Here is a 144,179-nt window from a genome sequence, read left to right as displayed (position 1 = left end):
CTTAAAGTGCAGACTGAACAAGTGTTTTAAGATTAAATTTCTGTAAACTGCCTCATTCTTGTACTTGGTCAAAGCTGGAATCCCTATTTCCCGAAAGTACCAATTAGATAATTAAAGAACTGAAAATTTTCTACATTAGTCCTCACGAGTAGGGGGTGATGTAAACAGTCAAACAAGCTCTGCAATTACATCTAATATCATATTATTGATACTTTATAAAATCTCTTCCCATGGGGATACTGTGTCTGGACCTTAATAAAACCTGCTTTATTAGGAAAGTTTACTTCAAAGCCAATATAGCAGTGAGCTTTGAAAACAATAGCATGCAACAGATGCATCACAAACTACTGAGACAGTCAAATAACATGTCACTGCAGTTTTCATGTTGCACAACTGCATTCAAACTTAAAAATGGACACAAATCTAGTGTGCTCGGAATAGAATGCTTTGGCTTATCATCTGTTGGAATACAACCCTGCAAACTGTACCTGTAAACTCAGTTCCTATTTAACTTTCAACAAAAACTCTGCATGCATGGACAACAAGAGTGCCCTGATAGGAGCAATTTATACTGTTTTAAAGTCTTCACAGTTGTGAAACCTGAAACCTATGCAACACGCAAGCAGTTTTTTTGAACTACACTATCAATACCTGTTGAGCCAGTTCTCTGGTGGGGGCCAATACTAGTGCTTGGGTCTCCTTGAACTCAATCTCCAACTGTTGCAGGATGGAAATAGCAAATGTGGCTGTCTTGCCAGTACCTGACTGAGCTTGAGCAATCACATCATACCCTAAAAAAAGTAGGATACATATTTACCGATCCCACATCAAATTGTCACTTCTAGTTCATACCATGTATTCCATTTGGAAAATGAACTATGCCCAAACAAATAAGTGATCAGCAATGAGTATTCTCTTCATTTCAGGTCAGTCCCGAAAGATGATTGCCATCATTTCACTTTAAGGAATACACATACGTGCTAGTCCCCAAGAGATTATTTTCCCTTTTATGGTCCAGGTGCACGCTGAACAATATTCCACTACTTTATGAACACCCGAGTTTTCCTTTACCTTTAATACAGGGAATAATAGCTCTCTGCTGAATAGCTGAAGGCTTCTCAAAACCATAAGCATAGATACCCCGAAGAAGAGATTCTTTTAAATTCATATCATCAAAGTTATCAACAATCTCATTCCAGTTGCTCTGTGAGTTTAAAAAAAAAAAAAAAAGGGCAGGAGTAAATGGGATGAACAAACTCACCTTTCCAGAGTTTCAAAAACCACACTCGTTTCTTACCTCGATGACACCATCGGGGTCCATTCCCTCTGGGCCGCCATGTTCTCTGCTGACAAGAACACCGCGGTTAGAGAAAATCCCTTAAGCCACCGTAACTCAACTGCACCTTAAGGGAATAGCCCTTTTACAGGTAACACTTAACCTCGCCTGTCATCGCACAGTACCCTCTCCTACGTATGTAATTTTCTAATATTTATCCAACTGGAGGTGCAGGTCAAACACACCATGTTCCTTTCCTGAATGGTGAAGTACGTCCGAGGCCCGCACGCGAAGCCCAGACACTGGCCTCTCACTCCAGCCCAGAAGAGAGCTCCCGTTTGGCGGTGGGGCCTCTCGCGAGAGCTTCAACGTTGCGCTCCGCCCCTTACACTGCGCAAGCCACTGTGATTGACACGGTGAAAGAGGCCTGAGGAAGTCTATGCTAACGGTTCGCCCGGACCCTCGTCCTCGGTGCAGCCCCATCCGCCTTCTGCTAGGGCCGAGTGGAAGCTGCCGCCACCCTTCCCCCATTCAAAACCCAGGAACTCAATTCGCGCCGCTGGCCGCACATAAAACTTCCGGTCCCCGTTACACAGAACACAAACCGGACTGCGCCACAGCTTTAAATTAACTAAATGTTTACTGTGCTCAGCGCAAGGGGAGGTGAAAACTGTCATTTCATAACGTCCTTGAAAGGAAAAAAAAGGCGCTTTTTAACCGATCTATTCTCCTGCCCCCGTCTTGTCTCCCTATAATCCGGAACATTAACCATTATGGAAGCTTCCCGAAGGGCACAGGATACTGTACCCCTAAAGATACACCTATGAATTTGGCGTTCCTTACGGGGAAGCCATCTACTACAACCTCCCCTCGTCCCAACACGACCTTCACCACAAACTACTGCCACCAAAAGAGGGCCATACCTGTTGTAATCCGCAGAGCCACCAGACATGATCCGAAAAGCCACTCAGCGCCCGACTGAAAAGACAGCAGAACCGCGCTACCCGTTTTTTATAGGCTCGCGGCCGGAACCCGTTTCCTGCGGAGGAATTTTCTCGTCGCTCTTCGATCGGCCACAAAACTGTGATCCTGAAGCTCCTACCTCATGTAAAACCTTGAGAAAGTACTGGGGGGGAATCCATATTTTGTCATTCTTCGATATTCCAGGGTTGAGGGAATTCCCAGAACCCTTGGGAAGGGCCGGGACTCTTTGCTAAGCGGCGGAAGAATATTGCAGCAAGGGATAGTCAGAGCCCGTTCTCCGTGCCCGCCCTCCTCCTACGGGGTTTCCACGTCCTTGCCGCAGAGGCGGGCCCGAGGGATCGGGGAGGGGCCGAGAGGCGGAAGCGGCTTCCCTGTGGGCGAGTGCGGCCGGGCGAGCACGTTTGCTGCGCATCCTCAGGTGTAGCGGCGACCGCGACACGCGCGTTATGCAGCGAGCCCACGGTCCTTTTACCTGTGTGCATCGCCGTTTAATTTGGTGATAGAAAGTCGCTCGTCCTTTAGCCCAAGGGTTTAGCATCCAGTCAGGTCATCAGAGTGTGAAACTCTTGCTGGGGAAAATGTCGGCATCCCAGCGCGTCCCAAAAAGTCAGGTTTACCAACGAGAAGAAGGTCGTATGTCATTTGCAAGTGTCTCTGGAATAGCCAACTCTGCTTTCCCCGTGTTGCTTCTGGCCTTCTCTCGTTCTCTTTTTAAAATAATGCTGATAGTTGTAACGTAGCAGGTATACGGAATGCCGGGGAGAAATCAGTGTAAACTTTTGTAAATGATTAAAAGCTTAGGGAGAGTGGTTTATAATGCAGGTTTTAAATGGGTGCTTCTAGCACCTTCAGCTCCACGCCGATTTGGAACTAGATGTTTTCATTTCGGTCTATATTGGTCATCTTTTTAAAAGTCTTTCAGTTTTTGAATACTTATGCAGGATGAATGATAAGCTGTTGAAATCGAGAGCGACCGTCTTTGCTACTTAAAGAAATTGCATGATTTTTTAAGCTCCAAAGGTTTTCAGCTGTTGCCCAATCTATCCCCGTTGGTAAAAATAAAAACTACGTTTTGTCGTGTAACTTTAAAGTATAGTCCTTCTGCCAGCACTGCAAGCTAGCATCCCGAATACTCAGGAAAACATTCTCATTAATTCAAAAGGCCAGCCTAAAATCTGATTACTAGAAAAACTGACAACCACTTTTATATATTTTAGAAAATATTTGGCTCTGAATACCACGTGTGTGTTTTGTTTTACAGGACACCATTTATTTTTTTGATATTATGGTGCCAGGAACTGTCACAAAAATTAAAAGGCAGGGAGATGACAAAGTTGACCTGGCCCCCAGTCTAATGACTGCTCATCGTCGGCCCTCAGCCCCGTACGCCCTGCTCCCCTGGTCCCTAGAGGTTTTAAATGGTCTCATCCAAAATCTAAAAATAGCCTGGGATTTAAGAAACTGGTGAAAGTGTTAAATCAGGACAGTGGCAAATCATTTAGTTTTAAGATGAAACCAATCCATCCTAGGGTGAAGTCATAAACAATTAACACCTAATTGCTGAGTGTTTTCTTTAGGTTAAGTGTTAAGGCTAAATGCTACCCATCTCTTAAGAGGAAACAATCAAGAGCTAAATTCTAGAGTTTGTAAGTGCTGGAGAGGTTTTGAAGTAAAAAAAATTTCATTATAGAGTGTAAAGCCAGACCCACAAATGCCTGCAACCCTACACTATATTTCCAATAAACCCTGTGCTTACCAGCTTGCATTTCATCCTTGTTTGAAAAGGTAAACTTTCCTGCTTGCCTAGGATCTAAAATTAGATAGCCTTCTCAAATGCTTTTGGACCAACATGGAATGTGTGAGACCACTTACAGTTGTGATGCTAAAAATTAAAGACTATTTCCTTATATGAGCCATCTAGTTTATTTTTTTATCTTCAGTAGTCTCAGCAGACAATTCTAAACCCATCTAGGCGTTGTATGTCTTGGAACCATCTATCAGTTGTAAGCTGGTGTTTACCAGAGGAACCAAGAAATTATTACAAATTCATCCCTACTTAATGGAAACCCATTACAGCCTTAAAAGAGTATATTTTATATTGGTAGTGACATCTTTCTATAAACGGTGTCTTATCTTAAAGGGATATTTGTGCATCATCTTGGGGCCCATATTATTGTAAGTCCATCAGTCAATTTTCAGTGATAACTACACACTTAAAAAGCAGTACCTTGCCAATCTATTGATAAGCAGAATTTTGTTAAGGTGTATGTTTTGGACCTTTCACTCTTTATTAATTATTAATGTTATTTAGCCAGTAAGTCCCTACATCTATAATTTAACTGATTAAAAAGTATTGCCTAAAGCTAAACAGTGACAGGAGTGCAATTCACCTCTTTTTATTATCTGTTGCTGGAGGAAATCAGTGGCTAAATCTGTTTATGTGTAGAAACTGTCCACAGAAGCAATGTGGAGGGTGGCACGTACTACCATGTCCTTCACAGGAGTTTTAAAAACCATTTGCATGAAAATAAAGACAAAATGGTTGAAGGGAATGGTGAAAATTGGGGGTAGGACCATGGAAAGGCCTGTCGAACTCTGTAAGGACTGGATTTGGGTCCCTTTGCTCAAGGTCATTAAACTACTGTGTAACTAAGAGATGGAGGTATTTCTGCCTCTACCTTTACAGAGACTAAAATAAAGTGACAATATTGTACTTCAAATTAAATTGAAAATTGTGGAATGCATAAAAATCAATGAAAAGATCTGTTCAAAATGCAGATACTTGTGGACTGGGCCCTACCACCCACCCTCCCCCACCCAGATTCACTTGATCTGATCTGAGGTAGGGCCAGCTTTTTATTTGGAAAGTTTTTAAACCTACAGAAAAGTTCCAAGAATAATGTAACAAATGCCAAATTCTTGCTGCATCTACCAATTGATAGGTTTACTATGTTTACTCTTTCTCTCGTATTTATGACTTTTTGCTGACCCTTTTGAGTCACATTCATGGTGACACTTCGGCTTTTATCTTAAAAACGGATATCGTTTCATAAAACCAAGAAAATGCTATTATACCCAATAAATTAACTATTGATATGATGATATTCCCAACAAAGCTATCTATATTCAAAATTTCTGAAATGTCCCAATAATATACTTTATGGCTTTAAAAAGAAATCTAGGATCCCATCAAGCATCACGTATTGCATTTCATTGCCCAGTCTCCTTTAATCTAGAGCAGTAGTTACCCTCTACTATTTTTCTTTTATGACACTGATGTTTTTGAAGATTCCAGACCAGCTTGTTTTTGTTTTAAAATGTCCCGTAATCTGAATTTGTTGTTTTTTTTCGCTTCATTGTTAGATTCAGGTTAAACACATGTTTGGAAAGAATAGTAATTGTAGTTGGTAAAGTTTCCCTTTCAGTTCATTCCATCAGGAAGTACACAATGTCAGATTTCCCTTTACTCCGGTATGATTTTTTTTTTAAATATTTTTATTGACAAATCTTCACACACATACATTTCACCATATGATTTTTTTTTTTTAGGTGCATGGCCCAGGAATCGAACTCAGGTCTCCTGCATGGAAGGTGATCATTCTACCACTGAATCACCTGTGCGCCCTGTGTACAATCAGAAGTTCACAATATCATCATAATGCTGTACATTCATCATCACAGTCAATTTTTGAACATGTTCATTCTCCAAAAAAAATAAAAATAAGAGTAAAAGTAAAAAAGAACACCCAAAACATCCCATTCCCCCACACCCTCCTATTATTCATTTCTTTTTTCTTACTCATCAGTCCATACATTCAATAAAGGGAGTGTCAGTCACAAGGTTTACACAAGGTTTTAGTCACACCTTGAAAGCTCTAAAGTTATTCATGAATCAAGGCTACGATATGGCAGTTCAACAGTTTCAGGTATTTCCCTGTAGCTACCACAGTACACCCAAAACTGAAAAGGGATTTTTTTTTTGCATAAGCGTAACGTCCAAACTCTCAGCCACTGAAACATATCAACTCTAATTCTATATTTGAGCTGCTAAAACCATCAACAACAAGCAAGAATTAATTATATTGGATGACAGTTCAACAGTTTCAGGTATTTCCCTCTAGCTAGTGCAGTACAACCAAAACTGAAAAGGGATATCGATATTCTGCATAAGAATAACCTCCAGAATGGCCACTTGGCTGTGTTTGAAATATCTCAGCCACTGAAACTTATCAATGCTGATCCTTTATCTGAGCTATTAAAACCATCAACAACAAGCAAGAAATAATTATTAAGGTGTATAGGGTAGTGCTGGGCCCTTGCAAGCATTAAGATTAAAAGGGCACAATTCTCACTTTGGATACAGTTGAGAAAGTAAAATAAAAAGAGAAGAAATAACTTAGAAAATTTATCAATTAGGTTAACAAAGATTAGAAAGTTTGACAATACTTAGTGGGCAAACAGATACTGTAGTACTTTTGGTGGACGTTTAAACTAGTGTAATATTTTTTAGGATATTCTGGCAATATGAAGAATTAAAATGCACATGTCCTTTGACCCAACACGTCCAGTTAGGTATTTTATCCTATACGTGAACTATCACAAGAATCCTTTCCTCTACCCTACCTTTACTATATCCTCGACTTCTGCAATCAACAAGCATATTCCCTTTCTCAGTATTTTAACAACAAAATACTAGAAACAAGTAAATGTCTATAAAAAAGATATTGGTTAAATAAATTGTACGCCATGCATATACTTAGCCGTTAAAAAGAGGTCCACTTCTCTAAGCCTACCTATAGTTATGAATAAGAATTACTTCCAGAGGATCTCTTCTATTGCTCAGATGTGACCTCTTTCTTTCTAAGCCCAACTCTGAAATTGAAATTATTACCCTCCCCACTACATGGGACATGATATACAGGGGCGAAAGTCTCCCTAGCAACCTGAGATACGACTCCCAAGGATGAGCCTGGCTCTGACACCTGGTGGGATCAACAATGCCTTCCTGAACAGGAGGTGGAAAAGAATTGTAACAAATAAGGTATCTGTGGCTGACAGAATTCAACTAGAGTCTGGAGGCTACCCTGAAGGCTGCTCTTGTGCAAGCTTCAGCTAGCTATTATTATTTATCACGGTTTGCAATACTCTAACCGAAACCATTCCTGCCAACCCTAAGGAACACCTAGGGCTTTATCTGAGATTCTGCAAAGGTTCCATGCACTATGATTACTTTCCAGAAACCTACAACCTCGAGATGGGTTCCTAGGCCAGATAAGTCCTAAAACCCAGCCTCTCCAGAATATCAACTAGATTCAGCCCTCTATCTCATAATATCTACAGCCCTTTCCAACATGAACAATTTAGAATGGGAATAACCCAAATATCCCTAAAGATTGAGAGAAGGTCAAAGGAGAAGGTGGCATTATAACAGAGAAGTTAGGATTTAGGAAATGCCTATGATTGTTGAATTATATTGATACTTCTTTTAGTCTCCAGTGTCTTGGATTAGGTAGAAGGCAAAGCCTAAAATTGTGAAACTGTAACCCATACCAAACTGAAATCTGTTCTATGGCTAATTGTTGTATTGTACTTTGAAATTTATTGCCTTTTTGTATATATGTTATTTTTCACAATAATGAAAAAAAGAAGTCCATTTCCGTTTCTGGGAAGGTGGAGTAGATATACTTTTACCTCCCCTTCCCCCCCAAACCCCCCCCCATTAGGTAAAACGAAAAGCCCTGAACACTATACGTAAAACAAAAACAAGAAAACTCTGGAGTGTGGAACAAGAAGGCAGACAGACTAGTGACCTCAGAACAGACATAGTACAGTTCTGAGAAAATAAAAAGGCTAGAAATGTGAGTTTGTACCTATGAAGCAGTACAAAGAAAGACATGTCTTTGGAATTTACAATACTTTATTTAGGTGGTTGTACATTGATATTTGGGAGATAAACTACAGAGAAATGTTAACAAGAGAAGGCGTTTATCACGTGTGGCATTGCAAGGGTACCTACAGACCAATCACTTATGTAGAAGGGAATACTAGGTAATAAGGGAAGATGAAGAAAGAAATGGTGAGCAATCACTATTATAAAGATTTCTGACGTGTCATGGTAATAGAAATATTCAAAAACAACCCATGAGAAGTGCCGAATATTCTCAGAATAGCTGGCAAACAAAGAAATATACTATGAATCCTAATGCAAATATAAAATATCAGACTTTTCATTGGTGGGGGTGGGGGGCGTAGTTTTCCAACACAAAAAGAAAATGGAAATTGTGTTTTCTGATCAGGATAAGCAAATTCATTGATCATGTGCTATCTACTTCATTACCTGTTTGGGACAATTTTTTTCATTTTTCTTTTTTGAAAATAGAAACATTTCATATGAATTTGTGTTGAAATGGTTCATATTTTCATGTTCTGTGTGAATGGTGTTCTGTGTGAACTACTTTATTTTTCAAATAACATCTTTTCAGACATGGCAGGGTTTGGCTTCTTTTTTTTTATTTTTGTTTAATAAAAACTTCTGAAATTTGTCAAAAGATATCAAACTACCGTTTCAAGAAGCTGAACAAACTCCAAAAGAGAAATTCATGCTAAGGCACATCATAATTAAACTTCTGAAAACTAAAGATGAAGGGAAAAAACATACAAGCAGCCAGAGTTAAACAACACTTTATCCATCGGGTAGAAAAAAGTTAAATGACATAAGAAGGCATGGAGGCCTGAAGGAAGTAGCACATTCTTTCTCAAATGCTGAAAGAAAAGAACTGTCAACCTAAAATCCTCTACCCAATAAAAATATCCTTCAAGAATGAAGGAAAAATCAAGATATTTTCAGATAAAAGAAAACTGAGAATTTATTGTCAGCAGACCTTCCTAAAATATGATTAAGAGAATCCTCTAAGCAGAAGAAAATGATAAAAGGAGGACTCAGAACGAAGGAACTTGGGAACACAGCACCAATATGGGTAAAACAATAGGCAGTCCTTCTCCTCTTCAGATTTTAAAATTATGTTTGAAGATTGAAGCAAAAATTATAACACTGTCTGATGTGATTCTAAATATATATAAGGGAAACATTTTAGACAATTATAAACTGGGAGAAGGAAAAGACAAAGGGAGGTAAGATTTCTATGTTTCATTCAAATTGCTAAAATGTTTCATACCAGTATAAAAAAAGTATAAATATACACGATGTAATGCCTAAACCTACCACTAAGAAAATCTGCACAAAGAAATACACTCCCAAAAGACTGCAGATAAATCAAAATGGAATTGTAAAAAAATGTTCAAGTAACCCACAGGGAGACAAGAAAAAGAAAGGAGAGAATTGAAACACAACAAGAATAAGCTGGAAACAAGCAAAAAAGAGGTAGATTTAAATTCGAACATACCAATAATTATTTATTTTTTTTCGCAAGGTAACATTTTAATTTAATAATCATCCACCAATAATTATATTGAATATAAAAGGTCTACATATTCCAATTAAAAAACAGAGATTGGCAGAGTGGTTTAAAAAATGACCCACCTATATTCTGTCTATAAGAAACTCACTTCCACTTTAAGGATATAAGTAGGTTCAAAGTAAAAGGATGGCAAAATATATATTGTATGAAATCATTAATCAAAGGAAATCAGATAAAGTAGACTACAGAGCAAAGACAATTACCAAAAACAGAAGGAGATGATATAAAGATAGAAGTGTTAGTCCACAAGAAGACATAGCCGTCCTAAATGGATGTGCACCAAACGACAGAGTCACCAAATATATGAACCGAAAACTGATAGAACTGTAAAAGAAATGGATAAATCTACAATTATAGCTGGAGAGGTCAAAACCTCTCAAAAATTGACAGAACAAGCAGCTAGAAAATCAGCAAGGATAAAGAACGCAACACCGTTAACCAACAGAATCTATTCAACATTTATAGAACACTACCAAGAACAGCAAATACATTATTTTCTAGTATCCCCAGAATATATACCAAGACCATATATTATGCCATAAAGCAAACCTCAACAACTTAAAAATATTTGAAATCACACATTGTGTATTCTCTGATTACAGAGGAATCAAGTAAGAAATCAATAACAAAGAAAACAGGAAAATCTCCAAACACTTAGAAATTAAAAAACACACTTTGAAATAATCCATGGGTCAAAGAGGAAATCTCAAGGAAAAAAAACATTAACTATGTATCAAAAGTTCTGGGACACAGCTAAAACAGGGCTGAGAGGGAAATTTATAGAACTAAATACATAAGCAAGAAAACAGGAAAAGTCTCAGATCAATAATCTAAGATCTGACCTCAAAAACCTGGAAAATAAACCCAAAGTTAAGAGCAGAAATCAATGAAATTGAAACATATACAATAGAAAAAAATCAATGAAATAAATATCTGAGTCTTTGAAAAGACAATAAATTGAAGAAAAGTAAAAAAAACAGACTTATCAAGAGAAAAAAAAGAGAAGACAAAAACTGTCAATACAGGAATGAAACAGAGGACATCATTACAGACCCAGAAAACATCTAAAGGTTAATAAGGGAATACTGTGAGCAACTCTACATATATCAATTCAGCAATCTAGATGAAATAGGCCACTGCCATTAAAAACATATATATCATGACTCATCCAATATGAAATAGGTCATTGAAATATCCTACATGGAAATTGAATTAATAATTTAAAACCTGCCAGAAAAGAAATTTACAGGCCCAGAATATTTCACTAGAGAATTCTACCAAGTGCTTAGAGACAATTCGCATAATTTAACACAATCTCTTCTAGAAAACAAAATAGGAAGAAACACTTCCCTATTCATTTTATGAAGTGAATATTACTCTGCTACCCAAACCAAACACACTACAAATAAACAAAATACATACCTATCCCTCATGAATTTAGATGCAAAAATCCTTTACAAAATATTAGTAAATAGAATTCAGCTTTACTTAAAAAAATTATACACCACAGCCAAGTGGGCTTTATTCCAGGGATACAAGGCTGGCTTAGTATTTGAAAATCAATCAGTGTGATCCACCATATTAACAGCCGAAGAAGAAAAATCATATGATCATATGAATTGATGCAGAAAAGTATTTGACAGCATTCAACACCCATTCATGATTAAAAAAACAAAACAAAACATTAACTTCCTCAACTTGACTAAGAGCACCTACAAAAAACCTACAGCTAACATTATGTTTACATGAAAAATTGAGTGACAAGATAATTCTAAAAATTTTATATGGAAAGGTAATGGAACTGGAATAGCTAACACAATTTTGAAAAAGAAGATTAAAATGGGAGGAATTATTCTACTTTCTGAGATGGTAATGATTTACATAAAGATGTTTTTAATAAGGAACTGTTTTTAAACTGTCTATAGAAAACAAACAAAAAAGCAAAAAAAAACAGAACAAAACAAAACTAAAACAAATGAGCAAAACAATTTTTATCTTTTTTTTAATTGCAAAACAATACTTCAGATAATAAAGAACAGTTTAAAAATAAAATCCCCTAGTCCTATCATGAAAAGGAACACAGCTCAGTATGGCAGAACAGTTCCCTTGAACTAAGATTCCTCCTGTATATGCCCCCATTTAGTTATTCTATTATTGTCTCCTCCACCGATGTTATTTGTGGGTTTTGTATGGTGAGTTTGCCAAAATTTGCTGCCAGGCCTGAAGGATGGACTGGGACTGATTTTTAGATCCAGTTCTTGTATGTGAAGTGAGGGTGGGATAGATGGAGAAGTGAAGCAGCTGTTTCTTGTCATCCTTTTGTTATTCAGGCTTTCAGGTTTTTGCCACATCTGAATACCATCTGAATTATTTGCCTAATATTTTTCAAATCAACTTGTATTTACTTAGTATCAGTGAGGTCACACATTTAATTTGCAATGTTTTTGAATAATTAAAATAATTATGTAACTATTACAATAAATAATGTATGACAATATACTACATCTGAAATCATCTGACTGCTTGGGATAAATGGATACAGACACTGGAATCTATAGTCTTTGACCAGACAGTGACAGAGGCAAATATAGATGTTGGTTTCCAGTTTTGAATCAGTAATGGTAGACTGCTGAAATCTGTGGCTAGCCAGATAAATATCATCAATTGCTTCTGGCAAAAATTATTTTTGATCATGTCAATAGTATTTTGACAAAAAGGATAGCCCCTAAAACTACCACTCTGTTATTTTCTTTACTGTCCCCATTAAACATTTGGCAATGCGATAACTACCTGGTGGTCTTTGAGATTGTCTCTATTTTGTAAAGCCTCAGAGTTTTCCTGAAGGGAGATGAGAGTCAAGGAATAGTGTCCCCTTGCTAGAAGCTTTTCTTTTCATTTTCCTTTAAAATCTTTTTGAAAAGTAACTTAAAATTTTTTATTTAGCCCTTAACTAAATGAAAGAAGCTATAGGTTATACTGTCATTTAATTAGCTTTGGGGATAAGACACTTATTGTGTCAAGACCATCAAAATTTCGAAGTATTAGACTAGTCATTATTCTCCGCAGTAAGTTAAGGAGTTAGGGGTCAAGCATATGTACAGTCTGGTGATATCAGGAATAAAGAGACCAGATTGGTGGAGAAAAGGTCTTATTTAATTGTAAGTTTATAACACACTCTCTCGTTATTCAATAAAAATATTCTTGTGTTCAATAAAAAAACACCCTAAATCTTCCTGAGATATCCAGTATTACTTATATATTCTTCTTGGGCTATACATTCATGTTCAATCTCTCTTGTAGCACAAAGCAAATACAATTTTGCATTTGTTTCTCTAATTTACATAATAGTTTTGCTGCAGAAAATGGGTTTTGTTCACTTAAATTGTAGATGAATTTCTATAGCTGTGATTTAGTGTGATCACTCTGTATATATAATAGGTTGTCTCTTCTGTTGGTCAATTGAAAACCTCAGACCCCTGTGCCTAGCTGTCTTTTTGCTAGCTGTGCAAGCAATAGGTCAACAGTATAGTGATGATTTAAATCCTTTGTCCATTTTTGTAAAAGGTCGTGTGTGTTTATCACTGGGAGACAAGGAGGCTATGACACATTTTGCTAGAGTGTGCATGAACTGCATAACAAACGCAGTGACCAAATCATCAACAGACTTTGAAAGCATTGAGGCAATTTTTCATTGGTCATGAGCCATGTCTATTTCCATAGTGATTTGTAGACAGTGAAGTTTGTACTTCATGTAACTACTCACGGAAAACATACTGCATTATTGAGAGACTATGTTTAACTAACCATGATAACTGAAATTTGAACATTTAGGAACCGTGCAAAGCAGACTGCCTATACTCATTTCTTAAGAAAAAAGCAATCAAATTGGTTCTTGGCAGAAAGAGGGTATCGATACAGGAGTTCTATGTTAATAGTTTTATAGTCTTCAGACCTAGTTCACCCAGGTCAGCGGTATCCAAGGTCAAACCTTGTAATGTAGTAGCAAAGGTGAGTCTGTACTTATGAAAAGCAAAGTACAATATAATTTTTTAGAAACAAACAAGTGACGTTAGAAAGAACATCTGGTTAATAAACAGACAAGTTGAATATCTTGTTGGGTATTTTCCTTTCCTCTTTAGACCTTCCCTTCTATCTCTTACCTCCCTTTATTCATCAAAACTATTACTTCAATCACAGATCCTTAAACATTAACAGCCTACCTCAGAATCATTTGGGGACTTCTTAAAACTCAGAGTTTCTGTTTCTGGGGAGGGGCTGGAGACTCTGCATTTCTAACAAATTCCTATATGCTGCTGGTCTGAAGATCACACTTTGAGAATCACTGCTTTTGATATTCGAATCAGGAATTGAATCCCAATGTTTTCACTTTAAACAGATAATTCACTAAATTTCTTGACTATCAAAACTTTTGATCAAGTGATAAAGAAGAAAAACTTCTCCCTCAAGTCATACTTTATTTAAGGTGCCTCTTAAATCAAATCCACAATTTTACAGTGTGCCACATTTTCCAATATAAATTCAATCTGTCTTACCATACATATATATGAAAAATCTTCAGATTGCTATGTAGCCTTTTGAACATAGTAAACTATTTGAGGCAAAAAGTTAAAGATCTAAATACAAAATTACCACTGTTGTAACAAAAACAAATTATGCATGTGTGTTATTTATAATAGCTTGCGTTTTGAATCAAGGTTCAAAACAATGTAAAAGCACATAGGAAGTCACTAAAGTCTGTAGTTTATTTAATAGTATTTTATGAATCTTAATTTCTTAGTTTTGATAATTATGCTATGGTTAGGAAAGTTCTTAGCATTAGAGGAAGCTGGGTGAAAAGTCGAATACAAGAACTGCCTATACAATTTTTGCAACACTTCTGTAACTCTAAAATTATTTCAAAATTAAAAAAATTAAAAATAGCTCTTAGGAAGCAGTGCACTATGATATATTTATATTTATATTTTTATATTAGAAAGTTTCATATTTTTGGAGACTACCTGAGTTTCCTTTTTTTATCTCTACAAATAAATTGCCATATTCTTTCTTCTTCACGTAGTTTCAGGATATTTTCAAAAATAGTCTAAATGGATTTTACTGAGATGGCAATTGAGCTTTGGTTGATATGTAGAAATGTGTATATCTATGATAAAGGTTTTTGCAAGCTGGTACATTTCAGTTATCTTCCTCTTTCTTCAAAAAAATTTATTTTCATTTATTTTTTGGATAGATAATATATTCACAAGATTTAAAATTTAAAAGGCATAACAGAGTATACAGTGAAAAGTCACCTTCCCAGCACTCTCTCCCTGCCACCCAATTATTCTCTCCAAAGTCAACCAATGATATTCCTTCTTTACCCTTCAGAAACTTTTTGATACATAAGCATGGAAATGCATACCTATAGTCTTCTTTTTTTTCTGGAAAATAATAGCATACTCTCCTTTTTTACATCTTTTTTTTCCTACTTAATGATAGGCAGTTCAGTTGCCTCTTACTGGTACCACAAGCAGTGCTCAGATACCATCAGCCTCTGCATAGGACTCTGATGCAGAACTTCCCCGGTTTGTATACCCAAGGGCCATTTGTAGGGTTTTTACATATGTAATTTCATGAAGTAATGAATAATTTATCTTCAGAATGCTTCACTGTTCACACTTCTACCTAAAGTGCATGGAGGCTCCCATTTTCCCACACTTTTGCTGACACTCGATCTTACATGACTTCCTTTTCCTTCCTTTCTCATTCATTCTCTTCCCTTCCTTTCTTCTTGACCCCAAACATTATTGTTGCATTTTATTTCTCTAATTTCTAGGGTGGTAAAGTATCTCTTCATTTACTTGCTAAACTTTTTTTTTAGCAGCTTTTTAACATTGAGAAGACTGTAAGACTCCAAGACTGTAAGACAATTGTAGAAAAAATTTACAGCATACAAATCATGCCCATTAACTCTTTGTTGGTGCATGCTTACATGCAAGTAGCAAAGATGGTTGGGGTGAAAAAGATATCCTATAAATGCCCAACGCTTCTGAATTTGGGACCAAATCCTAGAGATGGGGAATATCTGAAAAAGTAGTCCTAAGAGGAAAGAAAGTTGATAAAAATATAACAGTAAAGGCAACTGAGAATAAAAACTGGACAAAGAATAACAATAACAATGTTTTCTCACAGTCATGACAGAGGTAGCAGTGGAAATCTGAATTCTTTTAGCAGCAGGAAGCTGTTTCTACAGTTGCGTCCAATTACAAATATTTAAAAGCATAAAAAAGATCAGTATAAGTCAGCACACTTGTGAAAAATGGGCATAACATGCCCAGGGGTGTGACAACAATTTCTGCTATACCGTATGTCAAAATACAATTTAGGCAAAGACCCATTACCTGCTTCATATTGACAACAGGTGACATAGCCATAGAAGAATTTACTTTTTCTAAACCATGAGTCATCTCTCCTCTATTATATATAATTCTAAGACATTCATTAACTTTCATATACTTTGATAGGTACATATCCACACACCCCTATATAATCATATAAGTTTAAATGACAATATTTAAAGTTTTAAGACTCTAGCTTTTAAAATACTTTATAAATTATATAATAATGTAGTGTTTATATTTATTTTACCTTAATTTGAGTCTTATGATAAAAATGTTTTTATGCATAGGTAAGTATATACAGGTGCTTTTTAGGGACTATGTATTTTATTTTTTCTTTCTGTATTGGGAGACAAGTATCCATGGGTCGCTCACCATTCTGCACATCTTAGGAGGCAATGACTACGGACTGTTTTGAAGGATGCTTGTATAATGAACAATCTTGGGAGATGATATGGAACCTCCCTCCAGAAAAAGAGTGCATGTTTATTTACCATCCAGTAAAATAAACATGCCTCCCTCTGGGACAAGTGTTAAACAGGCTTACTGCCCACCATAAAATATTAAGGTTCCATAAACTTGGGTTTCTTCTCCTGTAACACAATCCACTGTGTGTACAGTACATGCATCACCTGTCCCTCTTCACATTGTCCTGTGTGAATCAGGGTTCAAGGAACTGGGGAAATGCTGCTATACTAGCTAATGCTGTTGCAGTGTGTAACACTATTTCAGACCCAGTAGTTTTATGTCTTCTGTCAGCATCCCTGAAACTGGCAGGATAACGTGTTGGTTTGAAATTAGGTTAAAACCTTAGACTCTTCACAGTTCTTGGCATTATGAATTTTAATACTTTCAGAAGTCCCTAGGTAAATATTGATTATTAACTAAGTACTTCAGTAATCCATTAGTCCAAGGCTCCAAAGACAATTTGGGATTTTAGAAAAAATAGATATAGGTTGACACTAAAGTTCAACATAACCACTGTTTTTAAGCTTATATCAGAGAAATACCACATTTTATAAGTTTACACAAATGATAAGTGGACAAACTCTACAGATCTTCATAAATTGCATTATTGTCTGAGATTTTCTAGAACAAGTTTCTAATGATTCCAATTACTTTTGAACAACAACTCTATCTAGGTGTACACCCATATTTATGTTTAAACACTTTAAAATATTTGCGGTGACAGTGATAACTTATTTGACACAAGGCAGATGTTTAGAATTTTAGAACATTCATTTAGTTTAGCATTAAAAAAAACCTTCTAATTTTCACATGAGCTAAAAAGCCATGTTTGCATTTTTGTTTCTTACATGTTAAATCAAGAGAAGATATATGATTCACATCCAAAAAACATAAAATAATTTGTCAAAATATTTAGGTAGGAATAATACATAATTCGTGTGTTTTAAAAACAATATGAAAACCCTATAAACCTTGGTTAAAGGGATTTCTTAAGTCTTTCAATTGGAAGCTGTGTCTTCTTAGCAATCATTTTACAAGTGAAGGGAAACTTGGAGTTTCTTACATTTGTTTGTCTTTTCTTTCCCTTTTTATTACGGCTAATTGGCTAATTGTTGGTTTGACGTCAATTTGCCGATCTCTACTCCTTATTTTGTAACTAAGAGGACACCAGGTCATTCAATGAGAGTTAAAATGTCCTTTTTTTTAAATTTAAAAGAACTTCTCAGAGTATTTATATTAGATAATAGAAATACGGTTTAAATTTAATTGAAATATATAGGTTTTTTAAATCTTCATTTCTATGCTTTCACTTTTATTCTGGTCAGATACAGCTATACCTCTCATCTAAACTTAAAATTGGAAGTTATATCTTTTCCTACTCAAAAATGCTTTTCAGTCTTCTGACAACTAACTTCTTTAACCTCTTTGAGGTATTTCTCTAAGTCTTAGAGTGTAATATTACTGCTTGGCACCAAGGTCAGCAGAGCATTTACCTTTTCTTTCTGGCCTGGAGGGTGTTTCTTTAGACCTGATGTCTCACATTTCTTGAGAATCTTTAAGACCCTTTCTCTTAGATTCTCACACGAAGTCTTAAGTGGCCTTTTGAAACCAATCCTGGGGGCCCTGTTGAATTTGAGATACTTTACTGGTCATTATTCTCTAATTCTATTCAGGGGTGAGTTATCCCATAGAATTCAAAGGCTCCTGCCCTCTGTCATTTGTGACGTATCCACAACTGTCTTCCAACAACAAAGAGCTTTTACCACTGAGGGCTTCAGAGAGGCTGGACTCACTTTTGGGGTCCTAAAGCCTCTTGGATTCATGTGGGCTTTTGCACAGAAAAAAAACAAAAGCAAAACACAACCCCACATCCAAATAGCAAAGTAAATTAATAAACTCTTAGGCAAATTAAAATTATACAGTGGCCCTGTAGGAACAATGAAAAGCGGGGTAAGCATTCATTGAGAAAAGAAAGCACATTCTCCCAGTTGTCCTGAGTTCCTTCTAAGACCCTTCACTCCTGCATTTTTTCTCAGGGGTGGGTGGTAGGCAGCAGTTCCCAGTAACTGAGTAATGGGAACTTCCTTGGTAAGAAGTTCTGCCTCTTGGGGAGTTGTACCATTTTCCATTTATCAGCAGTGGGGGAAAACTGGCTCTACTGAGTCTCAAGGTGTGCAAATAATTCTCACTCAACCAAATAAGATTAAAACGTTAACTGGACCAACTCTCAAATGTACAAACACGTCATCAGAAAGTAAGGAATGTTAGTCCCTCTTCTGAGTCAGCTCCTAGTGACTCAGGTAGGTCTCCACCTATTTTATGGAACCACAATTTAGTAATATAGGCCACAAGGCAATGCAAACAGCAATGACAAATACCATGCATGTTGAATTTCCTCACCCACTGCAGTTATTCATCAGTGTATCATTACTAAAAGGTATTTGCATAATTAATTATAGTTATAAAATAATTTGTTGGACCAATAACTCAAGACATAAAAATGATCATAATATAAGTTGAGTAGAAGATAGAGGTTACTTGCTATATTTAAAGCATGGCTCCCAATTTGGAATACACATACTCATAGATATTTGGTGAAAACAATTCTGGAAAGTTACAACCAAAATTTCAACAGTAATTTCTCTTGGTTGGTAAGATTACAAATGGCTTGTATTTTCTTCTTTATGTTTTTTCTGTATTTTCTAAATTTTCATCTTGAATATTAAAGAATGTAATAAAAATGGTATATGACAAGAAAATAGCACAAGCAACCTTAGAGAAAAATTAATAGTGAATTTCAATATTTGAATGAATATTTAAATTTGAATAGTTTCAATCTTAGTCATACACTTCTGTCATACATTCTGATTTTTATTTATTAAAGTTATTGGGATGTTTGGGGTGAAAAAGGCTTCAGAACCCAGTGGAGTAGATGTCCAAAAAAGAGGAACTAAATGCAGTAGAGAGACATAAACTCACACTTACAGGGCAACTCTGAGCAAATGCCACTGCCCATATCTTTCTCTATAAATGAAGCAGCCTAGAAGCAGGTTCTGCATTGCCTTGCTATAGAATTCTAGACTCTCAGAGGAGGGTGGGCCACAGCAGTCATCTTGTCTTGACCTCATATGCAGCCCAGAAATCCTTCCAGCAATACCTCTATCTTCCTGCTTCGACTTCAGCACCTGTAGAGATGTAGAGCTCAGTACTTTTGCTTGAAATCCTTTTACCCCTTTACTCACCGTGAGAACGGCTACCCTTTACTCACAATGCAAATAAGGTGCATTGTTTCCGTGAGGCCATGTGGCATTGTCATCTGGTGGTAATAAGCATGGAGTCTGTTGTCAGAGAGGGCTAGGTTCAATCCTCACTCCCCTAATGATACTTGGCCAGGTTATCTCACATCTTTGAGCCTCGGTTTTCTCACCTGCAAAATAGGGTTCATAGACATGATTATATGTAATCGATCTTCCATGGGGTCTGGTACATAGCAAGCAAGCAGTAAAAGGTAACTAATACTAATCATCAGATTAGTGGTTTCAGGCATGACCTACACATTAAAAATCACCTGCAGGAACATTTATAAAAGTCTGGGTGATTCTCCTAGCAATGTGTTTTTTAAAAGCTGCTCAAGTGATTCATATATAGAGTCAGGGATGAGAGAACTGTTGCACTTGATAAGTAGCATTAGCATTTCCTGGGATCCTGTTAAAAATGCAAATTCCAGGGCACCACCAAGATCTACTGAATGAGAAATTCAAGAGGTGAGTCCCAGGAGATTCTAATGCATGGTAAGGTTTGAGAATCATTGCACCAGGTTGTCTTTGAGGGTATAAAGTGTGTCAGTTTTATTCTCTGCTGTATTCCTAGAGATTAATACTGTGCCTTACACAAGTTCAGTTTAGTTCAAGTCAAGAAGGTTTTGTTGAGCACTATTTTTGTGTTAGGCGGCAGTCCTGGGAATACAAGGCTCTATGATACAGATCCATGCTCTCAACTTCCTTTCAGCCTCTTGCCCTAGACTCTTCGTTTTCTATGCTATCTGTGCACCTTAAACACACCTCTATCATTATAATCTTTAAGTTGATTTAAACACTGCCTTATATGTCTGTACCCCCCAATGAACTGCGATCTCCTTGAAGGTAGGAACTCATTTTCTTAGAGATGCTTAAGTGTCTGTTAACTGAATTGCTGGGCATAGTTCTGCGTCTGAAAACAAGGGTCCATGCTCTTCTGATACAAAAATGATAAGGGAAACAAAACGCTAGTGTGAGAGTCAAAGTTTGATTGGGAAAGCAGAACCATTGTGAGCATTATGGCATAAGGGATTTATTTTAGGAATTGTGTCTTATACAATTGTGGGAGGAACTAGGAAAGTAAAGTCCAGAAAAAGGAAGTGGAAGATCAGAAAAAGTCACTAATCAGCCTACTTCAAGCATTGGTGCAGTTGTTCAAGTCAAAGTGTGTAGGGGCATCTAGTCAGAAACATCTAGCTGTCAGAAGGCTGTGAAGAGTAGCGAGTGGAGAAATCTGTGGAAGGCCATTGTCCCTATTGGACTGTGCTGGTTTGAAATAATTTATGTACCCCAGGAAAACCCTGCTTTAATCCTAATTAATCTTGTGGGAGCAATGGTTTCTTCTAATCCCTATTCAGTACTATAAATTGGGAGCTTGATTAGGTTATCTCCATCCATCACTGGAGACGTGATCCAATCAATTGTGGGTATTAAACTTGATTAGATGGAGATGTGTCTCCACCTATTCTATGTGGGTCTTGATTAGTTTACTGGAATCCTATAAAAGAAGAAGTATTTTGGAAAAAGCTTCAGAATGCCACAGAACTATGAAGCAGAGAGTCCACCAGACAGCGACTTTTGGAGATGAAAAGGAAAATGCCTCGGGGAGCGTCATGAAGCAAGAGGCCTGGAAAGAAAGCCAGCAGATGCTGCCATGTTCACCATGTGCCCTTCCAGCTGAGAGAGAAACACTGAACATCATCAGCCTTCTGGAACCATCTTTCCTGGATGCCTTAGATTGGACATTTCTATAGACTTTTTAAATTGTGACACTTCTTCGGCCTTAGAACTGTAAACTAGCAACTTATTAAATTTCCTTCTTAAAAGCCATGCCATTTCTGGTATAGTGCATTCTGGCAGCTAGCAAACTAGAACACGGACTTAGTAGGTTGGCATGGCAGACAGGGAAGAAGAGGTCAGGCACAACAAGGAGAATAAGGACACCTCTGTGCCTGTTCTCTCACTGCATCTTACCACGACGGTTTTTAGAATGTAGTGGCTGCTGCTTCACTTCCATCTCTCAAATCTCATACAGATTTCTCCTTCGGGTAACTCTAATTCATACAGGAGAAGGGCTTCTTGGAAACATAGTTTTGGTTTAGCCAAGTTAACACGATACAAAATCACCCTGCCAGTAAATAATACTTACCTGAAAAGCTGATACTTATATTTTTACCAGGATTTACTATTTCATCCATACTTAATGGCTGTGATAGAAAGTGTAATTCCCACCTACTCAATATGGTAGCACCTCTAAGTGCCATCTAGAAGAAACAAAAGGCAGAATGGCTGTCATAACAAAGGTCTTTTGCTAAATTCTGATTTCTATTTTAGTGGTAGAAATACAAGATTACATTCAGATAGTTGCTTTTCTTCCTCTTCTTTTTGATATGATAAAGAATCCTGTAATTCCGTTCTCCACATGTTTTTCACATGCCTAGTTCATGAATATCTAACAATGCTACTCTGTTGAATGGCAAATATTGCAGGTATCTGAGTAAAGGAAATTATTTGAGCTGCAATGTAGGAGTATTTTATACTCCATTTGCATATCGATTTCATATTTTTATGCAGTTCTTGACCTACACTAAATTATGGCATTTCAGGTCCGTCTAATTCTTTATGAGAGCCTAGAAAGCACAAACCAGCTCCCAGCTTCTTTATTTGTGTCAATGGCGTAACCATTCTTACCTTTAAGGCACCCACATTCTCCCTATTATTGACCTTTTGCATTAATGTGGCAACTTTGCTACAACTGATGAGACAATATCACTATAATTATACTATTAATGATAGTCCATAGTTTACACTAGGATTCACTGTGTTGTGCAACTCTATGGGTTAAATTTTTTTTTTTATTTCAGTAATACATTATTTATTTCTCTATTCTGGTAACAACCTAAAATTTCCTATCTTACCCACTTTTAAATATACAACTTAAGTGGTGTTAATTATATTCACAATTTTGTGCCACCATCACTAACAAACAGAAATCCATACTAACTGTGCTGGTTTGAATCTATTATGTACCTAAGAAAAGGCATGTTTAAATCCTGATCTGATCTTGTGGAGACAGCTGCTTCTTTTAATCTTGATTCAGCACTGTATGTTGAAATCTTTTAATTAGATTATTTCCATGGACATGTGACATGCCCAATTGTGGGTGTGACCCTTTGATTAGATGGAGATGTGACTCCATTCATACCAGGCTGGTCTTGTGTAGTTTACTGGATTCCTTTAAAAGAGGAAACATTTTGGAGAGGGTCAGAAACGACGGAGGTGACAGAGAGAAAGCTGATAGAGATGCTGACACTTAGACAACAGAGACACTGATGTTTGGAGATGCTAGGAGCCCAGTAGATGTCGCCACGAGATGTTAAGTACGTGGAAACCTGGAGCGAGCCAAGGGAAGCCAAGAGATGAAAGGCAGACCCAGAGAAGCAAAGTGAGGAACCCCCACAGGAACAGAGGCTGAAAGCAAGGGAGCCCAGCAGCAAGAGACCAGCAGATGCCAGCTACGTGACTACCCAGCTGATAGAGCTGTTCCTGACACATTGGTTTTTTCAATAATCTATCTGGACCATAAAAACAATAAAAAAAAATTAGTCTTAACTTGGGTCTGGGAATCAGGGGAAGGGAGAAGAAGGAAAGGCAGAGAGGAATTGCTTAGGTTACAGGTAGAAATGCGGCTCAGTAATCTTTGATTTCCTGTCTATGATGAAGTCTCGGCAGTAGGGAAACCCCATGTCAGGGATTCCTGCCTCAATGAGGGCAGAAGTTTCAGACTGAGGCTACGAGAGCCCAAGCCTTGGAGGTGGCTGAAAGAAGACCACTGGGAATTAACCAGGAGCGAGAACATCAAGACTGAACTTTATTTTACTCAGGAGCAGAGTGATAGAATGCCATTAAATAGATAGAATCTATTTAAATTCTATCCCCTCTTTCTTCTTGTCCTTCCACTCAGTTGCTGGCAGACGCTGCTGGGGCTATCGTGCCAGGCGTGAAGATTCTGCCCACTGGTGAAGAGACCTCACTCTCAGATGTTGGCCCCTGCCTTCTTGGGTCGGCCTGTGTACTCGCAAGGCCTTAGGTGCCTCTGTAAGTACATTAAAACTCTATTAATCTGATATTATCATTCAATAAAGAAAGTGAAGCAACCAGTTGACAAGGTGAGACTTTCTCCTGCTATCACCAGTTCTTTATTTAAAGGTAAAGAAACTATTTGAACTGAAATAAAAACTCAAAGGCTCAAATGTATCCAATAAAGTAGTAGTGGCACCTGCATCTGCAGGTGAATATAGCTGTTTAAAGCCATATATTATTTCTCTAAGCACAAGTACAGCAAGGATTATAAAATGTGTGCCTCCCTGGTACTATAAGGCAATGAAAGATAATCATATTCTCTTTTGCAAAAGTCAGGTCTTTAATGTGGTAGCAAAAAAAATGATGTGATTATAAAGTGAGTCTAGACAGGAATTTCCTCAAAACAGTTCTGAACAAACTTTCAATTACATCTCATGATATTCCCTTAACAATTATAAAAAAAGAGTTCCTCAGCAAGCATACTTCATTACAACCTCTGCTTTCCATTCATATTATTAAACTCAAAACTTCTGAAAACTAAAGATTATTCAGTCTAGCCTTGGCAACGAATAAACAACAAACTCCTATTTGAAGGCCTCATTGCAAAAGAATAGTTAATTAGTAAGCAGAATTTACTCACTTGTGAGAAATACTCTCACTCAGAAAGGAAATGATCAGAATAGCTTTGTCAAGTGGGAGTAACTATTTGATATAACTAGCCCAATTTGGAAACAGGAAGTCGATTTTCTTTCCTCTTTTCTCTCTCTAGACTATCTGTCTCTCTGTTTTGTTATCCAGCCTTCTTTGACTCAGAAGATTGTTATTATAATTTTCCCCCCATTAGGAAGCTCAGCATACAATCTCTTGACTCCCTTTAAGGTCACATTTCATCAGAGACCAAGTATCACCATTTACTCAGAATGTCAAGAATCTTTGTATGAAAATTGATGGCGTAGGTTGTAAGGCATACATTTGTTATCAGAAAAGCAAATTGCAATAGGACAGAAGGCGAATTAGTTTATCCATTTTCTGTGCTAGTTTAGCAAACTAGTGAGGAAGACTCAAAATGGAATTAGAATTCTGCACACAGTTTTATGTAGTCCATAGAGACTGACGGGGCCCAGTTGGGAGTCTCACCACTTCTCTCTGGGCTGTTTTGAATCTTCATGGTTTTTGGCTCATCATGAGAATATCTCTGTTTGGACAATGGGGAGATGGGGTGATGATAGGTAAAAGAAATACTAACAGCTTCATAAATTAAGAGAGAGCATCCAAAAGATCAAAGTCACGAAATTTGTTCACTTCAGTGGTTGGAGTAATTCCACTAACTGGTTTCCAGGGTCGTCCAGGACATTTGGGGGTGGTTATTTCTGGAAAATCAGTTATTAGGTTAAAAGAAAGGCTATTTGGCTTTATCTGGATGTCAGGGATCCAGTCATCATCATTCTCTGTAGGAGTTGGTGTATATTAGTCATCACAGTTGCAATGAGATCTGAGTCCTGAAAGTTAGAAAAGGTAACTGCTTCACCTGGCGGGGCTAGGGAAGGGATGGGTATTGGCCTTTCTGTCTTCTCCTGTGTTTGTGCAAAAGATGTAGTGCTATCTTCAGAAGAGCTCACCATATGCTCTGTTCTCCAACCATTGTGCTTTCCATGGTTTTTGCCTTTAATTTTATGTTTTCCATGGCCATGACCATGATCATGTTTATGTCCATGGGCTGGGCCATGGTCTCTTTTATGTCCATGGCCAAGGCCATGTCCTCTTTGATGTCCATGGCCAAGGCCATGTCCCCACTGGTGTCCATGGCCTCGGCCATGCTCGTGTTTATGACCATGGCCAAGGCCATGTCTTATTTGGTTTTTATGGTTCCAGCCATGCCCATGAGTGGGTTCTTGTTCTTTTCCTGGATCCTGCTCTTCATCTTGTATAGGTGCCATAGAAGTGTGGGGTGGATTTACAGTTGTTCCTTCTTCTGTTTTCTCCATTTGTATTGATCGAAAAGGTGAAAAACCTGGAGGTCTTTTCATCAGTGAGGTCTAAACAGGAAATATTAAAATGAATGCATTACAGTGAAAGCCATACTATTAATGAAGAGGGAAGGGATTGGGGTCTGATAATGCTATCTTGGTTTGCAATGGGACAGATCTTTGTCAGATTTTAAATACTATATTAATATTCTAGATAGGACAAAAATGGATAATATTTTTTCCTTTTTTGATTTATTTAAAAATTTGTGGATGTTGATATAATGTTCTTAAGAATATTTAAAAGTAAGCTGAAGAGTTCTTTTTCTTCATCTGGGAAAAAGCATGGGGTTAAACTACAAAATCTCTAGAGTATATTCTAAGCTTTAACAGCCTATGATTATATGAATCTATGCAGACTATTTATTAATTGACACTATTTCTATGACTACAATTGCTGCTTTTATTCTAAAAGGCCTTAAGTGGCTTTATAAATCGAGTATTCCACAATCACTTTATTGGGCTTAAACACAATAGAATACATTCACAAGCTTGAAATGCAGCCTTGGGATAATCTTTACATTAGGCCACTGTACCAGTTTAAAACTGTTATGTACCCCCAGAAAAGCCATGTTTTAATCCTAATCCAATCTTCTGGGGCCAAACCCATTGTTTACGGTGAAAAGCTTTGATTAGATTGCTTCCACGGAGATATGCACATCCAGTTGTGGGTGTGACACTTTGATTAATGGAGATATGACTCTGCCCACTTAACGTGGTTCTTGATTGCTTACTGGAGTCTTTAAAAAAGGGGAAACATTTTGGAGAAACCTCAGAAACAACAGAGCCAACAGAACCCACATGAGAACCAGACACTTTGGAGATGCAGAAAGAAAACTCCCTTAGGAAGCTGTTTGAAACCAGAAGCCAAAGAACCAAGCAGACACCAGCCATGTAGCTTTCCAGCTGACAGAGGTGTTCTGAACCCATAGGCCTTTCTTGAATCAAGGCGTCTTTCTCTGGATGCCTTAATTTAGACATTTTTATGGCCATAGAAATGTAAACTTGTAACTTAATAAATACTCTTTTAAAAGGCCATTCCATTTCTGGTTATATTGCACTCTGGAAGCATTAGTAAACCAAAGCAGTTTTGGTACTGGAGAAGTGGGGTATTGCTGTGGTTTGCAAATACCAAACATGTTGGAACAGGCTTTTAAATGGACAAGAGGAAGATTCTGAAAGAGTTGTGAGAAGCTTGATAGAGAAGTCCCAGAATGCTTTAAAGAGACTGTTGGTAGAAATGTGGACTCTAAAGATAACTCTCTTGAAGTTTTAGACAGAAATAATGAATGTGTTATTGCAAACTGGAAGAAAGCTGACCCTTGTTTTAAACTGGCAGAGAATTTAGCCTTTGCTGGTATTGGATGAAAGGTAGAATTTGAGAGTGATGGGTTGGGATATTTAGCTGAAGAGATTTCCAAATGAAATATAGAAAATGCAGCCTGGCTGCTCCTTGCAGCTCATAGTAAAATGCAACAGGAAAGAGAAAAGTTGATAACTGAATTCTTGAGTACAAAGAAACCAGCACTTGATGGCTTGGAAAATTCTGGGCTTCCAGAAAGTGGGACCCCAGAGAATGCGGCACTATGTGAGGATTTAACCAAATATGGAACCAGTAAGCCATGACAAGACAAGCCAGGATTGGAGATGGAGTAATCCAGAAGGAATTTGTGAGAAGCCCTATTGTCTGATGGTTCTGATCTCTGCATACCATACAGAAAACTGACAAGAAAAGGAGGTAATAACAGGATACTATGAACAGCTTTATGCCAATAAATACAACAATGTAGATGAAATGGACAACTTCCTAGAAAGGCATGAACAACCAACTTTGACTCAAGAAGAAATAGATGACCTCAACAAACCAATCACAAGTAAAGAAATTGAATTAGTCATTAAAAAGCTTCCCAAAAAGAAAAGTCTAGGACTAGATGGCTTCACACGTGAATTCTACCAAACCTTCCATAAAGAATTAGTACCAACTCTGCTCAAACTCTTCAAAAAAATTGAAGTGGAGGGAAAGCTACCTAATTCATTCTATGAAGCCAACATCACCCTCATACCAAAACCAGGCAAAGACATTACAAAAAAAAAAAAAGACAACTACAGACCAATCTCTCTAATGAATATAGATGCAAAAATCCTCAACAAAATTCTAGCAAATCGAATCCAGCAACACATTAAAAGAATTATACATCATGACCAAGTAGGATTCATCCCAGGTATGCAAGGATGGTTCAACATAAGAAAATCAATTAATGTAATATACCATATCAACAAATCAAAGCAGAAAAATCACTTGATCATCTCAATTGATGCAGAGAGAAGGCATTTGACAAAATTCAACATTCTTTCCTGTTGAAAACACTTCACAGGATAGGAATAGAAGGGAACTTCCTCAGCATGATAAAGGGAACATATGAAAAACCCACAGCTAACATCATCCTCAATGGGTAAAGACTGAAAACTTTCCCCCTAATATCAGGAACAAGACAAGGATGTCCAGTATCACCACTGTTATTCAACATTGTGTTGGAAGTTCTAGCCAGAGCAATTAGACAAGAAAAAGAAATACAAGGCATCAAAATTGGAAAGTAAGAAGTAAAACTATCACTGTTTGCAGACGATATGATACTATACGTCGAAAACCTGGAAAAATCCACAACAAAACTACTAGAGCTAATAAATGAGTACAGCAAAGTAGCAGGTTACAAGATCAACATTCAAAAATCTGTAGCATTTCTATACACTAGTAATGAACAAGCTGAGGGGGAAATCATGAAACGAATCCCATTTACAATTGCAACTAAGAGAATAAAATACCTAGGAATAAATTTAACTAAAGAGACAAAAAACCTATATAAAGAAAACTACAAAAAACTGTTAAAAGAAATCACAGAAGACCTAAATAGATGGAAGGGCATACCGTGTTCATGGATTGGAAGACTAAATATAGTTAAGATGTCAATCCTACCTAAATTGATTTACAGATTCAATGCAATACCAATCAAAATCCCAACAACTTATTTTTCAGAAATAGAAAAACCAATAAGCAAATTTATCTGGAAGGGCAGGGTGCCCCGAATTGCTAAAAACATCTTGAGGAAAAAAAACGAAGCTGGAGGTCTAGCGATGCCGGACTTTAAGGCATATTATGAAGCCACAGTGGTCAAAACAGCATGGTATTGGCATAAAGATAGATATATCGACCAATGGAATCGAATAGAGTGCTCAGATATAGACCCTCTCATCTATGGACATTTGATCTTTGATAAGGCAGTCAAGCCAACTCACCTGGGACAGAACAGTCTCTTCAATAAATGGTGCCTAGAGAACTGGATATCCATATGCAAAAGAATGAAAGAAGACCCATCTCTCACACCCTATACAAAAGGTAACTCAAAATGGATCAAAGATCTAAACATTAGGTCTAAGACCATAAAACAGTTAGAGGAAAATATAGGGAGATATCTTATGGATCTTACAACTGGAGGCGGTTTTATGGACCTTAAACCTAAAGCAAGAACACTGAAGAAGGAAATAAATAAATGGGAGCTCCTCAAAATTAAACACTTTTGTGCATCAAAGAACTTCATCAAGAAAGTAGAAAGACAGCCTACACAATGGGAGACAATATTTGGAAATGACATATCAGATAAAGGTCTAGTATCCAGAATTTATAAAGAGATTGTTCATCTCAACAACAAAAAGACAGCCAACCCAATTACAAAATGGGAAAAAGACTTGAACAGACACCTATCAGAAGAGGAAATACAAATGGCCAAAAGGCACATGAAGAGATGCTCAATGTCTCTGGCCATTAGAGAAATGCAAATCAAAACCACAATGAGATATCATCTCACACCCACCAGAATGGCCATTATCAACAAAACAGAAAATGACAAGTGCTGGAGAGGATGTGGAGAAAGAGGCACACTTATCCACTGTTGGTGGGAATGTCAAATGGTGCAACCACTGTGGAAGGCAGTTTGGGGATTCCTCAAAAAGCTAAATATAGAATTGCCATACGACCCAGTAATACCATTGCTGGGAATATACTCAAAGGACTTAAGGGCAAAGACACAAACGGACATTTGCACACCAATGTTTATAGCAGCGTTATTTACAATTGCAAAGAGATGGAAACAGCCGAAATCTCCATCAACAGAAGAGTGGCTAAACAAACTGTGGTATATACATACGATGGAATACTATGCAGCTTTAAGACAGGATAAACTTATGAAGCATGTAATAACATGGATGGACCTAGAGAACATTATGCTGAGTGAATCTAGCCAAAAACTAAAGGACAAATACTGTATGGTCCCACTGATGTGAACAGACATTCGAGAATAAATTTGGAATATGTCATTGGTAACAGAGTCCAGCAGGAGGTAGAAACAGGGTAAGATAATGGGTAATTGGAGTTGAAGGGATACAGACTGTGCAACAGGACTAGATACAAAAACTCAAAAATGGATAGCACAATAATACCTAATTGTAAAGTAATCGTGTTAAAACACTGAATGAAACTGCATCTGAGCTATAGGTTTTTGTTTTGTTTTGTTTTGTTTTGACTTTACTATTATTACTTTTATTTTTGTCTCTATATTAACATTCTATATCTTTTTCGGTTTTGTTGCTAGTTTTTCTAAACCGATGCAAATGTACTAAGAAATGATGATCATGCATCTATGTGATGATGTTAAGAATTATTGATTGCATATGTAGAATGGTATGATTTCTAAATGTTGGGTTAATATCTTTTTTCCGTTAATTAAAAAAAAAAATGATGTGATTATAAAGTGAGTCTAGACAGGAATTTCCTCAAAACAGTTCTGAACAAACTTTCAATTACATCTCATGATATTCCCTTAACAATTATAAAAAAAGAGTTCCTCAGCAAGCATACTTCATTACAACCTCTGCTTTCCATTCATATTATTAAACTCAAAACTTCTGAAAACTAAAGATTATTCAGTCTAGCCTTGGCAACGAATAAACAACAAACTCCTATTTGAAGGCCTCATTGCAAAAGAATAGTTAATTAGTAAGCAGAATTTACTCACTTGTGAGAAATACTCTCACTCAGAAAGGAAATGATCAGAATAGCTTTGTCAAGTGGGAGTAACTATTTGATATAACTAGCCCAATTTGGAAACAGGAAGTCGATTTTCTTTCCTCTTTTCTCTCTCTAGACTATCTGTCTCTCTGTTTTGTTATCCAGCCTTCTTTGACTCAGAAGATTGTTATTATAATTTTCCCCCCATTAGGAAGCTCAGCATACAATCTCTTGACTCCCCTTAAGGTCACATTTCATCAGAGACCAAGTATCACCATTTACTCAGAATGTCAAGAATCTTTTTATGAAAATTGATGGCGTAGGTTGTAAGGTATACATTTGTTATCAGAAAAGCAAATTGCAATAGGACAGAAGGTGAATTAGTTTATCCATTTTCTGTGCTAGTTTAGCAAACTAGTGAGGAAGACTCAAAATGGAATTAGAATTCTGCACACAGTTTTATGTAGTCCATAGAGACTGACGGGGCCCAGTTGGGAGTCTCACCACTTCTCTCTGGGCTGTTTTGAATCTTCATGGTTTTTGGCTCATCATGAGAATATCTCTGTTTGGACAATGGGGAGATGGGGTGATGATAGGTAAAAGAAATACTAACAGCTTCATAAATTAAGAAAGAGCATCCAAAAGATCAAAGTCACGAAATTCGTTCACTTCAATGGTTGGAGTAATTCCACTAACTGGTTTCCAGGGTCGTCCAGGACATTTGGGGGTGGTTATTTCTGGAAAATCAGTTATTAGGTTAAAAGAAAGGCTATTTGGCTTTATCTGGATGTCAGGGATCCAGTCATCATCATTCTCTGTAGGAGTTGGTGGTATATTAGTCATCACAGTTGCAATGAGATCTGAGTCCTGAAAGTTAGAAAAGGTAACTGCTTCACCTGGCGGGGCTAGGGAAGGGATGGGTATTGGCCTTTCTGTCTTCTCCTGTGTTTGTGCAAAAGATGTAGTGCTATCTTCAGAAGAGCTCACCATATGCTCTGTTCTCCAACCATTGTGCTTTCCATGGTTTTTGCCTTTAATTTTATGTTTTCCATGGCCATGACCATGATCATGTTTATGTCCATGGGCTGGGCCATGGTCTCTTTTATGTCCATGGCCAAGGCCATGTCCTCTTTGATGTCCATGGCCAAGGCCATGTCCCCACTGGTGTCCACGGCCTCGGCCATGCTCGTGTTTATGACCATGGCCAAGGCCATGTCTTATTTGGTTTTTATGGTTCCAGCCATGCCCATGAGTGGGTTCTTGTTCTTTTCCTGGATCCTGCTCTTCATCTTGTATAGGTGCCATAGAAGTGTGGGGTGGACTTACAGTTGTTCCTTCTTCTGTTTTCTCCATTTGTATTGATCGAAAAGGTGAAAAACCTGGAGGTCTTTTCATCAGTGAGGTCTAAACAGGAAATATTAAAATGAATGCATTACAGTGAAAGCCATACTATTAATGAAGAGGGAAGGGATTGGGGTCTGATAATGCTATCTTGGTTTGCAATGGGACAGATCTTTGTCAGATTTTAAATACTATATTAATATTCTAGATAGGACAAAAATGGATAATATTTTTTCCTTTTTTGATTTATTTAAAAATTTGTGGATGTTGATATAATGTTCTTAAGAATATTTAAAAGTAAGCTGAAGAGTTCTTTTTCTTCATCTGGGAAAAAGCATGGGGTTAAACTACAAAATCTCTAGAGTATATTCTAAGCTTTAACAGCCTATGATTATATGAATCTATGCAGACTATTTATTAATTGACACTATTTCTATGACTACAATTGCTGCTTTTATTCTAAAAGGCCTTAAGTGGCTTTATAAATCGAGTATTCCACAATCACTTTATTGGGCTTAAACACAATAGAATACATTCACAAGCTTGAAATGCAGCCTTGGGATAATCTTTACATTAGGCCACTGTACCAGTTTAAAACTGTTATGTACCCCCAGAAAAGCCATGTTTTAATCCTAATCCAATCTTCTGGGGCCAAACCCATTGTTTACGGTGAAAAGCTTTGATTAGATTGCTTCCACGGAGATATGCACATCCAGTTGTGGGTGTGACACTTTGATTAATGGAGATATGACTCTGCCCACTTAACGTGGTTCTTGATTGCTTACTGGAGTCTTTAAAAAAGGGGAAACATTTTGGAGAAACCTCAGAAACAACAGAGCCAACAGAACCCACATGAGAACCAGACACTTTGGAGATGCAGAAAGAAAACTCCCTTAGGAAGCTGTTTGAAACCAGAAGCCAAAGAACCAAGCAGACACCAGCCATGTAGCTTTCCAGCTGACAGAGGTGTTCTGAACCCATAGGCCTTTCTTGAATCAAGGCGTCTTTCTCTGGATGCCTTAATTTAGACATTTTTATGGCCATAGAAATGTAAACTTGTAACTTAATAAATACTCTTTTAAAAGGCCATTCCATTTCTGGTTATATTGCACTCTGGAAGCATTAGTAAACCAAAGCAGTTTTGGTACTGGAGAAGTGGGGTATTGCTGTGGTTTGCAAATACCAAACATGTTGGAACAGGCTTTTAAATGGACAAGAGGAAGATTCTGAAAGAGTTGTGAGAAGCTTGATAGAGAAGTCCCAGAATGCTTTAAAGAGACTGTTGGTAGAAATGTGGACTCTAAAGATAACTCTCTTGAAGTTTTAGACAGAAATAATGAATGTGTTATTGCAAACTGGAAGAAAGCTGACCCTTGTTTTAAACTGGCAGAGAATTTAGCCTTTGCTGGTATTGGATGAAAGGTAGAATTTGAGAGTGATGGGTTGGGATATTTAGCTGAAGAGATTTCCAAATGAAATATAGAAAATGCAGCCTGGCTGCTCCTTGCAGCTCATAGTAAAATGCAACAGGAAAGAGAAAAGTTGATAACTGAATTCTTGAGTACAAAGAAACCAGCACTTGATGGCTTGGAAAATTCTGGGCTTCCAGAAAGTGGGACCCCAGAGAATGCGGCACTATGTGAGGATTTAACCAAATATGGAACCAGTAAGCCATGACAAGACAAGCCAGGATTGGAGATGGAGTAATCCAGAAGGAATTTGTGAGAAGCCCTATTGTCTGATGGTTCTGATCTCTGCATACCATACAGAAAACTGACAAGAAAAGGAGGTAATAACAGGATACTATGAACAGCTTTATGCCAATAAATACAACAATGTAGATGAAATGGACAACTTCCTAGAAAGGCATGAACAACCAACTTTGACTCAAGAAGAAATAGATGACCTCAACAAACCAATCACAAGTAAAGAAATTGAATTAGTCATTAAAAAGCTTCCCAAAAAGAAAAGTCTAGGACTAGATGGCTTCACACGTGAATTCTACCAAACCTTCCATAAAGAATTAGTACCAACTCTGCTCAAACTCTTCAAAAAAATTGAAGTGGAGGGAAAGCTACCTAATTCATTCTATGAAGCCAACATCACCCTCATACCAAAACCAGGCAAAGACATTACAAAAAAAAAAAAAGACAACTACAGACCAATCTCTCTAATGAATATAGATGCAAAAATCCTCAACAAAATTCTAGCAAATCGAATCCAGCAACACATTAAAAGAATTATACATCATGACCAAGTAGGATTCATCCCAGGTATGCAAGGATGGTTCAACATAAGAAAATCAATTAATGTAATATACCATATCAACAAATCAAAGCAGAAAAATCACTTGATCATCTCAATTGATGCAGAGAGAAGGCATTTGACAAAATTCAACATTCTTTCCTGTTGAAAACACTTCACAGGATAGGAATAGAAGGGAACTTCCTCAGCATGATAAAGGGAACATATGAAAAACCCACAGCTAACATCATCCTCAATGGGTAAAGACTGAAAACTTTCCCCCTAATATCAGGAACAAGACAAGGATGTCCAGTATCACCACTGTTATTCAACATTGTGTTGGAAGTTCTAGCCAGAGCAATTAGACAAGAAAAAGAAATACAAGGCATCAAAATTGGAAAGTAAGAAGTAAAACTATCACTGTTTGCAGACGATATGATACTATACGTCGAAAACCTGGAAAAATCCACAACAAAACTACTAGAGCTAATAAATGAGTACAGCAAAGTAGCAGGTTACAAGATCAACATTCAAAAATCTGTAGCATTTCTATACACTAGTAATGAACAAGCTGAGGGGGAAATCATGAAACGAATCCCATTTACAATTGCAACTAAGAGAATAAAATACCTAGGAATAAATTTAACTAAAGAGACAAAAAACCTATATAAAGAAAACTACAAAAAACTGTTAAAAGAAATCACAGAAGACCTAAATAGATGGAAGGGCATACCGTGTTCATGGATTGGAAGACTAAATATAGTTAAGATGTCAATCCTACCTAAATTGATTTACAGATTCAATGCAATACCAATCAAAATCCCAACAACTTATTTTTCAGAAATAGAAAAACCAATAAGCAAATTTATCTGGAAGGGCAGGGTGCCCCGAATTGCTAAAAACATCTTGAGGAAAAAAAACGAAGCTGGAGGTCTAGCGATGCCGGACTTTAAGGCATATTATGAAGCCACAGTGGTCAAAACAGCATGGTATTGGCATAAAGATAGATATATCGACCAATGGAATCGAATAGAGTGCTCAGATATAGACCCTCTCATCTATGGACATTTGATCTTTGATAAGGCAGTCAAGCCAACTCACCTGGGACAGAACAGTCTCTTCAATAAATGGTGCCTAGAGAACTGGATATCCATATGCAAAAGAATGAAAGAAGACCCATCTCTCACACCCTATACAAAAGGTAACTCAAAATGGATCAAAGATCTAAACATTAGGTCTAAGACCATAAAACAGTTAGAGGAAAATATAGGGAGATATCTTATGGATCTTACAACTGGAGGCGGTTTTATGGACCTTAAACCTAAAGCAAGAACACTGAAGAAGGAAATAAATAAATGGGAGCTCCTCAAAATTAAACACTTTTGTGCATCAAAGAACTTCATCAAGAAAGTAGAAAGACAGCCTACACAATGGGAGACAATATTTGGAAATGACATATCAGATAAAGGTCTAGTATCCAGAATTTATAAAGAGATTGTTCATCTCAACAACAAAAAGACAGCCAACCCAATTACAAAATGGGAAAAAGACTTGAACAGACACCTATCAGAAGAGGAAATACAAATGGCCAAAAGGCACATGAAGAGATGCTCAATGTCTCTGGCCATTAGAGAAATGCAAATCAAAACCACAATGAGATATCATCTCACACCCACCAGAATGGCCATTATCAACAAAACAGAAAATGACAAGTGCTGGAGAGGATGTGGAGAAAGAGGCACACTTATCCACTGTTGGTGGGAATGTCAAATGGTGCAACCACTGTGGAAGGCAGTTTGGGGATTCCTCAAAAAGCTAAATATAGAATTGCCATACGACCCAGTAATACCATTGCTGGGAATATACTCAAAGGACTTAAGGGCAAAGACACAAACGGACATTTGCACACCAATGTTTATAGCAGCGTTATTTACAATTGCAAAGAGATGGAAACAGCCGAAATCTCCATCAACAGAAGAGTGGCTAAACAAACTGTGGTATATACATACGATGGAATACTATGCAGCTTTAAGACAGGATAAACTTATGAAGCATGTAATAACATGGATGGACCTAGAGAACATTATGCTGAGTGAATCTAGCCAAAAACTAAAGGACAAATACTGTATGGTCCCACTGATGTGAACAGACATTCGAGAATAAATTTGGAATATGTCATTGGTAACAGAGTCCAGCAGGAGGTAGAAACAGGGTAAGATAATGGGTAATTGGAGTTGAAGGGATACAGACTGTGCAACAGGACTAGATACAAAAACTCAAAAATGGATAGCACAATAATACCTAATTGTAAAGTAATCGTGTTAAAACACTGAATGAAACTGCATCTGAGCTATAGGTTTTTGTTTTGTTTTGTTTTGTTTTGACTTTACTATTATTACTTTTATTTTTGTCTCTATATTAACATTCTATATCTTTTTCGGTTTTGTTGCTAGTTTTTCTAAACCGATGCAAATGTACTAAGAAATGATGATCATGCATCTATGTGATGATGTTAAGAATTATTGATTGCATATGTAGAATGGTATGATTTCTAAATGTTGGGTTAATATCTTTTTTCCGTTAATTAAAAAAAAAAATGATGTGATTATAAAGTGAGTCTAGACAGGAATTTCCTCAAAACAGTTCTGAACAAACTTTCAATTACATCTCATGATATTCCCTTAACAATTATAAAAAAAGAGTTCCTCAGCAAGCATACTTCATTACAACCTCTGCTTTCCATTCATATTATTAAACTCAAAACTTCTGAAAACTAAAGATTATTCAGTCTAGCCTTGGCAACGAATAAACAACAAACTCCTATTTGAAGGCCTCATTGCAAAAGAATAGTTAATTAGTAAGCAGAATTTACTCACTTGTGAGAAATACTCTCACTCAGAAAGGAAATGATCAGAATAGCTTTGTCAAGTGGGAGTAACTATTTGATATAACTAGCCCAATTTGGAAACAGGAAGTCGATTTTCTTTCCTCTTTTCTCTCTCTAGACTATCTGTCTCTCTGTTTTGTTATCCAGCCTTCTTTGACTCAGAAGATTGTTATTATAATTTTCCCCCCATTAGGAAGCTCAGCATACAATCTCTTGACTCCCCTTAAGGTCACATTTCATCAGAGACCAAGTATCACCATTTACTCAGAATGTCAAGAATCTTTTTATGAAAATTGATGGCGTAGGTTGTAAGGTATACATTTGTTATCAGAAAAGCAAATTGCAATAGGACAGAAGGTGAATTAGTTTATCCATTTTCTGTGCTAGTTTAGCAAACTAGTGAGGAAGACTCAAAATGGAATTAGAATTCTGCACACAGTTTTATGTAGTCCATAGAGACTGACGGGGCCCAGTTGGGAGTCTCACCACTTCTCTCTGGGCTGTTTTGAATCTTCATGGTTTTTGGCTCATCATGAGAATATCTCTGTTTGGACAATGGGGAGATGGGGTGATGATAGGTAAAAGAAATACTAACAGCTTCATAAATTAAGAAAGAGCATCCAAAAGATCAAAGTCACGAAATTCGTTCACTTCAATGGTTGGAGTAATTCCACTAACTGGTTTCCAGGGTCGTCCAGGACATTTGGGGGTGGTTATTTCTGGAAAATCAGTTATTAGGTTAAAAGAAAGGCTATTTGGCTTTATCTGGATGTCAGGGATCCAGTCATCATCATTCTCTGTAGGAGTTGGTGGTATATTAGTCATCACAGTTGCAATGAGATCTGAGTCCTGAAAGTTAGAAAAGGTAACTGCTTCACCTGGCGGGGCTAGGGAAGGGATGGGTATTGGCCTTTCTGTCTTCTCCTGTGTTTGTGCAAAAGATGTAGTGCTATCTTCAGAAGAGCTCACCATATGCTCTGTTCTCCAACCATTGTGCTTTCCATGGTTTTTGCCTTTAATTTTATGTTTTCCATGGCCATGACCATGATCATGTTTATGTCCATGGGCTGGGCCATGGTCTCTTTTATGTCCATGGCCAAGGCCATGTCCTCTTTGATGTCCATGGCCAAGGCCATGTCCCCACTGGTGTCCACGGCCTCGGCCATGCTCGTGTTTATGACCATGGCCAAGGCCATGTCTTATTTGGTTTTTATGGTTCCAGCCATGCCCATGAGTGGGTTCTTGTTCTTTTCCTGGATCCTGCTCTTCATCTTGTATAGGTGCCATAGAAGTGTGGGGTGGACTTACAGTTGTTCCTTCTTCTGTTTTCTCCATTTGTATTGATCGAAAAGGTGAAAAACCTGGAGGTCTTTTCATCAGTGAGGTCTAAACAGGAAATATTAAAATGAATGCATTACAGTGAAAGCCATACTATTAATGAAGAGGGAAGGGATTGGGGTCTGATAATGCTATCTTGGTTTGCAATGGGACAGATCTTTGTCAGATTTTAAATACTATATTAATATTCTAGATAGGACAAAAATGGATAATATTTTTTCCTTTTTTGATTTATTTAAAAATTTGTGGATGTTGATATAATGTTCTTAAGAATATTTAAAAGTAAGCTGAAGAGTTCTTTTTCTTCATCTGGGAAAAAGCATGGGGTTAAACTACAAAATCTCTAGAGTATATTCTAAGCTTTAACAGCCTATGATTATATGAATCTATGCAGACTATTTATTAATTGACACTATTTCTATGACTACAATTGCTGCTTTTATTCTAAAAGGCCTTAAGTGGCTTTATAAATCGAGTATTCCACAATCACTTTATTGGGCTTAAACACAATAGAATACATTCACAAGCTTGAAATGCAGCCTTGGGATAATCTTTACATTAGGCCACTGTACCAGTTTAAAACTGTTATGTACCCCCAGAAAAGCCATGTTTTAATCCTAATCCAATCTTCTGGGGCCAAACCCATTGTTTACGGTGAAAAGCTTTGATTAGATTGCTTCCACGGAGATATGCACATCCAGTTGTGGGTGTGACACTTTGATTAATGGAGATATGACTCTGCCCACTTAACGTGGTTCTTGATTGCTTACTGGAGTCTTTAAAAAAGGGGAAACATTTTGGAGAAACCTCAGAAACAACAGAGCCAACAGAACCCACATGAGAACCAGACACTTTGGAGATGCAGAAAGAAAACTCCCTTAGGAAGCTGTTTGAAACCAGAAGCCAAAGAACCCAGCAGACATCAGCCATGTAGCTTTCCAGCTGACAGAGGTGTTCTGAACCCATAGGCCTTTCTTGAATCAAGGCGTCTTTCTCTGGATGCCTTAATTTAGACATTTTTATGGCCATAGAAATGTAAACTTGTAACTTAATAAATACTCTTTTAAAAGGCCATTCCATTTCTGGTTATATTGCACTCTGGAAGCATTAGTAAACCAAAGCAGTTTTGGTACTGGAGAAGTGGGGTATTGCTGTGGTTTGCAAATACCAAACATGTTGGAACAGGCTTTTAAATGGACAAGAGGAAGATTCTGAAAGAGTTGTGAGAAGCTTGATAGAGAAGTCCCAGAATGCTTTAAAGAGACTGTTGGTAGAAATGTGGACTCTAAAGATAACTCTCTTGAAGTTTTAGACAGAAATAATGAATGTGTTATTGCAAACTGGAAGAAAGCTGACCCTTGTTTTAAACTGGCAGAGAATTTAGCCTTTGCTGGTATTGGATGAAAGGTAGAATTTGAGAGTGATGGGTTGGGATATTTAGCTGAAGAGATTTCCAAATGAAATATAGAAAATGCAGCCTGGCTGCTCCTTGCAGCTCATAGTAAAATGCAACAGGAAAGAGAAAAGTTGATAACTGAATTCTTGAGTACAAAGAAACCAGCACTTGATGGCTTGGAAAATTCTGGGCTTCCAGAAAGTGGGACCCCAGAGAATGCGGCACTATGTGAGGATTTAACCAAATATGGAACCAGTAAGCCATGACAAGACAAGCCAGGATTGGAGATGGAGTAATCCAGAAGGAATTTGTGAGAAGCCCTATTGTCTGATGGTTCTGATCTCTGCATACCATACAGAAAACTGACAAGAAAAGGAGGTAATAACAGGATACTATGAACAGCTTTATGCCAATAAATACAACAATGTAGATGAAATGGACAACTTCCTAGAAAGGCATGAACAACCAACTTTGACTCAAGAAGAAATAGATGACCTCAACAAACCAATCACAAGTAAAGAAATTGAATTAGTCATTAAAAAGCTTCCCAAAAAGAAAAGTCTAGGACTAGATGGCTTCACACGTGAATTCTACCAAACCTTCCATAAAGAATTAGTACCAACTCTGCTCAAACTCTTCAAAAAAATTGAAGTGGAGGGAAAGCTACCTAATTCATTCTATGAAGCCAACATCACCCTCATACCAAAACCAGGCAAAGACATTACAAAAAAAAAAAAAGACAACTACAGACCAATCTCTCTAATGAATATAGATGCAAAAATCCTCAACAAAATTCTAGCAAATCGAATCCAGCAACACATTAAAAGAATTATACATCATGACCAAGTAGGATTCATCCCAGGTATGCAAGGATGGTTCAACATAAGAAAATCAATTAATGTAATATACCATATCAACAAATCAAAGCAGAAAAATCACTTGATCATCTCAATTGATGCAGAGAGAAGGCATTTGACAAAATTCAACATTCTTTCCTGTTGAAAACACTTCACAGGATAGGAATAGAAGGGAACTTCCTCAGCATGATAAAGGGAACATATGAAAAACCCACAGCTAACATCATCCTCAATGGGTAAAGACTGAAAACTTTCCCCCTAATATCAGGAACAAGACAAGGATGTCCAGTATCACCACTGTTATTCAACATTGTGTTGGAAGTTCTAGCCAGAGCAATTAGACAAGAAAAAGAAATACAAGGCATCAAAATTGGAAAGTAAGAAGTAAAACTATCACTGTTTGCAGACGATATGATACTATACGTCGAAAACCTGGAAAAATCCACAACAAAACTACTAGAGCTAATAAATGAGTACAGCAAAGTAGCAGGTTACAAGATCAACATTCAAAAATCTGTAGCATTTCTATACACTAGTAATGAACAAGCTGAGGGGGAAATCATGAAACGAATCCCATTTACAATTGCAACTAAGAGAATAAAATACCTAGGAATAAATTTAACTAAAGAGACAAAAAACCTATATAAAGAAAACTACAAAAAACTGTTAAAAGAAATCACAGAAGACCTAAATAGATGGAAGGGCATACCGTGTTCATGGATTGGAAGACTAAATATAGTTAAGATGTCAATCCTACCTAAATTGATTTACAGATTCAATGCAATACCAATCAAAATCCCAACAACTTATTTTTCAGAAATAGAAAAACCAATAAGCAAATTTATCTGGAAGGGCAGGGTGCCCCGAATTGCTAAAAACATCTTGAGGAAAAAAAACGAAGCTGGAGGTCTAGCGATGCCGGACTTTAAGGCATATTATGAAGCCACAGTGGTCAAAACAGCATGGTATTGGCATAAAGATAGATATATCGACCAATGGAATCGAATAGAGTGCTCAGATATAGACCCTCTCATCTATGGACATTTGATCTTTGATAAGGCAGTCAAGCCAACTCACCTGGGACAGAACAGTCTCTTCAATAAATGGTGCCTAGAGAACTGGATATCCATATGCAAAAGAATGAAAGAAGACCCATCTCTCACACCCTATACAAAAGGTAACTCAAAATGGATCAAAGATCTAAACATTAGGTCTAAGACCATAAAACAGTTAGAGGAAAATATAGGGAGATATCTTATGGATCTTACAACTGGAGGCGGTTTTATGGACCTTAAACCTAAAGCAAGAACACTGAAGAAGGAAATAAATAAATGGGAGCTCCTCAAAATTAAACACTTTTGTGCATCAAAGAACTTCATCAAGAAAGTAGAAAGACAGCCTACACAATGGGAGACAATATTTGGAAATGACATATCAGATAAAGGTCTAGTATCCAGAATTTATAAAGAGATTGTTCATCTCAACAACAAAAAGACAGCCAACCCAATTACAAAATGGGAAAAAGACTTGAACAGACACCTATCAGAAGAGGAAATACAAATGGCCAAAAGGCACATGAAGAGATGCTCAATGTCTCTGGCCATTAGAGAAATGCAAATCAAAACCACAATGAGATATCATCTCACACCCACCAGAATGGCCATTATCAACAAAACAGAAAATGACAAGTGCTGGAGAGGATGTGGAGAAAGAGGCACACTTATCCACTGTTGGTGGGAATGTCAAATGGTGCAACCACTGTGGAAGGCAGTTTGGGGATTCCTCAAAAAGCTAAATATAGAATTGCCATACGACCCAGTAATACCATTGCTGGGAATATACTCAAAGGACTTAAGGGCAAAGACACAAACGGACATTTGCACACCAATGTTTATAGCAGCGTTATTTACAATTGCAAAGAGATGGAAACAGCCGAAATCTCCATCAACAGAAGAGTGGCTAAACAAACTGTGGTATATACATACGATGGAATACTATGCAGCTTTAAGACAGGATAAACTTATGAAGCATGTAATAACATGGATGGACCTAGAGAACATTATGCTGAGTGAATCTAGCCAAAAACTAAAGGACAAATACTGTATGGTCCCACTGATGTGAACAGACATTCGAGAATAAATTTGGAATATGTCATTGGTAACAGAGTCCAGCAGGAGGTAGAAACAGGGTAAGATAATGGGTAATTGGAGTTGAAGGGATACAGACTGTGCAACAGGACTAGATACAAAAACTCAAAAATGGATAGCACAATAATACCTAATTGTAAAGTAATCGTGTTAAAACACTGAATGAAACTGCATCTGAGCTATAGGTTTTTGTTTTGTTTTGTTTTGTTTTGACTTTACTATTATTACTTTTATTTTTGTCTCTATATTAACATTCTATATCTTTTTCGGTTTTGTTGCTAGTTTTTCTAAACCGATGCAAATGTACTAAGAAATGATGATCATGCATCTATGTGATGATGTTAAGAATTATTGATTGCATATGTAGAATGGTATGATTTCTAAATGTTGGGTTAATATCTTTTTTCCGTTAATTAAAAAAAAAAATGATGTGATTATAAAGTGAGTCTAGACAGGAATTTCCTCAAAACAGTTCTGAACAAACTTTCAATTACATCTCATGATATTCCCTTAACAATTATAAAAAAAGAGTTCCTCAGCAAGCATACTTCATTACAACCTCTGCTTTCCATTCATATTATTAAACTCAAAACTTCTGAAAACTAAAGATTATTCAGTCTAGCCTTGGCAACGAATAAACAACAAACTCCTATTTGAAGGCCTCATTGCAAAAGAATAGTTAATTAGTAAGCAGAATTTACTCACTTGTGAGAAATACTCTCACTCAGAAAGGAAATGATCAGAATAGCTTTGTCAAGTGGGAGTAACTATTTGATATAACTAGCCCAATTTGGAAACAGGAAGTCGATTTTCTTTCCTCTTTTCTCTCTCTAGACTATCTGTCTCTCTGTTTTGTTATCCAGCCTTCTTTGACTCAGAAGATTGTTATTATAATTTTCCCCCCATTAGGAAGCTCAGCATACAATCTCTTGACTCCCTTTAAGGTCACATTTCATCAGAGACCAAGTATCACCATTTACTCAGAATGTCAAGAATCTTTGTATGAAAATTGATGGCGTAGGTTGTAAGGCATACATTTGTTATCAGAAAAGCAAATTGCAATAGGACAGAAGGCGAATTAGTTTATCCATTTTCTGTGCTAGTTTAGCAAACTAGTGAGGAAGACTCAAAATGGAATTAGAATTCTGCACACAGTTTTATGTAGTCCATAGAGACTGACGGGGCCCAGTTGGGAGTCTCACCACTTCTCTCTGGGCTGTTTTGAATCTTCATGGTTTTTGGCTCATCATGAGAATATCTCTGTTTGGACAATGGGGAGATGGGGTGATGATAGGTAAAAGAAATACTAACAGCTTCATAAATTAAGAAAGAGCATCCAAAAGATCAAAGTCACGAAATTCGTTCACTTCAATGGTTGGAGTAATTCCACTAACTGGTTTCCAGGGTCGTCCAGGACATTTGGGGGTGGTTATTTCTGGAAAATCAGTTATTAGGTTAAAAGAAAGGCTATTTGGCTTTATCTGGATGTCAGGGATCCAGTCATCATCATTCTCTGTAGGAGTTGGTGGTATATTAGTCATCACAGTTGCAATGAGATCTGAGTCCTGAAAGTTAGAAAAGGTAACTGCTTCACCTGGCGGGGCTAGGGAAGGGATGGGTATTGGCCTTTCTGTCTTCTCCTGTGTTTGTGCAAAAGATGTAGTGCTATCTTCAGAAGAGCTCACCATATGCTCTGTTCTCCAACCATTGTGCTTTCCATGGTTTTTGCCTTTAATTTTATGTTTTCCATGGCCATGACCATGATCATGTTTATGTCCATGGGCTGGGCCATGGTCTCTTTTATGTCCATGGCCAAGGCCATGTCCTCTTTGATGTCCATGGCCAAGGCCATGTCCCCACTGGTGTCCACGGCCTCGGCCATGCTCGTGTTTATGACCATGGCCAAGGCCATGTCTTATTTGGTTTTTATGGTTCCAGCCATGCCCATGAGTGGGTTCTTGTTCTTTTCCTGGATCCTGCTCTTCATCTTGTATAGGTGCCATAGAAGTGTGGGGTGGACTTACAGTTGTTCCTTCTTCTGTTTTCTCCATTTGTATTGATCGAAAAGGTGAAAAACCTGGAGGTCTTTTCATCAGTGAGGTCTAAACAGGAAATATTAAAATGAATGCATTACAGTGAAAGCCATACTATTAATGAAGAGGGAAGGGATTGGGGTCTGATAATGCTATCTTGGTTTGCAATGGGACAGATCTTTGTCAGATTTTAAATACTATATTAATATTCTAGATAGGACAAAAATGGATAATATTTTTTCCTTTTTTGATTTATTTAAAAATTTGTGGATGTTGATATAATGTTCTTAAGAATATTTAAAAGTAAGCTGAAGAGTTCTTTTTCTTCATCTGGGAAAAAGCATGGGGTTAAACTACAAAATCTCTAGAGTATATTCTAAGCTTTAACAGCCTATGATTATATGAATCTATGCAGACTATTTATTAATTGACACTATTTCTATGACTACAATTGCTGCTTTTATTCTAAAAGGCCTTAAGTGGCTTTATAAATCGAGTATTCCACAATCACTTTATTGGGCTTAAACACAATAGAATACATTCACAAGCTTGAAATGCAGCCTTGGGATAATCTTTACATTAGGCCACTGTACCAGTTTAAAACTGTTATGTACCCCCAGAAAAGCCATGTTTTAATCCTAATCCAATCTTCTGGGGCCAAACCCATTGTTTACGGTGAAAAGCTTTGATTAGATTGCTTCCACGGAGATATGCACATCCAGTTGTGGGTGTGACACTTTGATTAATGGAGATATGACTCTGCCCACTTAACGTGGTTCTTGATTGCTTACTGGAGTCTTTAAAAAAGGGGAAACATTTTGGAGAAACCTCAGAAACAACAGAGCCAACAGAACCCACATGAGAACCAGACACTTTGGAGATGCAGAAAGAAAACTCCCTTAGGAAGCTGTTTGAAACCAGAAGCCAAAGAACCCAGCAGACATCAGCCATGTAGCTTTCCAGCTGACAGAGGTGTTCTGAACCCATAGGCCTTTCTTGAATCAAGGCGTCTTTCTCTGGATGCCTTAATTTAGACATTTTTATGGCCATAGAAATGTAAACTTGTAACTTAATAAATACTCTTTTAAAAGGCCATTCCATTTCTGGTTATATTGCACTCTGGAAGCATTAGTAAACCAAAGCAGTTTTGGTACTGGAGAAGTGGGGTATTGCTGTGGTTTGCAAATACCAAACATGTTGGAACAGGCTTTTAAATGGACAAGAGGAAGATTCTGAAAGAGTTGTGAGAAGCTTGATAGAGAAGTCCCAGAATGCTTTAAAGAGACTGTTGGTAGAAATGTGGACTCTAAAGATAACTCTCTTGAAGTTTTAGACAGAAATAATGAATGTGTTATTGCAAACTGGAAGAAAGCTGACCCTTGTTTTAAACTGGCAGAGAATTTAGCCTTTGCTGGTATTGGATGAAAGGTAGAATTTGAGAGTGATGGGTTGGGATATTTAGCTGAAGAGATTTCCAAATGAAATATAGAAAATGCAGCCTGGCTGCTCCTTGCAGCTCATAGTAAAATGCAACAGGAAAGAGAAAAGTTGATAACTGAATTCTTGAGTACAAAGAAACCAGCACTTGATGGCTTGGAAAATTCTGGGCTTCCAGAAAGTGGGACCCCAGAGAATGCGGCACTATGTGAGGATTTAACCAAATATGGAACCAGTAAGCCATGACAAGACAAGCCAGGATTGGAGATGGAGTAATCCAGAAGGAATTTGTGAGAAGCCCTATTGTCTGATGGTTCTGATCTCTGCATACCATACAGAAAACTGACAAGAAAAGGAGGTAATAACAGGATACTATGAACAGCTTTATGCCAATAAATACAACAATGTAGATGAAATGGACAACTTCCTAGAAAGGCATGAACAACCAACTTTGACTCAAGAAGAAATAGATGACCTCAACAAACCAATCACAAGTAAAGAAATTGAATTAGTCATTAAAAAGCTTCCCAAAAAGAAAAGTCTAGGACTAGATGGCTTCACACGTGAATTCTACCAAACATTCCATAAAGAATTAGTACCAACTCTGCTCAAACTCTTCAAAAAAATTGAAGTGGAGGGAAAGCTACCTAATTCATTCTATGAAGCCAACATCACCCTCATACCAAAACCAGGCAAAGACATTACAAAAAAAAAAAAAAGACAACTACAGACCAATCTCTCTAATGAATATAGATGCAAAAATCCTCAACAAAATTCTAGCAAATCGAATCCAGCAACACATTAAAAGAATTATACATCATGACCAAGTAGGATTCATCCCAGGTATGCAAGGATGGTTCAACATAAGAAAATCAATTAATGTAATATACCATATCAACAAATCAAAGCAGAAAAATCACTTGATCATCTCAATTGATGCAGAGAGAAGGCATTTGACAAAATTCAACATTCTTTCCTGTTGAAAACACTTCACAGGATAGGAATAGAAGGGAACTTCCTCAGCATGATAAAGGGAACATATGAAAAACCCACAGCTAACATCATCCTCAATGGGTAAAGACTGAAAACTTTCCCCCTAATATCAGGAACAAGACAAGGATGTCCAGTATCACCACTGTTATTCAACATTGTGTTGGAAGTTCTAGCCAGAGCAATTAGACAAGAAAAAGAAATACAAGGCATCAAAATTGGAAAGTAAGAAGTAAAACTCTCACTGTTTGCAGATGATATAATACTATATGTCAAAAACCCTGAAAAATCCACAGCAAAACTACTAGAGCTAATAAATGAGTACAGCAAAGTGGCAGGTAGCAAGATCAAGATTCAAAAATCTGTAGTGTCTCTATACACTAGTAACGAACAATCTGATGGGGAAATCAAGAAACGAATTCCATTTACAATTGCAACTAAAAAATAAAATACTTAGGAATAAATTTAACTAAACAGACAAAAGACCTATACAAAGAAAACTACAAGAAACTGTTAAAAGAAATCACAGAAGACCTAAATAGATGGAAGGGCATACCGTGTTCATGGTTTGGAAGACTAAATATAGTTAAGATGACAATTCTACCTAAACTGATTTACAGATTCAATGCAATACCAATCAAAATCCCAACAACTTACTTTTCAGAAATAGAAAAACCAATAAGCAAATTTATCTGGAGGGGCAGGGTGCCCCAAATTGCTAAAAGTATCTTGAGGAAAAAAAAACAAAGCTGGAGGTCTCATGCTGCCTGATTTTAAGGCATATTATGAAGCCACAGTGGTCAAAACAGCATGGTACTGGCATAAAGATAGATATATTGACCAATGGAATCAAATAGAGTGCTCAGATATAGACCCTTTCATCTATGGACAATTGATCTTTGATAAGGCAGTCAAGCCAACTCACCTGGGACAGAACAGTCTCTTCAATAAATGGTGCCTAGAGAACTGGATATCCATATGCAAAAGAATGAAAGAGGACCTGTATCTCACAACCTATGCAAAAGTTAACTCAAAATGGATCAAATTTCTAAACATCAGGTCTAAGACCATAAAACAGTTAGAGGAAAATGTAGGGAAATATCTTATAAATCTTTTAATTGGAGGTGGTTTTATAGACCTTACACCTAAAGCAAGAGCCCTGAAGAAAGAAAGAAAGAAATGGGAACTCCTCAAAATTAAACACTTTTGTGCATCAAAGAACTTCATCAAAAAAGCAAAAAGACAGCCTACACAATGGGAGACAATATTTGGAAACGACATATGAGATAAAGGTCTAGTATCCAGAATTTATAAAGAGATTGTTCAAGTCAACAACAAAAAGACAGCCAATCCAATTACAAAGTGGGAAAAAGACTTGAACAGACAACTTTCAGAAGAGGAAATACAAATGGCCTAAGGCACATGAAGGAGTGTTCAATATCCCTGGCCATTAGAGAAATGCAAATCAAAATCACAATGAGATATCATCTCACACCCACCAGAATGGCCATTATCAACAAAACAGAAAATGACAAGTGCTGGAGAGGATGTGGAGAAAGAGGTACACTTATTCACTCTTGGTGGGAATGTCAAATGGTGCTACCACTGTGGAAGGCAGTTTGGTGGTTCCTCAAAAAGCTGAATATAGAATTGCCATATGACCCAGCAATACCATTGCTAGGTATCTACTCAGAGGACATAAGGGCAAAGACACAAACGGACATTTGCATACCAATGTTTATAGCAGCATTATTTACAATTGCAAGGAGAAAAAACCAGCCAAAATGTCCATGAACAGACGAGTGGCTAAACAAACTGTGGTATATACATACGATGGAATATTATGCGGCTTTAAGACAGAATAAACTTATGAAGTATGTAACAACATGGATGGACCTTGAGAATATTATGCTGAGTGAGACTAGACAAAAACTAAAGGACAAATACTGTATGGTCTCATTGATATGAACTGACATTGGTGAATAAACTTGGAATATTTTGTTCATTACAGAGACCATCAGGAGATAGAAATAGGGTAAGATAATGGGTAATTGGAGCTGAAGGGATAAAGACTGTGCAACACGACTGGATACAAAAACTCAGAAATGGACAGCACAATACTACCTAACTGTAATATAATTATGTTAAAACACTGAATGAAGCTGCATGTGAGAATGATAGAGGGAGGAGGACTGGGGACATAAATGAAATCAGAAAGAAAGATAGATGTTAAAGATTGAGATGGTATAATCTAGGAATGCCTAGAGTGTATAATAATAGTGAAATGTACAAGGTGCAATTTTAAAAATGTTTTTGCATGAGGAAGAACAAGGAATGTCATTATTGCAGGGTACTGAAAATAGATGGTAATTAATATTTTAAAATGTCACTTTCTGTGTGAGACTAAAGCAAAAAAATGTTTATTAGTTATAAAATTTATATTTTGACTAGTGCATTTCCTAATATAACTTACGTAGATAGTTTGATTGAATGCCATAAGTACTTGGAATCTCAGGTAGGACGTGAGATTATGCTGGTTTGTCCAGAGTGACGCCCCAATGAATACCAGAGTGATTCGATCAGTGAGTGGAAAAGTATCCGCAAAGCCCCCTTCGGGGAGTGGTGAGAACGGGGAGAAATTCAACTTCCCCAAGTTGAATTCTTGATATTCTCACAAGCCGTGTGGACAACCAAAGCTATAGGCTGAGCCCCCAGTCTTGAGGTTTGTTCATATGAAACAACCCCGCAAAGGATAGGTCAAGCCTACTTAAAATTTAGGCCTAAGAGTCACCCCCAAGAGAGCCTCTTTTGTTGCTCAGATGTGGCCTCTCTCTCCAGTCAACACAACGAGCAGTCTCACCACCCTCCCCCTCTCTACGTGGGATATGACTCCCAGGGGTGGGGACCTTCCTGGCAACGTGGGACAGAGATCTTGGAATGAGCTGAGACTCAGCATCAAGGGATTGAGAAAAACCCTAGAATGAGCTGAGAGTTAGCATCAAGGGATTGAGAAAACCTTCTCAACCAAAAGGGGGAAGAGGGAAATGAGACAAAGTGTCAATGGCTCAGAGATTCCAAACAGAGTCCAGAGGTTATCCTAGAGGTTATTCTTATGCATCAAGTAGATATCATCTTGTTATTCAATATGTAATGGAGAGGCTGGAGGGAACTGCCTGAAAATATAGAGCTGTGTTCCAGTAGCCATGTTTCTTGAGGATGATTGAATAATGATACAGCTGTCACAATGTGACTGTGTGATTGTGAAAAACCTTGTGTCTGATGCTCCTTTTATCTACCTTGTCAACAAAGGAGTAGAACATATGGAATAAAAATAAATAATAGGGGGAACAAATGCTAAAATAAATTCAGTTTAAATGCTAGCGATCAATGAAAGCAAGGGGTAAGAGGTATGGTAGGTATAATCTTTTTTTTTCTTCCCTGTGTTCATTTTATTTCTTTTTCTATTGTCTTTTTATTTCTTTTTCTGAATTAATGCAAATGTTCTAAGAAATGATGAATATGCAACTAAGTGATGATATTGTGAATTACTGATTATGTATGTTGTTTTATTTTGTTTCCTTATTTTTTTAATTAATAAATAAATTTTTTTAAAAAGCTGACAAGAGTTTTGTGGGACCTGTATAAATGGAACCATTGCCAGTCTGGACTAAAAGGGACAGAAAAGTTACTAATTGAAGGAAAAATGACTTCGGAAGCAGAATCATGGAAGCTAAGGTCTGGAGACAGGAAATCTGGGGCCAGAAGAGTAGAGCCACCCATACATGAGGAGAGGGTGAGTTTGCCTCAGAAGCAAAGAACGGCTTCCTGCATCATTATCCAGGAAAGGTTTCAGTCCCCAAAGGCCTCAGAGAAGGTGGAGCACATAAACTGAGGATGGGGGAACCTGGTGATCATTCCATTGTTCCAAGTGTTTGCCTCCAAGATGGCAGAGGGCCCAAGTGTTTGAACAGGGTGGAGACAAGAAAAAGGTCATCCTCCCAATGGTCCTCAGTGTTGCAGCCTCACCCCAGCATTTGCAGAGAGCAGAGCTGCTGCATAGGCCCTTGGAAAGGGTGGGACTGTTCCTTTCTAAAGCCCCACAGACAAATGAGTCTCAGACTTTGAAGCCCAGTGGAGTTTGCCATGCAGGTTTTTGGAACAATTTGGATCTGGTGACTCCTGTCTTCCTTTTGATTTCTCCCTATGACATGGGGAACATGTATCCCATGACTGTCCCTCCTTTGTATATCGGAAGCAGATAAGTTGTTGTGAGTTTCATGGGTCAACAGCCAGAGGATCATTTTTGCCTTTGAACAGATCATGTCTGTAACTGAGTTTGATGAGATTTTGTACTGTTTCTGACTTTGTATTGCATTAATATTGTTACTGAAATGTTTTAAGGCTGTTATAAATTGTGATGGAATGAATGTATTTTGTATATGGAAAGAATATGTCTTTTTGGGGGTTCAAAGAGTGGAATATGGTTAGAAAATATTATGTAGCCCAGAAAAGCCATATTTTAATCTTGATTCAATCTTGTGGGGCCCAACTCTTGCTTAGGGTGGAAACCTTTGATTAGATTGTTTCCATGGAGATGTGACATTCCCAGTTGTGGGTGTGTCCTGTTGATTAGATGGAGATGTGACTCTGTCTATTTAAGGTGGATCTTGATTAGTTTACTGGAGTCTTTAAAACGGGAAATATTTTGGAGAAACCTCAGAAACAACAGAGCCAACGTGAGATCCAGACATTTGGAGATGCAGAAAGTAAATGCCCCTGGGGAAGCTGTTTAAAACCAGAAGCCAAAGATCCCAGCAGATGCCAGCCACATGTCTTCCCAGTGACAGAGGTGTTCTGGACCCATCGACCTTTCTTGAGTCAAGCTATCTTTCTCTGGATGCCTTAGTTTGGACATTTTTACAGTCCTAGAATTGTAAACTTGTAACAATAAATTCCCTTTCTAAAAGTCATTCCATTTCTGGTATATTGCATTCTGGCAGCATTAACAAACTATAACAGCCAAATTCATTCCTACACATGACAAAACAGAATCAGAAAAAAGGAATAAGAGGCAACTTGCATTAAGGATGTGAATTTGTCCCTTATTTCTCCTTTACATTCTTACTACTTGTGAAAACATGATGCTTAGAGGCAGTGCTCAGTATGGAAAAATCATGGGCTCTGGGAGTCAAACAAGCCAGACTCTGCTAGCTATCAGCACCACGGCGAAGAAGATGTGGTTCTGATTTAACCTAGATTTGAATCTGAGTGCCACTAGTTAAACTGGCTATGTGACCTTGGGAAAATTACTTGAGCTCCACTTTTCTCACTTGTAAAGCAGGAATAATGCCAGCTCCTGCCTTATAGGGTTGTAATGAGGAGTGTGATTAGAGCACAGTAAGGCATTGATAAAGTTAATATTCACTCTAGGACCTCAGAGTGTTTCTAAATTTTAGTCTTTCAGGTTTTCTCATTCTTGACAGTAGGGAAAGTATTATTAACCTCCCAGGTTTCTTTTAAGAATTAAAAAAATATATGTACACTAATTCTTCTCAAATCTTAAAATGCAGATTCTCCATCAGTGGACATGGAGTAGGGTCTGGGATTCTGCATTGCTTGCAAGTTCCTTGGGTAAAAGCAGAGTGTGGTGAATGAGTGCTGAGCCTTGCCTCAAGAATAGCTTGAAGGTACATGGCCAGTATTGTCTCCCGAGAGCAGGGATTGCACTTCACTGAACTAAGAGCCAAAAGTGTTTAGAAGTGAGGAAGATGAGTGTTGCTCTCTTTTCTAGTCATATAAAACAGAGGTCAGCACAGAAATATATTTCTACCCATTTTTAAAAGAGTTCCCCCAATTAATATCATTAAAGGTTCATTTTCAACTCAAAGTGTGGCTTTTCAATATGCACCAATCCCAGGCAAACTATAATTAGAATCCTACCTTTTCTAGTAATCCACATTTGACGGTAGGGTAAATTTTTTTCTCCCAAGGTATCACATAAACTTCAGCAGTACAGTCTAGAATTTGCTATCCATGAAAACAGAAACCAAAAAAGAGAACAGTGTTATTTATGATACTTAAACATGTGACTCCTAAAAAAGAAAAAATTTCCAGGAAATAAGTAGATAGTTGTACTACTACTCACTCCATTTTTCTTGGCCTCACAGCTTTCTGTCAATTCTTTATTACTTTCCTTGGAACATGTAGTCTCACTTGCCTTGAACCAAATAGAAAATTTCTGCCCAGCCACCACCTGGAAAATTAATTAGCACAAAATAGGTACCTAATAAATATTTATTTGATAGATGATGTATATTTTTACTTTAAGAATTTTTTTTAAGAAAGAATCTTGAAATTTTGATTATATGTCAGCCACATGAGAGTTATATTGGAAAAGAGAAAATGTTTGATAACAAAACTTTTAGTTTTTATATATTTAAAATGGTTGGACATTGTGTCGTCCAATTTTGCATTCTACATGTGATAACATTAAGAAGAGGAAAAGGAAAGCACACTATAATTTTTATTTTTAGGTTTTCCTGAGTTTTATCGTTCAACAGCTATAAAACTCGCCAGTAGTTCAAGGGCTCAAGTTGTAATAGAATCTTAGAGACACTGGAAGGAAAAAATAATAAACATATTCTTTAAATATGCCTCATTGTCCTGCCAAATCTGAAAGAATATTGGATTAGTACTACTATAGAAATTATATGGAATCAACTATGTGATTAAAAAAATTATTTGGATTTCCTATCTTGCTTCTCTTAATTTTTTTATATTAAGAAAATATTTTAATCCCTAGCACCAGACACAATGCTGTCTTCTCTTTATCATTTTGTGGCCCAACTTCTTGACTGAATTATTCAGAATTTAGTTCTAGGATTTAAATTTGGATTTATGAGTGTGGACTATTAGGCAATTATTAAAAATAATGCACAAGATCTATCTCTATCTCTCTATATATCTATATCTATGAATTGATGGGGAGTGATGGTTAATGATTTGAGAAAAGGAAGTTACAGGGTGACAGTGTTATCCCATTTTTATAAAAGCAAACCAAACAAATTGTAACCCATACCAAACTCTGAAATCTACAACTAATTATTGTGCTGTGCTTTGAAATTTATTGTTTCTTTGTATATAGGTTATTTTTCACAAAAAAAGAAAAAAACGTTGATTGTGATGATAAAGAAGTACTTATTCCTTCAAGCTTCCTATATTCTGAAGCAGCTAGAAGGAAAATCTGAGAGGATGGTATGGTAACCAATGACAAACTCTGGGATCTGTCCTGTAACTATTTGTTGAAGAGTGCTTTGAAAACTATTGCTTTTTTCTTCCTTTGCTTTGTATATATGTTATGATACACAATAAAAAGAGTTAAAAAAAAAAAAAAAGCAAGCCACAGACATTCCTACCCCTTTATGTTGTTAAGAGCATGGAAAAAGTTGTGATGGCAGGAAGTCAGGGAAGGAAAGCAGTCAAAGGAAGAGCTAAACTCCTCTCACACTGTTTTGCTGGTTATGGTAATTATGGTTGAAATTTTAAGAAAAAATTAATAAATAAGTCTAAAAGATCAAGATATGTATGAAATTTGGGAGGAAGTTCTGAGAGCTTGTGCTTTGGTAATCATGAATTCTCTTTGCTCAAATCAGAGAACACCTTAACCCATTCTTTTTGACGTTAAAATTGATCATTAGAAAGTCACTTAAAATGGCTGATAATATGCGATACACATCACAGCTCAGGGTCTAGAGGGGAGAACTTAAATAAACCTAATTAATATTTTCCATTCAAGGACTTCAAGATTGCATCCACATCACCATCATTATCAGGTGTCATTCTTAACAGAAGTCTTCCCTTGTTAAACTCAGCTGCTCAATTTTTAGTTTAAAATCAAACAGTATATAGCAATATAAATTCCAAGTGAAGTAAAATTTTAAAAATCTTAGACTAGAAAAAATAAATATTTATCAGATCTCAGGATGAGGAAGGCCTTTCTTAGGTGAAAGACGAGGAAAGAAACCTAAAGGAAGGGGAAAACGTCTAAATTTGAATATATAAACATGAAATCTGATTCTCAAAAAATACAACAAACGAAGGAAAAACCCAAACTGGGGAAAAATATGATGTAGGATCAATATTCTTATGCATATAAAGCCCAATGCCACAGTAAACAAATAGGCCAGGAACATGAACAGGTATTTCAGAGAAGTTAAAATGGTCAGTAAATCTGGGGAAAAAATGTTTAGTGTCACTGATAACCAAAGAGTTTCATGTTAAAAAAGCAAGGGAACATCATTTCTAATCCTCCACGCTGGCAAAAATTAAAAAGCAGTAATGACACCTGGCGTTGGGCAGGTGTGGGGAACAGGCAGCCTCAGTCATTGCTGGTCGGAATATAATTCAAATCAAGACCATCAGCCAGTCTCCATACCCAGTTTGTGTGAATGTGAATTGGCATTAATCACTAATTGTTTGGCAATTTGCACTAAAAATCCTAGAAATATACATTTTTCTTGACATTTCTAGGACTTTGTGTAAGGAAAAGTTCCTGAATGTGCCCACGCACAACCTGGAAGTACGTTCATCTGAGCAGAGGGAGTGCAGGAGCTGACAGCATTGGGGACAGAAGCAGAGAGAAGCAGGGGCAGGGCAAAATAAACGGCATGTACAGGAATCACAATCATTAACATACGAAAATGAAGGATTTACGACGTGTTTCGCACTGGAAACAACACTGGAAACCAACTCGGCATGGATATTCAGCCAACAAGACCAAAACTGCAATTCAGCAAATTTGCCCTTCGGAGATTGGCTTTTAGCGAATTAATCACATGGCAAATTGATTTCCAGTGAATTGTCTCCTTTCACCAAGGTAGCCTTCAAAAATAAAAACTATGGAAAGTGGTGCATGGGTGGTTCAGTGGTGGAGTGCTTGCCTTCCGTGTTGGAAACCCGGCTTTGATTCCCAGACCATTCACCAAAAAAAAAACTAAAACAAAACAAGGTAGCCTTGAGTGATTAAGTTTGAGAAGCCAAAGTGCTCTCTTTAAATCAGTAAGGATTTATCACTTTAAAGTAAGTTTGAAATTCTCAAAATATTCCTGATTGATTTGGCAGGTGAATGGTTATCGGCTCTCTTTAGTTCACGGCATTACCTACAGGTGTTCCCTTAACATTCTTAACTTAACTAAATGCACACAGTTCTCTAACCATCAAAGGTGCTGCCCTGGCATCCATCTTACTTTGGCTAAGCCATCTACCTCAACACTACAGTACCTTTGGCCTAGTAAATAAGCAGCTTTCCAGTGCTGGGGCATAAACTCCCCCAGAGTTTGAACTCCCACCTGTAGCTACCGCCCTACCCCTCCCATAGACCTCACCCAGAACTCACAGTGGGCCCTCAGATGATGAGCTGTCTGTTCCCGGTGCCCGCAGGCCCCCAGTCCCTTTCCCCTTTTGTGCTCATTTGCTTTAAACTAATCCATCCTTCACTCCTGTGGGAAATCTGCTCCCCCTTCACCTCTGGGGTCACAGGCCCATTCCCACCTGCTGGGTGAGCCACCCAAGCTGATCACAGTACCCACCTCCCTCACTCTCCCTGGGACCTACGGCTCAAATAATTCTCTTCTCTCATGCATTATGGCCTTGATTTCCCATTTTGTTCCATCTGACCTCCACCTGGACCCATAGCATAACTTCACAACGTAAGTTCACCGTAAGTCATCGAAACCACACATATGTACTTGAATGTCCACTGGTTAATCTACAGTGAACCCTAAGAGGAGGTTTTGTGTTTGAAAGCGAATGGTTGCCTTTTGATGGCAAACCTCTGACATACAATATCTGGTGGAGTACTGGATTATGTCATTAAGGAGAATGGAAATGCACAGGAAAGCAAAAATATCAAGTGAAGAAAAAAGCTGAAAACTGCAAGAGAAGTACTCCCTTCAATAAACCTAAGGTGATGACAAGTCAGTGAAACTAACGAGGGGGCGTAGCTGCATCCCTGCCAGGCACTAGGGCCGGAGTAATGGAGGTCCTCTTTGCACAGAGTCAATCTTGAAGTAGAAAGTTTCGTTATTCTCCACATTAAATTTTTCAATGGAATGCTTCAGAGCCTCCTCCAGCTCCGGGCTATTGACAGGTATATCCATGGGGCAGCCAACACAAAGTGCTAGTTTTGACTTCTCTGAAAGTTTGTTTCTTGTCTTTCTCAGTTATAAAACGAACCCAGGAAAGTATAAAGGTGAAAATAAACAGTCCATTGTGTCAGCCGCTACAAACCACCATTGTGAATTATCTGGTGCACTTGTATTGCATCAGTATTGTTTTCTGTACTTTCTATAAGACCTTTGAGAGCATAATGTATATACAACCTTGTGGCTCCTTTTTTTTTCCACGGAAAATTATAACGCAAGACATTTGTCACTTCAAGAACTCCTCACGAAGATACTTTTCAATTGGTGCTTAATACTCCCTTGTAAGCACTTGCAAGAAATTATGTAATCATTCTCATTTTATTGATCATTTTGATAGTTTACAGTTTTTTGCTCTTGTAATTAAAGATGCTATAGTTAAAGGCTACTTCTATTTTAGATAAGTAAAAATTCAATTTATTATTTAATTATTATTATTTAATAATTGCTGGTATCTTTATAGCATTTCAGAGTTTGAAAAGTGATTTTACACACATTATCTTATTTGATCCTCACCCTAGTCCTTTATAGATAGAAAACTGAAAGAATGTCTTAAGCCACTTGTCTAGATCACACATCAAGCATGGGTGAGATTGGGACTTGAAATTCAAATCTAGCAAATCCTGTTCCTAGGTACACCATCTCCAGTCCAGAGGCAAGAACAGAAGCAAAATTAGTAAGCAAATGCACATAGAGTACAGAATCACAATTTCTGTAGCATAAATGACAGACCTGTACTGTTGCTCTTTGCACAGAGTCAATCTTGAAGTAGAAATTTTCATTATTCTCCGCATTAAATTTTTCAATGGAATGCTTCAGAGGCTCCTCCAGCTCCGGGCTATTGACAGGTATATCCATGGGGCAGCCAACACAAATGTTGGTGGGTGGTTGCACAAAATCCTCCACTAGAAGAAGCAGATTTTAAGTCAGCACGTGCACTGAGCCAGCAGCCTAGCCTAGCACCTCTCCTGCACAGCACTCAGCATCCTCCTTTATAAAAGGACACGTCAGCACTAGGTAGTAGTGAGTGGGTGAAGGTTGTCTGGGTGACCCTCACTTCCCTGCCTCCCAGAGCCCAATATATTTAGGGAAACATTCAGTTGGAAGGTGTTAAGGTGTTAGTTCAATCAATATGCTGCATTTCTGAGCTTTTGCATTTTTTCCCCATTTATTTATTTATTTTTTATTTATGAAACATATCCACATACAAACACAAACATTCTTACCATATGATCATTCCATTCTTGTTATAAAAAATCAATAACAATATCATCACATAGTTGTATTTTCATCATCATGATCATTTCTTAGAACATTTGCATCAATTCAGAAAAAGAAATAAAAAGTAAACAGAAAAAAATTCATACATACCACACCCTTTACCCATTCCTTTCATTGCTCAGTAGCATTTCAATCTACTAAATTTATTTTAATATTTGTTCCCACTATTATTTATTTATTTTTAATCCATATGTTTTACTCATCTGTTGACAAGGTAGATAAAAGGAGCATCAGACACAGTGTTTGCACAATCACACAGTCGCATTGCAAAGAGCTTTCACATTTTTGATGGAAACTCTGTAACAAGCAATGCTTAACTTAAAGGAGTGACTCTAATGGAGACATTTCAGGTCCTATGGCCCTGCTGGGCAGGCAGACTCCGTGATGCTTCCTGTAATGGACCGTATGCAACTATCTTCCAAGTATGAGAAAAGCCAACTCTTGTCATAGGAAATACTGACTTGGCCATCAACCTACCCTGTCTCCTGTCACCAGTCTTACTACATGCAGAAAAAAAACTTTAATTGAAGGATTTTATTCGGAGTGGTTAAAAATAAAATACAGTCTCCCCAACTTACAACACCTGACTTAGGGATATCTTGTACTCAAGGTCTACCAGTTGGCATGGTACCCGGAGAACAGCTTTGCCCAGAGAAAATAAACTTTCCTCTGCCACCATATTCCCATTCAGCCAGTTACAGGGTGACGGCCTGCAGCTGCTGTCGGATAGCAGGATGGGAAGGGGTACAGGGCTCTCCTGAAGGTTACACCGACCTTGTGGCATGTCACAGGAACCGAAATACAATTTAACTCGAAAGGACCAGGCAGCTGCCTGGACTGAACATCCCATTGTTGGAGACCCAGCATGTTATTATCCCATACCTGGATAAACGTCACATTTCTGTGAGAAGGAAGCAATCTTTCCCTGAGGATCCACGTAGGCACTATCTCTACATTCACCGGTATTCTGTTTTTTAAAAAGTATATAATTAAAAAATGTTTTTCACAAGCTTTAAGGCAAACAAGTAGTAAAATTAAAAATAAGATATTTATTTTCCAAACCATTATATAGAAGAAAAAGAAACAGAATGCAAAAGAGGGAATAAGAAATAATTAGGTAACCTATTAATAACCACAACAGACACAAACGCACAGAAAATAAAATACGATGAAAAGAATAACTTCTATAGACATTGTTATCATAAAAGTAAATGGGTGAAATTGTCCCTTGCAAAGGCAAGGGCTTTCATGTGAAAATGAAAACAAATTGATTTATTATGGCTTTAAGAAATATACCTTGCAATAAAAAAAGATAAAGAAAGCTTAAAAATAGTGAATGAGCAAAACTCATACAAAGTAAATCAGTATTAGGCAAATATGAACAAAAAATATGAAAAATTAGGCAAATATGAACAAAAAAGTGTCATCAACATTGGACAAAGTGAAATTCAAGGTAACAAAGTATCATAAAGTGGTAAAAAAGGTAATTTCATTAAAAAAATGTATAGTCTATAAAGCATGGCATCAAAATATATAAAGCAATAACCATTAGCTGTTTGAACAGAAATAGATAGAAATAATTGTGTTGGGAAAACATATTATTTGTTTATGAATCTAAAGCCAAATAGATTACAAGATAAATAAGGATACAGAAAACTTGAGTGACATATTAAAATTTTGTTTAAATGGTATTTTTATTGCAAACAGGATAAACTATTCTATCAGGAATATTTATGGAATGATTGAAATGTAAATTTATGCCTTTTCTCAAACAGTTAACCGATACATATCAAGAGTTTTAAACATTTTCATATCATTTTATACTATGTATAAAAAGCCTGGTACTTTATTCTGAGTAAAAAATACCAAATATGGAAATTGCTTTATTCTTAATGCTTGATGACTTATTAATTGTATCTTTTTAAAAATTGAAAAAAAAACCCAAATGCCCCCAAAGAAGAGTATAATTTTAAAAATAAACTGTGATCTCTTTGCCAGAATATTATACAGTTATTTAGAAAGAAGTTATCAAGAGTTGTAATGACAGAAGAAAATTCTCAGGTGAAAAATGTAGCATATAAAGTAATCACAATCATTAAAGCGAAAAAAGTCACTAAGAATTGTCCCTACCAAAAAAAAAAAAAGCAAGAGGGAAATACACTCAGATGTCTTTGGATATGAGGTACAATGTTTTCTTTTTTGTACATTTCTGCATTTTCTTGATGTTTTCTATAGTATGTGTCTTCCTAATAATGGAACAGATCTATAATAGAAGTCATATTTTTTAAGGACACGGAATTCCATGCTCGTAAACACCTTAATTTTGGATGGGAACAAGGAAGCTGGTATGGCCAGCCCAGTGGTTCTCAATTCCTCAGCACTTCAGACTCACCTGGAGATCATTCTGACTCCAGGGACCTATCTCAGACCAAAGACATCGGAAGGTCTACGGAAAGGGACTGGGAACAGTAATTTTTTAAAGCTTGTAGAAATGGATCCCTTACATCAGTGTCTTTCAAATTTAATGAGCATGTGAATCACCGGAGGATCTCATTAATGCACAGATTCTGAGTCAGGTGGTAAGGAGGGGAGGTGGAGATTCTGCTTTGCTAACAGGCTCCCTACTGGGGGCTGATGCTTCAGGTCCATGGAAATACTTGGAAACGCAATTGTGGGCAAAATATTTCTTTTATGTTATTTTCTTTAATTATTATAACAACTCTTTGAGATGGGTGCTAATACTATTTCTTATTTTTAAAATGAGGAAGTAGAGGCTCAGAGAAGTTACATCCAAAAATCTGACTGGTTTTGTGACTCCAACCAGACCTTACATCTCTATGTTGCAAAGAGAAGACTAAACTGAGGCCTCACAAAGAGGTTCTGAAAGATTCAAGCTAGGTAACATTTAGTCCTGTAGAACCTCAAATGCCCAATAAGCATAAAAAAAACAGAGGGCTTTCACAGATGCCTAAAAGGTCAGATGAGTCAAACTCATAATGTTAAATAGTATCTAGAGTATATACTTTTAGTAGGTCCCTCTTTTTTTACTTTTCCCTCTCTGATTATAAAATAAAATAAATGAATGCTCAATATAGAAAATGTGTGAAGTATTGAAAAATACCTAAAAGTATAAAGAATCAAAAAAATCATCCATTATTCCATTAACTGAAAATTAATGAACTATTCTACATTTTGGCACATTATTTTCCATCACTGTTTACAATTATATTACCTTTATTTCTTTTATATATTTGAATAAATCTGTTTTATTTTCTACTATTTTGTTTCTACTTAACATATTACAACTATTTTCCTATGTCATTAAAACTCTGCGAACTTAATTATTGATGCTATATATTCTACTGTATAGATGTATTATAATTTACTTAACCACCAATTATTGTTGAATATGTATGCTATTACCAACGTTTTCTTAATTAATACACTGAAATAAACACCTTGCAATCTGAATTTCTCATTTCCCCCCCCATATAACCAAATTTTAAAGCAGAGTGACTAGATTAGGGGCTTGCTCCAGGAATCAGTCCCTTCACTAGGACAACTAGTAAACAGGCAGGAACTGTCAGAATCACCCACTTTGAAACTCTGGAGTCCAGTAAAATACTGAACATCTAGGGAGGAGCAAGAGGAAGAGGCTGATAAATTACACTGAATACTAGTAGTTGGATGAAATGTTCCTCATATGTCTGTTGGGTCTCGTTGGTCTAGAGTTTTGTTCAAGTCTTGTGTTTCCTTATTGAGCTTCTGTTTAAATATCTATCATTATTGACAGTGGTATAGTAAAGTCTCCTACTATTTATGTACAACCATCAATTTCTCCCTTTATATCTGTCAGTATTTGCTTCATATATATTGAGGATCTGTGGGAGGTACATATATATTTATCATTCTTATGTCTTCTAGCTTAATTGACACCGTTATCAATATGTAATAACATCTTTGTGCCTCATAACTGTTTTTTATTTAAAGTCTATTTTATCCAATATTAGTATAGACACCCCTACTATCTTTTGGTACTACTTGCATGGTACATTTTTTTCCATACTTTCACTGTATCTTTGATTTTAAGGTAAGTCTCCTGCAGACAGCATACAGTTGAGTCATGCTTTTCTATCTATCCTGCCAATTCTGCCTTTTGACTAGAGAGTTTAGTCCATTTGCATTTAAAGTCACTACTGAAAATGTAAGACTTTCTTCTGCCGTTTTGCTATTTGGTCTTAGAAGGCCTTTTTTGAGTCTCAATTCTTCTGGTAATGACTATTTTTAAATTTATTTGTTTTTTTTTTTTGTATTGTACCATATTGAGTCCCATCTCATTTCTACCTGGATATAATTCATATAATTTACTATGGTTAACATGAGGTCAAAATTTCAAATCTTAGAAGAATGGAACTGAAGGACTCACACTTTCTGTTCAGAAAACTTATTACAAAGTCATAGTAATAAGAAAAAACCTGGTACTGGCACAGGACAGTATATTGACCAAAGGAATCAAATAGCAAGTTCAGAAATCAATCCTCACATTCATAGTCAACTGATTTTTGTCAAGGTGGCAAAGACCACTCAATTGGGAAAAAATGGTTCCTTCAACAAATGTTGCTGGGAAAACTTAATCTCCATTTGCAGAATAAATAAATAGGTAAATGAAGGTGGACCCCTACCTCACACCATATACAAAAATCAACTCAAAATGTATCAAAGATCTAAATTTAAGAGACAGAACTATAATACACCTAGAAGAAAACCTAAGGTAGCATCTTTAGAACCTTGTGCTAGGCAATAATTTCTTAGACTTTACACCCAAAGCACAAGCAACAAAAGAAGAAATAGATAAATGGGAGCTCATCAAAATTTAAACAAAACTTTTGTTTTCTTAATTTAAAAGTTCTTTTTAATTTTTTTTTAAATTAAAATTCAACTTGCCCTGGACAAAGGCAATGGCAGCCTTTGTTTCAACCTTCCCTGGACTGGGGCAGAGAGCAGTGGAGATTTCAAAGACTAGGGGGGAAAGTTAACTGAAGGGCCAGATTTGCTGTGCAGGCCAGAAATGCTCAACTTTGCAGAGCAATTGGAGAAGATTTTAGTAACTTCCTAACAATCCCCACAGGGTACTCTGGAGCCATCCTGGACCTTTTTCGTGGGTGTCTAGCCATTTTTCTGGCCGGAAAAGACTGAATTGGAAAAGTCCAGGGAGGTGCTCCTCTCAGAATTTGCCCTCTAGGCAAGCGCTGCATGAGATAGTTAAAGGTGTATAAAAGTGCATAAAAGGGCGGGCCACAGTGGCCCAGCAGGCTGAATTCTCGCCTGCTATGCCAGAGACCTGGGTTTGATTCCTGGTGCCTGCCCATGCAAAAAAAAAAAGGCGTATAAAAACTATAGAAGGAGACAGTCAGGGACAAAGGCCTACTGGCTTCAGATGCCTGGCAGAGGGAGGTTTGTCCCCTGGGAAACAGAGGGTACAAGCAAACTCCTGCAAACAGAGAAACTCCTAAACAATTAACAAGCAAAGGCCTAGGACAAGATAGAGGCCCAGTAAAACAGTGAAAACCCTGCACACTGCATTCATCTTGGGCAGACCTTCCTGATAGAATGGCTGAAGTTCAAGAAGATCTCTGTTATACCAAGGAATAAATCCCAGAGTGGACATTTTAAAACATTGGAATATGTAACATGCAAGAAAAGAGTACAAGATAAATAAAGAAACAGGAAATGATGGCCTATTCAAAGGAAGAGATTAAAAATACAGAAAACACAAATGAAAAGGATGAGACTGCACCAAGCTTTTATAAAACATTATCTTAAAAATACTTAAGGAGATGGGCAGGCCACGGTGGCTCAGCAGGCAAGAATGATTGCCTGCCATGCCAGAGGACCCGGGTTCGTTTCCTGGTGCCTGCCCATGTTAAAAAAAAAAAAATACTTAAGGAGATGAAGGAAAGTACAGAGAAAGAACCTAAAGGGTATCAGGGGAAAAAACAACGTATGAACAATATGAGACTCTGACTAAAGAGATAAGAATGTTAAAAAAGGAACCAGATAGAACTACTGGAGTTGATGACCACAATAACTGAAATTAAAAATAATCAGGAAGATTTCAGAAGCAGAATGGAGCTGGCAGATGAAAGAATTAGTGAATTTGAAGACAAGACAATTGAAATGAGGAGCAGAAAGAAAAAGGAAATGTTAAGGGTGAAAATAGCCTAAGACAGCTCTGGGGCACCATCATGCACACCAATGTATGCATTACGTGAGACCCAGAATGAGAAGAAAGAGAGAAAGGGGCAGAAGAAATAGTGAAAGAAAGAATGACAGAGAACTCTCCAAACTTAGTATAGATGTGAATATGTACAGCCAAGAAGCTCAGAGAATAAAAAACAGGATAAACATGAAGAAAAATATATCCCATCATATACTGATTACACTATCAAATGCAAAAGACAAGTAGAGAGTTCTGAAAGCTGCAAGAAAAAAGCAACATATTACATACAATAAGATTAAGTGCCAGTTTTTCATCAGAAATGGTGGAAGCAAGAAGACAGTGGATTGAAATACTTAAAATGCTGAAGGAAAGCAACTGCCAGCCAAGAATTTTATATCCAGCAAAACTCACTTTCAAAAATGAGAGAGATTAAGAAATTCTCAGATAACAAAAGCTGAGGCATTACATTATCACTAGACCTACTAGCAATGCTAAAGTGAGTTATTAATAGACTGAAATGAAAGGGCACTAGACCGTGGTTCAAAGCATCATAAAGAAATTAGACTTGCAAGAAATATAACCATTTGGGTAATTATAAATGCCAATATTATTGTATTGTGTTGTATGATATGGTAAGTAACTTCTTACTTCTTATAGGTGCTAAATTATAAATGCATAATTAGACATACAATTTACAAAGATATATAGTAACAAGTAGAAAAATAATGGTGGGGGTACAGAGGGGTACTGGAAAAGCCTATGTGCATGCTGTTGAAATTAAGCTGATATTAAAATAAATAGAATTGTTATATATTTAGCATGTTAAATTTTAACCCTGTGGTGACCATAAGGAAAACAGATGAAAAATAAATCCAGATATAAATGAGAAAGCACTCAGTATGTTACAACACACATAGAAAAAAACAAATACATTTAAAAGGAGGCTTTAAGAGAAGTATGGAACAAAAAAAGTATAAGACTTACATGTTTAATTAGCAAAACAGCAGAAGAAAGATCTGTATTACCAGTAATGAGTTTAAATGTAAATGGATTAAGGCCTTCAGTGAAAAGGCAGAGACTGGCAGAATGAGGGGGTAAAAAAGCATGACTCAACTATATGTTGTCTGCAGGAGGCTCAACTTAAAATAAAAAATATAAATAGGTTAACAGTATAAGTATGGGAAAAAATATGTACCATGCAAGTAGTAACCAAAAGAAAGCAAGAGTGGCTACACTAATATCAAATAAAATAGAGTTTAAGTCAAAAACAGTAATGAGAGACAAAGACGTTATTACACAGTGATGAAGGGAACAATTCAATAGGAAGATGTAATGATTATAAATATATATGTACCTAATAGCAGAGCCCCAAAATATATGAAGCAAATAGTGACAGATGTGGAGGAGAAATTGACGGTTCTACATTAATAGTAGGAGACTTTAACACTCCATTCTCAGTAATGGATTGACCATCTACTCAGAAACTCAGTAAGGAAGTACAGGACTTGTATGACACACTAAATGAACTAGACCTAACATACATATATAGAACATTGCACCCAACAAAAAAGAATGCACATTCTTCTCTAGTGCACATGGCTCATGCTCCAGGATAGACCATAAGTTAGGTCACAAAACAAATCTCAATAAATCCAAAAATATGGAAATCATAAAATGTTTATTCTCTGACCACAATGGAATGAAGGTGGAAATTAATAACAGAAGGAAAAATGGAAAATTCACAAATAGGTGGAAATAAAACAACAAACTCTTTAACAGTCAATGGGTTAAAGAGCAAATCAAAAGTGAAATTAGAAGATATATTGAGGCAAATAATAATGAAAATACAACAAAGGCGGTACAGTTATATTAGAAAACTATAGCCTCAAATGCTTACATTAAAAAAAAGATTTCAGATTAGAGACCTTATCTCAAAACTAGAAGAACTATAAAAAGAAGAATAAACTAAACCCAAAGCAAGTAGATGGAAGGAAATAACAAAGATCACAGCAGAGATAAATGGAATAGAAAACAAAAATGCAAACAAAAGATGGAATCAACAAAATCAAAATTTGGTTCTTCGAAAAGATCAATAAAACTGACAATCCTATAGCTAGGCTGACAAAGGAAAAAAAAAACAAAATTGAAAAGGGGGACATTATTACTGACTGCACTAAAATAAAAAGGGCTAAAGTAGACGCTATGAACAACAATAGGCAAATAAATGAGATAACCTAGAAGAACCTAGACAAATTCTTAGAAACACACAAACTATCTACATTGACTGAAGAAGAAATAGAAGATCTCAGCAAGCCAATTACTAATAAGGGGTTTGAATCATTAATCAAAAAACCTCCAAACAAGGAAGAGCCCAGGTCCAGATGATTCCAATGAGGAAGTCTACCAACCATTCCAAGAAGATTCTGCTCAAACACTTTCAAAATATTGAAGAAGAGGGAGTACTCCCTATTCTTTCTATAAGGCCAACATCACCCTAATCCCTAAGAATGACAAAGATATCACAAGAAAAGAAAACTAAAGACCAATATATCTTATGACTATAGATGCAAATAGCCCCAGCATTATATTAACAAACTGAGTCCAACAGCATATTGTAAGAATGATATAGCACAAACAAGTGGGATTTATCTCTGGTATGCAAGTCTGGTTCAACATAAAATCAATGAATGTAACACATCACATTAACCAAATGAAGGAAAAAAAATACACAATCATCTCAATAGATGCAGAAAAGGCATTTGAAAAATCACCACCCTTTCCTGATAAAAACCCTTAGTACAGTAGGAATAGAAGGAAACTTCCTCAACATGATAAAGGGCATAAATGAAAAAAACCACAGCTAATATCCTACTTAATGGTGAAAGACTGAAGATCAGGGAAGGAAGACAAGTATGCCCACTGTCTCCACTGTTATTCAGCATTGTACTGGATATTCTTGTTAGAGCAATCAGGCAAGAAAAAGAAATAAAAGGCATCCAAATGGGAAGGGAAGAAGTAACACTTTTCCTGTATGCAGATGACAAAAGTCCACAACAAAGCTCCTAGAGTTTCTATACACAAGCAATGGACAATTGGAACAAGAACTCAAGAAAAAAAATTCCATTCACAATAGCAACTAAAAGAATCAAATATCTTGGAATAAGTCTAACCGAGGTTATAAGAGACTTGTACACAGAAAGTACAAAGTATTGGTAAGGAAATAAAAGGAGACCAAAATAAATGGAAGGATGTTCTATGTTAATGAACTGAAAGACTAAATATTATTAAGATGTGAATACCACCAAAGGCAATTAAGAGATTCAATGCAATCCTAATAAAAATTCCAACAACTTTCTTTGCAGAAATAGAAGATCCAATCATGAAATTTATATGGAAGACTAGGGGGCCCAAAATAGCTAAAGCCATCCTGTGAAAGAAGAATGCAGCTAGAGGACTCACACTTCCCGATCTTAAAATTTATTTAAAAAACAGACAAACAAAAAACTTATTTTAAAAACACATTAATCAAAACAGGATGGGACAGGTAGTTCAGTGGTAGAATTCTCGCCTGCCATGAAGGAGACCTGAGTTCGATTCCCAGCCCATGCACCTATGCAAAAAAAAAGTTGTGAACAAAATTTCCTATGATATACATATCACATAGCTGCCTCTGTGTGTGTATGCATAGATATAGATATATGTAGGAAGATATATAACAAAAAAGCAGGATAATACAGGCACAAAGACAGACATATAGACCAATGGAATCTAACTGAGGGCTCAGAAATCAACCCTCATATTTATGGTCAACTGATTTTTGACAAGGTGGCAAAGACCACTCAATTTGGAAAGAATAGTCTTTTCAACAAACAGTGCTGGGAAAAATGTAAAATTTGAAAATAAGGAGTACCCCTACTTCACTCCACATACAAAAATCAACTCAAAAATGGATAAAGGCCTAAATATAAGAGCTGGAACTACCAAACACCTAAAAGTACACCTACGGAAGCATCTTCAGGACTTTCTGTTAGTTAGTGGTTTCTCAGATATTACAACCAGAGCCCAAAGCACAAGCAACAAAAGAAAAAAAAGATAAGTGGGACCGCTTCAAAATTAAAAAAAAGAAAACCAACAAAAAACCCCACTTTTGTTTCTCAAAGAACTTTATTAGGAAAGTAAAAACAATGTGCAAAGTGAGAGAAAATATTTGGAAACCACATATCCCTTAAAGGATTAATATACAGTAGATTTAAAGAAATCCTTTAACAACAAAAAGACAACTCAATTAAAAAATGAACAAAAGACTTGAAAAGACATCCCAAGGAAGAAGTACAAATGACCAGAAAACACATGAAAAGATATGCAACATCATTACCTATCAGGGGGATGCAAATCCAAACCATCACGAGATATCATTTCACACCCTTTAGAAGGGCTGCTGTTCAAAAACAAGGAAAATAAAAAGTATTGGAAAGGATGCCGGGAAATAGGAACATTCATTCATTCATTCATTCCTGGCGGCAATGTGAAATGGGAAAGACATTGTGGAAAATGGTTTGTCGGTTCATTCGAAAGGTAAGTATAGAATCATAGGACCTGCAATCCTACTACTATGTGTATACTGAAAAGTACTGAAAGCAGGAATTTGAACAGATATCTGCACACTGAGGTTCATAGTGGTATTAATCACAATTTCCAAAAGATGGAGGCAATCCAAATGTCTATCAAGGAAGAATGGCTAAGCAAAACGTGACCTATATACACAATGGAGTATCATCAAGTCCTAAAAAGGAATGAGGTTCAGAACATGCTACAACATGGATGAACTGTGAAGATATCTTAATGAATGAAATAAGCCAGACAGAAAAGGACAAATATTGTACGATTTCAATGATCGTGAAATAATGAGAATAAGCAAACTCATAGAGTCAAAATTTAGAATATAGATTACCAGGGGTTAGCATAGGGTAGTGAATAAATCTTAAAATATACAGAGTTTCTAATTGGGATGTTGGAAAAGTTTTGCTAGTGAATGGTGGTGATGGTAGCACAACATTATAAACATAATTAACAGCACTGAATTATACTTTTGAGTGGGGGTAAAAGGAGAATTTTCAGGTTGTATACAGGTTACTAGAATAAAAATTTTTTAAAAATGCATTGGATTCATGAAACTGCACAACACAGTGAACCCTAAGTTAAACATGAACTATAGTTCACAGTAAAATTATAAAAGTGTGCTTTGATCAATTGTAATAAATGTACCACACCAGTGCAGTGTGTTAATAATAGGGTGGTATACGGGAACACAGTATTTTGTGCATGATTGTTCTGTAAACCCGTAATGTCTCTACTTTAAAATAAATAAATAAATAAAGCAGGGTAGTGAAGGTGAGAAAACTTGCAGGAAGGTGAGAAAACTTGCAGAAAGGTGAAAAAACTAGCAGGAAAGTTTGAAATGAAGAATTGTCCTGGGTCTAGCTAGGGAACTCCATAAGGACATTTAGTACAGGGGGAAAAAGAGGGGAATAGAAAAGTGTGAAGACAAAGATAAACTTGACTGTTTTGTCGTTTTGTCTTCAGCTGTTTCTAATCCCTGGTTAACTCTGTAAATCCTTATTGTGAATTAAATGCCAATTCTTCAACAGGTAGGATCACCTAACCAGTGACTTGGGCTTCAGGGTCTCTAAGCTTTTTAAAACCTGGTGGGGCAGCAGTTATAGCCCAAGTGGATATGAATTATTGGATGCCATCTAAAATTGTAGTGACAGAGTCTTTGCACACAGTTTGATAGTTGCCGTGCTTGTAAATACTGTAAATAAAATGCTGAGAACTTTATAATTAGACTTTTGCCTACTTACACCATTCAAAAGGGACATGCAGTCTGGAGTTAAAACTAGAAAATTCTCCTTGGAACAATTAGTTTGCACAATTGAGTAGGTAATCTCAAAATTCCATCCAGCCACCACCTGAAACAATTTTTGGGTTGCGTATTAAAGGGCAGTTTAAACATTATTCACAGTGACATACAAGTATAAATCATCATGTTATGAGGAATTTAGAACACAACCTGATATAAGTGTTCAATAAAAACAAACTATTATTATTATTAGGCAAAAGTCATTGCTGAATAAATACTGAGCACTTTGAAACTCACACCCCTCAACACACAGTTGCCTACATATCTGAAAACAAAAGCAATTTATAGAGTTACTGTATTTCCTTAAGAAAGATCTAACAGTGTTCCCTCTGCCAGGCTGCAGAGAGAAAACACTCTATTGGATTTTCTGAAGTATTAATACTGCTCTTCTAGATGGATAAAGAAATCCCTGGAGGTGGTTTGGCTTCTACCTGTGGGCCCTCAGTTTGCCAGACTTCCAGGTAGTGAGATTTTCTCCTAATTTATTGGAGCTGGTCTCACCCTACTAGCTGTTTATGGACATATTTGAGTAGAATATGCATCTAACAGGAAGGCAAACTGGAAGGTTTATTAAATGCAGGGAATGTTATTGAGCAAAGTGAGTTACTCAAAATTAGAGACCAAAGTATAAGGGACTCAGCCAATTGTCAATAAGGGCTTAGTGAACTGAGCCAATGAAAAGACCAGATTTATAAGTGTTTATATTTTTTTCTCCGATGATATGGGAACTATAAATTAGAGGGTACCCAGAAAGCTATGCCAATTTTTATTTATATATAATTTAATATTTCAGAGCTCTGTTCAACTCAAGATAACCAGCTGATGATATAGTTTTATTAAAATCTTAAGATCGAAATTACATTTCCACTTTATTGTTTCGAGGAAGAATATGTAATGCTTACTACCCATTCATTAAAAACAAATCTCAAAGTAAGGGGCTATGATTAGCCACATTTTCCCTTTACATATCACAGTATGTTTATCTTTTCGACCAAACAGGAAATGTTTTGTCCCGTGCTGGCCATATGAAAACACAGCTCAGCTCCTCACCACCAGTCATGTAATAACACGATTTCCTTCCCGTTTATTTTAGTTAATGAAGCCCTAATCAGAAAGATTTAACAAATTTTAACAATATTGTGTGAAATGTAAAAATGAAAGAACAAACCTGACTTTGGGCCTTTTTCAGTTTACCAACAGCAAAGAGGTGGGGCCAATTCGTGTTGTTGTTAAAATGCTCGATGGCGTGTCTCAAAATGGGTTGCAAGTCTGAGCTATTGGTTGAGACAGGACGAACACAGCCAAGGCAGTTATAGTTGGTTGTCACCACAGGGCCCTCAGCTTGGTAGAGAGCAAGCAAAAAAGGCAAAGTTAAGGACTGAAACAAGTCTTTATTTTCCAGCATTCAGATATACCCCTTGGCAGATAAGACAAAATGGGCCCTGAAAAACAAACTTTCTGGTAAATCATAGAATGTAATTTGAATAACCAGAGAACACAAGACTGCATTTTAGTCAGAGGAAAAAAAAAACATGTCACTCAGGAACAACTTATAGGCACCATATTGTTGCACTGCAATTTAAAAATTATTTTGAAGTCACTTTTTAAAATGTAAAGTATATTTATTTAAAACAAATAGTGGTGCAAGGGTAGTATGAGGAGATCTGGGTTCAATTCCCCAGCTGTGTAGTCCACCCCCGCACCCCCCCCAATAGTCAACAGATGGTGCTGCAGTAACAGGGTACTCACGTGGAAAAGAATGAAATGTGACCCCACCAAACAGCATACAAAATGATAATAATAATAATAAACTGCAAGTCTGTCTTTGTTTATGCCCTTTCCCTGCTCTCTTTTACAAAGCACAGTTGGGGGTAGGGATCTCTTCCATGCAGCTTCTAGCAGGCAGTAGAGAAGAGCCTTGCCAAAAGGGCAGACCAGGGTGGGAGGACACGTTCTACCCGGACAAAGGACTCCCAGGAGAAAAGCAGCCGGTGGGCGCGCATGGCTTTCCCTCGGGGCTGCTGGAGGAGCCAGTGCGGAGGGAGGCACTCAGGGGAGTGACCACTGCGGCCTCCCTCCTCAGCCCTATGCTGTGAGTCAAGAAGGCCACTCCTGATGTGGCAGATCTGCAAAGGACATAGGTGTCTGCGGAAGTTTTGGAGGAAAGAGCTGGAAGAATAAGGAGTGAACGGCATTTGGGCCAGACCTGTTATTAGGGCGACTGTCACAACTGCTTCCTAAGGAAGGCTGTGACAAAATGGACTTGAGCAGCTCTTCCGGACAGGCAGTTCAAGGGCGTCTGGGGCTTAGTCGAGCTGGCTTTGCAGAAAGGTTCCTCAGAGGCCCTAAAACTGGCCTAGGGCTAAACTGCGTTCCTGCCAGGGAAAGTAGCAGGAGCTCTGACATTTTCCCTCACCACTCCCTTTCCTCCTACAGTGAACATCAGCCCCTACTCACTTCCTTCCTTTGATTATGCCCAAGTAGCAGCTTCTCAGTTTCTGTTACAATAGCTAAAGAGTTGAAGTCATTTTTAATTGTAGAACAAACAAATTTATCCTCTAATAAAAAAATTAAAACACTGTAGATAGTTTATTAGTTTCAAGTGCCAAAGCTCCTTAAAGGCTGGTTCAGGGCTTAATACATTTTGTATCAACTCAGCTCAACAGACATGTATTTTGAGCCAACTCTATGCCCGGTGCTGAGCTAGGAGGCAGGGTTATATTAACACATCAGTAATGCTCAGTGCTGAAGGAGATGGCAGTCAGGTGGGAGAGGCACACATGTAGATAGATGAATTAAATATAATTCTACAACTCACCAAGAGCTTGGAAAGGCAAGAGTTCAAGACTTTGCTGAAGAAATGGTCAAGCTGAAGAGAATGAGGAGGGTTCACCGGGCAAATGAGGTGTGAGAGGAGAAGGAATGATGGCACCCTGAGAAAGGTGGACAAGGGGAGGCACAGAGATGTGGGACGTGGTTATATAAGGAATTATATATAGCCTGCCTTTTACCACAGTCTAAGTGTGAGACAGGGACAGGTAAACTGAGGTCCGAACTGTAGGTTGTGTCCTTGTCTGGGCCAGTGGTTAAGTATTTTGAAGGGTCATAGACTCCTTGTCAATTCTGAGAAAAACTAAGTCTCCCTCCCCAGGACAATGTACATACAGTGTTTCCCACACAGTTTTACTGCGTTCATAGGTTTGCTCAAGTAAGTTAACAATGGTTTGCTCTGAGAATGGGGAGCCACAAAAGGGTTTTTAATAAAATGATGCAAATATTTAAAAACGAGTTTGTATTAAATTACCAAGTTATGTACGTAAGCACCCTCACCTCCTGACGAATGGAGACAAATGCTATAGAAAGGGGGGAGTAGCTAAAGGTGAGTGTGGGACACACTGGGAGGGGGAGACTTCCTCGCCCAGTGGGTGGTGGCCCCGACACTGCGCCCGTAGCCCCAACACAATCAGGAGGCCAGTGGCACCCTCAAGGCTGTCCCTCAGGCGTCAGCTGGTCCGCACAACTCCCATTACAACTGTTTCTTTCTTTCCTTCCATAAGTATGTTTCAGGAAAAACAATTTTACTGGCGACTATTCATCACTTTTCTCCCCTCCTCTCCTTCTCGCAGAAAGTGATGTTGAATCAGGGAAACAGGTAAAGTTAAACAACTGAAGAGGAGTTACATGAAAGAGGTGAGAAAATTAGTGATGAAAGGAGAAACAAAAAAGGAGAAACATCTAAGATGAAAGGGAAGGTAGAGTCAAGACCAGACAATCGGGGGTGGGGCCCAGGACTTGAACCTGAGCCTCTGCGTGGAAGGCAAACGTTCTACCACTGACGCACCTATGTACCCACGTGGCCGGCTCTTATCTAGAAGGTTGAATGAAGGTAAGAGAAGAGATGGAGTAGCCTTTGCTGCGTAGATTTCGAGGGTGAAGGGAGTGGGGAGAGGTGTAAACTCAGTTTTTCTGGGTGATGGAATGATTTTCCACCATACCCCAACAATGCTAGAGAGATTTTAAAAGTTAAACATTTTAATTACTTGTGATTTCTTTTCTGTTGTAATGCAACTTCTTGCAAGAACTGGAGCCTCGAGCGATATGAGTTTTTGTGGCTTACAGATGAATGACTAAATCCAGTACAGAACAGCTGCCACTTCGGTGAGGTCTGGAGATACTGCTTCATAGCCTCAGCCATAAAACCCAGAGGACGGAACCAGGAAGGCTTCAGTGACTGACATCACCTAGGTAGGGCCATTTTTCTGCACTTGGCACTTCTGCCACATTAGGGCAGGTGTTGAAGTGTTAATATTTGTCAAAAAGTTGCTCCATGATTGTATTCTTAAGGAATTTCATGTACTGAGGGAGTACCATTCCAGTTCTACTACCTACTAGCTGTGGAATCTTGGGCAGGTTACTTAATTACTCTGGGCCTCAGTTTCCTTACCTGTAAAATGGGGATATTAATATCTACTTCATAAAGTTGTTGCCAGGATTAAACATGTTAATTCATGTAAAGTGCTTGGCACATTGCTGAAGTGTTAGCTATGATTACTTCCATCATTATTCTCTCTAATTCATTATTATGATTGCTAGGCGTTCTCCCTTCAGGGCCATTATCTCATTTCAGTCTCACAACACTCCTGTGAAGTGCAAATTACTGTTATCCCTCTTCTATAGAAAAGGAAGAGGAGATCCAAGACGGTGAAGAGGTTTGAAGGATTTCAGGCCAGTTTTGATCTCAGACCTATGCTTCTCTCTCTCTATGGGATGCTGCCTACAATTCCACCCACTAATAACACAATGATTCATCGGAAGAGAGTTGGGAAATGACGCTGAGGGGATGATGGGATGAGCCTGGCACCACTCACGCCCTGGCTCACCCTAGAGCTACGCACTGGCTCACCCCAGAGCTGCACCTGGCAGTGCTAATGCCACCCCCGAGGAGAGAAGGCAGGCTCCCAGGCTAGCCTGGACTCTGGCATGCAGGAATGGTTATTTCCCCTCTGGGCAGTGCCCCAGGAGACATGAGCTACCTGGAGTGATGTGGCAGGTCTGCTGATTCACATTGAATTTCTGATTCTCTCTCTTCCACACTATGGCTGTGCATTCACCTGTGGACTAAAGAGAAAAAAAAAGGGGGGGTAGAGGGAGGCATAAAAAAGAGAGGCCATTCATTTCAGTCTTTCAGATGCAGCAGTCTGCCTAGTGCTGTCAGTCAATATGACTTTCCTTTTTTTTTTGACTTGTGAAGATTTTTCTGACAGAGAGTTGACACGCAAGAATGAATGTTTTTGTAGCCAAATGATTATTTTTTTAAGCCACCAATAAATGTGAGAAATCAGAGGAGAGGTAGTATAAAGGATGTGGTTTTCAATCTTTGTTTGAGCCCCGGAAATGTTTGTTTTTCACCAAGGTAAATGTAATGCCTTAGAAACAGCCTAAGTGCTCCTCTTGACTCACCCTTGAATTTCAGGGGATTAATTACATTTGCATAAACTTTAGTTTCAATTATTAGAAAGAGCAGGGAACGTGGAGACAAAAAAGTGCTGTCCAGAGTGGGCCGCAGTGGCTCAGCAGGCAAGAATGCTTGCCTGTCATGCCAGAGGACCCGGGTTCAATTCCCAGTGCCTGCCCATGTAATAAATAAATAAATAAATAAATAAATACTATCAAAATAGTAAAAAAAAAAAAAAAATTGAGGTCATAGATACGGAGTATCACTGGCTCACGAATGATTACTTAAAAAAAAAAAAAGTGCTGTGCAGGCCCAGCTCTGCCACTTGCTCACCGTGTTACCTTCGCCCAGCCCCTTTGCCTCTCTAAGGCTTGGTTTACTCATTTGTGTGGGAGAAACGTCACATCTATCTTGCGGGTTTGTCATGAAGAGTAAATGCCAAACACACCTAACGCTAAGAAAAAATTAATGCTTTTTTCTTTTTATTTCTTTTTCTGGAGTGATGCAAATGTTCTAAAAATGATCATGGTGATGAATATACAACTATGTGATGATACTGTGAGCTATTGATTCTATACTGTGGATAGAAGGCATGTGTGTGAAGATTTCTAAATAAATAAATAAATATATAAAAGCTGCTATAGTGTGGTGGGCAAATGTTAGGCATTGTTTTTCAAATAAGATCCTTCAAAAATGTCAATGTCATCAAAGCCAAAGAAAGGCTGAGGAAATTTCCCAACAAAGACTGAGACACGAAAATTAAATGCAAGACATGGTCCTGGACTATCTTAGACCAGAATAAGGAAAATTGCTATAAATGATTAATGAAATAATTGGCAAAACTTGAAAAATGTCAGTAGATTACGGTGCTGAATCATTGTTATACTTTCTGATATTGACAGTTATACTGTTGCAATGAAAATGAAACTCTTTGTTCTTAAAAAATACACACTAAAAATATTTAGAAATAAACGGGCATGTCTGCAATATATTTTCAAATGATTCCAAAAAAAAAAATAGGTACATATATAGAGAGCTAAAGCAAATATGTCAAACTGTTAACAATTGATGAAACCCAATGAAGTGTTTTGAGAATTCTTTGAACTATTCTTGTGACTTTTCTGTAAGTTTGAATAACTTCCAAATAAAAATTTCGGCATGGAAAAGCAGGTTTTATGCACAGTTTATGTCATTTCATCCTCCAGCAACCTGATCAGGTCAATACTGTCTGTACAGTGGTCGCACCAACCCACTGTCACACAGCTAGCACAGGCAGAGTTAGGATTCAGACTTGGGCTGAAGGGAACAGACCCACACTCTGTCCCTGCCAGCCCTGGAGCTCTTCACAAATATTGATCAGTTGTCTCTCTGGGACCTGCACATACCCCAGTAGGTCATTCAAGTCCCCTTCTGATGAGAAAGTTTCCTCCATGCTTAAATGGTGGTCTCTCTATACTCTTTCTGTCTATGGAAGAACATAGATATGAAATACTGTTCTTTCCTACACAGTTGAGGGTGCATCCCTCATAAGCTGGCATAAAAATATTAATCATTCTCTGTACAAGTGAAAAAATCTGTCAATAAACTGGAGGCTTGGGAGTCGTCAACAAACTTACAGCTCCTGCAGCTTGATTGTAGTCACAGTCCTGCCACGTCTTGCCACTTTTAACAGGACAATCGCCTTCCTTGATTTGATACTTCAAGGAATAAAATGTGTCGGGAGCATCCTGAAAGAAAGAAGCCAAAGAGATGTAATGTTCATACAACTGCCCCTAAAGCAAATAATTTGAGTGAGATCTGATGTAGTCAAGAATATTCGATCTTGATTTGATTTAATGACAGCAAAGGGTTCTTTCAAAATACTGAAAGTTATAACTATCTACTTGGAAAATATTCACAATATATTGATAAATATGTTTTTCAAAGATTACAAATAAGTATCTATAATGTTAGCATATTTTTGTAAAAACCGATTTATATGTACATGCATGTCTAAAACAGGTCTGGAAGTATATACATCAAGCTGTTTAAATGTCTCTCAGCTGTGGGATTACAATTGCCTTTCACTTTCTTTTTTAAACAAACCTTTCTGTATTGTCTGACATTAAAAAAAACAAGCAATTACTTTTACAATAGGAAAAAAACAAAACAAAAAAGAGATCATTTTTTCATTTACAAAATGTAGCAGGTGAGACTCAGCATCAAGGGATTGAGAAAACCTTCTTGACCAAAAGAGGGAGGAGTGAAATGAGACAAAGTGTCAATGGCTGAGAGATTCCAAACAGAGTCCAGAGGTTATTCTTACGCATTATTCTGGAGGTTATTCTTACACATTAAGTAGATATCATCTTGTTATTCAAGATGTAGTGGAGAGGCTGGAGGGAACTGCCTGAAAATGTAGAGCTGTGTTCCAGTAGCCATGTTTCTTGAGGATGATTGAATAATGATACAGCTGTCACAATGTGACTGTGTGATTGTGAAAACCTTGTGTCTGATGCTCCTTTTATCTACCATGTCAACAGACGAGTAGAACATATGGAATAAAAATAAATAATAGGGGAAACAAATATTAAAATAAATTTAGTTTGAAATGCGGGTGATAAATGAAAGCGAGGGGGAAGGGGTATGGTATGTATGATCTTTTTTTTTTTCTGTTATCGTTTTATTTCTTTTTCTGAATTGATGCAAATGTTCTAAGAAATGATGAATATGCAACTATGTGATGATATTGAGAATTACTGATTATATATAGAGAACGGAATGATTTAATGTTAATGTTTTTGTTTGTTCTTAATTTTTTTTAAATTAATAAATAAATAAATATTTAAAAATGTAGCAGGTATCTCTGGAGGGTGGAATTATGCATAGGTGATTTTAGCATTTAATTAGCTTTGTTTTCTAATTTTGCTAGGATGTCATAAAATAATTCTTTAAAGTTTTAAACTACTAAGGTACTGATTTAGATGAGCTTTCAGATGCAAAATCCTGGCATGTTAGAGCTACAAGGGATCTGAGAGGTAACATTCTCCAGCCCCTCCTTTTGCAAATGAAAGAAGGACATGCGCAGACAGGGCATGTCTCAGTTACCTTCATAAGGCTGGAAAGGCAGAGAGCTCAGGTCTCCTGACCCCAAGCAGTGCTTTCTTGGGGCCTGCTTGGTCACAGTATTTATAGCTAGGAGAAGATGGAGCTAGGAGAGGATGGAGTCAAACAGCATGTTCTCTAAGGTTCCTTCCAGATTTTGATAATTTGATTTAATGACAGCAAAAGGTTCATTCAAAATACTGAAAGTTATAACTATCTACTTGGAAAATACGCCCTAAACTAGGGTGGTAGTTGTACAGGCTGTGCCCACGTGGCAAATTAAAGATAGAGAGGTTATGATGTGGACATTTCAGAACAACAAACCACATTGGCCAATGATGTTGGAGAGCAAAGACAAAACCACTAAACTGCAGCTTGAGCGCACCAAGAAGACTGAAGGGTCATTTTTACTTTTATTTTCAGAGAAAAACACATTCACTGCTGTTTTCTTCAAAAAGTTGAGTTGTTTTTCTTTTCTCACTGTAGTGACCAATTGCTTTACCATTCCAGAGACACAGCTTTTTATAGGGAAACTTATTTAAAAATAAAAATCTCTTGAAAGACTTGTATTTCTTTGTTTCAGCCTATCTGGATTTTCTTCTATGTGAAAATCTATCATCAAGGCAGTGATAAAAAAAAAAAAAAATCAAAGCCCAACTAAAACATTGCTGTTTAATTTAATACAGTCAACCATACAGACTTCATGGAGATATCTTGACCAAAGCAGTAAAACATGTTAATCTCCCTTCTGACACTTCTTTAAGGAGTCCTAAAGTGCTCCCTCCCCAACTGAGACCTGGAGGTCTTTAGATTTTAGTTTTGGGTCAGAGATACAACGAATCCTCTTGTGGCCCAACTGAGTTCCTGGATTCTCCCACTTGGTTTAATCCCATCCATATGCTCTGTCTTTGTTCACTTCCCTGCTTTTACAGCTTCTCTGCTCACCCAAGCAGCCAAATCTGGTGGCCTGAGAGCGAGTCATACCGTGCCACATCCAGGCCAGAGAGTGGCATTATGCATTTCTAAGAGTTGTAAGAGTCTACCTCTGATAGTTCTTGGGAGGGAAGTTAGGAGGCAGAGAACTAGGACCCAAGTGATAGTCCAGGTCCCAAATGACCTCAAAGTTAGACACAGCTCACTTACCATCTTGGTGACTTCAAATACACGGTACAATACGAACTGGTTGCCACTTTGGCTTTCATCATTGTATTTCTTCAGGGCAGCATCCGCAGCCTTAAATACATCCTCGTCATTGCAGTCAACTTCCTGTGAGGAGGATTCCTGAGTCAGACTTGGTAGCAGCCTGGAGCAGAAGAAAATGATAACAATTAATTTCATGACTTAATGGTCTCCCCTCTAGTTGCTGAGGGGTGCCTTCACCAAGAATCTGCAGCCAGCTTGGGTGCTGATTTTACAATCTCCAACTCCTTCTCTCCTCTGTCCTTTTCTCTAGCTCTGCTCCAGCACCCTGGAGGCCTGATTGGACTCTTGGGGCACACACGGTTGCCCTATTCCAAAAGGTTAAACAGCTGTGCTGGGTTATCCAAACAGATTTTGAGCTGAAACATTACAACACTGGGGTCGCTGACCTGCTTGTTTGCATTCTGAAAGCACAGGTTAGCACAGAGCATATTTCCAGGTGATTGCACAAAGTACTTTAGCAAATCAAAAGAGTATCTAATAAAGGAGGTGGAAAAAACCCACTACCAGCTCTGTTATTTTCTTATGACTTTCCCAAAGCCATTTACAAAGGTCACTGCATGTAAGAACAATGTTACAATGTGTACGATGTATAGTCACAACTTTCACATAAAATTTCTTTGTAGGATATCTGCATAGAAGCAGGCTGAATCATATTGATCATATTGCATGCCTTGGAAGCCAATACACAGAGGTAACAAATGAGTGCTGGGAGTCCCTCACCAAGAACTTGGTGTGGCTGAAAATAAAGTATAAGCATCCTATCTGGTTTCTGGCCACGCCAGCCTCTTTCCACTCAATTGTGTTAATTCTGCAAGGGAAAAATGCTCCCCCAGTGGAAGAGGTAGAGGGGATGCATATGTGCAGATAGGTTTGATGACATCCTGCCTGCTCCAGCTTGCTTTTTGTTTCTGTTCTCATGGATATGGTTGTCTTACCCACCAGGCCTAAACAACCTGTGATGAGTTGAATTGTGTCCCCCTCCAAAGACATAATCAAGTCCTAACCCCAGGTCCCACCTTATTTGGAAACAGGTCTTAAAAACATGATTAGGTAAGATGAGGCCAAACTAGATTAGAATGGGGCCTAATCCAATATGACTGGGATCTTTATAAGAAGGGAAGAGGAGCCAGAGACAGTTGGGGGAGAAGGCTTTGTGAACACTGAGACAGAGATGGAACCTCAAGGCTTGCTCGCAAGCTACCAGAAGCTAGGAAGAGGCATGGAAAGATTCTTCCTTACAGGTTTTGGAGGGAGCATAGCCCTGCCTACACCTTGATTTTGGATTACTAACCCCCAGAACTTGTGACAATAAGTTTCTGGTGTTTTATGTCACTAGTTTGGGGTACTTTGTTACACCAGCCCAAGAAACTAACACACCACCTATTTGATAAAGTTAGACTATCTAGAGAGAGGAGGTCTGTAGATAGGTTTAAAGACTTGGGTTAGCTCTTGGTAGATGCTTGTCCTCAATCCTTACAAAAGTAAAATAAAATAAAAAGACAGTTGGGTTCTTTCCTGTTATGGACAGGATTTCTAGCTTGGTACTTGTACTGGTTTGAAAACATTATGTACCCCAGAAAAGCCATGTTTTAATCCTGATGCCATCTTGTGGACGCAGCCATTTCTTTTAATCCTGATTTAATATTGTAGGTTGGAATCTTTTGCTTAGATTATTTCCATGGAGATGGAACACACCCAATTGTGGGTGTTAACTTTTGATTAGATGGAGGTGTGACTCCACCCATTTCAAGTGGGTCTTGATTAGTTTACTGGAATCCTTTTAAATGGGAAACATTTTGGTGAAACCTTTTAAATTACATTGTCTAGAGAAACAACAGACACCTCAGAGGTGACAGAAACTTCATAGCAGAGCTGACACAGATGTGGATGTGTGGAGGACAGAGACACAGATGTTTGGAGATGCTTGGAGCCCATCAGACGTTGCCATAAGATGTTAAGCAAGCCAGAACCTGGAGAGAGCTAAGGGAAGCCATGAGATGAAAACCAGTCCTGGAGAAGTAAAGTGAAGACCCCCACAGAAACAGAGGCTGAAAGCAACGGAGCCCAGGAGCAAGGGACCAGCAGATGCCAGCCCCATGATTACCCAGCTGACAGAGCTGTTTCAGACCCATTGGCCTTCCTTGAATGAAAATAACCTCTTGTTGGTGCCTTAATTTGGACACTTTCACTTTCTTAGAACTGTAAACTTGTACTTTATTAAATTCCCCTTTCTAAAAGTCATTCCAATTCTGGTATATTGCATTGTGGCAGCTTACAAACAACAGTACTTCGGTAATTCCGTCTCCCTGAGAGCCTTTGGAAAAGAGGGCTCAGTGTGGGCTGAATGGTGGCTCTGTGACAGAGCAGTAGGAACAAGCTTTTGCCAGTAAATCCAACCTGGGTTTCCGTGTAGCTGGGCTACCTAATTGCTGTGTGGCCACGAGCAACTCAGGGGCCCATAACCTTTCCAAGCCTCAGTTGCTTCATCTGTAAAAGTTAGAAAATCATACTATAATTTTGTTTTGTTTTGTTTTGGAAGAGTGGATATGGTAGCATCCATGCAGGGCCTGGTAATTAGTTCTTACAAGTTTTATCACTGTGAGAGTGGGCTGGTTAACAATAGCACATTTTACTAAAGTGGTTTCAGGTGCATGGTGAGAGACGTGAGACAGTTTCAGACTCAGGGTGATAGAAGAAAATAGATTGTAAAAAATTAAGAGTGAATGAGACTCGGTCAAGTTCTTAGGCTGAGAGGAAGGATGAGCCATCAGAGAAGGAAACAGGTGAAGCTGGAAGAGTGAGGCAATAACTGGGAGTACCTGGTTCAGGAGGAGGTAGGAAGAACTAGTCAAGGCTGAACGGTGGTTTTACAAATGAAAACTCAAAACTCAGGGCATGGCAGTGTGTACAGGCAGTGGGATGAAAAGGAAAGAATGTGGCTTTGGAGGAAGGCCAAGTCTCACAATCTACCAACTGTAAGATCCTAAGCAACTAATTAAACCTCTTTGGGCCTCCTTTTCCTTCTCTAAAAAATGATGATTGTGACAGTATCTGGCTAGATAGTCACTAAATTCATATCCCTTTCCTCCTTGACATACATCTAGACTTCCTTTCCCAACCTTTCTTGCATGTGGCCATGTGACAGATTTCTTGTAGCCCTGAAATCTTTCCTCTTCTTTCCATTTATCTCTCTCTTCTCAAGCAGTCTGCTCCCTACTCACATTTCCCCCTAGCCTGAGTGTGAAAGTAAGGTTAAAATAACTTGTGATTTTGCATTTATTACTGGTCACATTTTATTTGTGTTTCTAATTCATGACATTACTCATCTTTCTCCATCTAAGAAATCAGATTTTATTTTGGAGCTATTGTGCAAAAAACTTGAAGATTTGTGGAAACTCTTGCTTGAACTTCCCTGGACATGATTTAGAAGCCGACTGAGGAAAGGGCTGAATCTCTGGCTTTCGGGGCTTGTTCTGATTTGGTGATGAGAACCTGGGAAAATTGGCTTCTGGAGGAGAAAGAACTTCACCTTTCTTCAGCGGGGGGAGTCGATAAACATAACCAATATATCCCCAAGGGAAGGGAAGGTGTCTTTTATCTGGACCTCTTTCTTCTGAGTTCTCAGGTGGTGGGCGATGGTGATCATGGGGACCCTTGCTGTGGTCTGGTGGGTCACAAGGTCCATAATCATGGAAATTATGGCTATGGGGATGATGGCCATGGGGATGGTGTCCATGGGGACGGTGTCTATGGGGACGGTGTCTATGGGGATGATGCCCGTGAGAATGGTGCTCACTGGAACTATGATTAGGAGAGGGTCCACGGGTATTACTCATGCCAAAACGGGAATGATGACATCTTGACCCTGAAGGGGGCAATGGTGGAGAAGTTCCTGCTTGAAATGGTGGTCTATCTGGATGATCTTTATCTTCTAGGGGAGGTGGGCATCCAGGTTCATGTGGCTTGTAGGGATGATGGTGCTCTCTGGACCCATTGGGCTTAAATGGGCGATTGTCAGTAGGAGAATGCTCATGCCCACCCAAATGAGGGTCTCCGCCACTGAAGTTTTTATGTTTCTGGTAAAGAACACAGAAAAATGAATATCACTATTTCACACAAAATGAGACATTAGATGTTTACCTTGATTTAGACCAATGGCTCTAGACTTTTGGATTCCTAAAATCCATTTAAAAAGTGGGATAACAACAAAAGATCATCAAAATTTTATCAAGTCAAGTTGGCATTTAAAATACAGGCAAAAACTGTCATCTACAACCACCATTAGTTCACAAAAGAAATAATATTTTGACAACACAATGGTCAGAAATAAATAGTCTGAGTAAAGGCTGGTCCTTTAGATGGGGATAAAGTTTGAGTTATGAGAAACTTTCTTTGCTACCATCTTTCCTCATTTGAAAATAAAGTGGCAAAACTATATTATATAGAACAACATTTGGAAGCTAGTACTTTATGATTTATATTCTCAACAGAGATCAAAGCTTTCTAATATAAGCATCCCTTCCTCCTTAAAGATACATGTTTTGCCTCTTTACTGCACTTCTTGTTCAGGCGTTTGTTTTTAATCTATGGAGCCATGTTCATGGTGACAGAACTGGTACCCCCCTCCCCTTTTTGGCTTGATTCTTGAACATATGAATTATTTTCAGGGTTTTTTTTATTGCTAATATTAAATTACTGTGAAGGACATCTTTGTGCTCATCCATAAAACAGAACAAAACTTTCTGAGACAGATATAAACTATGTGTTGCATCTTATTTTATATACCTTTATATAATAAAATTGAGGTCAATTTACTCCCTTTGGGTTAGGTTGTATGCCTAATATAAAAGCTAACAATTATCAAGTCTCAGCAGTGGGATCCTGACTAAAGTTCCATATTCAAGCTGATTCAAGGCTGACTGAATTGGGTCGTGCTTTTATTTTTCTGCCCAAAATCTCAACTTTTCCCAATTCATGACAAATGTTTTCATAGTTTTTGTGTCATGCCAGCAATTACGTTCCTTTCCCCATGGACCTGTTCTCTCTCTCTTTTCCTTTCCCCTCTTTCTCCAGTTACATATTTCTCTATTGATCTACTACAACTCATGCAGTGGAATTAGGCAAAACTCTGTCTCTGCAATAGAGAACAGCCCCCAACCTCCAACACACATAGAGGCATAAGAATTAATTCCCACTTAATCTGGCACTGCTTGTGACAAAGGCTACTTAGGCAGCTGTGGTAGTTAGATTCAGTTGTCAACTTGGCCAGGTGAAGGCACCTAGTTCTGTTGCTGTGGATGTAAGTCAATGGTACGTGAACCTCATCTGTTGCTCATTACATCTGCAGTTGACTAGGAGGCGTGCCTGCTGCAGTGAATGATGTTTGATTTAATTGGCTGGTGCTTAAATGAGAGAGCTCAATGTAGTGTAGCCCAAGCAGCTCAGCATACCTCATCTTAGCACTCGCAGCTCAGCCCAGGCCTTTGGAGATGCAGAAAGAAATCACCCCAGGGAAAGTTGTTGGAACCCAGAGGCCTGGAGAGAAGGCCAGCAGAGATCACCCTGTGCCTTCCCACATAAGAAAGAACCTCAGTGGAAAGCTAGCTGCCTTTTCTCTGAAGAACTAAGGAATTAAATCCCCTTTTATTAAAAGCCAATCCATCTCTGGTGTATTGCATTCCGGCAGCTAGTAAACTAGATCAGCAACCCACCTCAAGGTTGAAGACTTCACAGTTTACTAGAAGATTTTCAGGGGTTTCCAAGTCAGAGGCTTCTGTACTATATAAGAACAATGCCTTGCAGAATCCAAAGATCTATAAGGGAGAGAGACAACTGTTAGCATGAGTGTGTGCAGGTGGTGTGAATGTGTCCAGCTGCAGTCATGAACTTCAAGACATTCAGGTGAGGAAGAAGAGCTTTAGAAAAATAAGGGTAATTTCAAACATTCCCACCAGTTATTTAACAGTAAGTGCACATTCCAAGGTGTTTCATCATAAGTTGCCGTGGTTCTCTTCCATGAGCAGTAACCAGGACTGGGCTGCTCTGCAGGAGGCTGTGGGGAATACCACAACAGTGCTGACTTGCTTTGGGGGCACCTGAGTTGCCTATGCCTGGAGCCAATGAGGAACAGTGTAGAAGAGGGATTCAGACAACTAACTGGCCCCTTGGAGGAAAATATTGGAATGGAGGGAGCCAGCTTTGAGATGGATCTTCCTGGAATGACCATGAGGAGAAATGGATTCTAATCTCAGCTCTGTTGTGAACATTGGGCAAGATCCTTACTTTGCTGAATGCTCAGTTACCCCCTCATTTGTCAAATGCGATCATTGTGAGCAATAAATGAGATAAAGCAAATGAAAAAACCACATGTGATGGTTTTATTACAAGCTGGCTGGTAGTTTAAGTGAATCTTAATGGTTTAAATGATTTATTTTTAAGTTTAGGTATAATTATATATATATTATAAAATCGTATTATCATGATTAACCAAATTGCTCTCAGTCTCGGTTTCTCTACCTATAAATCAGATTAAAAATAGTTTCTCACATAGGATTGTGTGAAGATCAAGTAAATTAACAAATGTATAAACCTCTTAGATGTGTTCCTAGCTCATAATAAGTGCTCTCTAAATGTGACTTATTATTTTACAGATTTTCATTATACTCACATTCAAGTGCCTGGGAAAATGGTGTTTGGAGCAGTTCCTCACGGAAAAGGCCAAATAGTAACCGGTTCTTTCTCCTCCTCTCTGAAATGAATTGGGTCAAAACAATTTCAGGAACATAATAGTAAATGTCAGGAAATAGTAAAACATAATAGTACCAAAAAAGCAGTAGATACCTCAGTCAAATTCACTGTAGAGCACTATGGAAATTTAAAATCAGCAACAGGTTCCATTTTTCTTATGGTGTCTACCTTTTTTTTGATCATGTTAAGTGATCAAATGACTACCACTTCATTGAAAAAGGTTCAAATTATACAGAGATAAATAAAATAAGAAAAAAATCATCCTTCCTACATCCTGTCTCTCTTTTCCAGAAGTGCCATCATCATCCCTTTGATGTGTTTCTTTTTCTAGTCTTTTCATAAATGTACTGCACATATGCACATATATCCAATTATTTAATACAGATGGGCTCCTAGTCTAAGTTTTCTTATGTAACATGCTTTTCCCCTTAGCAATATGTCTTAACTCTTTCCATTTTCTATAGGTACAAATGTTCTTTTAATAACTGTACATTCATTTCATTGTTTTTATGCACTATAGTTTATTTAACTTTGCATTTGTAAAATGTTTAACACACACCAACCAGTTGTTGTTCAAGACAACTCTGGATGGGAGGCAGGGAAATCATCAACCTCTAAATATACCACTGGTTGTGTCTCTGAGCCTCAGTTTGCCATCATAATATAAGGAGGTTAGGACTGGATGATTTCCAATGACTCACATAACTCTAATATGCTCTTTTGTCTTACCCTCTTTCTTTTATAGATTTTCCTTCCTCTCCTTCACATATCCTCCCCTCTCCAAAACAAAAACAAAAACAAAAAACCTTGCAGGAGGGCAGTTCCTTGGTGTCTGTTGCCTGTCTAGTATAGCCCCAAAGCTGCATGAGGAGCCTTGACTAAGGATGCCACTGGCCAAGCGAGGCAGGTAGAGGGGCTAGGTGCCACTCAGTATGGGCCTGTCAGGTTGTAACTGGGTCCTTAGGCTGTAGTTGGACATTAGTGGAGACTCACCGCCCTTGAAACTCTCTCCATTTGGTCCACCTTAAAAGAAGTGAAATCATTGTTCTCTCTTTTGTATTTCTCAAGAGCTTCATCAGCTTGTTTTCTGTAGGGCTCAGTATCTTCAAAGAAATCTACGAGCACAGGACTATCTTTGGTATTGGCCAATGCAGAAGAGACTGGAGAAAGAAGATGGCAGTGTTAGTGCTTGGACTTAATACATATAAGCATGGTGTAATGGATGGGCAAATTGAGGGTTGGCAAGGCTCAGTAACATGTTCAAGGTCATATAGCCAAGCAGCAGCAGAACCAGACTAAAATTCAGATCCTTCTGATGACCAAGTTGTCATGATGTCCCCCAGCCATTAAGTGGCATCATTAACATAAAGTTTTGCCCAGAATGAGGAGAGGACACGGGTCAGCTTTTCCTTGAGGCAACCACCTGAAGAGGCTGCTTGGCTGTTGAATTTTTGTTTATTGACTCATATGTTTAAAGAAATTCTTATGTGTTTTTTATTTTAAATCAATTTTTGCAAAAAAGTAAGAATGTGGAATTTAGAGTCAAAATTGATGGGACAGAGTCATGTATTCACCACATTTTGGCTGTTTCTTAGACCAACTTGTTGAACATCTTTGAGCCTCATTTATTTTATTTCTAAAATAGAAAGTATACTCTTCACTTCATAACCTTGTAATATTAAATGAAATAACATATGCATATATAAAAGTGCTTCATAAACTTTAGAGTGCTACACAGCTATTAGATGTTGAAGACAGTAGTTGCGGGGTGCAAGGTTCTCTGCAAATTGTACTACATAGACCATCTTATTCAAACCTCACAGGGATCTTTAGGACTAATATTATTATCAGCCCTGACTTACAAATAAGGAAACCAACTCCAAGGCTAAGAGTGGTTAAGTAACTTGTCCAAGACCACACAAATAATAAATGTTGAGGTTAGCACTGAATCTCAGGCGAGTCAGACCCCAGAGAACATGCTTCTACAGTTGTGTTATACTGCCTCTCATAAATTTCTACTTCTATATGTAGAATTTCTTTAAAGGAAAGTAACAGGCAGAAACCCTCTTCCCTCTATTTTTGGGAAGGTAATAATCCAATCCATGAGAGTAGGTGGGCATTTTGTTTTATTAATTAAAAAAATTTAACAACAAACTAACTAAAACATTAACATGTGATCATTCCATTCTACATACACAATCAGCAAGTCACAATATCATCACCTAGCTGCATATTCATCACTTCCCAGAACATTTGCATCAAACCAGAAAAAGAAATAAAAAGACAACAGAAAAAGAAATAAAACGAAAACAGAAAAAAAAAAAGATTATACATACCATATCCCCCATCCCACACCCTCATCGATCACCAGCATTTCAAACCAAATTCATTCCAACATTTGTTCTAGGGGCCATTTTTGACACATATCATAGTATTATATGATGAATACCGCTGTATAATTGAAGTCTACCTTACTCTGGAAGTAACTGGCATTTTAACAGATTACCATACCAGAACTGGTGGTGCAGTTAAAGTCATTCACTCTGAGGTCGTGAGATTCATCTGAACGTGTTGTGGCTATCACCTTACATTGCCCAATCACCTGTAAGAAAGAGGTGTTGTGTCATTGCCTAATGGCTTCCTCAGATCGGATCTAAGGGAACAAATGATGATGCAGCATACTCCTACTCTCATTTCACATTTATTTGAGGCCTCCTTCCTCAAATCCTCTCTTAAAATCTGCACTTTCTAAGTCCGTCTCTGTGTGTCAAATGCTACAAGCACCCACAAGCCCTCATAAGAATAGGAGAGACATTGTTAAGCAGATCCTGATCATATCCTAAACATTTTCAATAGAGAAAAAATTGCTACTACTCGTAGGTGTGGAAATCTCTCGTCTTCTGGAAAAGAAATCTTAAACTGGTGCTTATTCATCTTTATGTTCTCCACGTGTGGCAGAGAGCCTGGTCTCTGAGGACCCGTGTACAGTATGCAGAACTATTCCTCATTGTAACTGCAATGAATCCCTTTGGCCATAACCAGTATTCATAGAACACAATTTACAAGTTCATAGGTTCCTAGACCCATAATATACTGTCAGGGCTGGGGACATTAGAGTCCAACTGCTTCAAACCCCTCCTCTTAATTTACAGTTGAGGAGACTGAAGTCTAGGGACATTACGTGATTTTCCCAAAGTCTCACAGCTGGTCATGCTATCCCATTAGACTATAAGTCCTACTGACTTATCTTAAACTGGGTGCCCAGTTATGGCTCTTGAGAGATTATTACTCAAGTTCAGTATAGTCTTCAAGAGTCTGGAGGTAGAAGCTTTTTTTTCAGTGTTTTGCTGTATTAGCCCAGGCATATGGCTTCCCTGAGTAAACAAATTAAACAGAAGTTAAGAATGCCGGGAGCAGAGGAATGGGTGTCAGGTTTACTTACTATTTCAGATGGATGTCTGGAAACATCTGGCTCACACTCATCCCAGTGTTTCCTGGATAGGACTGAACAGTCAGATTCTTGCACATCTAAGACTAAATAATAGACAGCTGGGGATTCCTGAGGAATACCCAGAAAGCAATGGATGAGTAGCGTGTGGGAGAACAGGGCTATTTTCATAAGCGCAATCTATTTCTTTTCTTTTTTTTTCAGCTAAACTCTTTATTTATTTATTTATTAATCATACCAACATACAAACACAAACATTCTTACCATATGATCGTTCCGTTCTACATATATAATCAGTAACACACAGTATCATCACATAGTTGTATATTCATCATCATGATCATTTCTTAGAACATTTGCATCAATTCAGAAAAAGAAATAAAAAGAAAACAGAAAAAATTTCATACATACCATACCCCTTACCCCTCCCTTTCATTGATCACTAGCATTTCATTCTACTAAATTTATTTTGACATTTGTTCCCCCTATTATTTATTTATCTTTAATCCATATGTTTTACTTGTCTGTCAATAAGGTAGATAAAAGGAGCATCAGACACAAGGTTTCCACAATCACACAGTCACACTGTGAAAGCTATATCATTATACTATCATCTTTAAGAAACATGGCTACTGGAACACAGCTCTACACTTTCAGGCAGTTCCCTCCAGCCTCTCCAATATACCTTAACTAAAAAGGTGATATCTAGATTATGTGTAAGAATAACCTCCAGGATAACCTCTCGACTCTGTTTGGAATCTCTCAGCCATTGACACTTTATTTTGTCTCATTTTGCTCTTTCCATTTTTGGTCAAGAAGTTTTTCTTAACCCCTTGGTGCTGAATTCCAGCTCATACTAGAATTTCTGTCCCATGTTGCCAGGAAGGTCCGCACCCCTGGGAGTCACGTCCCATGTAGAGAGGGGGAAGGCAGTGAATTTGCTTGTGTTGGCTGAGAGAGAGAGGCCACATCTGAGCAACAAAAGAGGCTCTCTTGGGGGTGACCCTGGCCTAATTTTAAGTAGGCTTAGCCTATCCTTTGCTGGGTTATGTTTCATATCAACAAACCCCAAGATTGAGGGCTCAACATATTGCTTTGGTTGGCCTCACTGCTTGTGAGAATATCAAGAATTCTCCACTTGGGGAAGTTGAATTTTCCCCCTTTCTCACCATTCCCCTAAGGGGGCTTAGAGCAATCTATTTCTTAAACAGAATTCCTGCTACTCTCCAAATCCTCGGTGTCTTCCTTTGAGTCATTAGATCTATTTATTTGAATAAATAGTTGCAAAGAGTCACTTCCAGTGCTTTTTAACTAGTCATGATGCTATTTCTGCTCACGAGCTTTGAAAATTTATCATTAAATGGCAGTGTTGGCTTGAGAGGGGTTGTTGAAAGTACAAACCTAGAATTATAAGTGATGGTAGAGAAATCACAGCCTCTAAGCTGCTGACCTCTACATGTGTATTTGCTAGCTCTTTTCTTGAATTTGGATTTCCTACCTTGATTTCAAATTGCTTAAGGCTAAATCTATTCTCTTTACAAATCAGTTTCTTCTCTCAACTTCTCTTGTCTTTGTCAGTGGCATCACTAATTTTTACCTTATTCTCTGCCTTAAAAATGTGGAATCAACTTTGATTTCTTCCTTTTCTTTGCTTTTGCTACCCAACCAGTCACCTGGTCTTGAAAGGTCCTTCTTTGAAGTGTGTCTTATGTCAGCTGCTCATTCTCCCGGCCTTAATTCACACTGCCCAGGTCTGGTCCTCATTTCCTTGTCTCTGAATGTGTGAGATAGCTTTCTGCTCCTCTGTCATCTGCCTCCATCTCCCCAGCACACTATGCCCCTTCCCCATCCACCCGTGTTCCATACTGCCACTTGGGGATATCCCTGTGCTTACTCATCCTTGTGTACTACACATGTGGCAGACAGCCTGGAATGGGACTAACGCTCACTAAGTTGCTGATTGAATCCTAAATTCCTGCACTCCTGAAGTACATCCCTAATACTTTGACACGTATAAATTCCTCTCCTTTCTTGTGTGTTGCTCCATGGTCTGGTCTTCCTGGTTTTATTTTCAGTGGTTCCCCCACGAGGTAGGTTTGTTTGTGTTGGGGAGTGAGGACTTCAGCATTCCTTCTGTGATCTTTATCAGCCCCTCAAATCTTTCCCAATTAAATATACAACCTAAGGGAAAAGAGTAGTCTTACTTTACTCCAAGATAAAACTCACATCTTCCCTTCCAGCCTGTTGGCTATTCTTTGTGTGTGTGTTGGCTATTCTTAAACCCATCCTACTTAGAATTTCTGGAGCCCCATTCCTTATGTTCAATTACTACCCAACACCCTCCTTCCCGATTCTCCATATCTGGAATTCTCCTGGAATGCCTTTGCCCAACCCCTCTTCCTGTTCAAATCTTACCCATTCTTCAGGGTACTATGGAAGTTTTCTCCCATCCAAACATAATGAATCTCCTTTCATTAAATTTCTCTGGCAATTTAATTTCATTATATTTCTTGGTAAGCTGAACACATCCTATCTTACACAGTTTACCTGTGTGAAGAAGACTCTTAATTTATGAAGGGCAAGGCCCTCAGTTTCTTTTTCTTTTTCTCCTAAAATACTTAGCATTAGATTTGGCTCAACATAAGTGCTTATAAGTACTTGCAGACTGATTCATAGATAAGGACAGAGTGATAACAAACATTAGTTGGAAGGAAGAAAGAACAGTCTAAATTAACTGCAGAAACTAAACATAAAATGCTGACCAAAGCTATTACATTGTGCAAAGCAGCAATCTCAGGGGGCTAGAGTGTATTTGCCCCTGGTGCATGGTTCCCAGCTCAGCCCTGCCATTGGCAATTCCTCACCGCTTTGTCCAAGTGGGCATCAGCGACCCGCAGCAACTGGAAAAGGTAGCCATTCCATCGCATTTTATTGATCAGATCAAGAGCTTTCCCAGCAACAGGCTTGATAGCATCACAATCAGTGGGAATCAGAGCACACGAATGCTGCAATATGATCAAAAGAAGTACTGCAGCAATCGCCTTCATTTTGCTAAAATGTGAAAACCATTGCTTGCTATGGTCTACCGTAACAAAGAATTTATACCAACTTTCTAAAACACGCACACATGCACACAATTGATTGAAATAAGGACCTTATGTATTTTTGTTGTGTAACCAGGGATGTTCACCTTGACCCCTGGTTAAAATATCCGTCAACAGGCTGTAAATGATTAGTGGGTCCTGGGGCCAGAATGTTGAGACATACTGTTGATGAGTGGGTGAAATTATGACCTGCACAAATCTGGATTCTTCTAGTAGGCAGCAGATCCAAAGTGTGTTTTTGACCCCCTGCATTGATATGTAAGGTGGGGGTGGTGGAGGGGGTAGGATGAAGGTAAAGAAATTTTCCTCCATGTACTTGTCTGTTTCATTAGTCATCTCTTCGGATTATGGCATTAAAGGTCCTGAGTAGAATATAGCTACCTTACCTAAGAACAATAACATGTTAAACCATTAATACCATGAGAAGAAATGACTTCAGGTGGAGAAAAAATGATTAAAAGTCTGTTGCTTTGGAGTCAGATCTGAATTTCATTGCTATTTCTGTTACTCTCTTACTGTGTGATATCACATGATGCTGGACAAACTACATAACTTCTCTGGTTTCAGTTTCCTTATTTGTAAAATAAGGATTAATACCTCTTGACAGGATTGTATGAAAATTAAGTAAGAAAACTTGTAAAGCAAGAGATACAATTCTTTGCACAGAGTAGGTATTGAACAAGTAGTACTAGAAGCTATTATTAGTCTGTTTAGGAAGAAGTTGAGGGCAGCCCCTGTAAGGACTGAGCCCCAGGCTCCATCCCCTCCTCCATTTTGAGAGCAAGTCATGCACACAGCTGTCTACATGACCAGACACAGACATTAAAAGTCAGAGAATATGAAGCCCCCCCCCAAAAAAACCAAATCTCATGAAAGTCTGCTAAAATTCCATTGTAACCAAATCTCATGAGACTATTAAACTTTGTAGACCTTTCCCTGGGCAGACACACACTATCTCTCTCTTTTGACCTCTTGGATTTGGGCAGAGTGTAGCTTTCATCTCCCAACCAGCTGCCATTGGGGAAGATCTCCTCCTGTTCATAAGCCCCTAAAAAAACAATGGATAATCTTTGGTCTCAGGGTTGTGCTGGGCTGGAACATTTGGTGAGCCAGCCAGGAGATCAAAGAGCCACTGGCCCTAGAAAGCATGAGTCTGGGAAATGGGGACTCTGCAGGGGTGATCCTGGGTAGCATGCTTCCTTGGACTGGGAACAGGTCACTCACTTGTTAAACTTCACTGCAGTCAGTTGGCTGTTGTTTGTGGTACGACAAGCTATGAAAGGCTGTCTCAAGGAAGACAGAGAATTTCACAAGTCTGTGGGGGCCATTGCAGCAGACTCTTTCAGATAGAGAAATCAGCAGATTTGGAGGATGCATTGAATGAGAGGTGACACCTTGTAGATAGGTTTAGAAATGTTAGTCTATTGGTATGCTAGAGTGAGAGGGCATATCCTGACTTCCCCTGACTGGATCCAAAGGCTTAGGGCCCCCATTGATTCTTTATCTAATAATGAAAATGAGACAAAAGAAGAATTTTGGGAGGAAAAGGGTAGAATGACACCACCTTTGTATGCATTGTTTCCAAAGGTTGTGTCTTTACTAGAGGGATTAATACTCAATTCTTTAGTATACCCTTAAATAGGGACAGTCAACCCATTTTCACCCTCACCTGGGAAGAACAAAGGATTTTCATCATGTGTTCATGAGGCTATGCACATAGACTGACCATCTGCCATAGGCTCCTAGCAAAGGATTTGGCTAATGGAAAAATATAACTCTATTTCATTAATGATATCATGTTAAACAGTAACTCTTTTCCAGAACTAAAAAGAAGCCTCAGAATTGTTGCTATTTCATCTTAACAGCTGGGGATGGACAACTGTTCATGGTGGACTGCAACGACTTGGCTGCTGTCATAGTTAGGTTCAGGTGTCAACTTGGCCAGATGATGATTCCCCATTGTTCTGTTTCTGTGGACTTAAATCATCAGTATGTGAAATTCATCTATGGCTGATTGCATTTGCTGTTGACTAAGGGGAGTGCCTTCCACAATGAGTGAGGTTTAATTTAATTAGCTGGAGGCTTAAAAGAGAGAGGTCAGAAGAGGGCTCAGCACAGCACAACCCAAAAAGCTCAGCACACCTCATCTCAGCACTCACAGCTCAGCCCAGACATTTGGAGATACAGAAAGGAATCAGCCCAGGGAAAGCTGTTGGAACCCTGAAGCCAGGAGAGAAGGCCAGCAGTCATCACTGTGTGCCTTCCCATTGACAGAGAAACTCAGATGAAAGTTTAACTACCTTCCCTCTGAAGAACTATAAGCTGTTAACTACATAAATCCCTTCATTAAAAATGGATCCATCTCTGGTGTGTTGCATTCTGGCAGCTTTAGCAAACTAGAACAGCTGCTCTGTCAAATTCCTGGGTATTGTATGGTTGGAAAAGGCAACATTTATTCCTTTTGTAGTGATTGATAAGGTATAATTCTTCCTATGCTGCATATGCCAAAACAAGTAACGGCTTTCTTGGGATTGTTAGGGTATTGGAAACCTTTTGTGTCTCACTCAGCCCAAATGTTAAAACCTATTTTGATTAGGAAAAGTCATCCCTGGGAATGGGATACCTCCCAGCAGCCTGCTTTTGAAAAATCCAGATGGGCTATTGCACTGACTCAGGCTTTTATGGGGACTGGACACAGAAGTGACTTATGAATTAAATATGGCCAGTTATGATATTGGCTTTGGGTGGGGCTTGTGGCATAGGCATCAGGCAGAGAAAGTTCTCATCAGCTTTTTTTTTTCTACTGTATTTATTTTATTTTCTTTTTTTATTAATTAAAGAAAAAAGAGAAATTAACACAACATTTAGAAATCATTCCATTCTACATATGCAATCAGTAATTCTTAACATCATCACATAGATGCATGATCATCATTTCTTAGTACATTTGCATCGATTTAGGAAAAGAACTAGCAAAACAACAGAAAAAGATATAGAATGTTAATATAGAGAAAAAAATAAAAAATAAATAATAATAATAAAAGAAAAGGAAAAAAAACAAAAGACACAAACAAACAAACAAACAAAAAGACTATAGCTCAGATGCAGCTTCATTCAGTGTTTTAACATAATTACATTACAATTAGGTATTATTGTGCTGTCCATTTCTGAGTTTTTGTATCTACTCTTGTTGCACAGTCTGTATCCCTTCAGCTCCAATTACCCATTATCTTACCCTGTTTCTAACTCCTGCTGGTCTCTGTTACCAATGACATATTCCAAGTTTATTCTCGAATGTCGGTTCACATCAGTGGGACCATACAGTATTTGTCCTTTAGTTTTTGGCTAGACTCACTCAGCATAATGTTCTCTAGGTCCATCCATGTTATTACATGCTTCATAAATTTATCCTGTCTTAAAGCTGCATAATATTCCATCGTATGTATATACCACAGTTTGTTTAGCCACTCGTCTGTTGATGGACATTTTGGCTGTTTCCATCTCTTTGCAATTGTAAATAATGCAGCTATAAACATTGGTGAGCAAATGTCCATTTGTGTCTTTGCCCTTAAGTCCTTTGAGTAGATACCTAGCAATGGCATTGCTGGGTCGTATGGCAATTATATATTCAGTTTTTTGAGGAACCGCCAAACTGCCTTCCACAGTGGTTGTACCATTTGACATTCCCACCAACAGTAGATGTGTGCCTCTTTCTCCGCATCCTCTCCAGCACTTGTCATTTTCTGTTTTGTTGATAATGGCCATTCTGGTGGGTGTGAGATGATATGTCATTGTGGTTTTGATTTGCATTTCTCTAATGGCCAGGGACATTGAGCATCTCTTCATGTGCCTTTTGGCCATTTGTATTTCCTCTTCTGAGAGGTGTCTGTTCAAGTCTTTCTCCCATTTTGTAATTGGGTTAGCTGTCTTTTTGTTGTTGAGTTGAACAATCTCTTTATAAATTCTGGATACTAGACCTTTATCTGATATGTCGTTTCCAAATATTGTCTCCCATTGTGTAGGCTGTCTTTCTACTTTCTTGATGAAGTTCTTTGATGCACAAAAGTGTTTAATTTTGAGGAGCTCCCATTTATTTCTTTCTTCCTTCAGTGCTCTTGCTTTAGGTTTAAGGTCCATAAAACCGCCTCCAATTGTAAGTTTCATAAGATATCTCCCTACATTTTCCTCTAACTGTTTTATGGTCTTAGATCTAATGTTTAGATCTTTGATCCATTTTGAGTTAACTTTTGTATAGGGTGTGAGATACGGGTCCTCTTTCATTTTTTTGCATATGGATATCCAGTTCTCTAGGCACCATTTATTGAAGAGACTGTTCTGTCCCAGGTGAGTTGGCTTGACTGCCTTATCAAAGATCAAATGTCCATAGATGAGAGGGTCTATATTTGAGCACTCTATTCGATTCCATTGGTTGATATATCTATCTTTATGCCAATACCATGCTGTTTTGACCACTGTTGCTTCATAATATGCCTTAAAGTCCGGCATCATGAGACCTCCAGCTTGGTTTTTTTTCCTCAAGATACTTTTAGCAATTCGGGGCACCCTGCCCTTCCAGATAAATTTGCTTATTGGTTTTTCTATTTCTGAAAAATAAGTTGTTGGGATTTTGATTGGTATTGCATTGAATCTGTAAATCAACTTAGGTAGGATTGATATCTTAACTATATTTAGTCTTCCAATCCATGAACACGGTATGCCCTTCCATCTATTTAGGTCTTCTGTGATTTCTTTTAACAGTTTTTTGTAGTTTTCTTTGTATAGGTTTTTTGTCTCTTTAGTTAAATTTATTCCTAGGTATTTTACTCTTTTAGTTGCAATTGTAAATGGGATTAATTTCTTGATTTCTCCCTCAGCTTGTTCACTGCTAGTGTATAGAAACACTACAGATTTTTGAATGTTGATCTTGTAACCTGCTACTTTGCTGTACTCCTTTATTAGCTCTAGTAGTTTTGTTGTGGATTTTTCCGGGTTTTCGACGTATAATATCATATTGTCTGCAAACAGTGATAGTTTTACTTCTTCCTTTCCAATTTTGATGCCTTGTATTTCTTTTTCTTGTCTAATTGCTCTGGCTAGAACTTCTAACACAATGTTGAATAATAGTGGTGATAGTGGACATCCTTGTCTTGTTCCTGATCTTAGGGGGAAAGTTTTCAATTTTTCCCCATTGAGGATGATATTAGCTGTGGGTTTTTCATATATTCCCTCTATCATTTTAAGGAAGTTCCCTTTTATTCCTATCTTTTGAAGTGTTTGCAACAGGAAAGGATGTTGAATCTTGTCTAATGCCTTCTCTGCATCAATTGAGATGATCATGTGATTTTTGTGCTTTGATTTGTTGATATGGTGTATTACATTAATTGATTTTCTTATGTTGAACCATCCTTGCATACCTGGGATGAATCCTACTTGGTCATGATGTATAATTCTTTTAATGTGTTGTTGGATATGATTTGCTAGAATTTTGTTGAGGATTTTTGCATCTATATTCATTAGAGAGATTGGTTTGTAGTTTTCTTTTTTGTAATATCTTTGCCTGGTTTTGGTATGAGGGTGATGTTGGCTTCATAGAATGAATTAGGTAGCTTTCCCTCCACTTTGATTTTTTTGAAGAGTTTGAGGAGAGTTGGTACTAATTCTTTCTGGAATGTTTGGTAGAATTCACATGTGAAGCCGTCTGGTCCTGGACTTTTCTTTTTAGGAAGCTTTTGAATGACTGATTCAATTTCTTTACTTGTGATTGGTTTGTTGAGGTCATCTATTTCTTCTTGAGTCAAAGTTGGTTGTTCATGTCTTTCCAGGAACCCATCCATTTCATCTAAATTGTTGTATTTATTAGCATAAAGTTGTTCATAGTATCCTGTTATTATCTCCTTTATTTCTGTGAGGTCAGTTGTTATGTCTCCTCTTCCATTTCTGATCTTATTTATTTGCATCCTTTCTCTTCTTCTTTTTGTCAATCTTGCTAAGGGCCCATCAATCTTATTGATTTTCTCATAGAACCAACTTCTGGTCTTATTGATTTTCTCTATTGTTTTCATGTTCTCAATTTCATTTATTTCTGCTCTAATCTTTGTTATTTCTTTCCTTTTGCTTGCTTTGGGGTTAGTTTGCTGCTCTTTCTCTAGTTCTTCCAAGTGGACAGTTAATTCCTGAATTTTTGCCTTTTCTTCTTTTCTGATATAGGCATTTAGGGCAATAAATTTCCCTCTTAGCACTGCCTTTGCTGCGTCCCATAGGTTTTGATATGTTGTGTTTTCGTTCTCATTCACTTCGAGATATTTACTAATTTTTCTTGCAATATTTTCCTTGACCCACTGGTTGTTTAAGAGTCTGTTGTTGAACCTCCACGTATTTATGAATTTTCTGGCACTCTGCCTATTATTGATTTCCAACTTCATTCCTTTATGATTCGAGAAAGTGTTGTGTATGATTTCAATCTTTTTATATCTGTTAAGACTTGCTTTGTGACCCAGCATATAGTGTATCTTTGAGAATGATCCATGAGGTCTTGAGAAAAATGTGTAGCTTGCTGTTGTGGGATGTAATGTCCTATAAATGTCTGTTAAGTCTAGCTCATTTATAGTAATATTCAAATTCTCTATTTCTTTATTGATCCTCTGTCTAGGTGTTCTGTCCATTGATGAGAGTGGTGAATTGAAGTCTCCAACTATTATGGTATATGTGTCTATTTCCCTTTTCAGTATTTGCAGTGTATTCCTCACGTATTTTGGGGCATTCTGGTTCGGTGCAAAAATACTTATGATTGTTATGTCTTCTTGTTTAATTGTTCCTTTTATTAGTAGATAGTATCCTTCTTTGTCTCTTTTAACTGTTTTACATTTGAAGTCTAACTTGTTGGATATTAGTATAGCCACTCCTGCTATTTTCTGGTTGTTATTTTCATGAAATATCTTTTCCCAACCTTTCACTTTCCACCTATGTTTATTTTTGGGTCTAAGATGTGTTTCCTGTAGACAGCATATAGAAGGATCCTGTTTTTTAATCCATTCTGCCAGTCTATGTCTTTTGATTGGGGAATTCAGTCCATTAACATTTAGTGTTATTACTCTTTGGATAATATTTTCCTTTACCATTTTGCCTTTTGTATTATATATATCATATCTGATTTTCCTTCTTCCTACACTCTTCTCCATACCTCTCTCTTCTGTCTTTTCATATCTGACTCTAGTGCTCCCTTTAGTATTTCTTGCAGAGCTGGTGTCTTGGTCACAAATTCTCTCAGTGACTTTTTGTCTGAAAATGTTTTAATTTCTCCCTCATTTTTGAAGGACAATTTTGCTGAATATATATAGAAGTCTTGTTTGGCAGTTTTTCTCTTTTAGTAATTTAAATATATCATCCCACTGTCTTGTAGCTTCCATGGTTTCTGCTGAGAAATCTACACATAGTCTTATTGGGTTTTCCTTGTATGTAATGGATTGTTTTTCTCTTGCTGCTTTCAAGATCCTCTCTTTCTCTTTGACCTCTCACATCCTAACTAGTAAGTGTCTTGGAGAACTCCTATTTGGGTCTATTCTCTTTGGGGTGTGCTGCACTTCTTGGATCTGTAATTTTAGGTCTTTCATAACAGTTGGGATATTTTAAGTGATAATTTCTTCCATTAGTTTTTCTCCTCCTTTTCTCTTCTCTTCTCCTTCTGGGACACCCACAACACATATATTTGTGAGCTTCATATTGTCATTCTGTTCCCTGATCCCCTGTTCAAATTTTTCCATTCTTTTTCCTATAGTTTCTTTTTCTTTTTGGAATTCAGATGTTCCATCCTCCAATTCACTAATTCTAGATTCTGTCTCTTTAAATCTACCATTGTAGGTATCCATTGTTTTTTCCATCTTTTCTACTTTGTCCTTCACTCCCATAAGTTCTGTGATTTGTTTTTTCAGTTTTTCTATTTCTTCTTTATGTCAGCCCATGTATTCTTCATGTCCTCCCTCAATTTATCGATTTGGTTTTTGAAGAGGTTTTCCATTTCTGTTCGTATATTCAGCATTAGTTTTCTCAGCTCCTGTATCTCATTTGAACTCTTGGTTTGTTCCTTTGACTGGACCATATCTTCAATTTTCTGAGCATGATCCGTTATCTTCTTCTGGCGTCTGGGCATTTAATCAGATTTCCCTGGGTGTGGGACCCAGGAGGTTGAAAGATTTTTCTGTGAAATCTCTGGGCTCTGTTTTTCTTATCCTTCCCAGTAGGTGGCGCTCGTGGTGCTCGTCTGTCTGCGGGTCCCACCAGTAAAAGATGCTGTGGCTCCTTTAACTTTGGAAATCTCTCGCTGTAGGGGAGGGTCGCCAGCCTAGGCGGCTTGGGGGAGCGCCTGTCCAAATTTCCCAGCTGGCCCGGGGCGCTAAACATGGCAGGGGGGCACCAGCTGCCGCGGTTTGGGGGAGTGCCTATCCACCGTTCCCAGCCAGACCGGGAAGGCACGTGTTTGGAAAGGACCCCCGTCACCGGTCTCCGCGGCTTGGGGGATCTCCGAACCAATTCTCCCAGCTGGTCCAGGGGGCTGCACATGGGGGGGGGGGGCACCAGCTGCCCTGGCTTGAGGAAATCGCCTGTCCAATTCTCCCAGCCGGCCCGGGAAGGAGGGAGGGAGGGACTCCAGCCACCTGCCTCCCCGGCCTGGGGAAGCTCGCACCCCTCGGTGATCTCACCGCAGCGGGTTCTCCCAGCCAGTCAGCCGTTCCAGGATGGGGTATGCTGTCTTCTTGGTCTCTGTCGTGGCTCCGGGAGCGGTTCTGTACCGTTTCTACTTCCCTAGTAGCTGTTCTGGAGGAGGAACTAAGACCCGCGCGTCTTACTAAGCCACCGTCTTCTCCGGAAGACCTGCGCCCACGTCTCTGAAACTCCGGCTCCGCGCCTCCTCCCGGCCGCCTGCGGCACGGCCCGGAAGACCTCTCATCAGCTTTTGTTCCAGCTCTGGAAAGGAGCCAAACTGCAGTATAGCCCCTTAGAAAAACAACTGTGTGCTGCCTATGATGCCTGACTGCAAGTTGAAGGAATAACTCAGAAATGCCCTGTGAAATGAAGAACAGCTATCCCCATACAGGGGTGTGTATGTGCTTATCTGCTGCAGCACAGCCTATTCAACAATAGTCCCTTAAATGCAGCAGTGCATGATATCCTGAGACCAGGTTCCTATGTGAAAGAACAATGCTTGCCCCTCCCTGCTGATCCTCCTGAGGTGGATGTCCCTGTGCCCAACATTGATAGATGTGGCAGTATACCTGAGTCTGCCTTGTATACTGATGGATCAGCACCTGGTTAGCCTGCCACCTGGATGGCAGTAGCTGTGCAATCTAGTATGGACACTATATGGTGGGAAATGGGGACTATGTAAAGCAGCCAGTGGGCTGAATTAAGGGCCATATGGATGGTCATTGTTTGGAATCAGAAGATAAATTAACAATTGGGCAAGTTACTGGGGCCTGTCAATGTGGATGGCCATGTGGGAGCAAGAACAATGGACTGTTGTCTGCTGCCCCTTATAGGGAAAATAAATGTGGGAAGGTAACCACATTTTATGTCTCTGCCCATTATACTGATTCTTTACCTGGTAAAATTGAAGCAGTTGCTCTAGCAAAAATGCACAGTCTAAAGCCAAGGTTGCATGAGGTTGCTGAATGGTTGCATCGAAAGACAGGATACCATGAGTACCAGACGCTAAGAAGACTGGCACAGCAATTCCAGATGCTCATCACCAGAAAAACAACTGAAAGATGTCGTGGACACCTGCCTCTCCTGCCCACTGTGACACCCAAGGATGCTTCCTCATCAACTTGGTCACATCGGCCACAAGCAGAGTTTGGTCACAAGAGGCAGATAAATTATAAGAAGCCCCTTTCCTTATCCTGAGGTGCAAAATAGGTTTTTAAAAATTTTTCATTTTGTTTTTATTAAGCATTATATAATACACTGCGTATTACATAATACACCATGGTATAAGCTTTCAGCAGGGTAGGGGATCATCATTTTTTTCATCAACCAGGAAAATTCTTCCTTGAGTCAGTCAATATTCTGCAAACCTTGGATACATAATAATGACTCATCCCAGAGATCCACCTATCTCTTTCCATCGAACTCCACTGATATGAATAATGGGCAACCCTCTTTTCCTTGCCCCCATTAGTGAACTTGTGGATGTTCACAGTGGTCACTCCAGAAATAAGCAAACACACCCCCATGTGGTGAGTCCAGAGAGAATCCGAAGCACATTGCAGTAGGATTACCAAAGTAAAAATCAACTCCTGCACTACTAAAAGGTGACCTGGTTTTGGCTCCCTTCCTGGTAAGCTCTGTTGCAAAATATGTTTTATAAGTTGTAGATAATGGCTATTGGACTGTTGCTGACCTTTCCAGTAGGGAAGGTGAACCAAAGAACTACAACACATAGCTTAGAAAAGATCAGTGCATTCTTTGGGGTCCCCATACATGTGAAAGTGAGGGGGGATGGCACCTCTTCTGGACAACTAGCCCAAGCCTGGGCTACTGAATATGATGTCTAATGGACATTTCATTTGCCTTACAATTCCACAGGAGTGGGGTTAAATGAAAGGATGAACGGGCTTTTAAAAGAGCAATTAAAAGAGGATAAGCAATCTCTGCAGCTAAGGATACAGCCTTGCTAGTCTCAATTCATGGTTCCAAGCAGTTGCTCTTGCCGTTGCTGAACTGGTAACTGGTAGGGCCTATGCAGGCACTGAAAATTCAGATAAAAGGACCAGCAATGCTACAACCACAACAAGGTAATGAAAATAAGTGGGGGAAATAAGGTTGATTGGCCATTGTCCTGGCCAATGCAGCCATGTTAGTTGGGAGTCCTAGGTTTCTGAGGTATTGGAATCACCTTAAATTTAAGAATTAGACTGCAGTTTATACACAAAATGCTAAAAGTTGTATATGTAACCAACCCAGGAGCTCCCATAACCCAAGGCACAGTATGTATGACTCTGTGGATACATATTATGTTCAGGCTAACTGTGGATTTGACTCCAGAAAGTTCCCTGCAATTGTAGGGGGGAAAGTGTGGTATCTGTCTATAATGAAATTTAGCTTCTATTCTTTTTTCCTTTACTGTCATAGCAAATACCCTCCTGCAATAGGCTTCTGCAATAACCTACGTGCTAACAGATCTCCGCACGCTCAGTGCTGAGCATGCACTGAACAGCCACTGTTGGGTGCCACCGGCCTGCCTTGGACTGTGACCCCTGTGAGGTGGACTACATAGAACAATACCTTGCAGTCTGGGAGGATTTAGCACATGGAAAAGTCAGGAAGAGAATTGCATTAGCTAGAGTTCTCTAGAGAAATAGAATCGGCAGGGGATATCTGTAAATATAAAATTTATGAAGGTGTCTCATATAACTGTGCAAATGTAAAGTCAAATGTCTGTAGGGCAGAGTACAAGTGGACAGCTCCAATGAAGTGCTCAATGAACTCTCAGGAGAAGCTGGCTGGGCAACTGTGGAGATGTAAGAATCTAAGATCTGGAGGGCAGGCCACAAGCTGGCAGTTCCAATGAAGGGCCTCAATGAACTCTTAGGAGAGACTGGCTCGCTGATGCAGGAAGAGTGATTGTCTCTTCTGAATCCTCCTTAACAGCCTCCAATGATTAGATTAAGCATCACTCATTGCAGAAGACAATCAGCTGTAGATGCAGCCAACGTGATCATTATCTAAGTCCATGAACTGTCCTCATAGCAACAGACAGACCAGCACTTACCCTGACCAGACAATCAGGTACCACTACCTGGCCAAGTTGACACATGAAGCTGACCATGACAAGAATCTTCTCATTTAAGACTAAAATCACAGGTTTATCAATTATCAGCAGAATGTTCTAATTCTCTTCTTTGGCCATAACATCATCACTTTGAGGAGTTATCTTTGTGTGGGGGGCTCTTTATGTTTTATTGTCTCTTGCACTGCTAATGAATGCAATATCTGTCCTATACTCAATGTAATCTGCCGTGTGTGGGTAGATTGCAAGGACCCAGGGTCCAGGCCCTACCCCCTCCTTGATTTTGAGAGCAAGTCTCTGCACACAGCTGCCTACATAATGGGGACAGATGTTATAGGTCAAAGAAAGTAAAATCCCCCTTTCCCTAATAGCCAAATCTCAGAAGAGTCTGTTGAAACTCCATTAAATTGTGTTCCCTACAGACGGTATGTTCAGGTCCAACCCATGGTCCTGTGGATGTGAACCCATTTGTAAATATGACCTTTGAAGGTGTCATTAGTTTAGGTGTACTCAACCTGAATGAGGTAGACCTTAATCCAATCTGCTGAATCCTTATAAGCAAAGGAAATTGGAAATGGAAGAAGAAGCCACACGTAGCAACCAGAAATCAGCCGGGCATGGAAGAGAAAATAGAAGACCCTGACATGTGCATCGTCTGGTGACAGAAAAGCAAGGAACCTCAAAGATTGCTGACCAGCCAGAAGGTACCAACCCCAAGAGGAAGCAAGTCTTTTAGTCTCTGAAACTATGAGCCAATAAATTCATATTGTTAAGCCAACTTATTGTATGGTATTTGTTTGAACAACCAGGAAACTAAGACAATTTGCCATACCAAAAATGAGGCACCATGGGCAGCTAGGACTGGGAGGCAAGCCAAACACCAGTGGAGGGAAAGGGATGGGGATGCTGAGAGGAAGGGAAGAGGCTCCAAGAAATGAAAACAAAGCTTTTCCTTAGCAATATTTGTCAAACTTAGGGATATCCACAGAGGTCATGCTTCCTCTTTCCCTTGCTAATTGAATCTTCAAGACAGGTACAGTGCTAATCAGGCCATTCCAGTTCCTGGTGTACTTCCAGGTGAAAAGGCTCAAGGAGCAGATTGAGTGGGCTGGGATGGGGCTGGGATGGTGCCAGTTGGGGTAGGTAGAAGGAGAGTAAAGAGGAGGGGTATTCTGCCCTCAGGAACTGTGATGATCTAGAAAGTACATATGGCTTTGGGGAAGTTTCCTGGACATTCCTGAGTCAGGGAATGGTCTTAGATATGGAACTGTCAGGGATGTGGTGGCATTCTACATCACGGAAATCGGGAGCAGAACCAGGGCAGACAGATTTTACCTCCATGGTCTCACCCTGGCCATTCAACTTCTTTTTGGTCTGGCCATGTAATCGGAAAAAGTCAATTAACAGAGTTTTTATCCTTTAAACAGTTTTTCTCATTATAGAATACATATGCATTGCAAAAAAAAAAAGTGGAAAATATAGAAAATAAAATTCACCTCTAACTCCACCACCATGAGAAAAATCATGGTGAACTGTTACGTATGTTTTCATAGATATTTTTCTATTTCATGTATTTAATATATGTTTTTACATTATTGGAATCATTCTGTATGTACAGGTGTTTGTTTTTTCCCCTCCGCTGTGGTTGAGGATTTATTTATTTACAACCTCTACTTTTCTCAGTTATTAAAAGAAGCCACATAAACTTCATAAATAGTAATTTTGGTTTTTCATAGCATTTTAGGTTTTCTTTTATTTCAGTTTTTAAGATTATAGAATTCTAGTCATGAATGCACCCCCCTGCAGAAAATCTAAGCACAATATTACAGAATATTATAAAATTCTGTAATTTTATAATTACACCCAATCTCTTTCCCAAGGGAAAGACTTTTTAAAATATATTTTTATTGAGAAATATTCACACACATATGTTCCATACATGGTATACAATCAGTGGCTCATAATATCATCACAGAGTTGTGTATTCATCACCATGATCATTTTTTTCACACATTTGCATCATTCCAGAAAGAGAAATAAAAAGAAAACAGAAAAACTCATACATACTATACCCCTTACCCCTCCCTCTCATTGACCACTAGTGTTTCCATCTACCTAATTTATTTTACCCTTTGTCCCCCTATTTTTAATTCATTTTTTAATCCATATTTTTTACTCATCTGTCCATACCATGGATAAAAGGAGCATCAGGTACAAGGTTTTCACAATCACACAGTCACACTGTAAAAGTTATATCTTAATACAATTGTTTCAAGAATCGAGGCTACTGGAACACAGCTCAACAGTTTCAGGTACTTCCCTCCATCCACTCCAATACACCATAAACTAAAAAGGGGTATCTATAAAATGCATAAGAATAACCTCCAGAATAACCTCTCAACTCTGAAATCTCTCAACCACTGAAACTTTATTCAGTTTAATTTCTCACTTCCCCCTTTTGTTCAAGAAGGTTTTCTCAATCCCTTGATGCTGGCTCATTCCAGGATTTCTGTCCCACATTGCCAGGGAGATTTACACTCCTGGGAGTCATGTCCCATGTAGGGGGAAGGGCAGTGAGTTCACCTGCTGAGTTGGCTTAGAGAGAGGCCACATCTAAGCAACAAATGAGGTCCTCTAGGGGTGACACTTAGGCCTAATTTTAAGCCTAAACTTTGCAGGAATAAGTTTAATGTGAACAAACCCCAAGATTGAGGGCTCAGCTTATTGATTTGGTTTTCCTTACTGCTTGTGAGAATATCAGGAATTCTCAAGGAGAGATTTCTAACAATTTCTTGTTATATTTTGTTAAATACTGCATTTTCCTTTAATGTTATTACTTAGAACTTTCCAAAATCATTAAATATTCCTTGAAAGGATTATTCTCAGAGCTCACATAATATTTCATGTGTGCGTAATATATTTAACATTCCTGTATCTGGGCTACGTACATTGTTTCCAATGATTTTTTCTTACAATTAATGTGGCAATATATTTCCTTGTAAATCTCTGATTATGTCTTGGAAAATCACTGGATCAGTTGACAAAATTTTATAACATTCAATTTTTTTATTGTGGTAACATATACATAAAACAAACATTCAGGTTTAAAAAAATTTTTGTTGTATAATATATTATATATACAAAGCAAAGAAAGAAAAAAGCAGTAGTTTTCAAAGCACTCTTCAACAAGTAGTTACAGGACAGATCCCAGAGTTTGTCATAGAACATTCAGTTTTTAACATTATAAGTCACTATACCACATAACTAGAAATATCCAACTCCTGAGTTTCAGTGTAGAAGATTAGCATTAAAGAAATTTTCAGCCACTGATTATTTGGCCTTGAGTGATTAAAGATTGCAGCATTTTGAGACTATTGGCAAGTGTGGTAGTTGAAGTTGTACGTACCCCAGAAGACCATGTTCTTAAAACTAATCCATTCCTGTGGGTGTAGTAGGATTTTTAGGTGAGTAGGATCTTAAGTTGAAATGTTACCCACCTCAGTCAGGGTGGGTCTTAGTCCTCTTACTCAAGTCCTTCATAAGAGGATAAAAGACAGAGAGAAGACATATTAAAAAGCCCTGGGGAAGTTCAGAGAGAGATGCGCAGAGAAGCTAAGAGAGACAGAAGCTAAAAGAGGCAAATATGCAGAAGCTCAGAAAGAAATCCACTGAAGCCAGAAGCTGGAAGCAGCAAAACCAAGGAAAACAGGAAGAGACCAGCAGACACACTATGAGTCTTCCCGTGTGACAGAGGAGCTGAGGATGCCAGAAGCCTATCTTCAGAGTCCAGGTATCATCTGGGTATTTCCTTGGCCTTGGAATTATAAACTTCTAAGTTAATAGATCCCCATTGCAAAAGCCAACGCATTTCTGGTATATTGCAATTCGTCAGCTTTAGAAACCAAAATAGCAAGGGTATGGATTAACTCGCCTGCATAGAGTTTGCAGAGTAAGTAAAGATCAGGGACCAAAATCTACAGAAACAACACATAACAGGTGAGTCAAAGAGGAGGAACGGGAGAAGAGATCTGAGGGGGAGTGGTCAGAGAGATAGGAGGAGAATTTGGAGAATGTGGTTCAAAGCCTACCCAAGAAAGTTTCAAGAAAGAAATAAAGTTTCGAGAAGATGGGCATTGCCAGATGCTTCAGGGAGGGTAAGTAAATGTGAACAGAAATGCTTCCTTTGATTTAGCAATAAGGGGGTCATTATGGATACCAATTGATAGGGGGAAAGAGATGAGGAGTCTTGATCTTAAGGAGCTCCCATTGTTGCATAAAGGCTTGATATCCCGTGTACATAAAGAAACCATACAGCTCAACAACAAAAGAACAAACAACCCGATTATAAAATAGGCAGAGGAAATGAATAGGGACTCGTCTGAAGAGCAAATATAGATGGGTAAAAAGCAGATGAAGAGATGTTCATCTTCATTATAAGGGAGATGCAAATTAAGACAATAATGAGATATCACCTCACACTTATAAGAATGGCTGCTATTAAACAAACAGGAAATTATAAATGTTGGAGGGGATGTGGAGAAATTGGGACACTTATTCACTGCTGGTGAGAATGTATAACGGTTCAGCCACTGTGGAAGTCAATTTGGCGATTCCTCAGAAAACTAAATATTGAGTTGCCCTGTGACCCGGCGATACCAATACTCAGTATATACACAGAAGAGTTGAGGGCAGTGACACAAACAGACATGTTCACACTGATGTTCACAGCGGCACTATTCACAGTGTGAAGCGATGGAAACAGTCCACGTGCCCATCAACAGACAAGTGGATGAACAAAATGTGGTGCGTACGTACGATGGAATGTTCCACAGCTTTTAGGCAAAATGATCTCCCAAAACATATGACAATGTGAACGAATCTTGAGGACATAATGCCGAGTGAAATAAGTCAGACACAAAAGGACAGATACTTTGTGATTCTGTTACTATGACTCTGGTAAAGCCTTCAGTGTTTTGGAGCAGCTAGGAGGAAAAATCTGAGATGAGGGCGTGGTAGCCCATGACAAACTCTGGGGCATGTACTGTAACTGCTTGTTGAAGTGTGTTTTGAAAATTGTTGCTTTTTTCTTTCTTTTCTTTGTATATATATGTTATATTTTCCAACAAAAAAGGTTTAAAAATACTATAGGCAATTATAATAATATTTGATAAAACAAATTCCTGAAATCAAAAATTTGAATATATTTAGTAATACAGGTCACCACTATTGCAAAGTTGATGTTTCTAATAACTTTTTACTTGATGTTTTGAGAATGCACACAGTTTTGATAGTTAATCAAGTGGTATTTAACACAGTGTTTAATATTTAGAATCTAAGAAACTCTAATATCTATATCTATAGATTTTTTTCTTCCTTGACTTAATTTTAAATTGGCTTATGAAACATATTGTACAAACAGGCTTTACGATGATTACTTAGATGTTTTATTTAATATGCCTATGGCTAAGCTAAAATATCCATTTTAGGCGGTTAAGATTTTCATATGTTAATTTAAAAATATTCGTACCTTCATATTTTCCTGAAATCAGGAAAATGTTTAGTAACATAGGTCATTACTATAGCAATGTAGCTATTTGTAATACCTTTCTACCTGATATTGTAAGAACATTCACAGTCTTGACAGCTAATCAAATGGTATTTAAGTTAGCGCTTAATATTTGGAATTTAAGAACATTGCTATCTGAATTTGTAGATTTTTTTCCTTGTTGCCTTAATTTTAAATTGGTTTATAAAACTTACCACATAAACACAGGTTTTGCAATGATTATAGGGATACTTTATTTAAATATGGCTATGGTTAAGCTAATTAAGATGTCCATTTTTTGGTGGTTCTAAATGTATTCTTTGTTTTCTTAATTGAAAATATTAAAAAACAAAAAGTCATGAGGAACAAGCAGGAGACAAGGAAGTGGAAAGCATGGGCATAATCTACTCTTTCAAGTATTTAGGTGGGAAAAGAGAGAGGATGTAGTATCTAGATAGAGAGACACCAAGTCAGGGTCTTTCCCTACCCTTGTTCAAGATAAGTGGGTGTGGTGGAAAAACCTTTGGAGAATCTCCTCCTTGGGTCTTGAAAGAGGTTATTATTTTCTCAGTTTGTCCCCATAACCAATCTCTATGTTTCTGGGCCTCGTTCAGCCTTTGGGAGACTGGCTCTTAGGGATTAATAACCCAAGCTCCCTTGCCAATTGGTTTACTGTTGGGTTCAAAGAACCAATGGGAGGATCCTGGAGGGATGGAGAGATAGAGACCAGAGGTGTATTCCCTGCTCCTTCCTGCTTCAGCACCTGGAGACGGTGGCTGCTCCCTCCATGGGGGTGGCATGTGCTAGGGGGCCCCTATTTACACTTGGTCTCTACCTGGCACTGGGCTTGTGCAATGACAGCCCCCTCCTGTCTTTTCAGGCCTCCAGTGGTAAAGACTCCCTGCTGGTACTATTCTCCTAGTGTCCCAGCATCCCTTGTTCCTTGATCCAGCCCATAAGGCTTCATGGAATGTTCCTTCTGTAAGTGTCTTTTCAACTGAACCATCTGAGTGCAATTTGGTTTCCTGCCAGACCCTGGCTTAAATAGGATCTAAGACCCTACATGATATTCACACATCGTCACTTTTTTTTTTCTGTTTTATGGGAAGCAAATAAGGGGATTAAGCTGTGAATATTGTCTACTGCTCTGAAGCAAATTATGCCAGGGCCGAGGTACTTTTCCTAAGAAATAGCTGCTATGATGGAGGACAATAGTTCCATTTGCAAACTCTGTCAAAATGTCAAAAGATATATGCAGAGGTATAGGTATAGGCATGGTATAGGTAAAGGTGTTGTGGTGGTTTGGAAGCTGTTATGTACCCCCAGAAAAGGTTATGTTATTTTAATTCATTCCTGTGGGTGCAGACCTATTGTGGGTGGGACCTTTTGATTAGGTTGTTTCAATTGAGATGTGATCTACCTTGAATGACTCCCCTTACTGGAGTCCTTTATAAGAGGATAAAGGACACACAGAAAAAGCCCAGAGAGCTCAGAGAAGCTAAGAAATGAAGTTGAGATAAGTTCATAGAGAAAAACCCCTAAGAAGCTAAGAGAGGAACCACAGAGGCTCAGAGAGGAAGCCACTGAAGCTAGAAGCTAGAAGTATCAAAACCTGGGAACAAAGGATGAGCAGATGCTGGCCAAGTGCCTTCCCATGTGACAGAGGTATCCTGGATGCCAGCAGCCTATGTTCAGAGTCCAGATATCATTCCATTGATGCCTTGAGTTGGACATCTTCATGGCCTGTGAAATGTAATTTGTAGGTTAATAAATCCCCATTGTTGAATACCAACCCATTCTTGGTAGATTGCATCTGACATCTTTAGCAAACCAGAACAGGTGTGCATAATATTTTTATTTTATGAAAGAATTTGAATTCAAATTTGGTCCCTTACTTTCTGCTCTGAACAAACCTATTAAAGGCACTAGAAATTTCTCCAACATAGAGCTCCATCCAGCCTTCTACACAGAGCTCAGATATTAGGCCACACCAAAAGTTTCTTCCATCTGCTCCTGCAACTGGGTGATTTTGTCAAGTTCTAGGGGTCAGAAACTGCTCAGACAGATTAAAAAAAATCCATCTTCAGGTTGAGGGCTGTGCAGGCAATATCCAGTCAATAGTTAGTATTAAAATCATTATGGAATGAAGGGAGAGTGAAATACCCTGAAGTATCTTGGTCTCCGGGTATCCTTCAATTTCCATCTCATTTTAATAAAACGAATCAAAGTCTGCCTAGTGCGGAAAGGGGAGGGCATTCTCAAGTATGGCAGAGTCTTTGTCAGAGACAAAAACTAACCAAAAGAAAGTAATCATTACAAAGGAGAGGTTGAAGACACAGAGAGCTTCTGTTCCTGCCATGAGGCCTGGGACAGTTTAGGAGTGCATGAAATACAGAGCCCAAGGAGAGGATTTGGTATCATGTTTCCAGTTCATGCCAGCACGACTGAGACCAAGGAGAGTCAAAGAGACAAACTTTATTAACCATTATCTGTATCTGAACTCTTTGTCTGCCCCCTTCCCCACTCCCTCCATCTCTGAGGGCGTCTCTGCCCCATGGAATTCTCTCTGCGTGCTCATGGTGGGAGCACAGAAGAGTGGTCATTGCGGGCTGGTCCTGGGCACTCATCAGAGCGCTCTTCTTTTTTGGGGAAAGGCAGGACAAGCAGGGTCTCCTTTTCAGGCCCAATGAAGAGGCAGGAGACATCCAGAGGTTCTCCCTGGGGATTAGTGGTTAGGTCCAGCTGCACAGGGAAGGCATCGTGAGGGTCCTTTTGCTGGGAATCTTTCTTATCATCCAATTCAGGGAGGTATTGGACAGACCCTTTTGGCACAGTTTCTGAGGGTGAGTCTGTCTTCTGCTGTTGGGGATCTTCCCTTTTGGTAAGGTTCTCAGGTCCTTGGTTAGTAGATTTATGATCGCCAGTGGTAGGGGCCTGAAATACGAAAAATTACAAATGCAGAGCTCCAGAGGGAAAGCCCTGTATGCCGGTACCAGTCTCAGCTGTTCATGCCTCTCTGAAGGAGTGGTTCAAAGGGAGACCATCTAAAGGGAATGGTCACCTGGCTAAAGAGTTAAAAACAAGGAAGATAAACACTGGGCCGGGGCTGAGACCTGTAGAAACCTTACTGCAAGTCTCACCAATTTCAGATCTGAAGAAGGATCCAGAGAGGTTTAATGACTTGCTGAAATCATCCTGCTCTCAGGAGGGTGCTGGCAGGCATCTCTATTGACTGTTTATTCTGTGCCAGGCCTGGGACAGCACCCGCCATCCAGGCCCTCCCACATGTTTTTCACAGGGATCTGAAGGAGATTGTGTTCCAATCCCAGTCCATAGATGAGGCAACCCAGACTGAGCAAGGTCAGGACTCACCCTAATCAGTCCGCTCACAGGTACAGAGCAGGGCCGGGACAGAGTGTCCTCTCTCACTGGCCTCAACTCTACCAGGTGGACTCTTTATCAGGGCTCAATAAATGCTTCTGAAAAGGGATCTATGTTTCCAAGGAAATAAGTTTGCCTTATAGTTCTGAGCAAAGTTTTTGGGACTCTGAAACTAGAACCCCAGTAGCCTAACCCGGTCCAACTAGTCAGCCACTGTACCACGAGGGACTCCCCTTATAGTGCAGGACCACATTGTTGCTAATTAAAGTGGGATGCGGTCTTGACCAGCTGCCATGGGAACGTGACCTTTAGCAGCTGGAGTAAAGTGGAGGCCATGGATCATGAGGAAAATAAAAGGAGAGGGCAGTGTAAAAGACCCTTCCCTTTTCTTTGCAGAAAATACAATTAAGTTGAAAAATACCTGTGATTCAAAGAAGTTGCATTCCACAGAGATAAACTTTTCTGTGTCTCTCTGCGCCAGAGTTCCTTTGCAAAGACCAACGGGCTGAAATAATAATGATAATAATACAATGTCATGTATTAAGATTGCTAATGATCATAAATGGAAATCACCTTGCTGTCTGCTTATACAGATTCACAGCTGATCGACATTTTTGTGCTCCTACAAAGTAATGGGTAGGCACTGAGACAATTCTCTCTAGATAGTCCCTACAAAGTAATCACCCAAATAGGCTTCACTGTATCCAAACAAAGGGAAAGTTAGTAATTTTCGAGAAACAAAAGTCCAATTATTAGAAAATTCTTTGTATTGAGGCAAAAGTTTTGTCTATTCAACTTCTACCTTTTGGCTTTAGTTCTTTCTTTGAGTGACTTAGAAAAATTATTTTCATCTTTCATATAGCAGCCCTTTATGTATATTCCACCTGAGTTTATTCAGACTAAACTGAGCAAATAATATATCATGAAAATCACTTACTTTATTCATTTAACAATATAGCATGAAAATCTTTTTATGGCCTTGAATTAGTTGTCTGCCATGGCCTACTTTTATTAGAGAAGTTAAAGTTTAAAGAAAGATCATGCAGAAAATACAGAGTTCCTACATATATACCCTCATTTTTAACATTTTGTGTTTTTGTGGTATCTTTGTTACAACTGATGAGAGAATATTATTATAGTTTCACTATTAATTTGAGTCCATAGTTTACATTAGGGTTTACTGTTTGTGTTGTACAAGCCTATAGTTTTTTTGTAATTTTTAATTCTGGCAACATAAGTGCCACCTCAAGTTTCTCCTTTTAACCAATCAGATGTATATTTCAGTGGTGTTAATTAATTTCACAATTTTGTATTACCATGTGATGGTCTTTTTTTAATGGCTGCCTAATAATAATCCTCTTACTATTTAACCAGTCATCATTGTTGTTGTTGAGCAATTGACTTCAAGTTGTTTTTGTTTTGTTTGAACATTGTAGCTAAATATTTTCATATATCCTTAGGGCAAATTTCAAAAGCAATAATATAGAATCACAGAGCATGTACATTTTCAACTGTAAATAGAGTATTGTGATAAAATGTTGCCTCAATTTCTAAAGACAAATTCCTAGGTATATCCACATACAGCCTACTAAAATATGGCTAAAGAGGTTGCCCAAACATCACCTTATCATCCATTGCTAGACCATATGAAGAGAAGACCAGAAATAACTTAAGGTGGGAAAACTAAAGTAGGGCCTTCCTGGGGAATGGTGCTTCATGGTGCCTCAGCCTTTCCCTTCAAGGGAACCCTTTGGAGAGACTGCAGATGCCTGCACCAAGGAGACTCTCGCCACTCCCACTTTTGCCAGGATTTGCTGAGCTGCCAAAATTCACAGGCCTACCTTGTGCTGATCCCAGAGTGGAGGGCACAGATGGAGTTTGTGGTGTGCTTGTCATGTGAATCCCTACAGATTCAGGACTTATGTGGCTATGGAGAGTAATGTCTATTTCCCTCTCAGAAAATTATGGGAGGCCTGTCGTGGTAGGGTAAGGAGAGAGGGCATGGATGGTGCAGACCACTTCCATGGTTTGACTTTGGAAGAATGTGTGAAGACTCTGTGGGTCAAGCAAATGGTATCAGTAGAGCTAATGTGAAATTATCCATCCAAGGGGTAGTCTTCAGGTAAGGGGCTTTTGATGGCCAGTAACTGTGGAGGGTGACTCTAATAAGGAGGGTTACAAAGAGTCTGCTATAGAACATATCACTCTGTGAGGAAAGGAACCTTGAATGAACCATGTCCAAGGCACTTGAGAGAATCAGCACTGGGCCTGAAAACTACAACTTCAGGTCCAGTTATGTAAAAAAACTGTATACTTTTCTCTAATCCTCTCTCCTGGTTTTCAGTCTTGGAAGAGCCAGAATTAAGCAAAAGAGCTTGAGAGGAGAAGGACTGAAAGAACAGACTTTGAACTTTTTCACAGCGGAACAGGCAAAGCCTTAGAGACAGAAAGTAGAGTATTGGTTCCAGGTGATACATAAAGGAACGATAAGGAGTGACAGCTAATGGGTACTGTGCTTTTCTTTTTGGTGGGGATAAGGGATATTCTAAAATCAGTGTTGATAGTAGCACCAGTTTGTGAATATACAAAAAAACAAAACAAACAAACAAACAAAAACCCAGAAAACTCTAATCTGTACACATTAAAGGGTAAATTTTATGTTTGCATTATATCTTAATAAAGCTGTTTTCATAAATAAATAAATTGGACTAAAAAAAAAGGGGGCTTTAATTCATTTTGCCCAATTGCAGTCCAACAAAATGAGCCAATTTACATTTCCTCTCGGTGGTTTCAAGGCCCCCTCTACATCCTAATACATTCCTTTGAATGAAGGCCTGTTTGACTCTGTCCTTCTCAAATGGTGGCCCCTGAAATGGAGTACCATAATGTTTTCTAAATATACTGAACTTTTTCAGATCAAAACAGGACTATCATCAACCAATGTGGAGAAGCTGGTTATATTTTTACTGCTCCCTATGATTGCTTTTTGTAATTGCATTAGACTACTGATGAAAATAATACTTACAGTAGAATAAAACCGCTTATGATTACAAATGGTCCTGCCATATCTCTAACTAGTCAATAAGCTCCTTGAGGGGAGAAAAATAGTTTATGCTTTATAGCACCTCATATATAACTGATGCTCAAAAAATACAGATGCTCTGGGAACACAGCTCATATTATACATCATTCAGAAATACTCACCACAGAATCAGAAGGCAGAAGCGAACAACTGCTGGCCTGGGATTTGGTACATGGTGTCTCTTTGATCAGATATTCCACAAAGTAAGCAGGGCCAAACACCCACTATTTGAGATAAGAGTTGAGAAATAAAAAGCAAATCTTCCCATGTGGGGAGCAAGCGAGGTTTGGAGACATTACATGCCCAGAGTCGGTGCCAACACATTGATCCTACTGTCTCTGCAAGACCCCATGCTGATCAAACCAGGTTTTATTATTTCGTTATTAAGAAAATATGATTGCCATACCTTTATTCCTTCTTAAAAGATTTGAGTGTGCCCACCATTTTTTCCTTGGTAATTTTTTCCCCTTGTGTAGAATTGTTTTTTAAATTAGTTTGTTTTCATATGATAGCAATATATGCAAATATAACAGCCTAGCCTCCATTTCCCTAAACCCATCATTCAACTTCCATGACAGGCCTGAACCTGGAGTAGAAGTTGACTTGCTAAATGTTCCATGTCCATCAGATATGAGGCTACAGCAGTAAGGAATGAACGTAAATAGAATCCACCAAGGAGAACAGATGAGTCCATTTCCCTTCTTGCCTTAAGGCCAATGAGGTGAAAGTGAGTCACAGGATTCTCATGGAAACCCTGGAAAAACTCAGAAACTGAGATATGGTTGAATGTGCTTCAGATCTACCACAGTAGGGAATGTAGAGAAAAGAGGCTTCTCAGTTCTCGTCAAAGTGAGTGCTCTTACATTCTAAAGCAATAGTTTATGACACACTTTTTTTTTTTTTTTGGTGGGGGGGTTATAACTGGCATGGGCATTTTAACCCTACCTGGTAAGAAGACTTGGTGATTTTGACCAGCGCGTACTGCTTTGTGCTGTTCTTGTTGTATTCCGCAAGAGACTCGGTGGCAGCTGCCAAAACACTGGAGTCTGAGAAATCACCGGAGGTGGGGCTTGGGCAGTCCGGGCACATATTGTGAATCTTTTCTGGAGAAACTGATGTTGTCAAAGAGAAAGTTTTAAAAATAAAAAACAAAACAAAACCATATTGGTTTTCAATCCTATATATCATATGACCCCCAACAAAGGCAATGGTTGAAAAATAAACATACTACTTTCGGCAAGGCTGGAGTGAGAACATCAATTTCCGAAAAGAAGTTAGCTTGTTGCAGAGAGTTTTCTGCAATGAGCATGCATTACTGTCATGGTTTTTTTTTTTTTAATCAGAGTAAAATTTTTATTTTTACTTATTTATTCATTTTTGCACGGGCAGGCATCGGAAATTCAACCCGAGTCTTCAGCATGGCAGGCGAGAACTCTGCCATTGAGTCACCGTCACACTGCCTGAGTAAATTTTTTGTATTGTGTGAATTTATTTACTTTAGGTAGTTTTTCAATAACATATAATATATATATGACCTTTTTTCCCCCAGTGAGCTCAATATCTTTCATCATTATCGTTGCCTCTGTAAAGTAGATTGAGTTCCTTACTAGGTGGGAATTTCATTACTGTCATGTCTTATTTACCTTTTAGTCCCCAACACCTAATGTAACCTCTAGCACATGGCATGTACTCAGTAAATGCTTGTTGAATGACTAAACAAGTGACTGAAAGTTAGAAGCCCATCTTCTTTTTTTTATTATCATTTTTATTGACAAAACATAACAACGCATACTCTTAATAAATGAACATTCCATTCTTGTATCTAATTAATGACTCACAATGTCATCATAGAGTTGTATATTCATCACCATGATCATTTCTTAGAACATTTACATCACTCCAGAAAAAAGAAATAAAAAGAAAAAAGAAAAAACTCATACATACCACACCCCTTACCCCTCCCTCTCACTGACCGCTAGTATTTCCGTCTACTCAATATATCCTAACCTTTGTTCCCCCATTTTTTTCCTATACCTCTTACCACTCCCTTTCATTGATCACTAGCATTTCAATCTACTCAATTTATTTTAACGTTTGTTCCCCCTATTATTGATTTACTTTTAATCCATATGTTTTACTCATCTGTTCATAAGGTAGATAAAAGGAGCATAAGACACAAGGTTTTCACAATCACACAGTCACATTGCAAAAGCTATATCATTATACAATCAGAAGCCCATCCTCTTTGATAATAAGTTGCAAGTGGGCCAGAAAACAAACCTTGGTGAAATCACTGTGTTATTGGGTAGAATGATCACACTGGTGGTGTAACAAGAATGCCTATGTCTGGAAGGAGCTGGGCGTGCAAATCTAGTGTGGAAGTCTGGTTAGGGAACCTGTCTAAAAGTTGCTTTGCTTTGCAAACACATGGCTTCTGATTAGTTTATTTATTTGGTGAGTGACGAGACTGTGGGGCAAGTAAATTCCCTGCGCCTCACTCCTTGGCATTGTCACCACATGTCACTTTCCTGACGTCCCATTGCTCTGATATCTAAGCTCTCATTTAAGTGATGAGTGTAATTTTTCAGTTGTGTTCTCTAATTTATGTTAGATGAGTCTTGCCTTCACAACCAGGAAGTTTAAGCTGAGGCTACTTAAATATTTGCTTTGTTGCTTTGTCACTTAGAGGAATAAGCAGCTTTATCAACACCTGGAGCTTGTTAGAAATGCAGAATTTCAGGCCTTGCTCCAGACTTACAGAATCAGAAATGTCACTTCAACAAGATCCCCCAGGGATTTCTCATGCATGTAATAGAATAGTTTGACATACATCTAAATTCTAGTTTCCCACTGTGTGGATGCTTGCTTTCAAAATACTTTCCTTTGAAAAATGGATGATCCAGAAGACACCAGTGTATATTCAAAATGTGTAGCCTTCAACCTCATTTTACTCCATTTAAGCATTTCTTCAGTAATTTTTACTCCTTACACTTAAAAGTAACTGGGGGAGGGTGGAGCAGTGAGCAAATAGGGATAAAACAGTCTACAAGAGATAAGGCACCAAATTAAGGCAGTGCAGATTCTGTGTTCTGTGAGGGGCTTAACCAAAGTTTTCTGGGAAGGTAGAAAAGGAAAGTACTAGAAGTTGCAGTAGTGGCATTGAGCCTTAGAGAACAGGGATGAGTTCTAAGGCCAGAGGTCTTAGAACTCTGGCCATGGAGGGAGGCACGCATGACAGAAAGAGAAGCAAAAGTAAAATGCAGGGATTGGAAGTGCAGTGTGTGTTAAGAAGCAGTGAGGGAGACATCCAGCTGAATAGAGTTTAGAGTTGGTACAGACCTAGGAATAATGGCAGAGAGAGCTAGAAGGGAAGCCTGGGGAGCAGTTATATACTTTATATCCTTTACAGCAAATGAAAAATTTAGGATTCTAGGCAATACGCAATGGAGAGCTGTTAAGATGATTTAGGAAGATTAATTATGATGAGAGAAACACTGCGGGATGAATTTAAGTGGGGAGGTCAGAATTGGAAATGAAAGGAAAGTAAGAACGGGAAAAAAACCTGTGCACTCTTGGCAGAGCCCCACTTAATTGTTCCTTTCTTTTAGTAGAATGAACAAAATCAGACTGGTTTCTTACCAGGGCGAAGAGTACAGTTGTAGGCAGGTGTGTAGAGAATTCTTTTTGGCTTGTTCATATAAAATATTGCTTTGCATTGACCATAAACCTGGAACCAAACACATGAAATGTATGACATTTTATGACAATGGAGGGTAATGAACTGTTGGCTTTAAAATGGAATTTGGATTTTTCTGTAAAGTAACATGAAGCTTAGCATCCAGTTTTGGTTGTCTTCACTGCTAGTTGATCCTCAAACCTATTCACCTTTTTTCTTTTCCTGGCATGTATTTGCAACTAGAATACACATCCTAGCTCCTGTCGCAGTTAACTGAGACAGGTCATAACTGAGTTCTAACCACAAGAAGATAAGCAGAAGTGATGTGAATCCCCTCAGCTCTGCCCCAGAAAGTTCTCCCAGGACCTATCGACTCTCCGTGCTCTTCCTCCTCCCCTAGCTTGATGCAGGTAAGCATGGACACCATGGGAGCCTTGAGCTGGGATGGCAGAGCCTAGAGATACAGCATGGGAGGCAGCTGGATTTCAAAATCCCTGGTGGAAGGAAAACCACCCTCCCAATCAGGGACTCCTATTTGAACTTACATGAGTCAGAAATACACTATCATGCTGGCACCACTTTACACTTTTTAGTTTGTTAGCACCTCCAGTGTTACCTTCGCAAGTATAATTTACAACAGGATATAGCGTACTTGCCTTTCAAAAATTTAAGCGTCAGTTTGATAAATGTAGTTAAATGTTTAGAGTTAGCTCTCTAACCTTGATCAAATAGCTTACATCTAAACATTTATATCACTGCCCTGCATTCACATTATGAAGTTTCATTTCAATCAATGGAAATAATTGCAGGGTAACTGAGATCCAGTGAAAACTGACTACGGTATTTTGACGATTCTTCTATACCATCTTGAAAAGGACCATTTCTGAGAACCTTCTGGCTCTCTGATTTCAGGATATCCTTGTGTGACCCTCCTGAGAGCGCCTATACTGTACTGCATCCCCTCTCCCCCAGCCTCAAACCTCATGTGCTGGTTTGAAAGGATGTATGTCCCCTAGAAAAGCCATATTTTAATCAAAATCCCATTTTGTAAGGCAGAATAATCCCTGTTCAATACTGTATGTTTGAATCTGTAATTAGATCATCTCCCTGGAGATGTAACCCAATCTAGAGTGGTTGCTAAATTGGATTAGGTGATGACATGTCTCCACCCATTTGGGTGGGTCTTGATTAGTTTCTGGAATCCTATAAAAGAGGAAACATTTTGGAGAATGAAAGAGATTCAGAGAGAGCAGCGCAGAACAACATAGCCATGAGAAGCAGAGTCCACTAGCTAGCGACCTTTGGAGATGAAGAAGGAAAATGCCTCCTGGAGAGCTTCATGAAACAGGAAGCCAGGAGAAGATGCTAACAGATGACACCTTGCTCACCATGTGCCCTTCCAGATGAGAGAGGAACCCTGACCGTGTTCACCATATGCCCTTCCACTTGAGAGAGAAACCTTGAAGTTCATCGGCTTTCTTGAACCAAGGTATCATTCCCTGGATGCCTTTGATTGGACATTTCTATAGACTTGTTTTAATTGGGACATTTTCTCGGCCTTAGAACTGTAAACTAGCAACTTATTAAATTCCCCTTTTAAAAGCCATTCCATTTCTGGTATGTTGCATTCCGACAGCTAGCAAACTAGAACACCTCATATTAGTGTTCATCAAAACAAAACAAAATAAAACAAAGAAGTTAGTTCTCTATTGCTTCTATAGTCTACCTTAAATGTACATCAAAGCTCTTTTTTTTTTCTCATAATCTAAATATTGGTAGGGAGTCCACATAAGAGTCTTACAGGCAGAAAACAATTTGGGGATAACTGCAGTTGTGGTCTATGTGACCCCCAATGGGACATCTTGGAAGCTCCTCTGATTAGTGAAACTTTGTTCTTCTGTAGTATTGGAATAACCACATGGGTCCCCTGGCGTGAAGCACACAGAAAAATGATAGACACTGAGCAATCGTCACCTTTAAGAGTCCAGGGAGAGCACACTAGTGTCTCTTCCTGGGCCAAAGAAAACCAGCACTTACGGATTCATGCAGGTACCTGGGCTCACAGTCCTTCCAGGACTTCCTGCTGAGCACATGGCAATCTGTCTCCAACACGTCCAGTGTGAGATAGTACAGAGCTCCCAGACCATCCTATGGGAAAGAGCAGAGAAAAGGACCACATCCCACCTGAAGCAAAAAAAAAAAAAAAACCCTAAAAACTGACATTAAAAGTCTCTGGATGTGCCAGAGACCCAGGTTCGATTCCCGGTGCCTGCCCATGCAAAAAAAAAAAAAGTTCTCTGGTTGATGCAAGAGGCGTAGGATACATCTGATGTTTGTGAAGATTCCATATAGACTTTGAGCACTAGACAAGTCTTGGAATAGGACAGCTATTAGGTACATGCTTCTAAGAGCAATAAGAGCAATGTAGTATAACCTGGCAGAGGAGAGCAGATTGTTCTCAGCGGGGTTCACAACTTGGCAAGACTTGGCACCGTGTGTCCCAGGGTCCCACCCTCTAACCGGCCGCCATGGCTTATGTGGACACCCACTCCAGAGGAGGGGCTACTACTTGCCTGCCTGTGCTCCCAGGCATCGCTCACTCGGTTGAGGCTCAGCACATAGCCATCCTTTCGGTCTCTGTTGATTTCCTGCAGGGCAAAGCCTGCCACGGCCAGCACGTCGGAGTCATTGCAGCCCCGGGAGAGGAGGGTCGGGGGGCTGGGGGTGGGCTGTGCAGGACGGGCCCCGCTGCAGGCAGCCAGGGCACAAAGCACCACAGGCAAGAGCAGGCCCATTCTGTGAGAACAAGATATGGGATGGGTCTGTCTGCAGAGCTGCAGGGATGGACTGTCTTTAGGCTCTTTTTAAAGGCACACTTGAGCGTTCTGTCATCAGAATCTGAATGGGTGACCTGGATTTGAAACTCAATATCCCACCCTATCACCTTGAATTCTAACCGTGAATTTCCCTGAGTCAATGCTTGGGATGGGATTTGCCAATTTTTCTAATCATACACCAAAGCCCTCCCTTGTTTGTTAACAAATTTAGGTTTCCTAATCTTTCTCAAGAAGTCATGATGGACATTGGGTCAAGGCTCTTGGGAGGACATAGCTGGATTTTGGTTGGTGACCAGGTCTCTACCTGCATCAGAGCATGTGGGAGTGTCACCATCTCCCCTGGCTGGTCCCCTCCAGCCCATCTCTTGGGGTCACAGGTCTCCAGCAAATTCAGACCTCCTGGCTGACCTCCCGTGTTCCCTATTCTTGTTAGATTACGAAACCCTCAGTTGCCACTGGAAGACCAGGTGATATCTTTTGGACTTTGGGCATCTGGCTGGAGAGTGCTCTATTTAGCCCCACTTCATTTATTTTAAAAGAAAGAATGTATTTTTTTAAAAAAAAATAAGCTTTAATGGTATATCAACATTTTTAGCATCATGTACCAAATCTACCGTTTCCTCCATGGAGCCATATACAAGCAATCTCTTTGCCTATAAAACCTAAAACTCTGTTTTGCTAAGAGAAAGATAATGATTGGAAGATGGGCTGGGATATTAGAGACCCACTGGGTGGGACTCTTTTCTGTTTCCCTCAACTTATGTTGGCAATCAGAGGCTTCTACTGATTAGAAGGGTCAGAAAGATACATGCCCTTTTTAAAACTTTCTATTAAAAAAGTTACAAGTAATTTCTCAAGGGAGAAAAGCGCCAAGACTTCAGGGAAGCATGTGGGTTAGGAGATCAGAGAATATGTTCCATGGAACCCTTGTCTGGGAGAGCCCCCAGTGCAGGGCACCCCCGGGCAGGCCTGTCCAGCCCCCACATGCAGTGTGGCAGGCTGTGGGAGGGGCACATCAGCATGTGAAAGTCTCAGCAATTTTGTAGTAAAGAGAATTGTCTAACCCACAAATTCCTCTGCTTGTTGGATAATAAAAAAGCTTTTTTATGGGTCGTACCTATTATCAACCATCAAAATACACTTTTTGAATTGCTGTGCTAATACATAAGGATAGCCGTCTATGAAGTTCTTATGATGGAACCTGTCAGAGCACAGAAGAGTTTTGACTTTGGGTAGAGATATTCAGAAGACCCTGAATGAAGCATCCATCTGGCCTGGATGGAAATCCCTGGTGTAATAAGCTGTGGTTGATGGCAATGAACTAAATGCATGCCAGGCATTTACTATTCTTAAGTGTTTATGCTTATTTAAAACTTTCTTCTACTTTCACATTAAACGAATATAGTGGTTTGTGATGCTGGTTCCTTAAAATTACTGTATTTAATCAATGACAATAAAATTTAAGTTTTTATTAAAAAGGACAGAAACTTTTTTTTTTCTCATTTGATAATCATACTCATGGGGAGCTAACTTGTGATGTAATGGGTCACCTAGTGGTAGCAGGTAGACTCACTGAAAAGAACTTTTAAAGACAATTTAGTAAACCAAGCCAGCCTACTTCCCAGGTGGGAAAACTGAGATTTAGGAAGGTAGAACATGTAAACAAAAATCATGAATTAGTGCAGAACCAGTGCAGGACACTTCGAATTTACCATTCTTTTCATCAGACCCAAATTTATAGCCATAGCTCAACTATACCTCTTTCAAGCACAAAGTGAATGAACTTGGGTGGTTATTTAATCTCTGCATATCTCCATAGTCCGATCTATAAAATGGGACTTATCAGAGCACTTGCCTATAGGAGACAATCCACATGGAAGGCTAGACCAGTGGTTGGTATGTAGTGGCAGCTGTTGTTAAAAGGAAGGGCATGACAGCTCTAATTCCACAGACATTTATTGGACAATTCCAGTATGTCAGGCACTGCGCTAGGTTATAGGGAATCAAGGGTTAATAATGAAATTAACGAGGTACAGTCTCCAACCAATTAACCTCTGAATTAGGGTTCTCCAGAGGAAAAGAACCCATAGGAGACTATGTATTATGTGATTGATTGTAGGAACTGGCTCACATGACTGTGGGGATTGGCAAGTCTGAATTCTGTATGGTTACAAGTTGGAAACTATGAAGATGACAGGAGAAGCTGTCTGTATGAAGTTGAGATAAAATTTCTTCTCTCTGGTTGATGAAATTCTCACTTCTCACTTTTGGCCTCCAAATGATTGGATGAGGAGACTCTTCTGTTTGTTTAAGGCGATCTCCTTTGTCCATTATAGATGTAACCAGCTACAGATGAGATCAACTGACTAAATGGATTTAAATCCACTTTCAAAATATTCTCCCAGTAACAATTGGGCCAGGGCTTGTTTGACCAAACAATTGGAAACCATACTCTGGCCAAATTGACACATGAAATTAACTGTCATAAGCTCTGTATTTTCTGGAAGCAAAAAAAAACAGCTTTTGAGGATTGATTTAGAAACCCCAAATCGAAAGATCCAGCCCTTGCTTTCATTTGTTCCTTAGAGCTGGGATGTAGGCAGGGTTTTCAAATAGGGACAATAATAGTAAAATGCGTATGGAAACCGGACATCCAAATTCCAGGATACAACAAAAATTTAGCTTCAGCTTGCCGAATGGACAAGAATTCTCTGGGTCTGTGCTAAATACAGAAAGAATTCAAGCAAAAACTGAGGCCTGAGGACTCAGGAATGGAGAGAGACCCCAGAAAGTAGGGTCTGGAGCCTGAGGAAATGTGCCACGCTACACAGGAGGTGGGCATTGTGCAACGACAATGTAAAGCAGGATTCAAACAAATGCAAATTAAAAGGAGATAAGCTGATAGGAGAGGAAAGCAGACTTGACCCCGAGGTCCCAGTCCAGCCCTGAGCTATGTGATCTAGAAGATGTGCTGTCATGTCACGCTGAAGCCCAGTTTCCTCATTTGTGAGACGGAGATTCACCAGACAGTTGCTAAGCACTGTCTCAGCTCAAGGGGAAGGAATTCCTGCCTTTCTCTTCACCTGCCCCGCACCATTGCCGAGGGATAGTATTTCTCTGCTCCTCCACGAGGTACTTGGTTGCCTCCCCCGCCCCCCACCCCCCACCCCAGCAGCTGGTTGAAACCTGAGCCTAGTCTCCTTCCAGGAGCTGGAGTGAAGGAGAGGTCAATTTTCAGAGTCAGACAGACCTGGGCTTAAATTCCTTGGTAGAGCGCCTAAGGGCACTGGAGCTGCTCCATAAAATTCAGTTTCCCTGTCCATAAAACAACAGGGCTCATACTGTGCGTGCACATACACAGCTGCATTCACTTCAGGAGAGGGGGGCACATGTCTCCTCTTCCCCAGGAGACCACCCCCAGGCATGTTATGTTTGGTTCTTGTCCCCTGTGGGGAAATTTTAGGATTGAGCTACGTCAATTTGGACTAGACATATTTCAAGTGCACCACTGTCACATGGGGCTAGTGGCTGTCTTCTCAGCACAATCTAGCCTCTGGGAGCCTCCAGATTCTACTCTGTAAAGGGAAGGAGGCAGCAGTTCCCAGCTGCCGAGTGTGCATCAGGACCGATCACAGAGCAGGGGAATGCATGTAAGGTGCATGGTGCGGCACCTGGTGCCAGGGTGCCCTGGGACGCCTTCCGCTGCCACCATTGTGAGTCCACCTCCTAGCCCTCACCTTGTTCCATGAGATGCAGATTCTCTTGTGGCTCTGCTCAGACCTTTTCCGGTTCCTGTGACAGTAAAGGCGTCACACCTGAGCATATTCACTGTCAGGTGAGCCAGGTTAGGAGAAACAAGGCAGATTTTCCTTTGAGTGAGGAGGGGCTGTATCTTTTCCCAGGTGGCCCCCTCAAGACACAGGTGTGATTCAGGACAGCGATTTAGTGTAGCTGAGTTTAGAAGAGGAAGAGGTCCGACAGGAGGCAGTAGCTGCAGAGCTGAGAGATACAGGTGTCAAGTCTTGGCCTGAGATGGAAAGGGAAATGGTGGCAGCCCCAGCTAAAGAACTTCAGGCTGGTACTGTCCTGGTTAAAGATAGTTTCTGTCATTGGTGGGTCTGTTTGCTTCTCCCTCCCTTTTTCTTCCTTCATCTTTCCTTCCTACCACAACACTGAATGAACTCCTTCTCCGTGAATGCCAAGGCCCAGTGACATTCATGAGTCCTCCTCATGAGCCCAGCCCTCTTCTAAGCACTTTGCTTCCCTTCTCTCCCTTCTCTCATTTAAGGCCCACAACTAACCCATGGCTGTAGGTATGACTATTATTCCCGTTGCATAGATGAGGTAACTGAGGAACGGAATGCTCACGTAATTTGCCCAAAGACCCAGTCCTGGGTTTGTATCCAGTCTATATGGCTTCAGAGAGGAGTGGAGACAAGAAAAGTTACAGATGGGGAAACTAGTTCTGCTGGGAAAGTCAGGAAAGTCTTCTCAGAGGAGGTGACGTTCCATCTGGGATTTGAAGAATGAATAGGAGTCCGCCTGATGGGAAAGGCAAGGAGGGTGTCTTAAGGAGGAAGAGCAGGAGCAGTAAAAGTAAAAAATGTGAATCACATGATTTACCTTTGATGCTCTTCCAATCCTTCCAGCTGTCCCCTCTATAAACTGGATGGTATTTGTCACTCCCAAACCAGGCCACATTTTGGCAGTGTCACTGACTCCTTCCTGAAATACCCTAAGTTTGGAAACTCGCTCTCTCTCTTACCTTTATCAATAAATATTTTGACAATGTATGAACATTTCAGAATGTTTAGAGCGCAAATTTAAAAAAATATATTTTTAGGGCAAATGTGCCTCACGATATCCAAAGTGGTATTTCCTCCAAGAATCTCTATATTGTGTGGTTAAGAACACAAACTCTGAGCTCAAACCAGCCTGGGTTCAAATCCCAGCTCTGTCACTCATCATATGTGACCAAGGATGAGTTTTTTTGCCTTTTCTGAACCTCTGTTTCCTCCTTAATAAATTGAGGCCACAGATAGTCCCACAGGATGGATGGGAGGATCAGGTGAAACCCTGCACACACAAAAGAGGTCTTGGCACACAATTTGTCCTTGGTAACTCATTAAAGTGATTCTAAAAGGCAAGAAGAAGCTCTAAGGGAGGGCAGATAGGATCTCCAAGTCCATGTCTCATACTCACTGTCGTGAATGAAGTTGGAGGCACCAGTGCTAGTTCATGAAGAGAAGTGTCAGAGGTACATCAGATACGGTCTCCTCCAGAGAAGCAGTATCTGAGGCAGGGCCTCAGCTTTGTAGGGCCCAACTCACGCTATCCTGATGCATAAGCAACTGATGTATAAACCAGAAGTCCGTACGTGAATTCGCACTGCAGAAGGATACCTCTCTTGGCGTCTCCCAGGCAGGAAGGGACAAACGCTGATGAGTTCTTCCTCTCTGATCATCTTCTTATATCCTCCAAACAGACTGCACTGTCTCTTCAGAATGCCAGGTAACAATACACTTGATTGAGCTATGGTCTTCATTAACTGGATTCCAGTGCTGGGACAACACCCTGGTCCTGAATTCGAGGTGAGGTTACTAGGCGGCAGGCTAAACTTTAATTAGGTATAATCTCTTTCGAAGGAATTTCCTGGTATGTTGCCCATACCTGGACACTTCCCAACTCACCAACACTTGGACAAGCCAATTTGGAGGGTGTGATTGCCAGGCTGATGGCCTCCACCACCCGGATGTGCTGGTTCTCATGCATTTCACTCCCAAAGGGAGGTTTTATTGCCAAATTCCAACCTGACCAGTACTGCCCATAATCTGACAAAAGAAGGGAAGGAGAGTTAATGCTCTCTGGGTGCCAACTGAGTGTATTTACACTCCATTCTTGTAAAGCTTTACTGAATGGTATCTCCATCCCCGTTTGAAGGCTGTGCCACCCCAAAGCACATGTCCTCTCCAACACCCACGAGTGACAACATCTAGCAACTTAGTAGGACCAAGACCTAAGAGCAGCAAATGCTCTCATGGACACACTCTACAGAGCTTCTCATGGTGGAAGCTGTGATTCAGTTGTTTCTTTTCTGCATTGGTCTGCAAATTGGGGGTTAATGAGATTCTGATGAAGAAATTAAAGGATAAGGAGAGTCAGACTTTTTTTTTTTTTTTTTTTTTAAAGAGAGAGGGAGGAAGGGAAGGAAAGACAGAGAAGGAAGGAAGGATGGAAGGGAAACATTTTCTTGTTTTATTATATTTTGTTTGTTTGTTTGTTTGTTTGTTTTTTTACATGGGCTGGGGCCGGGAATCGAACCGGGGTCCTCCGGCACGGCAGGCAAGCACTCTTGCCCGCTGAGCCACCGCGGCCCGCCCCGAGAGTCAGACTTTTAATAGAGCAAGGAGAAGGTGTGTGCCATGGGACATCTTGCCCAAACTTATTAGGGGTGGGGCGGTAGTGCGGTGAGGATATATGTAGTAATAACTGAAAGAGAATTCTAAATAAATATAAATAAAAGACAAAAATAATAAATTACTCAAAATTGCCAGTACTATTTTTGGAATATTTCTTTTAGTATAGTTTTGACTTTTAGAATCATATTCGAAGCAATATTGACTGAACAATGCTAAACTGAAATTAAAATTTTATGGGGGACTAAAATTAAAAACAGAAACAAATGAGCCTGTGTTTCAAATGAATACTATACACAGTTAAAGGGAAAAAAATGGCTATTTCAAGCCATTTTTGAACACAGTTCTTTGACGAGAGATCATCAGTTCTAAAGAAAAACAGAAATACAAACAAATCTTGAACTCTATTCCGTGAGTTTATTTTTCCACAGTGGAATGGATGTAGCAATTGCTGAAACTATTTCGTGTGTGTTGCAATGTTGAGCAAGTGAGTAAATATACTGCTATTTGGGGAATCAGGTTTCTCACTGTGAGAGATGATGAACTGGAACCTTGCATTGGAATTAGAAGTCACAGTATAAACTCATAATTTAAAAAATGCCCCAATAGCAATGAGCTGAGCAAGTGCTCAGTTCTTGGTTTCTCAGTCCAATCCCCGTTAAAAGGAACTATGGTTGATTTCAGGAAAAAGGAGAGTACAAGATGGCCTTGCACCAGAGGTAAGGAAGTACTCAAAGAACAGTGTTTGTGTAAAAAGAAACAAGTTTGATACTGTGAGCCATTAATTATACACTTTGGATGGATTATATGGTGTGTGTATATTTCTCAATAAAATCACATTTAAGAAAGGAAACCACTTGAAGAGAATCTATGCCAAATCAGGGACAATCTGAACATCAAAATAAATAATGATAGTAGTGAATTATCCAACCTACTGAATAAAGTAATGATACATGAATCCATACTGATATCAACTAAACAAGGGACAAAAAACTCATACTAGCAATAGAATGCCAATTGCTAAAAGTAGAAAGCAATCACCACTTTGTAACCATTGTTGTAATAATTGATTCGGGAAAGAATCATCAATATATGAATGAAAACTTGATGCGGAATAGGTTATGCACATATGTCAAAATATCTCCCTTCAGACTACTTATTAATTACAAAGGGGGAAATTATAACTATACAGCAGAAAAACCCAAAAGACACTACCTTATCTAAATGATCAAATTAACATCACCAATAATAAGACTAACTGGTATCATGTGCTTCCTTCATGAAAAGGACGCAACATCACTTCTCTGGGATTCGTGGAAAAGAAAAAAAAAGCATAACATAAATCTATTCGTGAGGAAAGATTTGACAAACCTAAATTGGAGGACATTTTACAAAACAATTAACCTGTATTCTTCCAAAAAATGTCAATTCATGAAGGATGAAGAACGACAATACTGTTCTAGATTACAGGAGACTAAAGAGAATTGATAACTAAATGCAATGGGGAATTCCAATTTGACCCCAGATTGGATTTTACGATAGGGAGGAAGAATTTCTCTAAAGCAAAGCACTGAAGCATTTAAAAAAATTTATGAATGTTTATTTGATCAACAAATAGAGACAGCTTCAAACTTAAACTGGTAAGATCTGCAGAAGGGGTTGTAAGGGGAAGCTGATACAGGTCAAACCCGGAAGCCAATGGGAAAACATTCTGGTTGGATATCAAAGCCACATTGCCTTATTTGAGGGTGGAAAGGCTATTCTTAAGGGGTCTATTTCTGATTGGCTAGTGTTCTAGTTTGCTAGCTGCCAGAAAGCAACACACCAGAGACCGATTGGCTTTTAATAAAAGGGGATTTATTTTGTTTGTTCTTCAGAGGAAAGGCAGCTAACTTTCCACTGAGGTTCTTTCTTATGTGGGAAGGCACAGAATGGTCTCTGCTGGTCTTCTCTCCAGGCCTCTGGGTTTCAACAACTTTCCCTGGGGTGATTTCTTTCTGCATCTCCAAAGGCTTGGGCTGAGCTACAAGTGCTGAGATGAGGTATGCTGAGCTGCTTGGGCTGTGCTACGCTGGGCCCTCTCATTAAGCACCAGCCAATTAAGTCAAACGTCACTCATTGCAGCAGGCACGCCTCTTAGCCAACTGCAGATGTAATCAGCAACAGATGAGATTCACATACCATTGGCTCATGTCCACAGCAACAGAACTAGGCATGTTCCTCTGGCCAAGTTGACAACTGAATCTAACTACCACAGCTAGCATTAAGTTTCCTTTTTATTTGCCTATTTTTTAAAGTACTGCAGCCTTTGTGGATAAGCAGTCTTTTTCAAGTTTCCATCTGCTGCCTGGACTTGGAGGCCAGGGATTGGCCAGCACTAAGTGCTAGTCACCCAGTAGAATCACGTCCTCTATTTTAGTTTAATGTACAATTAGCAAAATTTACATATGGAATGTAAATTATTCAATACTATATACATGCTAAATTTCCTGAACTTGAGAACTATACTGTGGTTATCTTAGAGGTTGTCCTTGTTCTTAGGAAATAAAATCCAAAGTAGTTAGGGATAAAGAGAAAAGTGCATGATATCTGCAACTTATTCTCAAATGGTTCAGAAAAAAAAGCACACAAGTGTGCATGTGTGTATATGTTTGTGTGTATCCAGAGAGAGAGAGACACAGAGACAGAGAATGTAACAAAATATTATTGGGTGAATATGGACAAGGTTTATATGGAAGTGCTTTGTGCTTTTTTAACACTTTTGTAATTCTGAAGATTTTTCAAAACAAAAAGTTAGTTTACAATAAAAGATTAAAATTTGCTAGTTATGTAAATAACAAGTAATGATTAAAAAGCAGGAAATTATTAATGGCATTATTAGCCATAGATGGTTGAATAATAGGAAAACCTAGTTTTCAAGTGATTTCCCATTTTCCCAGTGAGAAGATTTTTAAGGAGTTTTTTTGGCAGACTCTTAATATGCAAAAACTTATGAATATACTTAACGTATTTATATTCCCACAAATTAAAAAATCACACATTCTAAAATGTAATGTATTAATTTAAAAATATTTCTTTTTTCCAGGTTTACATTTCAGGTCACCAAATTATTAAACCTCTTCAATGCATCTTTGCCTAGAGGTGCTTTTCAAGTCTTCTAACAGGACTTCACTTCCTATGGTAAATTAAGCATGGCCACACATTCTCTTTTTTTGTGCATGGACAGGCACAAGGCCACACATTCTTTACTACTCTTGCCATGGGGAGTTGGAGTCTGAGTCCCTCCTCTTAAATGTGGGTTGGCCTTAGTGACTTGCTTGAGTAATAAAATGCAACAGAAGACATCTTCCAGGACTTCTTGGATATAATCTCTCTGATGCCCTGAGTTGCTGTGTAAGAGATACAACTGCCCTGAGCCTGCAAAGGCTAAAGAGACCATGTGTAGGTAGGCGCTCAAGCAGCAACCTCACCTGGGCTCAGCTGCCTAGCCTCCCCAGCAACATGCCACCAGACAAGAAGGAAAGCTGCCTTGCGCCTTCCACACCAGCCCATCATCAGCAGAATATCATCATTGAGTAACTTGCCTGCCAATACAGTGTGGAATACGAAAATCACCCAGCCAAATCCTGGCCAAATTCCTGACCTGTAAAATTGTGAGATATAATAAATAGTGTTTTAAGCTACTGAACCCTGGAGCAGTTTGTAGCCCAGTGACGGATAACTGCAGCACTTCCATTTAAGTAGTTTGAATGAGGACTCTGTTGGAATCCAGTTATAATGATGGGGTTGGAAATGTTGTCTCAAGCTACAAGAACAGATTTTTTATTTGTTTGTTGTATTCATCATATAGGAAGGTAATTGTAATCCCTCCAAAACATGATTTTGTACTCTTTATTTTCAGCTATCTTTCAGAAGTGTATCTGCAAAACTATTCCACAATTACAATTAGAATGTCCAACCTCCGTGTTTGTCTAGGACTAAAGGAGTTCCCGGACAGTAAGAAAACCCGGAAAGTCCTGGACAAACCAGGTCACACTGATCACCTTAATTAGAGCTGTAAATTTACACTCCCCAGAAATAACTTCTAAATCGGTGTTAAATCTCCATGACTCCTAGCTGGCTGATATCATCAGGTGTCCCCTGTCAGCAGCCAGATTAATACTGATTGAGATTATTTCCAGCTATTGTGAGATTCCTGAACTGCATTTTGTTGTTCAAAATTAAGAGAGCACCCCTCATCACACACATATATCCAATAATAGGGAACATTTTCCAAGGGCTAGAATATAAGAGAAAGTCCTCTTTTTTTTTTTAATAGTCTTTTTTATTAATTAAAAAAAGAATTAACAAAACAATTAGATATCATTCCATTCTACATGTACAATCAGTAATTCTTAATAACATCACATAGTTGCATATTCATCATTTCTTAGTACATTTGCATCGATTTAGAAAAAGAAATAAAAAGACAACAGAATAAGAATTAAAACATTAATAGAAAGAAAAAAAAAAAACCCTATACCTCACATGCAGCTTCATTCAGTGTTTTAACATAATTGCATTACAACTGGGTAGTATTGTGTTGTCCATTTCTGAGTTTTTATATCCAGTCCCGTTGTACAGTCTGTATCCCTTCAGCTCCAATTACCCCTTCTCTCTTTTTTTTTTTTTAATTAACGGAAAAAAAGAAATTAACCCAACATTTAGAAATCATACCATTCTACATATGCAATCAGTAATTCTTAACATCATCACATAGATGCATGATCATCAATTCTTAGTACATTTGCATCAGTTTAGAAGAACTAGCAACATAACCAAAAAAGATATAGAATGTTAATATAGCGACAAAAATAAAAGTAATAATAGTAAAGTCAAAACAAAACAAAACAAAAACCAATAGCTCAGATGCAGCTTCATTCAGTGTTTTAACAAGATTACTTTACAATTAGGTATTATTGTGCTGTCCATTTTTGAGTTTTTGTATCTAGTCCTGTTGCACAGTCTGTATCCCTTCAACTCCAATTGCCCATTATCTTACCCTGTTTCTACCTCCTGCTGGACTCTGTTACCAATGACATATTCCAAATTTATTCTCTAATGTCTGTTCACATCAGTGGGACCATACAGTATTTGTCCTTTAGTTTTTGGCTAGACTCACTCAGCATGATGTTCTCTAGGTCCATCCATGTTATTACATGCTTCATAAGTTTATCCTGTCTTAAAGCTGCATAGTATTCCATCGCATGTATATACCACAGTTTGTTTAGCCACTCGTCTGTTGATGGAGATTTCGGCTGTTTCCATCTCTTTGCAATTGTAAATAACGCTGCTATAAACATTGGTGTGCAAATGTCCGTTTGTGTCTTTGCCTTTAAGTCCTTTGAGTAGATTCCCAGCAATGGTATTGCTGGGTCGTATGGCAATTCTATATTCAGCTTTTTGAGGAACCGCCAAACTGCCTTCCACAGTGGTTGCACCTTTTGACATTCCCACCAACAGTGGATAAGTGTGCCTCTTTCTCCGCATCCTCTCCAGCACTTGTCATTTTCTGTTTTGTTGATAATGGCCATTCTGGTGGGTGTGAGATGATATCTCATTGTGGTTTTGATTTGCATTTCTCTAATGGCCAGGGGCATTGAGCATCTCTTCATGTGCCTCTTGGCCATTTGTATTTCCTCTTCTGATAGGTGTCTGTTCAAGTCTTTTTCCCATTTTGTAATTGGATTGGCTGTCTTTTTGTTGTTGAGATGAACAATCTCTTTATAAATTCTGGATACTAGACCTTTATCTGATATATCATTTCCAAATATTGTCTCCCATTGTGTAGGCTGTATTTCTACTTTCTTGATGAAGTTCTTTGATGCACAAAAGTGTTTAATTTTGAGGAGCTCCCATTTATTTATTTCCTTCTTCAGTGTTCTTGCTTTAGGTTTAAGGTCCATAAAACCTCCTCCAGTTGTAAGATCCATAAGATATCTCCCAACATTTTCCTCTAACTGTTTTATGGTCTTAGACCTAATGTTTAGATCTTTGATCCATTTTGAGTTAACTTTTGTATAGGGTGTGAGATATGGGTCCTCTTTCATTCTTTTGCATATGGATATCCAGTTCTCTAGGCACCATTTATTGAAGAGACTGTTCTGTCCCAGGTGAGTTGGCTTGACTGCCTTATCAAAGATCAAATGTCCGTAGATGAGAGGGTCTATATCTGAGCACTCTATTCGATTCCATTGGTCGATATATCTATCTTTATGCCAATACCATGCTGTTTTGACCACTGTGGCTTCATAATATGCCTTAAAGTCCGGCATCGCTAGACCTCCAGCTTCGTTTTTTTTCCTCAAGATGTTTTTAGCAATTCGGGGCACCCTGCCCTTCCAGATAAATTTGCTTATTGGTTTTTCTATTTCTGAAAAATAAGTTGTTGGGATTTTGATTGGTATTGCATTGAATCTGTAAATCAATTTAGGTAGGATTGACATCTTAACTATATTTAGTCTTCCAATCCATGAACACGGTATGCCCTTCCATCTATTTAGGTCTTCTGTGATTTCTTTTAACAGTTTTTTGTAGTTTTCTTTATATAGGTTTTTTGTCTCTTTAGTTAAATTTATTCCTAGGTATTTTATTCTTTTAGTTGCAATTGTAAATGGGATTCGTTTCTTGATTTCCCCCTCCGCTTGTTCATTGCTAGTGTATAGAAATGCTACAGATTTTTGAATGTTGATCTTGTAACCTGCTACTTTGCTGTACTCCTTTATTAGTTCTAGTAGTTTCGTTGTGGATTATTTCCGGGTTTTCGACGTATAGTATCATATCGTCTGCAAACAGTGATAGTTTTACTTCTTCCTTTCCAATTTTGATGCCTTGTATTTCTTTTTCTTGTCTAATTGCTCTGGCTAGAACCTCCAACACAATGTTGAATAATAGTGGTGATAGTGGACATCCTTGTCTTGTTCCTGATCTTAGGGGGAAAGTTTTCAATTTTTCCCCATTGAGGATGATATTAGCTGTGGGTTTTTCATATATTCCCTCTATCATTTTAAGGAAGTTCCCTTGTATTCCTATCTTTTGAAGTGTTTTCAACAGGAAAGGATGTTGAATCTTGTCAAATGCCTTCTCTGCATCAATTGAGATGATCATGTGATTTTTCTGCTTTGATTTGTTGATATGGTGTATTACATTAATTGATTTTCTTATGTTGAACCATCCTTGCATACCTGGGATGAATCCTACTTGGTCATGATGTATAATTCTTTTAATGTGTTGTTGGATACGATTTGCTAGAATTTTATTGAGGATTTTTGCATCTATATTCATTAGAGAGATTGGTCTGTAGTTTTCTTTTTTTGTAATATCTTTGCCTGGTTTTGGTATGAGGGTGATGTTGGCTTCATAGAATGAATTAGGTAGTTCTCCCTCCGCTTCGATTTTTTTGAATAGTTTGAGGAGTATTGGTACTAATTCTTTCTGGAACGTTTGGTAGAATTCACATGTGAAGCCATCTGGTCCTGGACTTTTCTTTTTAGGAAGCTTTTGAATGACTAATTCAATTTCTTTACTTGTGATTGGTTTGTTGAGGTCATCTATGCATTCTTGAGTCAAAGTTGGTTGTTCATGTCTTTCCAGGAACCCGTCCATTTCATCTAAATTGTTGTATTTATTAGTGTAAAGTTGTTCATAGTATCCTGTTATTACCTCCTTTATTTCTGTGAGGTCAGTAGTTATGTCTCCTCTTCCATTTCTGATCTTATTTATTTGCATCCTTTCTCTTCTTCTTTTTGTCAATCTTGCTAAGGGCCCATCAATCTTATTGATTTTCTCATAGAACCAACTTCTGGTCTTATTGATTTTCTCTATTGTTTTCAATTTCATTTATTTCTGCTCTGATCTTTGTTATTTCTTTCCTTTTGCTTGCTTTGGGATTAATTTGCTGTTCTTTCTCCAGTTCTTCCAAGTGAACAGTTAATTCCTGCATTTTTGCCTTTTCTTCTTTTCTGATATAGGCATTTAGGGCAATAAATTTCCCTCTTAGCACTGCCTTTGCTGCATCCCATAAGTTTTGATATGTTGTGCTTTCATTTTCATTTGCCTCGAGGTATTTACTAATTTCTCTTGCAATTTCTTCTTTGACCCACTCGTTGTTTAAGAGTGTGTTGTTGAGCCTCCACGTATTTGTGAATTTTTTGGCATTCCGCCTATTATTGATTTCCAACTTCATTCCTTTATGATCCGAGAAAGTGTTGTGTATGATTTCAATCTTTTTAAATTTGTTAAGACTTGCTTTGTGACCCAGCATATGGTCTATCTTTGAGAATGATCCATGAGCACTTGAGAAAAAGGTGTATCCTGCTGTTGTGGGATGTAATGTCCTATAAATGTCTGTTAAGTCTAGCTCTTTTATAGTAATATTCAGATTCTCTATTTCTTTATTGATCCTCTGTCTAGATGTTCTGTCCATTGATGAGAGTGGGGAATTGAAGTCTCCAACTATTATGGTATTTGAGTCTATTTCCTTTTTCAGTGTTTGCAGTGTATTCCTCACGTATTTTGGGGGATTCTGGTTCGGTGCGTAAATATTTATGATTGTTATGTCTTCTTGTTTAATTGTTCCTTTTATTAGTATATAGTGTCCTTCTTTGTCTCTTTTAACTGTTTTACATTTGAAGTCTAACTTGTTGGATATTAGTATAGCCAGTCCTGCTATTTTCTGGTTGTTATTTGCATGAAATATCTTTTCCCAACCTTTCACTTTCAACCTATGTTTATCTTTGGGTCTAAGATGTGTTTCTGTAGACAGCATATAGAAGGATCCTGTTTTTTAATCCATTCTGCCAGTCTATGTCTTTTGATTGGGGAATTCAGTCCATTAACATTTAGTGTTATTATTGTTTGGATAATATTTTCCTCTACCATTTTGCCTTTTGTATTATATATATCATGTCTGACTTTCCTTCTTTCTACACTCTTCTCCATACCTCTCTCTTCTGTCTTTTCGTATCTGACTCTAGTGCTCCCTTTAGTATTTCTTGCAGAGCTGGTCTCTTGGTCACAAATTCTCTCAGTGACTTTTTGTCTGGGAATGTTTTAATTTCTCCCTCATTTTTGAAGGACAATTTTGCTGGATATAGGAGTCTTGGTTGGCAGTTTTTCTCTTTTAGTATTTTAAATATATCAGCCCACTGTCTTCTAGCCTCCATGGTTTCTGCTGAGAAATCTACACATAGTCTTATTGGGTTTCCCTTGTATGTGATGGATTGTTTTTCTCTTGCTGCTTTCAAGATCCTCTCTTTCTCTTTGACCTCTGACATTCTAACTAGTAAGTGTCTTGGAGAACGCCTATTTGGGTCTAATCTCTTTGGGGTGCGCTGCACTTCTTGGATCTGTAATTTTAGGTCTTTCATAAGAGTTGGGAAATTTTCAGTGAAAATTTCTTCCATTAGTTTTTCTCCTCCTTTTCCCTTCTCTTCTCCTTCTGGGACACCCACAACACGTATATTTGTGCGGTTCATATTGTCCTTGAGTTCCCTGATACCCTGTTCAAATTTTTCCATTCTTTTCCCGATAGTTTCTGTTTGTTTTTGGAATTCAGATGTTCCATCCTCCAAATCACTAATTCTATCTTCTGTCTCTTTGAATCTATCATTGTAGGTATCCATTGTTTTTTCTATCTTTTCTACTTTGTCCTTCACTTCCATAAGTTCTGTGATTTGTTTTTTCAGTTTTTCTATTTCTTCTTTATGTTCAGCCCATGTCTTCTTCATGTCCTCCCTCAATTTATCGATTTCGTTTTTGAAGAGGTTTTCCATTTCTGTTTGTATATTCAGCATTAGTTGTCTCAGCTCCTGTATCTCATTTGAACTATTGGTTTGTTCCTTTGACTGGGCCATATTTTCAATTATTTGAGCGTGATCCGTTATCTTCTGTTGGCGTCTGTGCATTTAGACAGATTTCCCTGGGTATTGGATCCAAAAGTTAGGAAGATTTTTCTGTGAAATCTCTGGGTTCTGTTTTTCTTATCCTACCCAGTAGGTGGCGCTCGTGGCACACGTTTGTCTGCGGTTCCCACCAGTAAAAGGTGCTGTGGGACCTTTAACTTTGGAAAACTCTTGCTGTCCGGGAGGTTCGCTAGCCGAAGCGGCTTGGAAGAGTTCTAGCCGGCCCAGGGACCGAACGCAGGGAGGGTTGCTGGCCGCCGCAGCCCGGGAAAGCGTCCGTCCGAATTTCCTAGTCGCCTGGGCGACAAGCGTGGCAGGAGGGCGCCAGCGGCAGCGGCCCACCCGGGAGAGTGCACGTTCCTGGGGAGTCACGGGTTTGGAAGGGGCCTCCCCCGCCCATCACCATTCTCCGCAGCCTGGGGATTTCCGATCCAATTCTCTCAGTTGGTCCGGGGGGCCGCGCGTGGTGTGGCCACCAGCCGCCGCGGTTTCAGGGGACCGCCTCTCCAATTCTCCCAGCCGGCCCGGGAAGGGGGAAGGGAGTTACTCCGGCCCGGGAAGGGGGAAGGGAGCGCCACCCACGCGCCTCGGCGATCTCACCCAAGCGGCTTCTCTCAGCCAGCCAGCTGTTCCAGGATGGGGTACGCTGTCTTTTTTATCTCTGTTGTGGCTTTGGGCGCTTTCTGTATCATTTCTACTCCCCTAGTAGCTGTCCTGGGGAAGAAACTAAGATCCGCGCATCTTACTAAGCCGCCATCTTCTCCGGAAGTCGAAAGTCCTCTTTTTAAGGAATAATTTTGGAGACCTTCAGAACCTCAAAGAATAACTCTTCTTCCTCCAAGCAAAGTGAAAATCCAAATGTCTCTCAGTGTCGGTTTCATACAACAGATGCAATTGATGAACATTTCCCCTAAATTCTTTCAACCATCCCACTTCCACTTCACTACCCATCTCCTGACTTCCATTCCTTCCATGCATATAGAGACTGCCAGTCAACCTTCTGAACGGAATTGTTCCTGGTAAAGAAGGAAAGATTTTATTGGGTGCAGTAGAGCCTGGGCTTAAATCAGAGGAAGTGAGTTGAACATCCAGCCCCATCACTGACCAGATGCAAAGCTTGGGCAAGTCCTTAACACCACTGCACTATGGCTGGCAGAAACCAGGGAAATCTTTTCTTCTCTAGGCAAAATAACATCTGGTTTGCTTTCATTGCAATGGGATAAAAATTTCAGGACACCAAGAGACAGAGACAGAAGTCTCATTGGCTTCACTATCCTTTTATTCCCACGGGTGTCATGCCTCAGCCCCCTCTGAAAGTGGAATTTGCAAATCCCCTAACTCCCCCTGCCCCAGTGCTGGCACCCTTCATTTAGCAATAAGTAGATGAAAGAAGGCTAACTGGAGAATAGCTGAAGCTTTGCAAATGACCTGATGACAGCACTGGGTAGGATACATGGGAAGCCCATTGGTGATTCCCAGTCCTTTCTCACCTCTTACCTCAGTGGCAGGATTCCCCTGCTTTATAGAAACAGTAAAAGCAAATAAGCATGGGTTCTAAACAAAGAGGCTTTCAGGTAGGAATTTGCAGATGTCATGTGTCCCCTCCACGGTGCAGGTATGCAGCTCACGTCTGGGGAGGTGCCCCCAAATCTTGACCAGAACAATTGTCACAGATTATGAGCTATCTTGTGTTAGAAAAAAATGCATCATGGTAGTTTAATCCCTTCTATTTTCCATGACGAGGGAAAAAAATCTTATACTTCAATGTATTTTTAAAGTAGCTCCCTGCCACACCCTCTCCCCTTCTCTGCCCTCTGACTGGGCTTTATATTTCTCCATGGCACTTATGGCTTTCTGATGCTATCTTACAGACTCACAATCCCTGATGTGAAACCGTTAGGTTCAGATATGCTTTGGAAGTCATAATTCAGATTTTAGGAAGGCAACACAGTCCACCTACTCTATATTGTGTGCCCTAGAGAGTCTGAGCAGCACCTGACAATCAGGCTCATAATATACCTGTATTAAGTGGGATAAATAAGGGCTATTAATGACCACACATCAGCTCAGGTCAAATTTTGCTCCCAAATAAGTTTTGTCACCAAAGTTAACAATAACAACAATAATTTAGGTTTTTTAGAGTTTTGAAACTTAAGTTTCAAAATATTTGATGGCCAGTTAGCCAGATCTCCACCAATCAGAACAAACACCAGCCTTAGGGGACACCTCCCTGGCCACCCCTGCTAAGCCAGGTAGTAACTCTTTAGTTGTTGCATGGTGGGAAGTCTAGGGAGTCTCAGGAGAAGGCTCAGGGCAGTTTTATAGTATAAATTATTTAAAGCTGTAGCCATTAGTACAGCTGTAAAATGGGATGACTAACTACAAGAGTTAAAAAAAAAATTAAATTAAAAAACCACATGCACCACTACCTAACTCATATCAGATATCAGGGAAATACTGGTTAATTCTGAGGCAAAAATCTTCATATTAAAAAAAAAATTGTTGGAGTTATCCACAGAAGACAGGATTTTACAAATGAATATGTTTGCAGAATCATTAAATTGATATCTCTTTTAGTCTTGAGTATCTTAGAGTAGTTAGAGGTAAAACCTAAAATTGTGTAATTGTAACCCATGTCAAACTCGGAAACATGTTCTACAACTAATTGTGATGCTGTGCTTTGGAATTTGTTGCTTTTTTGTATATATTATTTTTCACAAAAAAAAAGAAAAGAAAAGTTAATTGTGATGATAAAAAAAATGTTTACTCCTTCTAGCCTCCCATATTGTGGAGCAGCTAGAAGGAAAAATCTGAGAGGATCATATGGTAGCCCATGACAATCTCTGGGATCTGTCCTGTAGCTTCTTGTTGAAGAGTGCTTTGAGAACTATTGCTCTTTTCTTTCTTTGCTTTGTATATATGTTACCTTATACAATAAAAAAGCTTTAAAAAATTATTTCCTCTTCATTACCATTCTGGAACTTCGTCATACTTGCCACACCACTCCACCCTGGGACACCCTCATTAGTCTATGACTGTCCATGTTGCTGACCTTGGGTCAGACAGTGCCAAGGTGCTGAGCTTTTCCATTCAGCATCGCGCTTTTCTACCCATCGTAAAAT

At 38.7% G+C, this 144,179-nt stretch overlaps 4 protein-coding genes, 1 long non-coding RNA gene and 1 other non-coding gene across 14 annotated transcripts in view; all 6 read right to left on the bottom strand.

The window, feature by feature from the left end:
- EIF4A2 (eukaryotic translation initiation factor 4A2) overlaps window positions 1–2,531 on the bottom strand; it is a 6,509-nt gene extending 3,978 nt beyond the window's left edge. For 2 of the 6 annotated variants that reach the window (XR_013158427.1, XR_013158426.1), the window contains exons 1-4: window positions 2,200–2,529; window positions 1,298–1,346; window positions 1,072–1,204; window positions 652–791 (exon numbers count right to left, since the gene is read on the bottom strand). Coding sequence is in view for 4 of the 6 variants with exons in the window: in XM_077117838.1 (XP_076973953.1) it covers window positions 652–791; window positions 1,072–1,204; window positions 1,298–1,346; window positions 2,200–2,228 (351 nt within the window). In the remaining 2 variants the exon portion in view is untranslated. Of the gene's footprint in view, window positions 1–651; window positions 792–1,071; window positions 1,205–1,297; window positions 1,347–2,199 lie in introns of all 6 variants that reach the window. The other 4 variants (XM_077117838.1, XM_077117839.1, XM_077117840.1 and 1 more) reach the window with 4 other exon arrangements.
- LOC143649005 (small nucleolar RNA SNORD2) lies at window positions 893–961 on the bottom strand. Its single transcript, XR_013158887.1, has one exon. It is a non-coding gene; the product is annotated as a small nucleolar RNA SNORD2 (small nucleolar RNA).
- A 21,196-nt stretch (window positions 2,532–23,727) lies between the features above and the next one.
- Window positions 23,728–81,412, bottom strand: KNG1 (kininogen 1). 4 transcript variants are annotated; one of them, XR_013158424.1, is made up of 14 exons: window positions 81,039–81,412; window positions 78,428–78,538; window positions 76,390–76,474; window positions 72,525–72,697; window positions 71,298–71,405; window positions 60,099–60,183; window positions 58,668–58,840; window positions 53,882–53,989; window positions 53,677–53,763; window positions 45,301–45,378; window positions 38,134–38,924; window positions 31,680–32,470; window positions 25,939–26,016; window positions 23,728–23,993 (listed from the first exon to the last, which is right to left on the bottom strand). XR_013158424.1 is itself a non-coding variant. In XM_077117836.1 (12 exons), the coding sequence occupies exons 1-11, from the start codon at window positions 81,231–81,233 to the stop codon at window positions 38,145–38,147; spliced, it is 1,983 nt and encodes a 660-aa protein (XP_076973951.1). In that variant the 5' UTR covers window positions 81,234–81,412; the 3' UTR covers window positions 31,344–32,470; window positions 38,134–38,144. The 4 variants fall into 4 exon arrangements, 2 of the variants coding, with proteins under 2 accessions (XP_076973951.1, XP_076973952.1); XR_013158425.1 differs by having other exon boundaries at window positions 32,393–32,470; XM_077117836.1 differs by lacking the exons at window positions 23,728–23,993; window positions 25,939–26,016 and having other exon boundaries at window positions 31,344–32,470.
- A 2,954-nt stretch (window positions 81,413–84,366) lies between these two features.
- Window positions 84,367–94,420, bottom strand: HRG (histidine rich glycoprotein). Its single transcript, XM_077117835.1, has 7 exons — window positions 94,158–94,420; window positions 91,288–91,404; window positions 90,357–90,447; window positions 88,839–89,005; window positions 87,766–87,846; window positions 86,810–86,911; window positions 84,367–85,174 (listed from the first exon to the last, which is right to left on the bottom strand). The coding sequence occupies exons 1-7, from the start codon at window positions 94,338–94,340 to the stop codon at window positions 84,461–84,463; spliced, it is 1,455 nt and encodes a 484-aa protein (XP_076973950.1). The 5' UTR covers window positions 94,341–94,420; the 3' UTR covers window positions 84,367–84,460.
- Window positions 94,421–114,179: 19,759 nt separating this feature from the next.
- On the bottom strand, window positions 114,180–124,781 carry FETUB (fetuin B). Its single transcript, XM_077117833.1, has 7 exons — window positions 124,437–124,781; window positions 123,901–124,011; window positions 121,827–121,914; window positions 119,133–119,299; window positions 118,310–118,411; window positions 115,527–115,610; window positions 114,180–114,658 (listed from the first exon to the last, which is right to left on the bottom strand). Exons 1-7 carry the CDS (start codon window positions 124,656–124,658, stop codon window positions 114,299–114,301), a joined length of 1,134 nt encoding a protein of 377 aa, XP_076973948.1. The 5' UTR covers window positions 124,659–124,781; the 3' UTR covers window positions 114,180–114,298.
- Window positions 124,782–128,245: 3,464 nt separating this feature from the next.
- Window positions 128,246–130,203, bottom strand: LOC143647789 (uncharacterized). The gene is made up of 4 exons (XR_013158186.1): window positions 129,903–130,203; window positions 129,324–129,425; window positions 129,069–129,242; window positions 128,246–128,727 (listed from the first exon to the last, which is right to left on the bottom strand). It is a non-coding gene; the product is annotated as an uncharacterized LOC143647789 (long non-coding RNA).
- Between the last annotated feature and the right edge of the window lie 13,976 nt (window positions 130,204–144,179).

This window comes from Tamandua tetradactyla, chromosome 10 (genome assembly GCF_023851605.1).
Source record: "Tamandua tetradactyla isolate mTamTet1 chromosome 10, mTamTet1.pri, whole genome shotgun sequence".
NCBI lineage: Eukaryota > Metazoa > Chordata > Mammalia > Pilosa > Myrmecophagidae > Tamandua > Tamandua tetradactyla.
The sequence above is the reverse complement of the archived record's forward strand: the minus strand, read 5'-3'. Positions and strand labels throughout refer to the sequence as shown.

Excerpts from the sequence above, each read along its gene's own strand:
- KNG1 (XM_077117836.1), bottom strand. The coding sequence starts at position 81,233 with ATGAAATTAATTGTTATCATTTTCTTCTGCTCCAGGCTGCTACCAAGT. Across the intron at positions 78,539-81,038 it reads TATTTGAAGTCACCAAGATG|GATGCTCCCGACACATTTTA; the intron begins GTAAGTGAGCTG and ends TCTTTCTTTCAG. Across the intron at positions 76,475-78,427 it reads ACAATCAAGCTGCAGGAGCT|TCCACAGGTGAATGCACAGC; the intron begins GTAAGTTTGTTG and ends TTTTCTCTTTAG.
- HRG (XM_077117835.1), bottom strand. The coding sequence starts at position 94,340 with ATGAAGGCGATTGCTGCAGTACTTCTTTTGATCATATTGCAGCATTCG. Across the intron at positions 90,448-91,287 it reads CCAGACATCCATCTGAAATA|GTGATTGGGCAATGTAAGGT; the intron begins GTAAGTAAACCT and ends TCTTTCTTACAG. Across the intron at positions 85,175-86,809 it reads GTGAAGTCTTCAACCTTGAG|AAACATAAAAACTTCAGTGG; the intron begins GTGGGTTGCTGA and ends GTTCTTTACCAG.
- FETUB (XM_077117833.1), bottom strand. The coding sequence starts at position 124,658 with ATGGGCCTGCTCTTGCCTGTGGTGCTTTGTGCCCTGGCTGCCTGCAGC. Across the intron at positions 124,012-124,436 it reads ATGCCTGGGAGCACAGGCAG|GATGGTCTGGGAGCTCTGTA; the intron begins GCAAGTAGTAGC and ends TCTTTCCCATAG. Across the intron at positions 121,915-123,900 it reads CCAGGTACCTGCATGAATCC|GTTTATGGTCAATGCAAAGC; the intron begins GTAAGTGCTGGT and ends GTTTGGTTCCAG.